Source organism: Xenopus laevis, chromosome 7L (assembly GCF_017654675.1).
Source record: "Xenopus laevis strain J_2021 chromosome 7L, Xenopus_laevis_v10.1, whole genome shotgun sequence".
NCBI lineage: Eukaryota > Metazoa > Chordata > Amphibia > Anura > Pipidae > Xenopus > Xenopus laevis.
This window is the reverse complement of record NC_054383.1, coordinates 62,271,155-62,393,050: the sequence shown is the minus strand read 5'-3', so window position 1 is coordinate 62,393,050 and position 121,896 is coordinate 62,271,155. Positions and strand designations below refer to the sequence as shown.

General features: G+C 41.6%; 1 protein-coding gene and 1 long non-coding RNA gene across 6 annotated transcripts; both read right to left on the bottom strand.

Moving 5' to 3' along the window:
• Positions 1–324: 324 nt before the first annotated feature.
• capg.L (capping protein (actin filament), gelsolin-like L homeolog) lies at positions 325–65,887 on the bottom strand. 5 transcript variants are annotated; one of them, XM_041569077.1, is made up of 13 exons: positions 65,804–65,887; positions 64,222–64,411; positions 61,156–61,193; positions 59,944–59,998; positions 59,740–59,769; positions 54,908–55,077; positions 54,570–54,724; positions 39,859–40,023; positions 11,779–11,928; positions 11,529–11,624; positions 10,761–10,887; positions 533–621; positions 325–445 (listed from the first exon to the last, which is right to left on the bottom strand). In XM_041569077.1, the coding sequence occupies exons 5-13, from the start codon at positions 59,760–59,762 to the stop codon at positions 380–382; spliced, it is 1,041 nt and encodes a 346-aa protein (XP_041425011.1). In that variant the 5' UTR covers positions 59,763–59,769; positions 59,944–59,998; positions 61,156–61,193; positions 64,222–64,411; positions 65,804–65,887; the 3' UTR covers positions 325–379. The 5 variants fall into 5 exon arrangements, with proteins under 5 accessions (XP_041425011.1, XP_041425014.1, XP_018081055.1 ...); XM_041569080.1 differs by lacking the exon at positions 59,740–59,769; XM_018225566.2 differs by lacking the exon at positions 61,156–61,193.
• Positions 65,888–72,586: 6,699 nt separating this feature from the next.
• Positions 72,587–79,036, bottom strand: LOC121395738. The gene is made up of 4 exons (XR_005962654.1): positions 78,145–79,036; positions 77,761–77,843; positions 77,376–77,458; positions 72,587–72,709 (listed from the first exon to the last, which is right to left on the bottom strand). It is a non-coding gene; the product is annotated as an uncharacterized LOC121395738 (long non-coding RNA).
• Positions 79,037–121,896: the final 42,860 nt, after the last annotated feature.

Here is a 121,896-nt window from a genome sequence, read left to right as displayed (position 1 = left end):
AATTGACAGGCAGCAAATTTAGGAAAGTTACGTCGACAAATAGTCGTGACAGTCTCCCACTGATATCTTCAGATAGGCAATACATGCAGAGATATTATTGTTAACCAATATAAATCTTTAATCTATTCAATCGACTGAACAACCGATCGCCATGGCACGAAAAATGTTGGCACAATCCACACCTGGTCCAAAAATCTTACGAATCTTTGTTTCATATGATAGTATCTTTGCGTCTATGGCCAGCTTTAGTCCTCATGAAATAGTGTGTTAGGAGAAAATTATATTATGCATTTGTCAGTTGCAAAAAGCAAAAAACAATGAATGTAACATGAACATTTTATTGTTATATTATGTAAACACTTTATTAATTCACAAAGGCTTACATCCAGTTGCTGAAGAATTGTCTGAAGAGAGGAGACTCATTTCCCTCTGACACAACTTGAACCTACAGATAAAGTGTTGAAATGAAATAAATAGGTTAAAACAAAATGCTGATTGTTCAAAGCCAATCTAAATTTTAAAAGACTCTCACCTGAGTAGTGGGAGAGTAACTCATGAGTGACAGAAATTCATTGGCAGTCTTTAGACTACTCTCCTGTTCTTCTTTGTTGGCTTTCCTACCTGTAACAATTTAATGTTTACATTGGTTATATAGACCGTTTTTATCATACTATTCAACCCAAACCAACAGCAAGCATTTAGTTCAGTTACTGAGAATCTGGACACCTTGCTTGGTTTGCCTTCCTGCAAAGCTCACGTTTCCTTTTGAATGCAATGTGGACATAGTTTAAACAAAGCCATTGCCTGAATCAACAAAAGAACCTAGACCGTGTCTGTTGTTTAATTTGCATCTATAATGTAAGAGGGTCAGTAATAAATTTTAGAGCTCTCACATACCAGATTGTGCTACCTAGTATACTATGCCAATAAAGCAACTGGTAATCCACCATTATTCCTTCTATAACTTTTTGCAAAGAAAAAAACAATTAATTATATAAATACTATTATTTATGTAAGAACTATGTAAGTTTATTTCTGACTAATTAATTACTCTCTGGTTAGTCAGAAATGAACTTACAAAGCCACAGGGTGGCCCAAGAAATTTGATATGGTATGATGTACTTGTAATTCAGGAATAATCTTGTTATCACTGTTCTCTTGTAAACAGTACAAACCTCCTGCTCTTTCTCGTTTCCACATCTTTCTCTGTTAATTTTTTCCCCTGCTTTGTTATTGCATGCAATACCAAATAAAAATAAAGTTTAAAATAAAAATACGACTCATTTTTAAATGTTTTTATGCATAATTTTTTGTGTTTTCAGTTGTTTTAAATCAATAAATACATGGTTGATTTAAATTCACATTAATTTTTGTAATTTGTTTTCCAATGTATTTTTTATCAGCTGCAAAGAAAGCTTTATCATACCTATTCAATACAAAATTAATTTACAGTCTGGTTATTATTTATCTATAATTACATAATTAACAACAGTTACAAATAGTTACATGGGGCAATACAGGAATTTGTATAAGCAATTATTGTTATATTATATATAACAATAATTTAGTTTCTCATCATAACTAAATTTAATTCCCCCTAGGTAAATTAAAAATGAGTAGTTTGGTATAGTTATTATCATTGTGTAGCATACTATGGGTTTCACAATTTGGATCAAAGTCATATACTAACTGGTCTAAATATTTTAGGTTAATTTTATATACACACAACCAAACTATGTGGACATCCCTTCTATTTATTGGAATTAGCTATGTAAGCCACATTCAACATTGCCAACACAGATGCCACTATATAAATATCTATATTTATATTTATATAAATAGAAAGAAATCTCTACTGCTACATTAGTTGATACATTTCTCAGCAACATTTGTGGAATATTAGCAACTATTGTATCAATTATAACAGCTGCATTTAATAAAACTCAGGAATTCTGCACAGCATTTAGAACAGTTTATATAGATGGTGATCCATTTATCAACTAATGTATCATTCAAACCAGTTTATATAGATGGTGACCTCTCTCTCAGAGCTGCTTTAGAAATGTATAATATATAAAATTTATATGGAAAAGGGCATTGCCACAAGGAGTAAAATAAACCCAAAATAATTTTTTAATATGTAAGTAGAAAACAAATGAAGCAGGATGGGGTGGGACCATTGTTGTCAGAGGGGGACTGTTGATGTATGAAAACAGAGATAAAGCAGAGATTCTGAACTGTTATTTTTAATCTGTCTATACGAATGAGGAACTAATTAATGAAGATTTCATTCTTAATAGTCCCAATTCTATTAATTCAACAAATGATGCATGGTTCACACAAGGGGACATTCAAATAAGACTAGAACATGTAAAGATAAATAAAGGTCTAGGACCAGAGGGTATTCATCCCAAGATACTAAACGAGCTTAGCTCTGTGATTGCCAAACCTCTTTACTGTTTCAGCATTCATTGAGGTCTGGCATGGTGCCAAGAAACTGATGAATTGCTAATGTGGTACCGCTATTCAAAATGAAATCCTGTACTCAGCCTCAAAACTATAGGCCGGTTAGTCTGACATCAGTGGTAGGAAAGCTTTTCAAAGGGGTATTAAGGGAAAAAATACTTGACTTGATTGCAAATCATTATACTATGAGTTTGTGCCAGCATGGTTTTATAAGTAAGCGATCTTGCCAAACAAGTTTAATTGCCTTTTATGAGGAGGTGAGCTGGAACCTCAACTCTGCAATGGAAGTGGATGTAATCTACTTCGACTTTGCTTAAGCATTTGGTACAGTACCACACAGAAGGTTAATGGTTAAATTAAGGAATATTGGCCTGGAACATATTCTGATTTTCTGAACATTTTCTGATTGGACCAGTATTATCAGTGGAGTACCACAGAGGTCTGTACGTGGTCCTTTGCTTTTCAAATTGTTTATTAATGACCTGAAGGTGGGCATTGCAAGTACCATTGCTTTTTTTGCTGATGATAGTAAATTGTGCAGGATGTTGCCACTTTGCAGAGTTTATTAATTTTGTCTAGATTAGAAAACTGGGCAGTAAACTGCAAAATGAGGTTCTATGTTGATAACATTGCAGGCAAGGTTATGGCAGAAATAATAGAAATATAAGTTATACACCAAATGGCAGTGTGTTGGGGGATTTCTTAATTGAGAAGGATCTAGTGGGCTTTATAGTTGTCTAATTCCAGGCAGTGTCATACTGTGACTATTAAAGCAAATAAAGTGTCCTTTTGCATAAAAAAGGGAATTAACCCAAGCAATTAATACATAGTTTTGCATCTTTATAGGTCCCTGCTAAGGCCTCATCTAGAGTATGCAGTGCAGTTATGAGCTCCAGCCCTTAAAAAGGATATAAATGAGCTGGAGAGAGTGCAGAAACGTGCAAATAAACTGGTTAAGTGGATTGAAGATTTAAACTATGAGGGTAGATTGTCAACTTTGGGGATGTTTTCTCAGGAGAAAAGATGCTTGTGAGGGGACATGATTATTCTTTATAAGTATATTAGAAGACATTATAGACTGCTAGCGGGAAATTGGTTTTTCCATAAAATGGATCATTGGACCAGAGGCCATCCCTTTAGACTAGAGGAAAAGAACTTTGATTTGAAACAGCGTAGGATGCTCTTCACAGTGAGGACAGTGAGGTTTTGGAATGCCCTGCCAGATGATGTTGTGAGGACTGAATCTGTTAACACCTTTAAGAGGGGTTTGGATAATTTCTTGGACAAGCATAATATCCAAAGCTATAGTGATACTAAAATCCACAATTAATATAGATATTGGTATATATAGTTTCAATGGGTGTGTGTAGGTATGTGAGCTGGGATTCATTTGAAGGGGTTGAACTTGATGGACTTAGGTCTTTTTTCAAACCAACTTAACTATGAACTATGAATAACTACTAATCTAACTAATGTTATTAAGATCTGACCAGATCATGAAACCCCTCATAACTCTTATATAATGATCTGCTCCTCAACACCTCACTAATCACCTATTCATGTACATACATTCAAGAATTTGCTAGAGCTGCAACACTGAAATTACCATGTTCCATTAGACTTTCTTCCAGTCTTTCACCCTTTCTTCAATATCGTAAAACATATTAGACATGTAGCTTATTATGCTGAGTGGAAAACTCAAAAGCCACATCTCAAACATTTGTGCCCCCTAAGCTTGCCCATCTTATACCCTGTGTCCAGTCTTTCAAAACTCTTCTTCTCAAAAGGAGATGGTTTATTTTTTTTTAATAAGTAGATGTTTAACTGAATAAATAGAAAGTTAACTGAAGTGTATAAATTGTGAAAGAAAATTCAAAAGTTTTGTCAGATTCTGCAGCCTCTGTTTAAATGTACAGAAATACACCAAGTTGGGGTTGTGAGTGTAATAAAAGGCTGAGTGTAATAAAAGGAGAAGGAAAGTTACAATCACTTAGGGTGGCAAAAGTTAGGTACCCCCAAGTAATTGTGATCAATTATCTGATACCTGGACCAGTGCTCATGAGCTGGTGCTCAACAGAAAATGACCCCAGCCCAGGATTCTCCTCAGCAAACCCCAGTGGAGCAATCCTCCATGGGCTGACGCATGTGCAGGAGAGAAACAACGTCTTTTTTTGCTAAATTTTGGCCTATTACTCTACTGTGCATGCAAACCTGTGCAAAGACAGAAGAAGCAGGAAGAGGACCACTCCATGGTGCTCGCTGCAATTTGATATCTGTGCAAGTGCATATATCTTCAAAGGTTTTTAAGTTACAGTTTCATAAAATTGTCCAAATATCATGCCCTGGTCACTTTCCAATCTTTTGTATGTTGCATTTCCATTGTATACACAACCCCCTTTCTCTTTATCTCTGTACTTAATCAGAGTTATTCTGCAGGAAGTGGTCCAAACTTACCCATCCCTTTAATGGTGGTCTTATACCTTTATAAAAAAGTGTGTTGGTCTGGGCAATCTCTCATCTATAAAAAGTACGAGCAGGGAAGGATTAAGCCTTTGAAACCAATGTTGTTGGCACTACTGGCTAGATTACATATTCAATTAACTTTGTAATAACTACTGCAGAAATCAGTGTGGTAAAAAAAACAATATAATGCACAATTAGTTTAATTTCATAATCTTTGAAACACAAAAAAAAATAGAAATAAAATAGCAAAGGATCTTACACGCAGGTATTTTTTTATGCATTTGACGGCTATTTAAGACGCTGGTTTGAGCACACCTAAAAGCGCTAGCAAATTGTACTCATAAATGCTCAAAATTGCATTTTACTCCATCTGTGTTTCATTGCATGTGTTTCACCAAGGTGAGAAGGCCAACATTTTACTACTTCTATGCATTGCAAACAGCATGGTAGCATTATGAAAGAAGAAAAGTTTGTACCATTCTACCAGGTAATGATTTCAATCTATCCATTTTCTGCAGTGATATCATAATTGTGGTTAATGTGTTTATTGTCGATTTTGTAACTGCCATGTCTAGATAGCCACATACTGTAAGTTACTGTTTGCTTCTGGGCAAATGTTTTTCAAGTACATTTTCCCAAATATTGTGTTCTGTATAGTGCAGCACACGATCATGATTAATAGTCTACATAAACAGCCCTCCCAGTTATATATTATATATAGGGATGTAATTTGTGAGCGACTTTATGGATTTAGCCAATAAATTGATTTCCTACAAACTTGGCACCTAGTTATTGTGTACAGGCTTAGTCTGTAAAAAAACAAGTTGTTCTTGATTGATGACTATGCTCCTCCCCCCGGGAAAATCTTCTGCGAATGCCCATGGCATGGCAGGGTACCTTTTTTTTACTTTTATGGGAATCATATACCAACAAGTTAGCAATTTGCATAGCATTTCTTCAGTGTTGGACTAGGCCAGCGGGACACCGGGATAAAACCCAGTTGGCCCCGGCCCTCATGGGCCCCCGCTGGGTCAGACCCCAGCTCCCCAGAAGAAATGAACCTGCACTGCAGCATGGTGTGTGCACGCATATGGGTAGGGCAACTTGTTCGCGCATGCGTGCCAGGAATTGTAGGTCGGGAGGTGGCCCCCTTGGGGACTGCCAGGAGGGCCCTTTGTTTGCAGTCCTGGTGGGCTCCATGGCTCCAGTCCGACCCTGCATTTCTTGTACTTGTACTTGCCAAAAACTATATATATTTAGACAATCTAAATATCTGAAAGTCAATCTCATTTTAAAATATACTTTTTTTTTATAATGCCAAAACATTACATTTAAATGGCAATTTTTTAAAATGTATTTATACTTACTCCAAGAAAAATTACAGCCTTTGACTTCTACATGAACTTGACAGATTTTAGATGTGTTTTTCTCTTAATAAATCCTGAACAGTTAGGGGCAGATTTATCTAAATGTGAGATTAGAGCTCGCCACAGAAAAATTCATCCACTTTTTATTAACTACTATGGGATTTTTAGAAGTGTGTTTATCAAATGGTGAACTCTAACTTTCACCCACTGATAAATATGCTTCTAAAAATCCTCTAGTAATGAAAAGAAAGTGGGTGAATTTTTTTCTGGTGAGCTCTAATCTCACATTTTGATAATTCTGCCCCTTACTGTTCAGGATTTATTAAGAGCAAAACACATCTAAAATCTGTCACATTCATGTAGAAGTCAAAGTGTGTAATTTTTCCATTCCGGTTTTATTAATCTCTTTATTTAAATTTTAAAAAATGGGTACATAGATGGGCATGCAAAAGCATTAGTCTTATATCCAAAACTATATTCAGGGCCTGTACAATTCAATGCAGAGTTCTACAAGTTTTTTTTGAAAGTTGGAGACTTATTGAAAATGATTAGTAGAATGCGATTTTGCTCCATTTTTTGGGATTAGAGTTTTTTAGTAAATAAGAGCACATTTGAGTTTTTTTTTAAATTAAAATGAAGAATTCAAAAAATCGAATTCTAATAAATATGCCTCCCAAAGTAATGGCACTTAGCAAGATTTGCTCTACTGCAGGCAATTAATTTCCCAAACAGGGTTACTGAAATTTGATTTTAGCACAAACTTAATCCAAGGACAAGTCAGGAAGAAATTTTTCCCTCTTCTGAGGCTAACTGGAAAAGATTTAAGTGAGCTTTTTCACCTTCTTCTTGATCAACTACCAGTTATGTAGGTTTCATTTAGAAACATCACAGCAAAATCCACGATAGGCATACCCATAAAGAAATTGGCTTTTGAGTAGATCTGATTTTGCTCTTGATCCCTGCAAAAAGGTAAATATACCCCATACAGCCTATTTTTTCTTCTAGGAACTGGGAAACCGGCATGCCACAGCTGCATCGCATACAACTTACGGTTTTTGGCAGAAGTTGGGTTAGGGGGAAGATGTGGAGCGCAGAGCTGCAGAGTGAGTCACCCTATCGCCTTTTTCCAGTAGACAGGAAGCATTGTTTTCTAACGGTATTTTTTAATAAAGCATTGATATTAATAAACTTTATATTAAAGTGGGTAGATGGATTTTTTAATAAAAAAATTTTAGTGTTACATTTCCTTTAAGAGCTGCAGTTTCTGGTATGATTGTACATGCCACAATTACTATTTTTTTGTAGCTATGTTTTAAAGTTTGTGGAATAATAATTGGCTAACTATATAATTTGCAAGGGGTGCCTACATTTTTGCATTAAATTTATCGTATACATTCTTTTTATATGTATAAAGTGGATAACATCATGTCACTATATTGTACATTGTAAGAACCTAATGTAGTAGATAGATTCAACAGGAATTAAGAAATGTGCTTAATTTTCTATTTAAAAAATATATTTAGGTATATTAAAGAACTGTGTTTTATTTATCCCTTTAAACAATTATCTAGTTATTTTATTTTGTTTCCTAAATTTGATTTATAATAATATTGGGAGGAATGTAATATGTTTCGCTAGTGCAAAAAACCTGCGCAAAGATGCTTCTAACTTTAGCGACTTGATTAATGCGCAGGGGTGTGCAGGGGTCTGTACATTCTCGTCGCTTGTTGCCTGTGCGCACAAAGACACAAAGTCTTTGTGCGCGCGTCTGTTTATTCGGACGCGCACACGCCGCGACAGACGCGGACGCGCTATGTTTGACGCACAACGTCATCACGCTATGCCCAGACGTTTGGTGCCAAAATCGTCCCTTTAAATAGACGTCGGAGGAAGTAACCAGCGCTTGGTTATTTTCCTAGCTTGTGATTCTTACTTGTGAACGTTTCCTGTGTGATTCGGCTTGCCTTTCGATATTTCTGATCTTCTGGTGTTTGACCTCGGCCTGTCCCTGACTTCGTTTGACTTCAGCCTGCCTACCGACCTCTGCCTGCTTCCAACTACACTTGACTTCAGCCTACCTACCGACCTCTGCCTGCTTCTGACTACGATTGACTTCAGTCTGCGTATTGACTTCTGCCTGTCGTTCCCTCCGCTGAGATCTCTTCGATTGGCTGTTACACTTAAGCAGTTTTAACTGCTTGAACTCTTCAAGTAATTGGCTCTAACACTCCTGACAATTAAAGACCTCAATTACTTCATCGCAAAGTTTGTGAACAAATTGCTTTCAATGGCTGACATCTTTCTGATATACTGTATATATAAATGACAGATTTTCAAAGAAGTTGAAGAAGATATTTGTAAATGTATTAAAGGGGACATTTCATATAATCTTTATATTCAGATATAGTAGTCACCCAACCCCCAAATGTGTAATGATGCAGAAAAAAAAGTGTTTTGATAGCAATTTACCTCTTAAAACTGTCACTATATCAGAGCTGCAGAGAGATCCTTACTGCTCAGAGTCTAAGCTGAAATGAGGTGTGGGAGTGTCTGTTCATTCTCTCACAGGAAATGGTCACATCACTGACTGACAGGCTGAAATCTGCTTTAGCTCGGAGAACCCCTCCCCTCCCACTGCCTGTGTCTGTTCCCAGCTGCACATAGCTGTCTTTGCTGCTGCCCGATCTAGTTGTAACAGAAAGAAATTCCCAGCAGTTGTGCTGAAATAAGTGGAATGAAGTTGTTACTAAAAAATGTGGAATTCCACTACTTGATACCAATATAGAAAGACAAAATGGTTGCAGAGGGTTGATAAAAAAAATTAAGTGGTGTTTAGATATGCTATCCTGAGCATTATTGTGGCTGCACTACCAATATACATTTTTTTTATTACAGGGTGTCATTTTTATTGCCAAAGGTATCTTCTTCCCTCTCTGACTCTCCCTCCCTTACCTGCTCTCATTACTTCTCCCTTACCACCTCTCTCCCATCTCCCTTAGCAGCTTTCTCCCACCCTGGCTCTCAATCCCCTCTTGTTACTGGCTTTTGCTCCCTCTCCCTTAGCAGCTTTCTCCCTGCCTGGCTCTCGCTTCCCCTCCCTCACAGCTCTCTCACTCCCCAGCTCGCAAATTCCACAGCACAGATAACAAGATAGCAGAAACGCTTGATTTTTGTTGCTGGTCTGTCTGCTTCAAAAGGCTCTCCCCCTTACACACAGACGCATGCACGCACACAGAAAGGAGAAACAACAAAAATCAAGACCTGTCAAGCATTTCTGTTATCTGTGCTGTAAGGAGAAGGGGGAGCCTTAGAATGAGCGAGCTGGGGAGTGAGAGCCAGGCAGGGTGAAAGCTGATAAGAGAGAGGAAGCAAGAGCCGGTAACTGAGAGGAGCGATAGCCAGGGAGGGAGAGCTGGTAAGGGAAGATCCGGAATCTGATGGAATCTGAAATGGATTCGTTTTTTTTTCTCAAGGGAGGGGTATACATCCAAAGCAGGGTGGGGAGAATAGCAGTACTGTGAAGGACCCTAATGTGACGAGGCGTCAAGATGACGTCAGCAAATAGCCCCGCCCATGCCTGCATGCCCTGTCCTTCTCAGTGGCTGTGGATAGCTGGGGAAAGCAAGAAACGGCCGACGGCCGCACAAAGTCTGTATGGATCTCAGCACAGGAAGTCTTGAGAGAGGGAGGGGCGACTTCAGTTTTCAAGCAATTAACCCCTTAAATTGAACCTAAAGGTACATAATATAACATGTTCCCTTCAATTTTATTATTTGAGGAATGGATTAATGAGGAGTAAAAAATTATGGTATATGTCCCCTTTAATAAAAGTATAATTGTTTCTATACACAGTATAACTGCACTACTCTGACACATTGTAGCAGAAGCTGAGTAATAGACCTGAGAGAACAGACATCTGCTACTATATTTCATAAACTTTTATCAGTGGAGGACCCCTTTAGTTCCTCCCTCAAAGCTCTTAGGTCCCCCCAGAAATTATTCTCCTTTAATAATAAAATACATACAGTAGTTTACCTCAAGATAACGCATCTTGACACATCAAACAACCAGTACTCACAAAAGCTACATAGAAAAATTAAAGCCTGCCTCAAGAATTGCATGATACCTTTGTAACTGGATCATACTTTGAGGCCTCAACGAGCTAACACCTCTGAAATCGCAGTGAAACATTTTAAGTCCAGTTGTTTTAAACTTGACATTATTAGATACTACATAGAAAGCTACAAAAAAAACAAAAACTCCAAACCATCCTGTATTTCACATATTCTAAAAAAGTATGGGCATCACAAAAAAAAAATTCTACTGTATCTCCTTATTAATTGTTGGTGGATCTCTGGTTTGTGGATTAGCAAACTTGTATTATATGTGGATGTATGGCTTCGCTGGAATATTTACCCACCACTGTAATCCAACTGCTGTCTCACTCTGTAAACTACAACCTACCTTTCCATACATAGATTTTTCCAACACAGTCTAAGATGAAGCAGTCATCTGAGATCAGTTGCTCCTTACGTAAGAGTGCACCGTCACCCACACAAGTAACTTGCATCTGTCCACTAGCGTTTGATACCTGCAATGTGTGCCAGTGTTAAAGAAATGCATTATTTTACTCTAAAGAAGTCTCAATCTTCCAAAAAGTTTGCAATACATTTTTTTCAATTTAACATGAAAGGTATAGATTTTTATTGTACAGTTGGTTGACCCTTTACGTGCCACTGATTGTAGAACCTATGGTTTGTGGGTTTAGGTTGTCCTAAAAAGAACGATTCGCATATATACAGTATGCATATAAACAAAGTTTCTACAGGAAATTCCCCTGAACTAAGCTATCCACTTGGTCCTATTACCAAAACCTTATAAACCCCTTGGTTGGCCCTTTACATGGCACTGATTGTAGAACCTATAGTTTGTGGGTTTAGGTTGTCCTAAAAAGAACGATTTGCATATATACAGTATGTATTTAAACAAAGTTTCTACAGGAAATTCCTCTGAACTAAGCTATCTACTTGGTCCTATTACCAAAACCTTATAAACCCCTTGGTTGGCCCTTTACATGGCACTGATTGTAGAACATATGGTCTGTGGGTTTAGGTTGTCCTGAAAAAGAACGATTTGCATATATATGTATATAAACTAAAAGTTTCTACAGGAAATTCCCCTGAACAAAGCTATCCACTTGGTCCTATTACCAAAACCTTATAAACTCCTTACCTTATAAAGAGTTGCCCCCTTTGTGTGCCTTTCATCAGCTTCTTTGTCATCTTCAACATTTGCATCTCTGAGAGATTCTGGCCGCTTTCCCAGAATCTGCAGGAAGACATGAGCATGCACAGATAATTACAGGTGTTATTAACCCCATAACTTGTAGGATATCCTTTATTGTCAATATATTATTTTATCACATGCTTGGTGTGTGATCATAAGCCTAATTAGTTTGTTTTTTCTATTTCTCATTGGATACCTTTATCATTTCTTCTGGCTCTTCTCCTTCTTGTATGATCTCAACCTTTGCAGCTCCACTCCTCTCACTATCTCGTATTTGATATGCCAGATCACGTGCACGGTTCCTCTCCAACATGTTTGATTTTGACCCGGACCAAATATAGATAGACTACCATGATACAAAATTAGAAGATGTTAAAAGCATGTGTTACATGAAACCCTTTCTAAGCAAAATGATTACTTTATGTCTTTCTGTATGCAAATTCAGTCCATATATTTATTTACATTGATCCAGAAAAAGGCACTCAAGAGTCACATGCACACTTATTAAAAACCTTGGCTAGGCCCCAAACCCACTCCTGGAATCAGCCACTACCACATAATTAGTAAAGGATTGCATAACTTTATTAAAATCATGAGAAAGGAGCCTATGTTTTTTTGGCTTTCTTTGTTACATAGTAACATAATAAGTTAGGTTGAAAAAGACACACATCCATCAAGTTCAATCTTTTTTGCTGGGTGCAAGGAGTAAGTAAGTGTGAATAAATGACTGCTGTGTGTTTCTGAGGAAAAATGCTTTTCATTTCTATATGTGTGGAGTAAAGGTAGATACATTCAGTGCATTTATTTTGTCTTTTTTGTCTGGGATATAGTTTCTAAGGGGAACTTTTTTTTAAAGTTAACAAGGGGTTGATTTTTAATGCTGGTAGCAAGCAGCATTTCCCCCTCAGGTAATCAGGTAAATTCTCACAGGCTTTGGGGCAAATTCACTAAGATTCGAAGTTGCGCCAGGCTCAACTTCGCCGCACTTCGCTAGGCGTAGTTTCGCCAGCGCTCCGCAAATTCACTAAAATCCAAAGTTGCGATCAGGGGTAGCGTAAGGTTGCGAAGTTGCGCTAGCGTTGATTCGCTATGTAAAGCGAAGTTACGCTAGCGAAGGCTAATTTGCATACGGCGCCAAATTCAAATTTCAATGGAGGAATACGTATCAGCACTACAAATGCCAAGAAAACCTTCAAATCAACAAATAAAAATTTTATTTTGCCCTACACACGTGCCCACTGTCTAGGTAAGTTGCCATGAGTCAGGAAATGTAGGGGGAAGGAGGGAAGCCCCAAAAAAATTTTCGATCTTTTTCAGCCTATCACCCATAATGTAGAAAACACGCCAGCGTTTTTTGGGACTTGGAAAAAATTTTGACTTTTTTTGAAACAATCCCTATCTACTCTATTGCGCTTCGCCAGGTCTGAGGTGGTGAAGGAAGTCTAGCGTAAAAGGTAGCGTTCAGTACACTGCGCAAGTTAGTGAATTTGCGTAGTTACGTCGCTAGCGAAAATTCGCCTGGCATAAGGGTGCGAAGTAACACTAGCGAAACTACGCCAGCGTTCGTGAATTTGCGCAGTAACGAAAATGCCAAACGCTAGCGAATTAACGCTAGCGTTCGGCGCTTCGGCGCTTAGTGAATTTGCCCCTTTGTGCTCTTTGGATTGATGTCTCAATAAGTTTGCACAGCAAGTGATCATGTGAAGTGTTGCATTAAGTGTTTAGCAGGCGTTAAAAACCTAATGGTTTTTAAAACTAAGAAGGTATTTTTGAGAAATTGCACTTGGGACTGTAAGTACCCATTGTAAATATGATTTCCAGTGGGTTTGCCAGTAACACTCAGTGTGTGTCTTGTTGCATGTATGTGGTGTTGTACAGCGTTGGACTCAGTGCTTGATTTGGGAACAAAAAGGTGAAGGGATGGTGGGGTTTGCCATGTGTTGCCCGCCCACTGAAGAAAGCCACGGTAGGAGACATATGGTGGTGCGCGTAGCGCGGCAAAAAAAGCCACGCCCCCCCACTAGCTCAGGATGTAAATCAGGATTAAATCAGTATTTACATGTACCCCCAGAACCCATAGCACTGAGGCAATATCATGTGTAAATACCCCCAAATGTCATAGAGGGTGTCACAGTGGCAATATCATATATAAATACCCCCAGAAATCATAGCAGTGACAGATTTACAGAAGGCAAGGAAAGATTTAATAGTCAATGTGTGTAAGAAATGAGTTAAGGGAAGCGTTAGGGGGGGAAGTGCGAGCAGGCAGTACAAGTAATAAAAACTGCTTGTCGTTATACTGCTGCACTTAGTTCAGGGGAGGGGGGGCATCTGCAGAGTAGCCCTGGCAGCAACAGACACCAATTTCTATTAGCCAAATTCCAGGAGTCTGGCGCAAAGAATCTGCTTTCCAACCCCTTTCCAACAGTGTGTGGGCGGGAGATTCGAATATTGTGATTGTCACCTATGCATGCTTCATATATACAATACAAAGAAGTTTTAAAATAGGGCAAACATCTTTAAGGACTTTGTGTATGATGGTTGCTAGGGCCCTAATTACCCTAGCAGCCATGCATTGTTTTGAATAAGCGACTGGAGTCTATAGTAACAGTGGATAATAGTCTCTGGGAAGGGAGTGTGACTGTGGGATAGCAGGTAAAGTAGGGAGAGATGGTGCCTATAGTAACAGTGGGATAATAATCTCTGGGAAGGGAGAGAGACTGTGGGATAGCAGGTTAGTAGGGAGAGATGTTGCCTATAGTAACAGTGTGATAATAGTCTCTGGGAAGGGACAGTGACTCTGGAATAGCAGGTATAGGAAGGAGAGATAGTGCCTATAGTAACAGTGGATAATAGTCTATGCGAAGGGTGTGTGGCTGTGGGATAGCAGGTATAGTAGGGAGAGATGGTGCCTATAGTAACAGTGGATAATGGTCTCTGGGAAGGGAGTGTGACTGTGGGATAGCAGGTATAGTAGGGAGAGATGGTGCCTATAGTAACAGTGGATAATGGTCTCTGGGAAGGGAGTGTGACTGTGAGATAGCAGGTATAGTAGGGAGAGATGGTGCCTGTAGTAACAGTGGATAATAGTCTCTGGGAAGGGAGTCTGACTGTGGGATAGCAGGTAAAGTAGGGAGAGATGGTGCCTATAGTAACAGTGGGATAATAATCTCTGGGAAGGGAGAGTGACTGTGGGATAGCAGGTATAGTAGGGAGAGATGGTGCCTATAGTAACAGTGGATAATAGTCTCTGGGAAGGGAGTGTGGCTGTGGGATAGCAGGTATAGTAGGGAGAGATGGTGCTTATAGTAACAGTGGGATAATAGTCATTGGGAAGGTAGTGTGGCTGTGGGATAGCAGGTATAGTAGGGAGAGAATTTTATTAAAATATTAAACAATTACAAAAGAAATACAATTACATTTCAATCAGATCAGAAGTAAGCAATAAATCAATAATACATCAAAAAGGAAAATAAACATTCCTGCAAAGCATCATGTTTCCGCCATCAGCCCATAAACAAGATTTAACATTCTGGTTATGTTCATATAATGCATATCAGGAGCCATCTTTATGTTTCTTATTTAAAGACTTGTCAGAACTTTTGCCTCCTGATCTTTTCACCTGAATCCTTATACCTGTCTCATGGCTCACAATCCCTCCTTCCTCCTACTCCTCAAGGGACTCCCAATCTGCCTCCTGGGATTCAGATATCTCTTCCCTCTTACTCTTTTTCCTACTGGAAATGACGGAAGGGAGACTTTTCCTTTTCTCAGGTGTTTCCTCTATTCTCGCCTCTTCTTCCTCTGCCAATTCCCCCCATGATTTCCCCCCTGGCAAAACAAACCTATTTTCAGTTTCAATGGGAATTACACCAGGGCACTTATTCTCTTTAACTTTCTTCTTTGATTTGCTGCCCACCACTTTCCACTCATCCCTTCGTCTCCCCTTCTCATGGGACATCAGTACCTTTGTCTTTTCACTCTTCCCTGTGTCACTCTTCCTTCCATCTTTCTCTGCCTCCTTCCCTCTCACCTCTGTTTGGGGCCCTCTAGCTGTTTCTCTTACCCCTTCTGCTCTCTCCTCCCTCCTTGTCTCAGTCTGTGGCAGGTTCTCCCCTGGCATTGGGGTGCTCATCTCCTGTGCCAAATTGGGACAAGCTCGCTGAATGTTGCGCCAGGCTTCGGGGCATGATCTATAAGAATGGCCTGACTTCATGCACAGGTTACACTTTATTGCCTGGACACATTCTTTGCTCGGGTGCCCAGTCTCCCCACACAAAGCACATTTCTGTACATTACATTTCATGGCATAATGCCTGTTGGACCCACATTTATAGCATAGTCTGGGCTGACCCACATAGAAGCAGACACCCCTTGTTTTCCCAATGAAAAACGAATTTGGGAGATGACTCTGAACATTTTTCTCTACATGCAGTTTAACTTGGACTTTATATCCCCCCGTCCAGAAACCCTCCTCATCAAACAGTCGCACCAGGGGGGATAAGACAGTGCACTGGCGCCTGAGCCATATGAGGACGTCCTGCTCATGTACCGTCTCATTCTTCATCATTATAGTCACTACTTTAGTTTCAGGTTTGGAGACAGGTATTACCCTAAACCCCTCCCACTCCTTGGCCTCTTTCTTCAGATGATACCTCCTCCAGAATTCCTCCAAACCTTGGGATAATTTAAAACTGACGTCAAATTCAATATCTGTGACACTTGTTAGAGCATAAATATCTTGTGGGGTGAAATCCAACAACTGTTTAATTATGTTTCTGGCAACAAACCTGCGCCCCGGGAAATCCTCTCTCTCATTCTCCCACTTAATTTTAACTACATTTATTCTCTTATCAATCTGATCCTCAGAGTCATCTTCCCTCTCACGTGCGAAGAACCTCCTCCCTTCCCAAACATTACCTCCAGCAGCCCTCTCACTCCCACCTTGCACATTGCTCTCCCCAGCAGAATAAACACCAGTTTTTCCCTGCCCTCCCCCACTCACTTGCATTGCATCAACCACATGCACCTCAGCTGCACCTCTCTCTGCAACTTGCTCCACACTGCCCCCAGCACTCGCAGCATTCATTGCACTCACTCCCCCTTCAGCCAAAGCAGCCTCATCACTCGCATGCATTGTATTAATTGCATTAATTGCATTCACCTGCACCTCACTGCCCCCAGCACTCACAGCTGCTGCACACAGATTATCAGTATGGTTATCAGTATTATTTTCAACACTATTATATTGTGTAAAGTCTGTAGCACTGCTACATTCAGCAACAGTTTTTGAACCCTATGTTTCGTTAAGCAGTTCAGCAACTTTAAGCAGAGTCTCAGCAGTCACTTTGCCTTCCTGCATCTCCTTAAACCTCTGCCGGTTGCCATAAAGCTCCTTCCATGGCTCAATAACATTCAGAATGTCTTTAATGTAAGTCTCGGTCTCCTTCAAATCCTTATCAAGGAAAGTCAACTCCCGTAAAACCTGGTTTCTCCTCTCTCCTTTCAGCGACTGCAGTTCATCTATCAGATTATCAATGTCTCTGTTTAAACAGTTTTGTTTATCTTCCAAACTCCTCAGGTCCTTCAATGCTTTAATAATAGTGTCATATTGTATCACAGTCTCACTCACTTTGGGAAAATTCCCTTCACTCACTTCTGCTTTCCCCATGGGGGTCACAGTCATTACCTGCTCAGTGTCCAGGGCGTCACGGTTTCCATGTTCCTCACTGGCAGCCGCCATTTCCAGGTCACCCAGAGCACTTTCTGCAACCTCCAGGGCCATACTGCACTCAGGCTCCATGTTGTCTGTAGCCATCTCCTGGTTGGTCAGAGCACTTTCTGCAACCTCCAGGGCCACACTACTCCTAGGCTCCTCACTGTCAGCAGCCATCTTGCAGCCATCAGACTCCACTCTCTCCTCCTGGCTTGCCTCTGTTGTAGCTCCGCAGCTCCCTGCAGTCACTCCAACACCAGCCTCCAGTTCCACAGAGTCAGAGTCACTCTCCATGCCGCTTCTGGAACAGCTTTTTCTTTTCTTTTTCTTTCCTTTAATGGAGCAGGAAACCATGCCCTTTGTTGTGCGTTCCACGGTCACCTCTATATTAGGATCAGTAGCCCTCCTGCTACTGCCCAAACGGGTCTTCACTGAATAACTTGCAGGCATAGTCTCCTTCTTCCCCATGGAGTGGGGAAAGGCAATAAAAACAAAGCAGAAGTGTCTACAATACTAACCCCCAGACCCAGCCGGGCCTAGGAAAAAGCCACAACTCCACAGAGCTCTCCAAACACCTCCTCACAGTAGCAGTAGTGATTAGAAAATGGCCTCTGGGAAGGGGGTGTGGCTGTGGGATAGCAGGTATAGTAGGGAGAGATGGTGCCTATAGTAACAGTGGATAATAATCTCTGGGAAGGGAGTGTGGCTGTGGGATAGCAGGTATACTAGGGAGATATGGTGCCTATAGTAACAGTGGATAATAGTCTCTGGGAAGGGAGTGTGGCTGTGAGATAGCAGGTATAGTAGGCAGAGATGGTGCCTATAGTAACAGTGGATAATAGTCACTGGGAAGGGAGTGTGACTGTGGGATAGCAGGTATAGTATGGAGAGATGGTGCCTATAGTAACAGTGGGATAATAGTCTCTGGGAAGGGAGTGTGACTGTGGGATAGCAGGTAGAGTATGGAGAGATGGTGCCTATAGTAACAGTTGGATAATAGTCTCTGGGAAGGGAGTGTGACTGTGGGATAGCACAGGTACTGAAAAAAAGTGTTTAGAATGTGAACAACCCCATTAAAGGAATGGTTTACTTTACCATTAATGTACTAGCATATAGATAGAGGAACTCTATGGCAGATTCCATTTGGTGCTTGAATGGCAACAGACAGTAAGGGTGGGTTGGTATATAGAGCTTAGTATAGTAGAAGGGGTCCAGTCTAAGGTTGTTACATACAAGGATGCATTCACTTTTTTATCAAACTACAATTCCCAGTGTCCTCGCCACAAAGCCTGGCCATAGCCACTGTGTAACAGCAACATAAGCATTTGGCCATCCCTGGTGCAAGAGACTTGATAGGCCGCCCTCATCCATCCCACCACCTCTCCTGTCTGTGCGTAGGCCCCATCCCCAGCTTGTCCTTACCGTCACCCCGTACTTGCAGATTTTGGTGCTGGCCAGGCTCAGGGACAATTCAGCTTCAGACTCAGACTCGAGTCCTGTAAACATGGTGTAGCCATACTGGGAGCCCCCTTCCCCATGCTGCTGAATCACCGGTGAAATCAAAATAGGCAGGCGTAATCGTGCGAAAGCATGCTACCAATCACAGCACGTTTAGCGCCAAAGCAAGGCGCCTAAGCCAATGGGGTCACTGATGGCGGAGCGTAGAAAGTGTGAGCAGCGTTTTACTTGATGAATAGAAGTACACAATGTGTTTCCATACCCTTCCCTTGCTGTGATTAACGCACTGGGTCAGGTGGCCAGTAGCCCTCTAGCCTTCCCCTGTGCCTGCCCTCCCTGTACTGCTCAGCCTAGCTAGACCTCCTATAGACGGAGCTAAAAAAAAAAAAAAAAAGCTCCGTCCAGCCCGGGGAAAACCGCTCCGGTATTCAAAAATGTGCCATCCCGCCTACTCTGAAAAAAGAAGTAGCAGGATGCCATCCCGCCACATCCCGCCCCAATTCAAGCACTGGTTGGAGTGGGAATAAAAGGCAGCCAAGGCAAAAAAGCAAATCAGCCACGTTAATGTATGTATGGAAGAAATGTAAACAGTACCCAAGCATGTTATCATTCAGGAAGCTGCTTCATATAGAAGATGGGTATATACGTGCTAGGGGAAGGCAGGGGGCACCAGTACAAGGAAAAATGATTAATATTTTGGTTTAAAGATAGTGACAAGTTCCTGTTAAAATTGGAAAATGTCACTACCTCTTTAAAGAGGTACACACAAAGGGGTATATTTATCAAAAAGTGAAGTTAGAGATCACCACAGTCCACTAGAATGAAATACTGCCTCCTATTCATTTCTATGGAATTTTTAAAGGTGTATTTATCAAAGGGTGAACTTTCACTCAAGCAGACTGTGGTGATCTCTAACTTAACTCTTCACTCTGATAAATATACCCGTAAATATTATTGGAAATTTGGCAGCCATTAAGCCTTTGTCATCTCCTTTTATATGTGGCTACATTACACAGTACTGTTCTAGTCCATTAACCATTTAAGTGTTACAGAATGTAGAATCTATGTTCTGTGGATAAAAGTACCTAAGTGCCACAGAACATAGATTTTACATTCTGCAGCACATCCAGGCACAGGGGCGAGGGGCCGGCGTGGAGGAGTGGCTTTTAAAGACACTTGTCCCTTCCTAGCTCATTCAGAAGCCCTTAGGCAATGATCTAAGCAGGGGGGAAAAGTGGGCCCTGGGGTACGATCATCCTGGGTCCTATAGGTACAGCAGATACACATGTCTGCTGCTGCCTGCTGCTGCATGAGCTTCCTCCTCCCCCCAGTGACACCCCCGACCTGAATCACGGAGCAGATTACTTCCTCCAGCTCCTCGAGTCCCCCAGCTTTTTTGGACACAGTTCTGCAGCCTACACACTCCAGTTTAGTGTAACACACACATAAAATACACTTACACAAAATTTTAACATTAATACACATTTACATTAACATATACTCACTACATTTTCAGGTAGTTTCCAACACATTCACACCACTCACATACTTGCACACGCGCACACATGCATACAACACTTTTCTTACTGCATCCTGTGGTGTTTTGCCTGACAAAAACTTTTTCGCTATTTTGAATTGTGTATTTGCTAACCGCACTGTGCAACCCTTTTGTACCTTATTTCGGTGATAATATTACATTTTTGGTGATTTTGGTGCAATTTTAGCTGTTTTATTGCATTTAGCCCTTTTATTGCATTTTTAGTTCTGCATAGGCATTGCTAGCTTGTTTCTGTCCTTAAAACTTATGTGGCCAAGCTAAAATATTCAAACTGTGATTTTAGTGGTTTAGTGACTTTAGTGGTTTATTGCATTCTGCATTTCTTTGTTACTTGTTTTTTTGCCCATAGAAAATTTATGTGCTGTTTATCCATTTGGGTGCCTCTGCACACCACATAGTTTTGTAAATCTACGCACATTCATATTTAGGATGTTATATGCTCGTACATTACGAAATGTGAAGCATATACAGTTAGGTCCATAAATATTTGGACAAACAAATACAAACATTACTAATTTTGGTATTGTACGTTACCACAGTGAATTTTAAATGAAACAACTTACATGCAATTGAACTGCAGACTTTCAGCTTTAATTCAGTGGGTTGAACAAAAAGATTGCATAAAAATGTGAGGAACTAAAGCCTTTTTTTAACACAATCACTTCATTTCAGGGGCTCAAAAGTAACTGGACAAATTAAAAAACAAAATAAAATGGTAATTTCTAATACTTGGTTGAAAACCCTTTGCTGGCAATGACAGCCTGAAGTCTTTAACTCATCACCAGACATCACCAGATTCTGGGTTTCCTTCTTATTAGTGGTCTGCCAGCTTTCAGTTACTGTTTGTTTGTGGGCTTTTCTGTCTAAAGTTTAGTCTTCAACAAGTAAAATGCTTGCTCAATTGGGTTCAGATCAGGTGACTGACTTGGCCATTCAAGCGTATTCCACTTCTTTGCTTTAATAAACTCCTGGGTTGCTTTGGCTGTATGTTTTGGGTCATTATGAAACTCCTCCTAATAATTTTGACTGCATTTAGCTGGATATGAGCAGACAGTATGTCTCTGAACACCTCAGAATTTATTCGGATGCTTCTGTCCTGTGTCACATCATTGATAAACACCAGTGTCCCAGTGCCACTGGCAGCCATACACGCCCAAGCCATCACATTGCCTCCGCCGTTTTACAGATGATGTGGTATGCTGTGGATCATGAGCTGGTCCACACCTTCTGCATACTTTTTTTCTTGCCATCATTCTGGTAGAGGTTGATCTTGATTTCATCTGTCCAAAGAATGTTTTTCCATGACTGTGATGGTTTTCTTAGATTGTTTTTTTTTTTTTTGCAAAGTCCAATCTAGCCTTTCTATTCTTGATGCGTATGAGTGGCTTGCACCTTGTAGTGCACCCTCTGTATTTACTTTCATGCAGTTTTCTCTTTATGGTAGACTAGGTTATGCCTTCCTCCTGGAGAGTGTTGTTCACTTGTTTGGCTGTTGTGAAGGGGTTTCTCTTCACCACTGTTGTCTTCTATGGACGTCCAGGTCTTTTAGCGTTGCTGAGTTAACCAGTGCTTTCTTTCTTTCTCAGGATGTACCAAACTGTAGATTTTGCCACTACTAATTTTGTAGCAATTTCTCGAATGGGTTTTTTTCCTGTTTTTGCAGCTTAAGGATGACTTGTTTTACCTGCATGGAGAGCTCCTTTGACCGCATGTTGTCTGTTCACAGAAAAATCTTCCACATACAAGCACCCCCCCAAATCAACTCCAGGGCTTTTATCTGCTTCATTGATAGACATAACAAAGGAATTGGCCAAACCTGCCCATGAAATAGTCTTTGAGTCAATTGTCCAATTACTTTTGAACCCCTGGTCCAATTGCTTTTGAGCCCCTGAAATGAAGTGATTGTTTTAAAAAAAGGCTTTCGTTCCTCACATTTTTATGCAATCCTTTTGTTCAACCCACTGAATTAAAGATAAAAGTCTACAGTTCAACTGCATCTGAGTTGATTCATTTAAAATTGTGGTAATGTACAGAACCAAAATTAGAAAAAAAAGGTATCTGTCCAAATATTTATGGACCTAACTGTATGAAGCACAATGCAAACTTTCTAAGGTCCCCCTACTGTTTGGTGGACTTATGGCACATAATACACATACCGGGTGCTTATTTTGCAGCAGTCAGAGTGTCAGCTGTGAAAATGTACTGTTTTCATTTGGGGGTCTCTGTACACCACATAGTTTGGTAAATCTATGCATATTGGGCATTGAACTGTTCAGAAGACCCCTGGTTCATATTTATGATGTTTTATGCTGGTATATTACAAAATATGGAATGTATAATGAGGCAAATTTCAAGCTTTGTGACAATTTTCAGAAACTTCATAAAAACCCCACATTCAGGATGGCTTTGCAGTTTCATAGTTTGCAGTAGAAAGACATGGTTACCCATTTTGGATTTGGCTGAATGTGTACCTCAACGTCAACTTTTTAGTGTTTTTATCCCTCAAAAAATGAAGTAAATCTGTAGCTTATTCAGTGCCTAAAGTGATTTCTTGGACAGTTTGTATGGGCTGACTTCATTTTGGGGTCTCAATACTTTGGTAGTCCTATGCACAGCAGACATCAAACGGTTCAGTGGATGTCTGGCTTTCATATTTTGGATATTTTTTCTTGGTATGTGGGAGATAAGATGCTAGTAAGTAGAAGGTTTGAGGCAATTTTCAGCTATTTCATCAAGACCAACAATTTTGGGAAAGTATTGCGACTCAGTAGTTTGGAGTAGACATGGTTACCCATTTTGGATTCACCTGAATGTGTACTTTCCAAAAACATTTGAGGGGGTCAACATATTTTTTTGTGTTTTTCCCTACAAAATGCTGTAAATGTGTTGATTTTTCAAGTAACCTCCTGATCAATTTATATGTGCTAACTTAATTTTGGGGTCCCTAAACACCAGATACTTTGGTAATCCTATGCACGATGGGCATTAAAATGTTCAGTGGACCCCTTGCATTCATATTTAGAATGCTCTCTATTGTTATCTAATGCTATGTAGGAGATAAAATGCTAGACATGAAAGCTGAGGTATTTCATGTATTTAATCAAAAAAGTACTATTTTGGGAAAGCATTGCAACTCAGTAATTTGAAGTAGAAAGACATGGTTAACCAATTTAGTTTTGACTGAATGTGTACTTTCTAAAAATATATGGTTTTGGGGGGTCAACGTATATTTTTTTAAATAGACGTTGTTTGTAAAGTATGATTATTCAGTAACTGATAAATTATTCAAATTGCAGGTGATTGCTCATAAAGGAGATAATTAACTGAATAAAATACAACTCTCACTTAATTTAAAATGCACTTAAATATGGAGTGTAGGGATGTCGCGGACTGTTCGCCCGCGAACTAGTTCGCGCTAACATCGGGTGTTCGCGTCTGCCGAATGTTCGCGAACGTCGCGCGACGTTCGCCAATTTGGGTTCGCCTTAGCTGGCGCTTATTTTTGCCCTCTCACCCCAGACCAGCAGATACATGGCAGCCAATCAGGAAGCTCTCCCTCCTGGACCACCCCCACACCCCCTGGACCACTCCCCTTCCATATATAAACTGAAGCCCTGCAGCGTTTTTTCATTCTGCCTGTGTGTGCTTGGAAGAGCTAGTGTAGGGAGAGAGCTGTTAGTGATTTGAGGGACAGTTGATAGTAACTTTGCTGGCTAGTAATCTACTTGATACTGCTCTGTATTGTAGGGACAGAACTCTGCAGGGATTTGAGGGACATTTTAGGTTAGGTAGCTTTGCTGGCTAGTAATCTACCTTCTACTGCAGTGCTCTGTATGTAGCTGCTGTGGGCACTGCTGCTGATCTCTCATCTGCTGCCTGTAACCCAATAGTCCTTGTAAGGACTGCTTTTATTTTCTTTTTTGTTTTTTTACTTTGCTACTATAAGAGCCCAGTGCTATTAGTCTAGTTGTGTTGGGGAGTGGGACTGGTGTGCTGCTCCTAGTAGTTCAGCACCAACCAGAGTAATTTTTTTTTTAATATATATATATTTTTTTATTTTACTTATCTCACTGTTCTTTAACGTGTCCAGTGCTGTTTGCTGTTCTTCATAGTAGTGCACCAATAGTAGTGCACTTGCAGGCATTGTTTGCCCAGTGTGTTCTTCAAACAACTGCCAGCTAGCTGTGTAAGCTTGTTCACATTCTGTCTAAATATCAATAATAATACCGTCTCCAGAAACACCACCTGAGTGACGTTTTTCAAGCAGCAATAATATATTCCGTATCCACTACTGTATATGATGCCCTTGCAGGCATTGTTTGCCCAGTCTTTAACCAAGTGCCACCTAGCTGTGTGAGCTTTTTCACATTCCGTGTCCAGAAACATCACCTGAGTGACGTAGTGTGATTTCTGCCCTTTACAGCACAAAACGCAGCGCTGTGTCAACAATGTATTTTTCAGAAACATTTTTGCCCTTGATCCCCCTCTGGCATGCCACTGTCCAGGTCGTTGCACCCTTTAAACAACTTTAAAATCATTTTTCTGGCCAGAAATGTCTTTTCTAGCTTTTAAAATTCGCCTTCCCATTGAAGTCTATGGGGTTCGCGACGTTCGCGAACCGTTCGCATTTTTGTCTGGAAGTTCGCGAACATGTTCGCGAACATTTTTTCCGACGTTCGCTACATCCCTAATGGAGTGTAAGGGTTGTCTGAGCAGAGACCAAGTCTAGGGATACTGATCAAAGTAACTCATCTATTGCCCACTGGTCAGCAAATTAATTTAACTGACCAGCAAACACTGCCTCGGTGTACTCTGCTTGGAATGCGGGAATGCACCAGCACCCAGAACAAGACATCAGCTGGTAGAGGATTCCCACTTTCCAAATATTGCTTCCTAGACTTATGAATGGCTAGTTTGGCTGAAGCTGAGGAAGTAAATTGGAGTGATGGTCTTTCTCTCAATTGTCTCTGGATACCGGGTGTCCAAAAATAAATACATGAGGGGAAAAGTGTAACCAGAACTGCTGGTGAAGTTTCCTCAAAAAAGTCAAAAGAGGTTGCAGTCTGGCAAAAATTAGCATGAAACACAGACTCCCCTTTACTGCAGAATGGACAAGCAGATGGGGAGTCTGTAAAACGAGCTAAGTACTCTCCCATGCTCAATGCACCATGGAGTACTCTCCAACTCAAGTCTCCAGTGGGTCTGAGCACCAAGCTCGAATAAAAGGCTCGCCACTGAGGTCTCTCATCGTCATTAAGCACTCGTCTCCAGATGGTATCATAGCAGCAGACAAGAGCAAGGAAGTGTACAGTGTGGAGCATGAGGGAGTACAGCATCTTCCTTGTCATGTCAAGTCATGAAAGTATGTCAAGGTAAAATTCTCCAACTGGCTCAAGTTGGGGGAAGGAGGAGGGGATTGACGAGTCTTGGGTGCTATTATTATGGTTGGAGGTGGGGAGTTCCAAGGTGGAAATGGCTCTCCAGCATATTAAACCCCATCAATGAAGGTGTGAGAGTCAGGAGAGATGGTGTTTGTGATCTCCTGGAGCAGATGGCTGAATCCCTATTAGTGAGAAATCCCATGCGCTGCATAACTGCCTGAGCTTCCACCCAATTTGATTTCTCAAAATCAATGAGATCCCCAACTTCACTGAGCTCAGCAAAAGACAATGGTGGATGTTGGTGGATTCTGATATCCTAATCTTTAGAGACAGATTGTAAAGTAGGTGCTCAGTTTGAATGTCTTTCCCTTGAATGACTCATTGCCTTAACATGGAGACCATGTCTTTAGAGTCTCTTGGTAGTAAGCCAGCAGTGGTGAGAGGCTTCTTATGAACCCCTTGGGTTCAATGACAAACAATTGCCAGTCATACCTCATGTGTACCTGGTGATAAAAGCTGGATGCTAGGGTACACCACTGTGGAGAAGGATCTGCGTACAAGTATGTCTGTATATGTTGGAGACGGAAGGTGTGCTGTCTGAAATACCTACTTACAAGACCCTAGTCTTTAGTTTATATACACCCGACTCCCTGGCCTCCCTCTCTCAAGGGTAGGCTTGAAACACCTGCAGAGACCAGTGCTTTCCCATTCAGAGAAAGTCCAGTAACTGTGTCTGTATCTTAGCAATGAATTAATGGGTTGGGCTGACATATCAGCCTGTACCAGAGTTGATCACCAAAGCCCTCCCCCTCATAGAAAGCACTTCTAAAGCAAGACCCATCCACTTTCCCAGGTGGGTCAGAAAATGCTCCTCTAGTTCAAAACATTTCTGAGACAGGGGCTCCTCAGTTGACAGGTAGACGCCTAAATATTTAATGAAATTAGTCTCCCAGGAGATGTTACGAAAATCAGAAGGCAGGCAGTCTACCTGTGAGGGTCTTCCAGAATGCCTGATCAGTTGATCCGGGCACATGAGGTAGCAGCGTAGACCACCTGACACTCTTGTGCCCATTCCAGATCAACCAGGTCCGGGGCAACAAGGATTACATTATCAGCATATGCTGAAAGAATCAACCTCATGTTGGGTTCTCTGAGCACCAGCCCCATGAGCCTTTTTCTTAGGATACACAGGAAGGGCTGTACATACAGTTGTCCTGACAAGGTAATCCTTGCCGAATTCCTCGTTCAAAAGCCAGAGGTGCAGTCAGAGACCCGTTGATTTTAACCAAACACTTTGCAGAGGCATACAATGTTTTCAGGCAGTCTACAAACTTTGGGCCAAAGCTATAGGCTTACAGAGTGCCTATAAGATACTGGTGATCAACCCTGTCAAAGGCCTTCTCTTGATCCAGGGAGAGAAAAGTGAGAGACAGGCCAGTCCTCCAGGCAAAATGTAGTCAGAAAGACATGTTGTCAGAAAATGTAATCAGAAATACATTATCAAAAATTGTTTGACCAGGGACTGCATATGACTGGTCAGGATGAATCACCTCTGCCAGCTCAGATTTGAGTCTAAGTGAGATAGCTTTGGCTACAATCTTATAGTCTGTGCTGAGCAGTGAGACTGGTCGCCAATTATTAAAGGGGAACTATCGTGAAAATCTAATTTTCCCAGTGGATGGATAGGATGAAAATAATAATATTCTCAAATATATTCATTTAACAGAAATGCTTACTTTTTGAAAGGCATTCAATAATATCACAGTTACTGAGTTAGAATGCTTTCTCTGAGAGCCAGTTCAAGCAATTGCTGAATGGGAGTGGCTATATCCCCACTGTGATGTCACGTAGCAACTAGCAAAGTCCCACCCTCTTCAAGCTGAATTCAAAGCAACCACACACCAACTGCATTCTCTGGAATCTCATTCTGAGAACAATAAGGCTGTTATACTTTTATAGTGTGAAAATGTTGATATTATTGTCAGAATGAGGTTTTTACATACTCCCAGATCAAAGGCAGGACAGAGCTTGGTAAATATTGTACAGATATAAAAAAAATCAGGGTATCATGCACCTACTTTTTGCACATTGCACCTCACCTTACATTTTGCATATGTCTCTGTAGGTCAATAACAACCAGCCAGCAATTCACTTTGAACAGGCTACTTACTAAAAGGTGCAAAATATGGGTAATTGAACTGGTACAAATTAGCACCTTTGTCTGAAATCACCCTATTTTTGTCTATAAATGTATTTGTGTGACAGTGTGTTTGTGTATGATTTAGTCTCCCAGTAATTTTTGTGTATAAACCTGTATCTTTGTGTGTTCCCATTTTTTTTTGTGGTGTCAATGTGTTTTAAAGGAACAGCAATATAAAAATATGACGTGTTAATAAATGTACTGTTGCCCTGGCCCTTGTAAAACTGGGGTGTTTGCTTCAGAAACATAGCCATGGAGCAGCCATTCAAGTTGAACTAGGGCTATAAGGTTCAGGTTTAGTAGCAGATACGCTCTGTACAAATTGGCCCAAGAAGCAATCTGGGAACAGGTGCTGCTGGACTAGGAGGGCCTTCCTGAATGGACTCACTGCCCAGGCCATGCACAACCCTAGCAAGAGTCTGGAGTGCTACTTGTGGGAACAGGAGACAGCCCATTAGTACTGCCTGTGTCCCTTCAGTGCTGCCTGAGGGCAAGGCCAGACGTGACGTTTTTGCAGCGTTTTTAAAAATGAACAGCCAGGCGTAAATACGCATAAACTGCACTACCACTGAAACTAATGGAAAACGCACTATGGCTTGCAAGCTGAAATTCACCACAGGACGCCAGTATTGGCTTTTTTTTTAGCAGAAACGCCAATACATCAAGAAACTACCAAATCAATAGACTCTATGGGATCTGCACGTTTGAAACCACACTGTACGTAAATACGCAGTGTATTTTAAATATGGCGTCCAAATTCAATGAGAACACTGAGAAGTGCATGTTGGGAAAATAATCGTACGTGCTGAAAAACACATGAAAAACGCATGTTGACGGTCGCGTGTGGTTACAGTAGCGTATTTACGCCTGGCTGTTCTTTTTTAAAAACGCCGCAAAAATGCCACGTCTGGCCTTACCCTAAGGCTCTGCGCTCAGTTTCTGGAAGCTTGGTTTTCCCGCCTTACTATGCCAGCCTATGGGCTCCTAGGGATCTCCCCTCTGCATGAGGCCCATGCCTCTTACCGTCACTGAAGCTTTCTAAAAGTACTCCTCCTGCTTGAGCCGGGATGGTTACTCCTATCTCTCACACTCACCCCTGCCACTCCTATCTCTCTCACACTCACCCCTGCCTCTCCTATCTCTCACACTCACCCCTGCCACTCCTATCTCTCTCACACTCACCCCTGCCTCTCCTATCTCTCACACTCACCCCTGCCTCTCCTATCTCTCACACTCACCCCTGCCACTTCTATCTCTCTCACATTCACCCCTGCCACTCCTATCTCTCTCACACTCACCCCTGCCACTCCTATCTCTCTCACACTCACCCCTGCCACTCCTCTCTCTCACACTCACCCCTGCCACTCCTATCTCTCACACTCACCCCACCACTCCTACCTCTCTCACACTCACCCTGTCACTCCTATCTCTCTCACACTCACCCCTGCCACTCCTATCTCTTTCACACTCGCCCCAGCCACTCCTATCTCTCTCACACTCACCCCAGCCACTCCTATCTCTCTCACACTCACCCCAGCCACTCCTATCTCTCTCACACTCACCCCTGCCACTCCTATCTCTATCACACTCACCCCAGACACTCCTATCTCTCTCACACTCACCCCAGCCTCTCCTATCTCTCACATTCACCCCTGCCACTCCTATCTCTCACACTCACCCCTGCCACTCATATCTCTCAGACTCACCCCTGACACTCCTATCTCTCTCACACTCACCCCAGCCTTTCCTATCTCTCACATTCACCCCTGCCACTCCTATCTCTCACCCCTGCCACTCATATCTCTCAGACTCACACCTGCCACTCCTATCTCTCACACTCACCCCTGCCACTCCTATCTCTCACACTCACCCCTGCCATGCTTACCTTCTACTCTCACACTCACCCCTGCCATGCTTACCTTCTACTCTCACACTCACCCCAGCCACTCCTATCTCTCTCACACTCACCCCTGCCATAATAAAAAGTTGCCACTTCAAGCATTTACACCAACATCTCTAAAAAAGCTCTGACCGCCAATGAGAGACAGGACGGGGTTGTTATGTAAAGAAACTCAACTCCGACGCCAGAGCTAGCCAGAGGCATGTAGGAGAGAAGCAGTTGGCCTGGATTCACTATAATGACTGCAATATTTTAAAAACTGTAAATATTTTTTAATACATTATATATAGACATTTGAATAACTTCATGTATTGATTGTTTTTACCAATTTTTAATTTCGCGATAGTTCCCCTTTAATAAGGCAGAGATCCCCCTTCTTCTGACAACACTGCTCGTCCACACGAAATTGGCAACTCATCGGTCTTTAGAGCCTCAGTTTGGATTTTATGAAGATCAGGTCCCACAGTATCCCAGAAGACCTGGACAAACTCTATGGTCAGTCCATCAAGCCCTGGAGATTTATTGTGGGGCATTAAACAGAGTGTTTGGGAGAGCTTGTCTAGAGTAATTAGTTTCTCCAACCTTTCTATTCTCCTCTTGCTCACTAGTGGATGCCCATCCCATATCTCCTTGCAGGTATCTGAAGAGATGGGATCTGGGAAAAAAGGTTCTGACAGAAGGACTGGGCTCTGTCCTAGATAGCCTCCAGATCCTCAAGGGGGATGCCATCCTCTGTAAGAAGGCATGCGATTTGATTTTGGTTCCCCTTCTTCTGCAGAGCTAGAATATCACAAACCAAGATCATATCTCAGAGTAACTGCATTCAACTTCGCACATATGCGCCATGAGCCTGTCATAATAAGCAGCTTTGGTAGAGATGGTGCATCTGACATTATCAGGGGAGCACAATTGTGGTCTGAGAATGGCACCAACCTAATGGGAATGGTCAGGGCTCGTGAAATGAGATGATATATATTGCCTATCGATCTGGGATCGAGGAACATGACCATCTCTCACCCTGAAATAGGTGAAGAAATCTGTCTTTGGGTACTGTTCTGTCCAGACATCAACCATGGGCAAAGAGAACCTTTTCTGGGGTATATTGTGGATTTGAGCATCAGGTGTGTAATTTAAATCACCCCCATAATCCCAGCTTCACCTGAGTCTGAGTCCATATATGCTGACAAATTTTCAAAGAACCGCACCCTCTCTGGTCCGGTAGTTGGGGCATAGAGGTTTATCAGATTCTACTCGACTCCCAGACCCAGAGATGTAACAGATGGCCTGGAATGACAGAGTTAGCACTCAACACTTCTAGCTGGAAGGATTCCGAGAACAGGGTGAGCACCCCACATGATGTCCATGTGAGGTGATTAAAATAGACCCTGCCCTTCCACTCCAGATGCCAGGTCACTTTAAGCTCTGGAGTAGAAATAAGAGTACCTGAAGCATTTCAAAAGGCCTCCGGCAGCTGTTTGTATTAAGAGTGCTTATACTCAAAGCCATTAATGAGGTTTGGTGAGACAAACACGTTTGATGGAACTTAATGACACAGAGATATTGTACTGTTCCATAATTATTGGCCTCTTTTATGACCTTGATGTACAGTCTCACAGAATTGATCACTAAAGGCAAATCATGCCACTTCTCCAGAGCCATATGCGCTTCTTCTCCAACAGCGAAGGTGCTCTCAAAAAAACCTTCCTCAGCAGGGATGATCAGGGATGATCAGCGAAGGATAATTTGCCACACCTGTGTCAACCTCCTCTTCGATGTTTCCTTCATCCCTGAGCTCTTCCTGGTTGAGGAATTTATATTTTTATCCCTCCACTGGAATGTTGAGAAACTCCATAAGATGTTGCAGGAGTAGGATCAGAAGCACCTATCATCTGAAGACCCTGCAATGGCTCAGATGCTCCTTCAATTTCATGTAGACTCCGGAGCAGCAGACGGGATTAGCTTCTCAACAGGAGGAGCTTTAGATGCTTGATGGTCAGCCTCTGCCCTTTCTATTGCCTCCTGAGCATCCTGTACTGCAATGACATTGGGGGTCAGTGGAAGACATGGGAGAAAAGATCTTAGCATGAACTGTAGACCTCAAATGGCTGTTTTTTCTGAGTCTGACTGGCTACCCTCAACCATATTCACAACCCCAGCCTCACCATCCTCCTTTGCAGTCTCATCTACAGGATCCTATGTGGGGGTCATCCCAATATTCCTGGAGTGAAATACTCTGAGGCACTAAAAAGTAAGGCTGGCTGTAGTTTCCAAAGCTCCGCACCTCAGGAACACTGACTGCCCACCTTGCAGGGGTCTCATAAGGTGTCCCTTTATACTCCAGGGAAAGATCTTACAAATGTGTTGGAGGAAAATGCTGCACCCCAGATTCTGTGGGGAGACCCATGTTCCCATGTTTGAGGCTTGCCAGATCATTATTTCCTGCTGGGTCTAGAGATGAGAGTGCACTGTCTGCCACTGCTTGACTGAGTCCAGCACTTGGGCTAGACAATTTCACCAAATGAGGAGCAGATGTTTTGTTGGTCTTTTTGCCCTTGGATGGGGGTGCTCCATTGTTGACCACGAATAGCTCATTCCTCAGGTACCAGGTACCGGTTGTATTTAAATTTCCTCTTCTTTTTCATGTCATCTAAAGAGGAAGGACTACTCCCACCCCAACAGGTTTTATAATCTTAAGCACCCCCGCTCATAACAGGTATAAATTGGCTTGTTGTTGTAACAACTTTAACACTGGTGGATGTAATAACATTCCTCCACCTTCTCCTTTGCTTCAGGTGAAAGACAGGTTGCAACCTTAGATAACCTCAATGAAGAAGGAGGAGGTTTGGAGGTTCCACATGTGGGTCATGTAACAACTACTTTCAGTTTGTCCTGTGAAGGGGATGCCCCCTTTGAGGGGCCTGCCACAATATCCTTAGCAGGACATGGTGTTGCATTTGAGGTACTTGGGGCAAGAACAGGGGCTGTTGTCTTAATTTGCCCTTTGAGGCAACTTTGGCGAGTGTGCTATATGTTCTTGTAAAGGAAGCACCTCACTTCCTCTGTGATGTTAATCTATATAGCACCCCGTCAAACAGAACCCAGAAGGGTCCCTCAATAGTATCTTGACCTCAAGACCAAGTAGTTGCACCTGCCTTTTAAAAAAGAGGACGTCTTAGTCTCCTTGCATCTCAAGGGAATTTTAGATATATTTGACCTTATTTCCCCAAGGGCTTGCAGGTGGGGTGAAATAATTGGACTTGCAGGAAGGGAGGCACATCAGATAAGACTTTTTTATGCCTTATCCTTCTAGGGGTTCTACAGGGACATAACGCCCCCCCCCCCAACACTGTGATGCCCCTCTGCACCAGCGGAGAGATTATGGCTTTCCCATACATTTTGCTGGATGCCACTACTGCAGAGGGGCCCACCACTTCAGCTGCAGCCTTTATGTAAGCCTCTATGCCATTGGTGCCCAGGACGTTGATCAAGGTCTACCAGTAGATCCTGGTAAAGTTTCTGGTAGACTGCGAGCGACCAGAGCGGAGTGTATGTGGAACACAGCACTGATTGCCTCAGAAACTCTAATGCATGCTCCTCCATCCTATCTCCCACTGTGGCTCCGCCCCTCCCAATTCTTTCTGTTCTCATGCTGCTGCTGTGCTGTGTGAGTGTCACAGCGTGCTCAGCATGTAATACGAGTGGAAGCCGGAAGAACAGGGCCTCCAGCAGATACTGCAGCTGCTTTATTAAAGAATAAATTAAAGAACACGCAGCAAGCCCTGTAACAGGTATCCTGCCCGTGACAGAGGGAAGCCAGGGACCTGACCTGCTTCTCCTTTGCTGTAGTTGTGTGAGTTGTACAGCAGTATTTCAGGGTAAACTGTATGGGCCCTGGCCTTGGTGGGCCCTAGGCCCTTTAGCGATTGGGTGGTGGGAGAGCACACTGTGTGGGTTTGGTGATTAGTGACCGATATACAGCTGGCAGGCATATTGTACCATAACTATAACAGTAAGCTCAGTAAGTGCAGACAGCTGCAGCACACTACTTTAGAGCAGCAGCCAACAGGTCTGTGTCTGCCCAGTTGTTACTGAGGCTGTGGAGCGGTGCGGATGTGGAACGCATAATATTTTTTATGCTGACGGCTGGCCTGCCTGTGCTTAGCCTGCACGTAATGCTCCCTGGCAAACAAAAAACACTGGCTGAACTTATTTAACCCTGGTTTACAGCAAAGGTTCGTGCACGGCAAAAGAGAGAGATGCCGCTTTTCCGATCAGGGGACAGAGTCGCTCTTAAAAAAACAACGGCCAACCTCTCTCTAACCATCCGCCAAGCAAAGCAGGAGTACACACTGAATATTCAAAATCATTTTGACAACTCAAAAGACTCACGCAACTTATGGCAAGGCATTCAGGCTGTTACACAGTATAAGCCTGTGCGGAGCAGCAGCGGCGAAGACGCCACACTCCCAGAGGAACTGAACAAGTTCTACACACGGTTTGACGAGCTAAACAAAGAGCCTGTGAGGAAAGCCACGCCTCCTCTCACCGACCAAGTCATCTGTCTACCCACGGCTGACGTGAGGCGAACCTTAACCAAGGTCAATCCACGAAAGGCTGCCGGACCAGACAACCTTCCTGGTCGTGTGCTCAGAGACTGTGCTGATCAGCTGGCTGACGTCTTCACTGACATTTTCAACACATCGCTAAGCCAGATGATCATCCCCACATGCTTCAAGTCCACCACCATCATTCTAGTGCCAAAGAAATCTTCAGTAACCTGCCTGAATGACTACCGCCCTGTTGCACTAACCCCGGTCATTATGAAATGCTTCGAGAGACTTGTGATGGCACACATCAAGAGCACCCTCCCCCGCTCACTGGACCCACTTTATACTCCAGAGTCCACACAATTTTTGTATGAGCAGCATAAAGTATCAGGTACTTATTGAATCTGCCTTTTTAAAAATTTAACCTGGACTGTCTGATTGTCTTCATTCCTAACAAAACTTTTTCAGTCACACTTAATTTCTTGATAAATCGTAGTTTTACGATTTTTGTATGAGCAGCATAAAGTATCAGGTACTTATTGAATCTGCCTTTTTAAAAATTTAACCTGGACTGTCTGATTGTCTTCATTCCTAACAAAACTTTTTCAGTCACACTTAATTTCTTGATAAATCGTAGTTTAATTTTATATGAGAATAAAATAGTTAGAAAACATGCATTTACAATGCAGATTACATCAATATCCTTATTGATTTTAAAAGGAATTGCTCACCTTTAAATTAACCTTTTATTATATCCATTTTATGCCCCAGCAGTGACTTGATTTGGGTTGCTGGCAGTAGCTACCACCTGCGCAAATGTTTTATCACATTGGCTGCAGCAACAGTGGGGCTTTTTGACATGGGCTCCAACAGGTGCTTTTTTTGCAGAGCTACAGCCAGGTTTTCCAGGTCCTTTACCTTTAAGACCCTGTAGCATTTTTTTGTAATAGTCATTTTTATTCCCTCCCATTATTTCAGAAAATAACCAAAAAAGAAAGCTTAATACTATTTATCACCAAAAAAGTAAATATTAGGGTAAAAAGCTTTGGTGGGGATATGGGTTAATGCGAGCAATTGTCTGGAATCTGCACTGCTGCTGGAAGATTTTATATTTATAAATCCTTCTACCTTTAGCTAATTAGTGCAAAATAAAAATACCCACACAATATTTACAAAAAGCAATAAATTTGTGCTGAAACAGCAGAAAAATGCAAGTGAAACTAATACCCAGGTGCAGAGGAGGGGTAGGGAATCTGTCATTGAGTTTGTAGCCTAGAGGAAGTAAAGAGATTTGGACTAGCAATCACTCACCATTTGAGTCAAAATAAAAATCGACTTTAAGTAAAGATAATCAACTTCTTCCAAATCTTCACCCACCAAGGGGTCAACACTTTCACACACCTTAGACAGGGATTTCTCTGTTTAATTAGCACCAGAGAGCTCTCTTTTTTGTGTTTCTACATTACAAAAAATGAAGTAAATGTGTTGATTATTCAGTGGCTGAAGAGACAATTTGTTTGAGCTATTTTTGGGTCTCTAAACGCCAGATACTTTGGTACTCCTATGCACAATGGGCATTAAACTTTTTAGTGAACCCCTTGCATTCAAATTTAGAATGTTTTTTCTTGATACCTAATGCTATGTGGGAGATACACACTTGTTAAAGGAAAGTTTTCAGGTGATTTTTCAGAATTTCCATACATTTTTATGGAAATCGCTAAGTTCAGAAAAGCTTTGGTGTTTGGTAGTTTGGAGTATAAAGACATGTTTACCCATTTTAGATTTGGCAGAATGTGCACTTTTCAAAAATGTATGGTTTCATGGGGTAAACCTACTGTTCCAGGATTTTTTGGCTTTGGAATGTAAAGTATGCCATATTCTAGGTAGTTTACTGCTAGGAGTTTTTGATGTATAGAAGTCAGAAATAAACTATACATATCTGGTATTGGCATATTCAAGACAATGGAGGCTTTCCAAATCAGTTGATTTTTGTATGTAATCCCTTTATCATGAAAAATAGCAATTTTTCATTTTTGTTTGTATTTAGAGCTCTATATCTTGTTCCAGAACTGAAAATACACAAAAACTCAGTATAGTTTTCCTAGGTAAACTAAAAATCCACCCCAGAAAAAGCCACTGATTTGAGAGAGCACAAAATGTTCAAAAATGGGTGGCACTGAGTGCAAATGAAATTGGAAATTCTGCTGGCACTTAAAGGGTTATATAGCATTGTTATAAATACCTAGTGAATACATATTGAGTTTATTGAGCTCATCCTTTGGGTCAGAGTGAATACACCAGTGGTCCTCAATTCTTGAGAGCATGTGCTGGGAGTTGACATTTATGGGCAATAAATTGGACAGGATATATGGCTCTAAATCTTCTTCATAATAGCAGCATATGATTAAAACTACTAGATATCTTAGAAATACAAATGGTGATACTAGGTGTCTAATTATTGATCCAAAGGAAAACTCAACAGCAAACAGCAACTAATTCCTAATTAAGCAATAGTTTGTTTAAGTGATAAATTAAAACAAACTTGCTGAGATTTTACACTCTATTAAAGAAAATGTAGGTTAAATGTCAGTTAAGGCTCTGCTGTTCTTTTTGGGGTTATCATACTTTTTTCTAGCTTTACTCCACATAAAATTCAGTAAATGTGCTGATTTTGCAGTATGTGGAATGACAGAAATTATATATCATATGGGGTGTCTTCCTTTTGGGGGCACATTCTTAGGTAAACCTATGCACAGTGGGCATCAAATTGTTCAGCGGACCCCCTGGCCTTCATATCTTTAATATAGATAATATATCTTTGTACCAAATGATATATGAGAGCTACAATGCCGCAAAATGAAATCTTTGAGGTGAATGTCAGAAAATGTTATAAAACCCTGTAACTTTAGGAAAGTGTTTTGACTGAGTAGTTTGAAGTAGAAAGACTTATTTTTGATTCGTCAAAATCTGCAAAAATGTATGGTTTGCTAGGGTAAACCTACTTTTAGTGGAATTTTTTTCCTTGAAATCTGGAGTATGCAGGTTTCTGGAGCACTGCTTTGTAATTTTGGTAGTTTACTGCTAGGAGTTTTTAACCTATATAAGAAATCTCTATAAAACTATACAAATTTGGTATTTGTTCATTCAGGAGCCATGGGACTTGTCAAATCAGTTGTATTTTCATGCATTAAGTAAATTATGTTTCTTCTACATGTGTTTATATTATGGAAAAATTACTTACTTACTGTTTTTTGACATTAAAAAGCCTATATCATACAAAAGTAGAATTGTATCAAAATTCTTGTATATTTTTGAAAGCTTAGGTCCTGAAAAATATATTGTTTACCTCGGTAAACTGAAAGCCCCCCAACCGGAAAGGCCTCAAACTAAAAAAGCTGTTTGAAAGTGACCAAATCAGCTGGCAGTTAAAGGGTTAAATGTATGTTTTTAAATGCAAGGAGTGGTAAAATTGGAGAGTTGGAGGTGTTGGCACTGAAGGGGAAATATAATGTGATTGGTGTTGCTGAAATATGGCTGAATGAGTTACACATAGGGACAGAGGCAAAAGAAAAGAGGGTTATGTCTGTTTGTTAGGTAGGATTTAAAAGCTAATATAAATGAGGAGGTGATAAAATGAGGAAGCTGACACTTTATAGGTGAAGCTCTTCACTGCTTGTTAAGATTGCAGCAAATTAATTGTAGGAGTCTGCTATAGACCCCTACTGTAAGTGAAGAGGAGGAGGCTAAACTCCTGTTGCAAATATATATAAAAAAAAAAGGCTGCTAATTTGGGGAAAGTAATCATAACAAGGGATTCAATTACCCAGATATTGACTGGAGCAACAGTACTGCCATGGACAGTAGTGATGTGTGGGTCAGGGTTTTCCTGACCCGCACCCGACCCTAACCAACCCTGCTCCAGCCCTCCCACACCCGTGCTTCCAAGGTCCTTTTATAGACCAGCGCCAACCTGCTTCGCCGGTGACATCACAATTGACATCACAAAAGGGGTGGGACGAGCAGACGCAAGACTATAAAACCTGAACCCGGAAGTCGGAAGCCGGCACCAGCCCAGCACCCACGAGGAGAAGTGCGAGGTTGACCCAAACCCACCCGACCCGCAGGTATCAGGTCGGCCACCACATCACTAATGGACAGTTAAACATTTATAAACTTGTTGCATGACACTTTAATGGCACAGTTGTTGAGGTGCCAACCAGAAACCATGGTGTTCTCCAATGACCCAGAAAGTATAGCAAATGTGCAAGTAATGGAACCCCTGGGTAATAGAGACCATAATGGGATCTCATTTTATGTCAGGTGCAAAAAATAAATATACATTGGGGCAATTGGGGATCTTAAGGGATCACATACAGAGTTTTGCACAGGTCAATTGCATTATGAGCAGTGATGAGCATGGATTTATCAGAATGAGTTTATGAAGGATAGGTCATGTCAGACAAATTTGATTGCTTTTTATGATAAGGTAAGTAAGATGCTGGACAGTGGGGGAGCAGTAGATGTGATCTATTAGGATTTTGTCAAAGCATTTGATATAGTGCTCCATAAACGACTGATTTCTAAACTAAGGTCAGTTGGGCTTAATGAAGTTGTTTGCACATGGATAGGAAACTGGCTACAGGCTTGGGTACATAGTGTGTTTGTTAATAGTCTACTTGGAGTAAGGGGCTTAGTGCGGGTCCCTCAAGACTCTGTATTGGGTCCACTTTTATTTAACTTGTTCATTATGCACCTGGGATGTAAAAATATGCAAGTTACGTATACCTTTAATGAGACTACACTAGGCAAATCCATAATGGAAAAAGACCTTGGCATCCTTGTAGATAATCAACTTAAAAAGACTATAGCAGGCAATGCCAGTCAGCAGCTTCAAGGGCAAGGTCTGAGCTGTATTAAAAGGGGAGTAGATTTGTGGAAGGAGGGGTTATTCACTTCACTGGTAAGGACCCATCTAGAATATGCTGTACAGTTTTGGTCTCCAGTGCTCAAACCGGACATGAATTGAATTAGAGAGGGTCCAGAAAAGGGCAACTAAGCTGGTAAATGGTATGAAAAATCTCAGCTTTGAGGAAAGACTGCAAAGTTGTTTATGTTACTAGAGAAGAGGCGCTGAAGGGGTGATAAGATAACTATGTATACATATATAAGGGGCTCATATAATAATCTCTCTAATGCTTTCTTTATCAGCAGGTCCTTCCAGCTGACATGAGGGCACCCATTCCGATTTGAAGTAAGGTTAGAAGAAAGATAAAGTTCTATCTAAATGTTCGGAAAAAGTGTTTTTCATAGTGAGAGCTGTGATGATGTGGAATTCTCTCCCTGAATCAGTCGTAATGGCTGATACATTACATAGCTTTAATAAGGGGTTGGGTGGCTTTTAAGCAAGGGAGGGAATACATAGCAGAAGGTATACATTTTCTGAAAGATTTTACTTGATGAAGGTTTATTGACCACAAGCAATGCTAGCTCTTATTACATAATTTAGAGCAAGTTACCTTTCCAGTATCAAGAATAAAGCAGTCTCCTCTGTTGAAACTCTCCCATTTCAACTCTGTTTCAGCTGCTCGTATATGTTTCCTCCCCCTTACATGATACAGATGGTAGGTGAGTTCCACTGAGTCCTGGGCAGAATGGTGGAAGCCAGATGAAACACCACCATCCTAAAAAAACAAAATAAATTGTATTAACTTTCGTGCTGGAAGTTCCAAAGATCTAAATGCAAGCTGATTATGGTGCTGAGCATTAAGAAATATTAGATATAAAAGGAGACCTTGTCCCTTATAATACTTTACCCTGTTTGTGCCAACTATACATACTGCCACAGACTGTATTGAGAGGAAGCCCGGAGACTGCTATTAAGTGAAGCAGAAGAGCCCCGCCAACCCTGGTTTTCACTGATGTCCTTTTGGGGCTCCAGAACTTTCGACTGCTGGACTGACAGAGATACTACACATGGCAGGGGTTGTTCCAAAGTCAGGGAACAGATAGGGATCAGGCAGAAGCATAGTCAAGGTCATGCAAATGGTCTTGACCAGGCAGCAAATATTCAGAAGACAAAACATGCAGAACGGGGCAAAACTAGCAGAGCAAATCACAAAAGGCTTGAGCAAGGATCTGAAAAACAAGCAAAGCCAGCTATTTATTTAGAATTTGCGTCACTGCATATGCCTCGATGCATAGCACCTTGGGACGCGTGCTGGGATACATGCTGGAGCATGCTACAGGAGATGGGTCCAGGAGCCAGCATGCCTGGAGGTAAGAGCATGTGCTGGTCTCCCAGACCCCGTGACAGTACCACCCCTACCAGGAGTGGTGAACAGGGGCTCCCAATGTTTCATTTCTTTGGAATACTTTTACCAAACAAGGGGCATGAGTATCCCTTGCTGAAATCCAACACCTCTCCTCAGGACAAAACCCCTTCCAATGCATAGGATACTGAATATTACTTTTGACCTTGTGAGTATCAACAATCTCCTGAACCCCAAATGCTTGATAGTGATCTTATTTAAACGTATTTAAATGGTAATCAATACAAGGCCTAAGACCCCCATCTTTCTTTTGAACAATGAAAAAACTGGCATCACAGGAGAAGTGGATTTTCTAATGAAGACTCCAGAGATATTTTCTTGGATATATTCTTTCATAGCTTGAGTTTCCAGAACAGAGAGAGGGTAGGTTTTACCTCGAGCAGGAACAATGCCAGAAATGAGATCGATATGACAATCATATAGCCTATGAGGAGGAAGAATTTCTGCATTCTTTTTCTCAAAAACATAAAAAAAATCAGTATAACAAGCCAGCAAAAGAGAAGAATCTTGAGAAACAGATGAGATGTGCATAAGCCTGATTCGAGTAAGCATGAAACAAGAATCGCAGAAGGGACTCCAAGTGGTAAGTTGATCCATGGTCCAATCAATGACAGGGTTATACTGCTTAATCCAAGGTAGATCAAGGATAAGTGGAGTGGCAGGGCATTGGATTATTAGGCAAGAAATCTTCTCAAAATATAACCAACCTACTTATAATAGCACTGGCACAGTGGCAGATGTTAAAAGTCCAGGAGACAGATGTCTACCATCAGCTTGGAGCCTTAAGAGGGCTAGAAGGGAACCCACAGAGTTTAGCAAATGAGGCATTGATAAAATTCCGAGCTATCCCGGTATCCAAAAATGCACGACAGGAAAAGACAGAAAAAAAAGTCAAAGAACCCAAAACAAATATTCTTGAAAGTTGTTTATCTGTCTGCAGCTGAACAAAGTGTCAGAAATATACACTGAAACTGGGACTATGGGTCCGTTGGCAACAATTGAATCTCAAAACAGTGGATTGCGAATTTATTCGCCCGCGGCGAATCGCTGGAATTTGCGGCGAATTCCAACATTTTAGCCGTTGGCGAATAAATTTGCGAAACCGTGGCGAAAATTCGCTGTCTGTTTTTTGGACACCACCGAATGTGTGCCAGTGTCCAAAAAACGGATGACGGTGTTCAAAAAAACCAGACGCTGGGCTGGCATCTAGTTTTTGACATCGGCGTCCGTTTTTTTGGACACCGTCATCCGTTTCGTGAATCTTTCGCTGTTTCGTGAATTTCGTGGGAAATTCGCGAATTTTTCTGCGAAGCTAAACGCCCCAAATTCGCCCATCACTATTAGTTTTCTTTTATGCACTTCCTTTTAGATACTTTAGTTTAGACATTTATTTTGAGGTCCGGGTGAAGACCTGCCACTCTTAGTAAGGTAACAAGGACTTTGAAAACCTTTAGCGCTTGGCTTTTCATTTCTACTAAAAAATTAGTAAAAAATTTCTACGTAAAATTTGTCCTACTGGTATAATATCTTATAAGTTGTCTAGGATAAGAAGAGGTAGCATGTAGTAAAGTATTGGCAACACACTTCTTCTGATACAATAAGGAAATCACCTTGTCACTTACACCCACCTAGCTAATATCTAAAAAAAAAAATCATCTGAACATCATGAAAATTCAAATTAAAAAAATTTGAATTTCAAGCAAATTTTTGTGTACTTCGACTAGGGAATTGTCCAAATTCGATTCAAATTTGAAAAAAAATCAAATATTGAAATATTGAAATTTATCATGTACTGTCTCTTTAAAAATTTGACTTCGACCAGTCACCATCTAAAACCTGCTGAATTCAATTGGTGAAAAATCAAAGTTAGATTTGAATTTGATTGAATTCGCTATTACTTAAATTCGTAATGATTCGAATTCGGTCGAATTCGAACGAATACGGACTATTCATATATATACATGTATTCACAGACTTACAGACTATACAGACTTTATTCACTATAAATTTCTACTGTCATGCCTCAATTCTGCCTTGTCGAAGGCCAAGCAAGAGTACTAAAGTACGCCTGTTTTTTTTATTCAATACTCTTCTCTGTCCCTCATCGTCAGTATCGGTCAAACTGACAGTCTCCTCAGGACTTTGCTAATTTCTTTAAAGACAAAGTAGAGTCCATACGCAATCAGATCCCTACCTCTACTAATAAAAAACAGCTCCTCCTTTCTATGCCCCCTTCTGCATGTCTTAATTCCTTCCCTCTGGTAACAATGTCTGAAATCTCCAAGCTTCTCTTATCATCCCCACTCACAACTTGCCCCCTTGACTTTTTCTCTGCTTAAACATTGTGTGGCAGAGCTTACGCCACCACTTACTCACTTCTTCAATTCTTCTCTAGCTTCTGGAACCTTCCCTTCTCCTTTCAAACAGGCCTGTATAAAGCCTATTCTTAAAAAGGCCACACTTGACCCATCCTGTCTCACTTCTACCTCTTGCCTCTAAACTCCTGGACTGTATTACATTCTCCTGTATTACTAACTTTCTACACACCCATGATCTGTTGGACCCTCTGCAATCTGGTTTCAGGCCTGGTCACTCTACCGTGACTGCTTTGTGCAGAGTTACGAACGATCTTTAGGTAGCCAAAGCCAAAGGTCACTTCTCCATCCTTGTCCTCCTTGACCTATCATCTGCATTTAACATGGTTGACCACTCTCTCCTGATGCAGATTCTGTATTTGCTTGGCATCCATAACCAGGCTGTATCTTAGCTTTCTTCTTAACTTTCTAACCGAACATTTACTGTCTCTTATGCTAACAAAACCTAATCTCCAGTACCACGGAATGTAGGGGTGCCGCAAGGCTCTGTACTTGGTCCGTTGTTCTCCTTGTGCACTCTGTCTTTGGGAGATCTCATTCAATCATTTGGCTTTAATTATCATCTGTATGCTGATGATACCCAAATATATTTATCCACCCCTTCATTAACAGCTGAAACAGAGGCTCAAATCTTTAAACTGCCTCCTAGCTATCTGAAATTGGATGAACCAGCACCACCTTAAACTCAACCTATCAAAAACTGAACTAATCATCTTTCCACCTAAGCCTGGTCCTACCCCCTTTTTACTATCTCTATTGATGGCATGCTCATTAACCCTGTCAACTCAGCATGCTGTCTGGGGGTAATCTTTGACTCCTCTCCTTCTCTGATCATGTTAACACTATTGTCAAAACCTGTCACTTTTTCTTACGCAATATTGCCAAAATCTGTCCCTTCCTTTTACCTGCTACAGCCAAGATGCTCATGCATGCTCTAACTACTAACTGGCCTCCCTAACTCCCATCTCTCCCCTCTATAGTTTGTTTTTAAACACTGCTGCCAGAATTATCCTCCTCTCATCCAAAAGAGTACTGGTCCTTCCTATAAAACAAAGAATAACATATAAACTCCTCCTAATGACCTTCAAAGCTCTTTACTCCTCTGCACCTAACTACATCTCATCTCTTGTTTCTCTATATGTTCCTGGCCGAAACATCCACTCCTCTCAGAGCAATCGTTTGGTTGCACCCCCCCCCCCACTACTACTGCTGTTCCCTGTGTCAAACCCTTCTCTTTTGTGGCCCTTTATATTTGGAATACCATTCCTGAATCTCTCTGGAGAGAGTCCTCCTTCAATATTTTTAAAGCAAAATGCAAAGACTACCTCTGGGAGCACCTGGATAACACCTGAACAGGGAACTGGCACTTATATGTCATCCACTGTAACCTACAGTGCTTTAATACCCCTCCAAATTGTATCCGTAAGTTACCCTCCCATTTAGACTGTAAGCCCCACTGGGTGGGGTCCTCAATCCTTTTGTCTCCTTGATACTGAGCATTTAATCTGTATTTTAATTATATTTTATATTTATGTAAATTGTATTTCTAATAATGCACTTAGTGTTACTTAATAATGTAGTGACCCTTGTTTGTTGCTACTAATTAACTGTTTTGCTGTACAGTGCTTTGCCCTCAAGGAGCGCTATACAAATAAAAATTCTACTGTACATAAATACATGCAAGGCAGATGAACCATGCTTGTTCCCAGAACCCTTTACACACCCTGAGAATGATGGAAAAGTAGGGGTGAACCCTGATGTTCCCTCACCCCTAGAAATGTTCGCACGCCTTGAAGAGGGGGTAGAGGAAGGTGATAAGGTACCTAATTTAGAGGTCTCAAAAGACAACTTTGGAACTGCCCAAATGTGGGACCCCACTCTGATCAATGCTAGAGAAAATATAAAAGTTATAGCTAGGGAACCCCAATTCACAGTGGCAGAAACAGTGTTTCCCCACAAGGCCCTGAACCAGGATCTGTTATATCATGTGAGCAAAATAAGGGGTGAAATTATAGAACAGCTGGTGGTTCCCCAGCAATATAGAAAGGTAGTATTAGATATGGCACATAGTCATGTACTTGTGGGCCACCTGGGATTCAATAAAACTACAGAAAGAATGCTTCTGAGGTTCTTTTGGGCTGGGGTGGTTGGACATGTAAAGCGATATTGTAACTCCTGCCCAGATTGTCAGGTAGCAGCGCCAAGATCACATTACAGAGATCCTTTGGTTCCCCTTCCAATCATTGAGGTACCATTTGAGAGGGTTGCCATGGATTTGGTCGGTCCCCTGCCAAAATCCGCTAGAGGGCACCAACACATACTTGTAATTTTGGATTATGCAACCAGATATCCGGAAGCAGTGCCTTTAAGGAATACTTCAGCAAAATGTACATGTATAGCCAAAGAGCTGGTCCCCAGCTACTTTTTAAAGGCTAATGGCCCATGTTTTTAAACCACATAATCCCTCTGCTTATTTGGACGGTGTGGGAGTCTTACTTACCAAAAGTACAGGTGGTGCTAGTCTCTATACATGAGGTGGGGCTTACTGCAAACCCTAAAAAGTCTGCGATCGGAATGGAAGAAGCCAAATACTTAGGCTATGTAATTGGAAGAGGTGCAGTACAGCTTAAATAAATAAAGTGAAGACAATACAAAAGTGGTCCAAACCTATCACAAAGAAACAAGTCAAAGCCTTTCTGGGGATAGTAGGCTACTATCGTAGGTTTGTGCCTAACTTTGCTTCTATTGCAGCTTCCCTTACAGATCTTATTAAAGGAAAGAGCTCGGTAATGGTTAAGAGGTCAGCTGAGGCTGAAAAAGCGTTCATAGAGCTTAAAAATTTCCTCTGTAGTCAACCAGTGTTAATATAACTTTTCAGAAAGAGTTCATTGTGCAAACTGATATGGGTTTGGGGGCTGTCCTCTCCCAAATGGTAAGTGGTGTACATAAAGGGCATGTAAAGTCTAAAATAGAATAAGGCTAGAAATGCTGTATTTTGTATACTAAATATAAACATGAATTTACTGCACCACAAGCCTAATCAAACAAATAATTTATGCTTTCAAAGTTGGCCACAGGGGGTCACCATTGTGTAACTTTGTTAAACATCTTTGCAAGACTAAGACTGTGCACATGCTCAGTGTGGTCTGGGCTGCTTAGGGATCGTCATAAACAAAGCTGCTTGAGTTCTGCATAGCTGGGAAGTAAGGCAGGGGCTCCCCCTGCTGTTCATATGTATGATTGTTTCCCTGCAGAGCAGTTAGGGACCGTCTGAAAATTCCTATCCACAGCAGTAAATGAAGGGAGAATTTCACTGCATACAGTCAGGTTTCTTATAAAAACGGTACATATTTTTTAATTAAAGTATATTGGAAATATGTTTCTTTTTCATTAAAGAAAGTAAAAATGGCATTTTATTTTTTTGCCTTTAGATGCCCTTTAACCCTTTCCCTGCCAGCCGTTTTGTCCTAGATGCGAACATCTACTGCCAAGCAGTTTTTAGATATTTTGCACTCTTTCACTTTTAGGCCCCTTCCTGGGGCGGTCTTTTAGTTTACCCAGGAAAACAATATATTGTTTTTTTCAGGACAACCTGAACTTTCAAAATATGCAAGAATTTTGGTGTAATTCTACTTCTGTAAAAAAATATAGGCTTCTAAGTGTCCAATAAAATGAAAAAAATCATGTTTCACAAAGAACAATCACATATATCAGAAACATTATTTACTTTATGTATGAGAAAACAGCTGATTTGGAAAGGTCTGTGTCTCCTGAACGCGGCAATACCAAATATATATAGTTTTATGGAGATTTCTCACTTGTATAGATCAAAATCTAAAAGCAGTACACTAGCAAATGTCCAAAGCACCGCTCCCCAAACGGCATACTTCTGATTTCAAGGCCAAACATTCCACTAACAGTAGGTTTACCCTAGAAAACTACCCATTATTAGAAAGAACAGATTCTGGTGAATCAAAAATGGGTAAACATATCGTTGTACTCCAAACTCCCAAGTTGCAATTGTTTCCTAAAGTTATAATGTTTTATAGAAATTGGTGAATTTTTTGAAAAATGACCTCAAAGCTTCCAATCTACAGAATCGTATCTCCCACACATCATTAGGTATCAACGTAAAACACCCCAAATATGAAAGCCTGGGATCCACTGAACAGTTTGATGCCCAATATGTATAGGTGTACCCAAGCACGTGACATATAGGGGCCCTAAACTGTAGACACCTCATTTGAGCTATCAGTTCTGTAATTCCAGATACTGCAAAATCAGCACATTTGCATCGTTTTGGGGTGGGGTAAAAGTAAAAAAAATAAGTTCATCCCAGAAAACCATATATTTTCGGAAAGTACACATTCCCACGAATCTAAATTGGGTATGCATGTCTTTGTACTACAAAGTACCAAGCCGCAAACGATTCCTAAATTTGGTGATTTTGGCGACATTTCCAAAAATCACCTCAAAATTTCTACCCTGCAGCATCGTATTACCCACATACTTTTAGGTATCAAGAGAAATCACCCCAAATATGAAAGCCTAGGGTCCTCTGAACAGTTTGATGCCCAATATGTATAGGTGTACCCAAGCACGTGGCAGACAGGGGCCCCAAAAGGAAGACCCCCATATGGTCTGTCATTTCAGGTACTGCAAAATCAACACATTTACATCGTTTTGGGGGGGTCAAAAGTAGAAAAAAGTGGGTTCACCCCAGAAAACCATATATTTTCGGAAAGTACACATTCCCATGAATCTAAATTGGGTATGCATGTGTTTGTACTCCAAAGTACCAAGCCGCAAATCATTCCTAAATTTGGTGATTTTGGTGATACTTCCAAAAATCACCTCAAAATTTCTACCCTGCAGCATCGTATTACCCACATACTTTTAGGTATCAAGCAAAATCACCCCAAATATGAAAGCCTAGGGTCCTCTGAACAGTTTGATGCCCAATATGTATAGGTGTACCCAAGCATGTGGCATACAGGGGCCCCAAAAGGAAGACCCCCATATGGTCTGTCATTTCAGGTACAGCAAAAGCAACACATTTACATCGTTTTGGGTGGGTCAAAAGTAGAAAAAAGCAAGTTCACCCCAGCAAACCATATATTTTTGGAAAGTACACATTCCCACGAATCTAAATTGGGTATGCATGTCTTTTTACGCCAAAGTACAAAGCTGCAAACCATTCCTAAATTTGGTGATTTTGGTGATATTTCCAAAAATCACCTCAAAATTTCTACCCTGCAGCATCGTATTACCCACATACTTTTAGGTATCAAGAGATATCACCCCAAATATGAAAGCCTAGGGTCCTCTGAACAGTTTGATGCCCAATATGTATAGGTGTACCCAAGCACGTGGCATACAGGGGCCCCAAAAGGAAGGCCCCCATATGGTCTGTCATTTCAGGTACTGCAAAATCAACACATTTACATCGTTTTGGGGGGGTCAAAAGTAGGAAAAAGTGGGTTCACCCCAGATAACCATATATTTTCGGAAAGTACACATTCCCATGAATCTAAATTGGGTATGCATGTGTTTGTACTCCAAAGTACCAAGCCACAAATCATTCCTAAATTTGGTGATTTTGGTGATACTTCCAAAAATCACCTCAAAATTTCTACCCTGCAGCATCGTATTACCCACATACTTTTAGGTATCAAGAGATATCACCCCAAATATGAAAGCCTAGGGTCCTCTGAACAGTTTGATGCCCAATATGTATAGGTGTACCCAAGCACGTGGCATACAGGGGCCCCAAAAGGAAGGCCCCCATATGGTCTGTCATTTCAGGTACTGCAAAATCAACACATTTACATCGTTTTGGGGGGGTCAAAAGTAGAAAAAAGCAAGTTCACCCCAGAAAACCATATATTTTGGAAAGTACACATTCCCACGAATCTAAATTGGGTATGCATGTCTTTCTACGCCAAAGTACAAAGCTGCAAACCATTCCTAAATTTGGTGATTTTGGTGATATTTCCAAAAATCACCTCAAAATTTCTACCCTGCAGCATCGTATTACCCACATACTTTTAGGTATCAAGAGATATCACCCCAAATATGAAAGCCTAGGGTCCTCTGAACAGTTTGATGCCCAATATGTATAGGTGTACCCAAGCACGTGGCATACAGGGGCCCCAAAAGGAAGGCCCCCATATGGTCTGTCATTTCAGGTACTGCAAAATCAACACATTTACATCGTTTTGGGGGGGTCAAAAGTAGGAAAAAGTGGGTTCACCCCAGATAACCATATATTTTCGGAAAGTACACATTCCCATGAATCTAAATTGGGTATGCATGTGTTTGTACTCCAAAGTACCAAGCCACAAATCATTCCTAAATTTGGAGATTTTGGTGATACTTCCAAAAATCACCTCAAAATTTCTACCCTGCAGCATCGTATTACCCACATACTTTTAGGTATCAAGAGATATCACCCCAAATATGAAAGCCTAGGGTCCTCTGAACAGTTTGATGCCCAATATGTATAGGTGTACCCAAGCACGTGGCAGACAGGGGCCCCAAAAGGAAGACCCCCATTTGGTCTGTCATTTCAGATACTGCAAAATCAACACATTTACATTGTTTGGGGGGGGGACAAAGGTAGAAAAAAGTAAGTTCACCCCAGAAAACCATATATTTTCGTAAAGTACACATTCCCCTGAATCCAATTTGGGTATGCATGTCTTTCTACTCCAAAGTACCAAGCCACAAACCATTCCTAAATGTGGTGATTTTGGTGACATTTCAAAAATCACCTCAAAATTTCCACCCTGCAGCATCGTATTACCCACATACTTTTAGGTATCAAGACAAATCACCCCAAATATGAAAGCCTAGGGTCCTCTGAACAGTTTTATGCCAAACATGTATAGGTGTACCCAAACACGTGACATATAGGGGCCCTAAAATGAAGACCCCCCCCATATGGTCTGTCATTTCAGGTACTGCAAAATCAACACATTTACCTTGTTTTGGGGGGGGCAAAAGTAGAAAAAAGTAAGTTCACCCAAGAAAACCATATATTTTCGGAAAGTACACATTCCCACGAATCTAAATTGGGTATGCATGTCTTTGTACTCCAAAGTACAATGCCGCAAATCATTCCTAAATTTGGGGATTTTGGTGACATTTCCAAAAATCACCTCAAAATTTCCAACCTGCAGCATCATATTTCCCACATACTTTTAGGTATCAAGATAAATCACCCCAAATATGAAAGCCTAGGGTCCTCTGAACAGTTTGATGCCCAATATGTATAGGTGTACCCAAGCACGTGGCATATAGGGGCCCCAAAAGGAAGACCCCCATATGGTCTGTCAATTCAGATACTGCAAAATCAACACATTTACATCGTTTTGGGGGGGGCAAAGGCAGAAAAAAGTAATTTCAACCCAGAAAACCATATATTTTCGGAAAGTACACATTCCGACGAATCTAAATTGGGTATGGATGTCTTTGTACTCCAAAGTACCAAGCCGCAAACCATTCCTAAATTTGATGATTTTGGCGACATTTCCAAAAATCACCTCAAAATTTCTACCCTGCAGCATCGTATAAGCCACATACTTTTAGGTATCAAGAGATATCACCCCAAATATGAAAGCCTAGGGTCCTCTGAACAGTTTGATGCCCAATATGTATAGGTGTACCCAAGCACGTGGCATATAGGGCCCCAAAAGGAAGACCCCCATATGGTCTGTCATTTCAGGTACTGCAAAATCAACACATTTACATAGTTTTGGGGGGGGGCAAAGGTAGAAAAAAGTATGTTCGCCCCAGAAAACCATATATTTTTGGAAATTACACATTCCCGCGAATCCAAATTGGGTATGCATGTCTTTGTACTCCAAAGTACCAAGTCGCAAGCCTTTCCTAAATTTGGCGATAAAAGCAACGGTTTTTACATTTCTGAAAATCGCCTAAAAATATTGCAATTGGCCGCATTTATCTCACCCAACTTCTTACATACAATTGTAAAACACCATAAATACTGATGCCAAGGGTCTACTGAACAGTTTTATGCCCAATATGCATTGATATACCAAGGCAGCTGGCATGTGCGGACCCCAAATGTAAATAGTGAATATGAGTTTTCTCTGCTGCCGATTCGCCTTCTGTAAACATAGACCATTGACTTCATATTATGTGCCTCAAGACCCTCCTAACAGCAAAGACCCCCCAAAACCATATGTTTTTGGAAAGTACACATTCTGACGAAAACAACCAAGATAAAGACATCTTTCTACAGCAAAGTACCAAACTGCAAAACTTTTATAAACATAGAGATTTTTACATTTCTGAAAATCGCCTAAAAATGTTGAAGTATGCCACATTTATCTCACACAATGTTTTACGTACAAAGAAAAATCACCCCAAATATGGACATCAGAGGTCTACTGAATAGTTTGATGCCCAATATGTATAGATTTACCAAAGTATATGGTGTGTACGGCCGCAAATGAAAAATGTGCATATGAATTTTCACACTGGCCAACTAAGCTGCTGAAAAGAGAACCCCAACTGTGCGTTATGTGCCGTAAGACCCCCAAACTGTAAAAAGACCCCAGAAAACCATATATTTTTGGAAAGCATATATTCTGACGGATCAATCTAAGTAAAATAATATACCAAAGCACCAAACAGCAAAACTATACTAAAGATACATAAGGAACAATAATCCAGGGATAAAATTGCAATAAAACCACAAAAATTGTGCAAATCAATGAAATAACAAAATAACTGCACCGACAGCATAATTAGTGGCCGAAATCGATTATCCAATAGTCACGCTGCTGAAATAAACAGTTTTTATGGGTAAAAAAACACAAATTGGTGAAATGAAAAAGTAAAAAAAATAAAATGTGTATACATGTGTGTACACTTCCAAGAATTGTGTGACAGTGTATAAGTGTGTATAAGTGTGTATATAAGTCCATATAAGTGTATATAAATGCATATAAGTGCATATAAGTGGAAAATGAAAAATTAAAAAAAACGTTTTTTTTTTTTTTTTTTTTACTACTAAAATATGTGTGTATGTGTGTATAAGGTAGGTAGGTGTATGCAAGTGTGTAAAATAAAGGGCACTTACCGTTTTTGGCTGATCTAAGAGCTGGAGAAGAGAGATCTGCAGAGTTACAGCAAGCAGGAAGTGTGTGGGCGTCGCTGGAACACGAGGTGAGCAGGAGGAAGCAGAGCAGCAAGGCAGACACGCGATTTGCTGTGTCTGCCTCTTTTAGGTCGGCCCTGCGACAATCCAGTCGCAGGACCGACATGACAGCCCCCCAGCCTCGTTGCCCAGGGGGCTGTCAATGCTGCTAAACCTCTGCAGAGGCGGCTAAAGCCGCTGATGCAGAGTACAGCATGTAAAACTGCAAGCACGTACAATGTACGTGCTTGGCAGTTAAAGCCCTTGCCTGCCAGAACGTACGGTGTACGTGCTTGGCAGGCAAAGGGTTAAGCAGAAAGCTTACACTGGCTGAGAGTAGGTACTCTATTGTAGAAAGGGAGTGCCTTGCCATTAAGTGGACATTAGAGGCCTTCGAGTACTATCTGCTGGGCTGCAAATGTACATGGTCATAGACCATGCTCCCCTTAAGTCAGGGGTGTCCAAACTTTTTGCAACGAGGGCCAGATTTGGTGAGGTGAAAATGTGTGGGCCTGACATTCTTTGAACCATTATCAATATCATTTAACTCATTTAAACAAGGAATCACATAGCTGTAACAATAATATCTGGGCACATTAGTGAAATGATCTGCCACTTGGTCTATACCACTGCCTGTGTGCTGAAGGTGTTAGCAATAGACACGTCCAGGCACGTAGTGATATTCCGCTCTCGCATACTTCTTTAGTTTACTGTACTGGCACGTCAGTACGTCTATTGACACCTTCACCCCTAAAGAAGAATGCGAGAGTGGTGTGTCACTATGTGCCAGTACGTGTCTATTGCTAACACCTTCAGAGATTCCTGATTGCACTGTGCTGGCAGGCCACATTATTATTAATTTCATGATGGAGGCTGAGGGCCAGTGTAAATTTGAAAACTGGCTGCAATTGGCCCCCGGGCCAGATTTTGGACATGTCTGCTTTAGGTGGATGTCTGAAAATAAAGAAAAGAATGCTTGAGTCACCAGATAGTTCCTGGCCCTGCAAACTTTAAGATTACAGTGGAACATAGATCTGGACCACTGCAAGGGTATGCAGATGTTCTCTCAAGGGTTAATTGCCAGGTGGCACAGCTTGCCCCTATGGGCTGAAGCAGAGGGTGGGAATATGTTAACCGGTAACTGGAGAACAGTTTGAAGGGAGATATACAGTATTTCCCCTAGGTTCATGTCTTACTCCCATATGTACAGCAGTCCTGAGTTGGTTTATTCCCCTAGAAAGTCTCACCTGGAGAATAATTAGCAGGCTAGATCTGCTAGTTGCTAGAGAGGGGAGTCTCAGAGTAAGAATGAGCTACACGCTGAGAGGGCTGAGACTTGGGATCTGAGTGTAGCCATTTGGAGCGACATTGTAAAGGTACTGTGACTCTGTGGAGTTGTACTTTTGTGTTTGGCTGGGAATCCCAGTATGGATTTATATATACAATATGTAGTTAGTGTATTTTGTATATCTGTGCATTTTGAATTGTATATAATAATTTTTGCTTCTTGCTATATGTTTTTATTTCTGTACAGATTTGACTTTATGTGTTTTTTTAAGACATTTAAAGTAATACTGTGTCTTTAAAAAATTCTAATTGTTTTCTGATTGGCTGTGTTCCTCCTCAAATTCCCACTTCCTGTAGTGAGTATTTAGCCCATGATTAAGTGCCTACTGGGCACAAAACTCAGGTCTTATGGAGATGTCTGTCTAATAACTTTCTAATAAAGATTCCTTTTATTTTTATATCTGTGGCCCTGTGGATTTGTTAGAATGGCCCACTTCTGTCTGTCAGCATAGATAACGGCATCCACTAGGCCTCGTCAGAGCATCACTTGCCACTGAAACATCCCTATCCAAATCTCAGGCAAGCTTCCAGCTAGTGTGAGGTTCTTGTGGGTCTTCTTGACTTATCTGACTACACAGTTTTACAAGTTCATTATCTAATTTTAAACAATAGACAAGAGATACACATAAAGTTCTGAATGGCTCGGCTGAAACAAATTAATGTTAACAAAGGCCCAGGGCTTGATGGAATACACTTTGCCATTGTGTACTTAGAGTTTAAATTAGTTTTAACCATGCTACGTATTATATTTTTTAAATATAAAATGTACATTGTGTCTAAAAATGTACAGCAGCTTCATGAGTAAAAAATGGGCTAGCAAATGTGGTAAATGCAATACTGTTTAGAGGTATGATGTAAGTTTAATCTAATTATAGAAATATTTTACAGCGTTAAAAAAAAACATTGTTAAAAAACAAGTTTTTGTGTGCATACCCTAAAAGACAACATCCACTGATGGATTTATGTAGAGAGGCCATTGCCAGGGTAGCTGACTTGAGTTTTAGACTTACCAGATATGTAACACCAAGAGGGAAGAGTGACATAAATTCAGTACTTTCGTTTCCCTGTGTTTCTTGGTTTTGAATTGGTTTTTCATGAAGGTGCTTATGCAACTGGAAACTATAAATGGCACCAGCTGCCCTCTCATCCACAGAAGTATTGCTTCCTGAGGAGAGAAGAGTTTGTATCAGAACTTAAGGTCCCAGAGATCTGAGTTAAAGGTGAAGAAAAGGTTGAAACTTTGATCTTTGAATTTACTATTTTCTTAAGTTTTGTTTTATTTCTCAAACATTCTTATTTTCTCTCTTTCCTTCTCTGTAGAGCCACATTTATCTTTCCTTCATCTCACCATTCCAGACAAAGATGCTATTACTCTCAGATGAGTTGAAAACCAAGAGATAAGTATCTCCAGAATGAAAAACTCCATGACTTTCAGAAGATAAAGAGATCAGTTTCATCTTTTCAATGCGGAAAACATGAAGTCCGGGGTCACCAACAAAAGAAGGGAACAGTAAATCTCTGTGATGTAGAGAAAGAAAAATGGGACATAAATGAAATGTAATAAGTTTTATAATGCATAGTAAAATGGATAAATAAGTAAGGTAAAATAAGGCAGAAGTAAATATTCCACAAGGCCAGACTGAATAGCGATTTTATTAAAAGGGTTGTTCACCTTCCAAACACTTTTTTTTTCAGATTGTCACCAGAAATAAAGACTTTTTTTAATTGCTTTTCATCTTTTCTTATTACAGTTTATCAAAAAATGTAAATTTAAAGTTTAATATTGTCTCTGGTGTTTCAGTCTGGCAGCTCAATAATTCAGGCACAGATTCTGAACTGTTACAATTTGCTACAGTTGTTGATACATTCTCAGCAGTATTTTTGGATTATTAACAGCAATTGTATGAATTCTACCAGCTGCTTTTAATGAAACTCGGGGATTCAGCTCAGTAGATAGAAAATGTATCAACTAAATGTATCGATTTAAGACAGTTACAAAGCCAGAGACCCGCCTCACATAGCTGCTTTAGAAAGACATAAGAAGGTAAAAAATTTAAGTTTACACATCAATATTATAAAAACAGTCACAAATAGAAAGTAGAAAGTAATTGAGAAAAGTCTTTATTTCTGGTGAACTATTTGAAACTAACTGAACTGAAAAAAAGTGTTGGAAAGTGAACAGCCCCTTTAAACAAAAGGGGACTCAATTATCATGTTGCTGCATTTGCAGGACTGGCAATCACAAACAAAGGGACCTAGTAACAGTAGATAAAAAAATAAATAAAGTGCTGAAGGTATTTTCAGGGATGCTTTTTACACACCAGTTTACCAAAACAAGGCCAATTATTAAAATATTATAAAACCTTTTAGCTGTGAAGTGACGTGTAAAAAAAATAGAAAAATAGAAAAACAATAATCTCTAATGAACTGAACATTAGACCAAGATTGATATTGCCACTTCTAGAATTACTGTGTAGGATTATCACTGTGAAGTCAATCAGAGAAGACACTCCTGAATGAAAATGTAATACTTATATAGTAACATTGCCCGAAAACTCGATCAATTAGAGTGATTCTGGGGTTTTTTGCCAAAAAGTCGAATAATTTGAGTTTTCTGGTTGTTAACCCTGAACTCACTGAATCAATTTTTTTCCATTTAAGTTTTGAGTTCATTCGAGCTAAAAAATCTCTAACATTCGACCTTTGATAAATAACCCACTTTATGACTATATAAAAACCTGCCTTACTTGTGAGTTGATGCAGAGGCAATCAAAAAAAAAAAAACACCTTTTGAAGCCTCTCAAAAGAGGAGGAAAAAATTCTTTCCTGTCTCCAAGATGACAATTGGACCAGTCACTGGATCATGTTTTAAATAACCCTATATTTTCTCACTTGCTTTTTAAAAAACCATCCTATTCCTCCTTGAAACTATCTAATGCAGTGATCCACAACTAGTAGCTCGTGAGCAACAGGTTGCTCTCCAACCCCTTGGATGTTGCTCTCCTTGTCCTCAAAGCAAGGGCTTATTTTTGAATTCCAGGCTTGGAGGCATGTTTTACTTGCATAAAAACTAAGTACACTGCCAAGTAGAGCCTACTGTAGGCTGCCAGTCCACATAGGGGCTACCAAATAGCCAGTCATAGCCCTTATTTGGCACCCCAATGGATTTTCATGCTTGTGTTGCTCCCTAACTCTTTTTTACATTTGAATGTGGCTCACGGATAAAAAAGGTTGGGGACCCCTGATCTAATGTATCTGCAAGTACAGCCAATTCAGGGAGAGAATTCCATAACATCACAGATCTCATTGTATAAAAATGCTTTCCTGTTTCCAAGATGGCAATTGGACCAGTCACAGCTTAGTTGCTCTTCTTTGAACTCTATTCTGAATTTCATCTGCCACCCAGATCGCCAGTTTGTCCTGTTGCAAGGATGGCATGTCTGGTATGAAATTGTAACTGCAATCTTTAAAAATTAATTAAGATCTTAAGTTCTCAAACTAGCAATTATACACCTGTACGTCTCATATCGGTTGTGGCAAAGTATAAAAAGGTTGAGTAATCATATTCAAGACTATATTATGGAAAATTGTATTACTAGTGTTTAGCATGTCTTTATAAGGGACAGATCATATTAAACAACGTATTGCTTTTTATGGCCACAGCTTTTGACACAGTGCAGAATTAATGTTTGTATTTTTAAACTAAGGTCTGTTCATTTTGGTAATGCTGTTTGTACATGGATAGAACTAGCTGAATGATCATGTATAGAGTGCGGTTGTCAATACATTTCTATTTGAAGTAGTAGGGTTTTGTACTGGGTTCACTTTAATTTAATTTGTTTATTGATGACTTGTATCTGTGTTTCCTGAACTATACCAGCCAATCAAGGCTATTTTAAGGCCATGGTGGGCCCTGGTCAAAGATCCAGCTGGTGGGCTTCCTCATCCTGCACAGGCAACTTGTTTTGCCATGCCATTGCCATACAATTGCAATAACACACAATATTAAGATAAAGATGGAAAATAAAACAAACATGTTGCATTTAAAATTTCTTTCTTACACAGGAGTAGCGTTGCCACCTGGCTGGTATTTTACCGGCCTGGCCAGTAAAAATAATGGTTGATCCCAATGTTATTAATAGGGAAAAAAGATAAATATATAGGAAGGCCGGTATTTTTTTTCTAGAAAAGGTGGCAACCTTACACAGGAGCTCTGTAGCAAATTATTTGTAAACGTAATTGCTATGCAGAACAGTTTTCTTTCTGTTATTTAGTTTATTTAGGAGTTTTCCTTGTCAGAGTAAGAATTAGCAGAGCACAGAATATAAAGGGACAGATACTGCAGAGACCGCATTAACTGTAGCAGTTATTTAGAAATACTTTTGAAGCCACTGAAAATTGATAATGAATTTATATTGTAAATGTGCCCTTTTATTGCCCTTTTATTAAAGTGGCTGGGGAGGAGATAGTACAACAAGGAGAGACTATTGTTGGGAGAAAATTTTGGGAAAGTTAAACAAAAGAGAACATGGCACAGTGGGCCATCCATAATCATAACAATTATAATAAAGAATATACAGTGTTTTGGTCTCTTGTGCTTAAAGGCAATGACAAAAGAGGAGATTAGTTGCCCAGCAAATAATCTCCTGTAGCACGGGCAATTTACCCCCTCCAAATACTTCCCCAGTGGCTAAAATGCAAATTGTAGCTGGGGTACTTCAGAAAGTTCCTGCACCTCATTGTTTTTCCAGCCCTCTCCCTGAAGTGGTTGTACTGACAAATACATTACATAGTTTCAAGAAAAAGTTGGATGCCTTTTTAGAAAGTGAGAAAAACCAAAGTCAACTTAAGTCTAAGGCTAATGTCAAATAGCCATTTTTCTAGAAAAAGCAGTGGTAATACCTACTTGTTCAGCCCTTATCATACCAAAATTGCCTGTATGCATTTTTAGGTTGGAATTCATCCTTTGTGCACAATGTCAGACAGTTTGCATTCATGTTACTGCAGTAGCACACAGGGCACAAAGGGCAATTTGACTACATTCCTCTAGGGACTGGTCAAATTGCCCTCTTGGAGTTAAGGTGGCCATATACAGGCAGATTAAAGCTGGCAGTATCAGTCCCCCCGATCGATATCAGACCACAAATCGGGCACATATCGATCAGGCAAGTTTGATTTTTTTTCTTCGATCTAGGACCGCATCGGCTAGTTGATGCAGTCCTGCGACCAGCCTGCGTCCATTCGCATCATTGTAATGCAATTGTTTGGCCCCAGGGCCGAAAGTGTGGTTTAACCTGAAATCGCCCTGCCATTAGTGGGCAATCGGTTTAGGATTCCCTCGTTTGGCGACCTCGCTTAATAGTGTATGGCCACCTTAAGAATGGAATTTACTTCCCCTCTGAGTCAAAGATGAGAATCTTTATCTGAGTTTTTTTCCCTTCCTTTGGATCTATTAGCAGTTAGGAGAGCTTTACTTGAAGACACTTCGGGTAAGGGCACACCTGCAGATTCAGCCAGATTAGATCGGGGCAACAATCCCCCCGATCTGCCTTCCCCTACCTTCCCGCCGGCTATAATGAGAAATCACCAGCAGGATGGCACTCGTGTCGCTTCATTTTACGGTCACCCCAGAAGAAGAAGAAGGCATATTTCCTATATTTATCTTCCAGTCTCTCATTCAAACCACTACCTGGTTGCTATGGTAAACTGCAGCCTAGCAACCAGATGAAATTTCAAACTGGAGAACAAAATGCTAAATAATTTAAAGAGCACAAAAAATAAAAACTAGTTACATATTCTCTCATCACTGTAAGTAACATCATAGTAAATGTTAATTTGCAGGTGAACTACCCCTTTAAAGAAAATAACATATATTTGAAGTTCAGTAGAACTGAGCAGAAATACAGCCTTAGGCTTGGTGTAAGGCTGCATTTCTTGCTACATATTTTGCTACACTCCCCAACTTGATAATATAATGAACTCAAACTAAAAAAAGTATTTAAATTATGGATGTGCACTGCAGCCCTCCAGTTGTTGTAGGAATACATTCCCCAGCCCCTTTGACATCAAGCAATATTAAGATGTGATATTGTCATTAACAGCAACAGAGCCCCTAGTTAAACCAAATATTTGTTATTCTGAGATATATTTGGCATACTAGTTTCTTGCACTCCTCCTTACTTTGAACTTTGAGCTCCGTACATTTTTAATCTGTTAAAAAAAAAAGAGAGAAAAAAGGACTGTCACAATGTAAACCCAAAACTGCCAAGGTATACCTTTACCCTTTATTCCTGTTCCCACTCTATTGTAGCTCACCATGACGATTCCTCCCCCCCCCGTATTATCCCACCACCCTGCCTTTCCCATCATATCACCTTCTCTCACCTTATCGTTTTTATTCTTCGCTATTCCCCCGTTGACTGCACAATTCAGAACACACCTGTGGGAGACCAGAATGTCACAGAGGTCTGCGGTATCTGATTGGGAAATTAGAGGCACAAAGTATGACACAATAACAGAAGTGAAATAGAAGAAAAGGGGCAGATGGTGAAATAAACAGACACAGGAAATAAAAACCTTTCATGCCTCTGCCAAAAGAGAGAGCAATAGGTAATACAATACCACAATACAATACTACAGCCCCTCCCTCACTGCAGTGCTCGGAAGAAGTGAGTCAAATAAGAAACCAACAATTATTCTTTATTTATTCATTTTTTAAAGATGTTATTTTGCATTTGAATAAAACAGTAAATTATTATTGATTTATAGAGTGCCAACATGTTCTATAGCTCTCTCACGTTATTCACATCATTCCTTGCTCTGTTGGAATTTATAGTTTATGTTCCCTATGACAATTATTCAGCACACAGTATGAGGATAAAACAACACATAGGTATAGAGTGAATGTTATAAGTTGCACCAGAGGTTAGAAGCAGCAGCAACTAAATGAGAAACAGGAATAATTACTAAGTGGGTAAAAACAGGAAGTTACAGAGATAGATTTCAGCATGTGATTTATTTATTAGTCCCTTCAGCTACAATAGCTTTTGACTAAAGCTTTCCTCAGAAATGGCAGACTCCCCATTTTCATTGGTTGGAAACAATTTACATTATCCAGTGTATGAATTAAACAACAGAGATTATGACTGATTAAAGATCACTTGGTCCAGCATTATGCTGTAAAATGGCACAGAAAAATCACATATACAAATGTGTGTGTTCCTGCTCATAAATACTAGTACTATGGGAAGACAAAACAACTTAAAAAGTTCAAAATTAAAATAAATTTTAATTAGGATCTGAAGGGAGTTGAATAGCTGTTTTGATATCTACAGTGTGGCCACACACTAAATACTGGTTTTCACTGATGCTGTTTTGGGACCCCGACTTGGTGACACCTGCAGGGGTCCAGCATCACTTGGGAGACCTGTGAAACAGCAATGACAGAGCACAAAGAAGCAGAGACCATGGGTCATAATTGAACTGCAGACAAAAGGAAAGCCATCAAGTGGTTCACAGAATGATATTCGAATTCCAGGCAGAGGTTGTGACAAGCAACAAAGAGCAGAATCAAAACAAAAGGTAAAAATCAAATACCAGATGATCCAGGAACAGTAATGAGGGCTTAATTTGGACTGCAAGAGAAAAAGACACGATTTAGCACACGCATCAGAACATCTATTTATTTGGGTCCAGAAGCATGACGTCATTATGGGTGGCGGGAAGTTCAAATATTTAATGGGCTCCTTACCTAATTTTGATTGCCCAACATAAAGGTTCCTTCCAAAGTTCCAGGGTGTGTTTCTAGTCTGATATTCAGTTTTTGATTCTTGCCTGTCCCTGACCTTGCCAATCCGCTTTCTGAACTGACCCCAGCCTGTGTTTGACTATTCTTCGGTTTCTGATTAGGTGCTGCGCTTCTGATCTGTTTATTACTTTGCCTGTGACCTCAACCTTGTCCCTGCTCTCTGATTCGGTACCGTTTTGCCCAATTAGTTTGACCAGGCCTGTTCCTGTCTACGCTGCCTGCTCCCCCCATCCCTTTCATACACATTCAGTTCCCATGCTCGCTCTGAGAACTTTCTCCCTGGTTCTCCCACAATAAGACCTGGTGGCATCTGAGTCGTGGAAGGCTCCACCCGAAGCCAAAGGCGGCTGCTATAGGCAGAAGAGTGGGCTGTGACCAGAACCTTGGAGTCTGTTCTGCATTTGGGCTACCCTACGCTACAGAATGCTATTGTTAACCTAATTTTAAAAAATATTATGATTTGTGGTCCCTACAACTGTTTTCGTTTGCTAAAAACAGAAAATTAATGCAAACTACACCATGCAGAATCACTCCTAGACATTCTTTAAAATAGAACTGAACCTTTACTAAAGTTGGCTAGATTTTGTGTACATTTTGTTTTAGGCTTCTGTATCAGCCCAAGGCAACAACAGTCCTTTAGCAGTAAATATCTGTACCTCCAAAGATGACCCAGTAGCTCCCCGTCTTCTTTCTTGCTGATTCACTGCATATGCTTTGTGCTGTTGTCAGTTACTGAGCTTAGGGACCAACTCACAATATACTATACCAAGTCCTCAAAAACTAAAACTGTGTATTATTGTGTATGTCACCCAGACATAAAAAGTTGTATAATAATATTAATAAAAAATTAAACATGAAACCATTTTTTTAATTAAAACATCCGTTTATAAACTAATTTTAAAATCTGAGCTGTCGATATATAACCTGCTTCACACACACACACATATATATATACATATATATATATATATATATATATATATATATATATATATATATATATATATATATATATATATATATATATATATATAAAACCCACAAAAAGTCAAGACAACTTTGTGCAAATAAAAAGGTTCTTTACCAACAGGTAACAGCAAACATGCAACGTTTCAAAGCTCCCGCTTCTTTCTCAAGCATTAATGATTGCTATGACATCACAACCTATTTTAAAGCATAGGTAGTACACACCCCTCTCATCATTATGCAAATCAGTTCCCTTGTGTTACAGATCAATTCACTTTAGTATGTTAAACAGTATTTCGTATATATCTAGGCATGCATCGCCTCATAAAGATTAGCTACAGGTTAAAAGACCTAACCAAATACAATTGACATGTGAAATCCCAAACAATCTGCAAGAAATGCAAGGTTGTGTGTCCATATAACTGTGTCTCAATCCCTTATCTCTCTAAATTCCACCATAACTGACCATATAGTTCATATTAAGTGAAAGCATATAGGTCGTACTCTTTATTGAGTCCTCTCGGGTGCATAGTCTGTAATGTATGTATCCAAAATTTTTCTCTTTTCTGGAGTTGTAAGAGTCTGTCGCCCCCGACGTGGGGGGTCAACAGACTCTATGACAAGAAACCTGAGGGATGCAGCTGAATGTCGGGCCATCTTAAAGTGTGCAGGTACAGGTAGCTTCACAACCTCCTTCCTAATCGTGGACTTATGCTGGCTAATTCTATCACGTATGGGTTGTATTGTTTCTCCAATATATGCCAACCCACACGGGCACTTAAGCATATATACCGTATATACTCGCGTATAAGCCGAGTTTTTCAGCACCCAAAATGTGCTGAAAAACTCAAACTCGGCTTATACGCGGGTCATACCTTTCCGCGGCCCCAGCAGGACTGCCTGTGACTGCCTGTGTCGCCGCCCGGAGCAGGTCCAGGAGCTCCGGGCGGCGCGTCCTTCCCTGCCGGCGTTCGCTTTCAAAATGGCGGCGCCCATGGCCGCCACGTGGGTAGCGGCGCCGGCCGCTACCCACGTGGCGGCCATGGGCGCCGCCATTTTGAAAGCGAACGCCGGCAGGGAAGGACGCGCCGCCCGGAGCTCCTGGACCTGCTCCGGGCGGCGACACAGGCAGTCACAGGCAGTCCTGCTGGGGCCGGGTCACGTTTTACTGTGACAGAGGGAAGGACAGAGGGAAGAGCAGCAGACGTGAGTGCCGGGGTGGGGAGAGCGACGGGGTGGGGAGAGCGACAGATGGGGAGGGCAGGGGGGGGAAGTGGCAGAGGGAAGCAAACATGAAATGGGGGTGGCAGAGGGAAGCAAACATGAAATCCGGGCGGCGACACAGTCAGTCACAGACAGTAACAGGTACCTGCCCAGTGTCCCCCAATTGTTGCGGCCGGGTCACATTCACATTTTGAAATCTGACATGGGGCCCCTAGGCTTATACACGAGTCAATACATTTTTCCAGTTTTCTTAGGTAAATTAGGTACCTCGGCTTATACACGGGTCGGCTTATACACGAGTATATACGGTACCACATATTCAGAGTTGCATGTGTAGTGGCCTTGTATGGAAAACTTTTTCCCTGAATATGGATGTGTAAACGTGTCCGTGCGTATAACGCTTGAACACTGATTTCACCTACCACAATTGTGCATACCATTTCTCAGGGGTGCCAGAACGCTCTGCGGATCGTTACGTGTGGTGTCCAGATCTGCCTTCACTAATCTATCCCTCAAGCTGCGAGGGTGCTTATAGGAAAGGAGTGGAGGTACCTGAAACTCTGGAACATCGGGATATGCTTTCCTAGTAAGGGCCAATGTTTATGTATAATGCGATGAAACTTTCGTGCATATGGATGGTATGTATGCACGAAAGGTATACGGACCTGTTGTTTAGGTTTCTGTGCCTTGTTCTGTATAGTAGAAACCCGATCCAATGCATTAACCCTTTCCACTTCTTGTGCAAGCATCTCCTTAGAGTATCCTCTCTGATTGAATTTAGAAGACATCTCATCCAATCGTAATGCAAGTTTATCCTCCTCTGTAACTATTCGCTTAACTTGTAAGAGCTGTGACCTAGGACGAGAGGAAATGTTAGCCCTCGGATGTGCACTGTCATAACGCAACAAATTGTTGTGATCAGTGGATTTAACGTGTAGGTCCGTATATAGCGAGTTTCCTTTCCGATAGACCCTTGTGTCAAGAAACGTGATACTCTCCTCACTGTATTCCAGTGTAAATTTTATACTGGGAATACTTCATCCAAATATGTTTTAAATTGTAGAAGGGACCCAACGTCACCCCTCCACAACACCAACAGATCATCTATGTAGCGCCACAATTGTACACAATGTGTGTTAAATAGTAAATGTGGATACAGGTGTTCTGTCTCAAATTGATTCATGAAGATGTTGGCATAAGTAGGGGCGACGTTGGATCCCATAGCTGCCCCTTGTAGTTGGAGGAAGAATGTGTCCTGAAATAGGAAATAGTTATTATGTAAGATAAATGTCAGGAGTTCCATAAAGAAACTCACCTGTGTCAGATTGTATTCCGAATGTTTGAGTGTACTATGTACAGCCTTAATTCCTAGGGCATGGGGTATTGCTGTATACAAGCTACATACATCAAATGCTGCCAGTAGTATTGGCTCATCACCCAAATCCAGGTTAGGAATTGCCCTAATAAAATGTGAAGTGTCCCTAATGTAGGAATTACCTAGAGGTACAAACGGGGCCAATACCTTGTCTAGAAAAATTGACAATGGAGCAAAGACAGAATTCACACCAGCCACTATAGGACGACCTGGTGGGGACTGCAATTCTTATGAACCTTTGGTAAGGTGTAAAACACCGGGATACATGGAAACTCTTGTGTGAGAAAGTCTTTTACTCCATCGTCAATGACCCCCAGCTGTACATATCTAGACAAAACCTCTGAGATCATCTCTACAAAACGGTTCGTGGGATCCCCATCCAGGCGTGTGTATGTATGCCCATCATTCAATTGACCCATAATCTCCTGTACATAATATTCCTTATCCAGAATGACAAAAGCGCCACCTTTATCTGCAGGTTTGTACACAACAGACTTATCCCCCATTAGTGTATGTAGAGATTCACGGTCATCTTTAGACATGTTGTTATTAAACCTCATTGTCCTCAGATCATTGGTATCCTGCATCAATCGGTTAATATCCCTGGAAATAAAATTAATAACTGACTCTACTGGATGAAATGAAGTAGGGGGAAGATATCTACTTTTCTTCCGTAGGGAAAATTGTTCTAAGGATAAGGATTCAGTGTTCCGTATTGTTGGTTCTATCACCCGATCCTTAAATGGAACCTTAAGTCGCAACAGTCTATAGAACCATTGCAAATCAATATCCAATGAAAAGGTATCTAATTTAGTTGAAGGACAAAAGGATAAGCCCCTCTGTAAAACCCCCAGTTCAGAAGTTGTCAGTACCTTTTTGGAAATATTGATCACCAGCGTTGTCACTTCTTGTACTTGGTCTTTCCGGTCACCCGTGCCGGTCGTGCTTTGACCGCTGCAGCTATATTCACCTCTGTGCCATCTCCCCCACGCTCCCCGCTGCTTGAAAGGGCGCTGTCTTCGCCTAAAAAAGAAGAAGATATAGACACGGAGGAATCCGTAGCCTGCTGCGACTGTGAATCACCAGAGCTGTGTGGACCGGATCCCCGATACTTCTTCCGTCGCGTCCCGCAAGCAGAGTGAGCCTGAACCTGTCTACCGCGGAAAGGAATTGCAGACACATTGGGGCGTCCCGGCGTCCACCGGTAAACTCGTCCGTTGACGTAATCCTCTGCGTCGCGCAAGAATTTGTCTCTCTTACGCTCCTCCGTCTCAAGGCGGAATCGTTGTATCGAAGATTCTATCTGGGCTTTGAGGGCGGTGAACTCCTCCTGATTGCCCGATTGCAACAGCTGTGTCTCTAGCGTATGCACCTGTTCCGACACGGTTGCCAGTTCCTTCTGGATATATTCAATGGTAAGTGTAATTATATCTAAGGAACATTTATTCAATATCCCTTCAAATTTCTTGCAAAACTCCACATTCTCCGAGAACAGTGTAGGTCTCAAATGTACTCTCAGTCCCCTTGGGATGCGTTTAAGTCGTTAATATTCAGCCAAAGTACAGCCATGTAATTCTAAGGCTACTGACCTCTTGGTAATCCGTTCCAAATCCCGGCTCCCTGCCTCTGGATGTGCAGTATGTAGGAATTCTCTTGACCCCCTAGCCAAAGTGGCTATACTTGCTGCCTCCACTTCAGTATAGGCAAAAGTATCCGCCTGGGTACTCGGTATAGGGGTGGGTTGGGACATGGGTAAAAGCTTCAAAACTCAAAAAATATATTTATATTTCCGTACAAAATGGAGTGGAGCTCACCCTTAGTCCATGACTTAGTCCACATTGTGGACAAATTATATAACCAACAAAAAAGTCAAGACAACTTTGTGCAAATAAAAAAGTTCTTTACCAACAGGTAACAGCAAACATGCAACGTTTCAAAGCTCCCGCTTCTTTCTCAAGCATTAATGATTGCTATGACATCACAACCTATTTTAAAGCATAGGTAGTACACACCCCTCTCATCATTATGCAAATCAGTTCCCTTGTGTTACAGATCAATTCACTTTAGTATGTTAAACAGTATTTCGTATATATCTAGGCATGCATCGCCTCATAAAGATTAGTTACAGGTTAAAAGACCTAACCAAATACAATTGACATGTGAAATCCCAAACAATCTGCAAGAAATGCAAGGTTGTGTGTCCATATAACTGTGTCCCAATCCCTTATCTCTCTAAATTCCACCATAACTGACCATATAGTTCATATTAAGTGAAAGCATATAGGTCGTACTCTCTTTTCTCTTTTCTGGAGTTGTAAGAGTCCCGTGGGGGGGCAACAGACTCTATGACAAGAAACTGGAGGGATGCAGCTGAATGTCGGGTCATCTTAAAGTGTGCAGGTACAGGTATATATATGCCTGAGGCACAGCAATCTCTTTCATATTCATTTCTGCAGTTCATTGATGTCACTGCACTGCTCACATTCACCCTCTCTACTCACTGTCTATAACTGCATAGCCTGCGCATACTAGTCCCTACGAACAGAGTTAGACTATCATGGTTTTCTTTCAATCTGTGGAATCAGGCATTTCTGTTTAAAACATAAATTAATTTATTTTATACAATGTATTTTCTTTATTTTATGGTGTGAGGTTTTAAATATAATAAATAAAGTGTCTTTTGCTATATATGTTGTGTGAGTTGTACATGCTGGAGGCAAACAGGCGTTATATTGTTTAAGGTTCAGTCAACTAGCTGATGGTAAAGGTAAACAAACGAGTGCCCATACTTTTCAATTATATGCAATACACCACCCCCCAATTTATGCTTAAGGCTAGAGGGGGTTGAGACTATAAGAGCCTCATTCCCCAGTATAAAATGGTTTTACAGCATAGACCTAGGATCCCAGCACTACAAGGCAGCAGTGTTAACCACTGCACTAATTTACTGCAACAACATTGTTATTTATGACGAATTGTAATGTTATCCAAATAGTATATGGTGCCTATTTATTAACAAACAAGTTTACGGTTTCTCACAATTCTAAAAACATATTTATAAAAAAAACAAGTTTACGGTTTCTCCCAATTCTAAAAACAAACACAAATAGTCTTTATTCATTAAAGAAAAACCCAAGCCAAGTAAAAGTAAAAGCTGATGACGTTCAATAGAGGCCAATGGCAATTGTCTCTAATAACTTTATTTATTTATTTATTTATTTTGCCTTATTGAAAATGGATTAAACAATGTGATTGTTGCTGTTGTGTGACTTTTTTCGTGTAAAAAGTCACGTTTTGTCAGCATCTCAAATTTAATAAATCAGCCCCGAAGTTTTTTAGTATCTATATCAATAAGGGGCATGTTTATCGAATTTCGAATTGAAAAAACTTTGAAATTCGAATTCAAAAAGACCAACCGAAATTAAGTCAAAGTTTTTTTTGGTCGAATAGGTCCATTTCTGCTCTAATAGGTCAGTATTCGGCCGTATTCGGAGCTTACGAATTGAAGGGCTTTCACATTCCATCGAATTCGACTTTTTCCCAAGAAAAACTTTGATTTTTCAGAGTCCACTCAATTCAGCAGGTTTTAGTTGGCGAATGGTCGAAGTCGAATTTTTAAAGAGACAGTACATGATAACGTTCGATATTCGAATTTTAATTTTTTTCAAATTCGAATCGAATTTGGACTATTCCCTAGTCGAAGTACACAAGGATAAGGATTGCTCACTCAATTGTAAAAAGGCAAAAATGTATTCCATCAGAAAACCCACTTACATATCGACCTTTTATAAATCTGCCCCTAAGAATAGAGAATTAGTGGGACTAATACAAACAGAATAGAAATTTGGTTTATTGAAGTTTACATTTCTAAACAGCACACTGACCTTTTCTTAAGACAAATTTCCCCTCTTAAAATTTCCCTTCCCCAATGCGAATTGTTGGTAATCTAACTTTGTGGCATCATAGTAAACAACAGTTGTTATAATTAGAAAAAATAATATAAAAAAAAAACAAAAAAAAATAGGCAAAGCAACATTTAAATGTATACAATGCTGGAATCCTGAAAACATTTGGCAATGAATTCTAAAGAATAGTATATAATAAACTACATATTAAAAGAACCACAAATAACCCACAGCCATCATGTCATCATAGGAACAGATGAGGCAATGCTACCATACATAAACCGATAATGTACTCAGTAGAGCATTTCAGAGATTATACATTATATTCATCAGTGTGGAGGGAAAACTAAGGACCCAGAAGTAACCTAAGCACTGCAAGGCAGCAATGCTAACCACTGTGCTACTATGCTGCCTGTAAAATACTTATCAGTGGCACCACTCCAGTCAAGATTCCACAATATAGGTTGACCATATCAAGCAAAATTACATAAACTTGTTACCTGGGGAAATATTTGTCCTAGTGTTCCAGTATAGGAATAATAAGAGCTGCACTGCAAAGTGAATGTAGTGAAGTAGACATGTCTGGCAGTGAAGCAGGAGCACTATGATTACACTTGCTACAGGCAGATGTGGTTATAACTGGCATTTACACAATTGCAAAAAACGCATAGATGGATTTTGGGGCAATGGCCATACATCTTAGCAAAAATAATGTTGGAGTGCTGCCAAAACCCCCCTTTTTAAGTGTCTAGTGGTCAGCTTCTGCCTAGACAGGTGATAGACCTTTAGCTAAATTGAAGTATTAAATGCAAAATAATCTCCATTAAATGAGCAAAAAAAGCTTCACTTTAGAATGGGTATGGTCTTTAAACAGTGAGCTTTCAAGGTGAGCCACATTTTCCTACTTTATCCCCCCTCTAAAATATGCCCTGCTGCCCATGCTATACTGTATAAATTATGTACAATGTTTACCCTTAGTAAGAGTAAATTAGCTTTGAACAATAGCAGACCAACACCTTCTATTAGGAGTAGACAGTCAGGTGTATAGAGAAATAATTCTGGCTGGACATGGGGGTCAGAAAACTTTGCTTCTGCTTTGTTGTTACATCTCATGCACATTGTAGTGTTTTGCTAAAGAAGAAAAGAGTTAGAGATTGAGGCCAAGCCATTGGCACAGCAGACAATGTCTGTACATTTGGAACTGGAAGGGCTTGCTTGTGACATGGCATCAATACTGTTGTGTGCTGAGAACTGTAAAGTCAGGGGTGATTACTCCTTTGACTAAACCGGAACAAACAGTTGGGCTGAATTTCTAGCAAAGGGGACATGGCATGCCATTTGGACTTGCAATTACACTGAATGGTTCCTTCTTTTGTTTTAAGGGGTATCTTTTTGTCTTTATTTAGTTGTTTAAGGTAGAAGGTTGTTTTAGACCATTTAAAACTTCATGCTTATACTATATGTCCCCGACCCTTCATGTAAGACTGCAGATGTGCAGCTTGCATACAGATTGCCTTCCTGGGTGTGCCAGGAAGCTTTGTGGCTACTCTGTGCTAGTCTGATTTGCAAGCTGGTGGTGACTTATGAAAGTTTGTTCCTGTATCAAACACCTGTGGCAAATGCTTATTAACAGTTTCAGAATCAGTGCCCTTTGTTGAACCTCTAGTAAGTAAGAATGTAACATACTGTGTATCTAGGAAGGTAGTAGCTGAACATGTTACAGAAAAGAAAAAACTAATATCATACTTACCAGAATTTTATTTTCCTTGCCATCCTCCTAAATAAACTGATGGGTTAATCTCCTGCAGCTTCCCAGCCCTGACAGAAGAAATTGTTAAATATTCTAACCCATAAAACCCACCCCTTCCTGTCTCACTCCTGCCTACCAAATTCTAAAGGCACAACACGGGGCATGTTGATGTGGAGGATGGCCAGGAAAAGAAAATTCTTTTACTGGCTATCCCTCAACAACATGAAAGGAATTGATTGGTTATACCCAAGCAATCTAAACAAAAAGGAAACAACCATGCAAGTTTACTTAGCCGACCAGGCTGAAAAAAGAATTGATTGTCCAAACTGGGCTTGAGATGAAGACAAAACGTCTAATCATAGTTACATAGTTAAACTGGGTTGAAAAAAGATCATCAAGTCCAAGCCCTCCAAGTGCCCATACTTAACTAATGTGAGGTCTACTTTTAGTAATTTTCTCCCATTATGATCTACATCCATAAAATCATTGTTAGCATTCTGTACTATGGAAAATATTATTACATATTGATTTATAGGAAAATGTATCTTGTTATATTTAACAAGCAATTATTTCTTATGTATCCTTAACATGATAAATATCTGAATGAAAAGAATGAAATAGGAGGGTGATATAGACAGGCTGTTTGTTGACAGTGTCTTGTGATCTACTGATCATTAACTAATGGTCTACTGGTAGATCTACCTCTTGGGCACCCCTGATCTATACTAACTGTAGATTTTAGTATCATGATATTATGCCTGTCAAAGAAATCATCCAAGCCCCTCTTAACCCTTTCACTGCCAGCCAATTTGTTAAAAGTGAACATCTACTGCCAAGCAGTTTTCAGACAATTTGAACTCATTGCTTTTAAAAAATTTGTACTTGTTCTGGAGGTGTAACAAAAATTTTGAGTGAAATATGTAAAAAAAAAAAAAAGTGAAATAAAGAAAAAAGGGTATATATTTTGTGTCTTTTTTCCCCAAGATATCTTACATATGCCGATAAAAAATACTGTTTGTAAAAGCCCTGGTATCCCACTTTTCTTGTCCACAGGACACCCCAATAATGAAACAGCATTTTGTACAATTTCACCTCAAAACAAAATAGATAATTGTATCTCCCTGTTAACGTGGTATATCTAATGAAAGAAGTGAAAACCCCCCATAAATTAGGTATTTTTAGAAACCGCATACTTTTAGGTTTTTAGTTGTGGTGTAGTTTTTGCTGTAAATGTAGTCACCATCACACAAACCACCATAAAACTCAACAATATTTTTCAAGTTTTTTATTTTTTTCTGAAACACTATCACAGTCACAAAGTAAAAAGTCAATTTGAGAAAAAAATCTCCAATAAAAATTTTCAATGAAGCCAGATAAGAAAGAAAAAATTGTCCTGAACAAAACGATACCCCACATGCAGGGGTGCACCTAGAGACGTGGTCTCCAAACACCCAAAACAGGGCCAATACACAAAGGCAATTTCAACTAGAAAATTTGGGGCTGCGCTCTAGGTGTATATTCCTAGAAAGTGCACACCTGCGGCTATTCATCGGTGCCATTTCCTACATACATGGAGAATTGCAGTTTAGCCTGAAATAAACAAAAAATGGAGACAAAGTAAGATTTCTCCCCAAAATAGCCTTGAAAACTACAAAAAACTACTAAATATCAATCTTCAACTTGTCCTGAACAAAACGATACCACACATGCAGGGGTGCACCTAGAGAATTGCAGTTTAGCCTGAAATAAACAAAAAATGGAGACAAAGTAAGATTTTTCCCCAAAATAGCCTTGAAAACTACAAAAAACTACTAAATATCAATCTTCAACTTGTCCTGAACAAAACGATACCACACATGCAGGGGTGCACCTAGAGACGCGGCCTCCAAACACCCCAAAACAGGGCCAATGCAGAAAGGCAATTTCAGCTGGAAAATTTAGGGCTGCGCTCTAAGTGCACACCTTGCAGTTTCCCAGCCTAAACACCCCCTTACCTGTGAAATACACCCCACAAACCATATATTCCTAGAAAGTATACACCTGTAGCTATTCATCGGCGCCATCCTTTCCTTCATACGCAGAGAATTGCGGGCGCAGCACTCTGAAGAAGTTTACAGTTTAGCCTGAAATAAACACAAAAATGGAGATAAAGTTCGATTTCTCCCCAAAATAGCCTTGAAAACTACAAAAAACCTACTAAATATCAATCTTCAACTTGTGAACCCCCCCTTACCTGTGAAATACCCCCCACAAACCATATATTCCTAGAAAGTACACACCTGCAGCTGTCCATCGGCACCATCCTTTCCTTGAAACGGGGAGAATTGCGGGCGCAGCACTAAATATCAATCTGCAACTTGTCCTGAACAAAACGATACCCCACATGCAGGGTTGCACCTAGAGACGCAGCCTTCAAACACCCAAAAACAGGGCCAATACACAAAGGCAATTTCAGCTGGAAAATTTGGGGCTGCGCTCTAGGTGCACACCTTGCAGTTTCCCAGCCTAAAGTCAAATACAAGAGTCCTCTGCACTCAACCCATTATCAATATATTTAAGACAGCGACATTTTGTGCATACTGCTAGTGGGATCACTTGACTATAGCTGGGAAGGGTGGGAGCTACAACATGGAGCTGGTCGCAGCTCCTGTATAAACTATAACAAACAAGGGAAAGTTGTGCTCATCACTATTTTTTAAAACCATTAGGCGGGGGTGCAATGAGGCTGTGACCACAAAATACATATAGTCAAATACAAGAGTCCTCTGCATTATCAATATATTTAAGACAGCGACATTTTGTGCATACTGCTACTAAAAAATACCTTACCCTTTAAACAAAACAGGAATTGTTTGTCCATATATTGCAATATATTTAAGCTGGCCAACTACGTCAAAGTCATCCCATATCTGGCCAGTCCTATGCTCAATTTTATCTGATTCATTAAGAATTCTATTGCTTCATTATACATTTTACAAAGGGACTAGGTTTTACCTGCAACTTACTTGCTGCTTTCAAAGTAAACCTCCATACATGAAGTTTATAAAGTACTCTGTTTAGCTATTCCACAAAACTCCTCTTTTTCATACAAACTAAGGACTTATAAATCCCACTCACACTTAGTCTATCTTTCCTTCCTATTGCTGGCAGCTGGGGATATTTCCCCAAACCCTGGCCCTTACCCCATCCCAGTTATAACACGGCCACGAGCTCCTTCTCTCCGGAGCAAATTCAAACAGTACAGAACTCTTTCTCCTATACCCAAAAACCCAGTTAATCTTTCATGTGCTCTCTGGAATGCCAGATCTGTCTGAACTCACATGACCATTTCATTGCAAATTCCTTTAACCTACTCGCACTAACTGAAACCTGGCTTTCTCCTACTGACACCGCCTCACCTGCTGCCCTGTCCTATGGGGGCCTACACCTTAATCATACTCTCAGACATGGTAACAGACCTGGAGGTGGGGTAGGTTTGCTTCTCTCTCCCCGCTGTACTTCTAAAGTTCTTCCACCTGTTCCCTCTTTATCATTCTCCTCATTTGAGGCTCACTGCATTAGGCTCTTTTCTCCTGTTTCTCTCTGCATTGCTGTTATATATCGACCACCGGGACCAACTGAACAATTTCTGGACAACTTTGCTGCCTGGCTTCCTTACTTTCTTTCATCTAACATCCCATCCATCATATTAGCTGACTTTAATATACCCGTTAACAACATTAACAACTCTTCTGTCTCTAAACTTCTTTCACTAACCTCCTCCCTAGGCTTATCTTTGTGCTCAGACTCCCCCTCTCACTCCAATGGTAATGCTCTGGATCTCATATTTACCAGACTCTGTTCAACCACCAATTTTACTAACTCACCATTTCCCCTCTCTGATCACAATATGCTCACATTTCAACTCTCACTAACTCCCTCCTTACCCCCTGCTATTCCCCAAACACGTACTTACCGTGACTTGCAAGCTGTAGATGTGTCACATCTCTCTTCTTCCTTTGACTCTCTTCACTCTAATATCTCAGCCATCTCATGTCCTAATGTGGCTACCTCTGTCTACTATAGTACTCTCACCACTGCCCTAAATGAGCTTGCTCCTATAAAAACTAAACGTTCTAGACCCAAACCACTTCAACCTTGGCATACTGCTCATACAAAAGCGCTCCAAAGACACTCACATGCTCTTGAGCGTCGCTGGCGCAAATCTCGTTCAGAATCAGACTTTTGGAGCTACAAATCTGCCCTGCGCTCCTTTAACACCAGCCTCTTCCAAGCCAAACAAACATACTTTACTTCACTCATTAACTCCCTTTCTAAAAAACCAGCACAACTTTTCTCCACCTTTAACACTCTCCTTTCCCCTTCTCCACCCCCTCCATGCACATCTGTCTCTGCTCAAGATATTGCTGAGCACTTCAAAAACAAAATTGACACTATCAGAAGGGACATTACACTACTCAACCCCCCTAGACTTCCACCACCCTCCCTCCACACTCCCCAGTCTCTCCTGTGCTCATTCACCCCTGTCACTGATGAGGAAGTCTCAAAGCTTCTGGCCTCTTCTCACCTTACCACCTGCCCGCTTGATCCAATTCCCTCAAAACTTCTCCGCAATACCAATCCTTGTCTAATCAAAGCCTTAACTCACCTTTATTTAATCTTTCGCTCTCAACTGGACTGTTTCCTTCTCAACTAAAACATGCTCTTGTCACCCCCATTCTGAAAAAACCCTCTCTTGATCCCTCCAATCTTGACAACCTCCGACCTATCTCTCTGCTACCTTTCATCTCTAAACTACTTGAGCACCTAGTCTACAACCGACTAACCTCATTCCTCTCTGACAATAACCTGCTGGACCCCCTACAATCTGGTTTTAAGCCACAACACTCCACGGAAACTGCCCTGACTCGACTAACTAATGACCTTTTAACCGCTAAAGCCAACAATCATTTCTCACTACTAATACTGCTTGATCTCTCAGCCGCATTTGACACTGTAGATCACCCTCTCCTCCTCCAGTCCCTCCAGTCACTTGGCCTTCGTGACACAGCCCTGTCCTGGTTCTCTTCTTACATCACCAATCGTTCCTTCAGTGTCTCCTACAATGGAGTATCATCTTCTCCCCTACCTCTTTCTGTTGGAGTTCCTCAAGGCTCTGTCCTGGGACCATTACTATTCTCCCTCTGTACTTCCTCCCTTGGCAAATTAATAAATTCGTATGGTTTCCACTACCACCTCTATGCTGACGATACTCAGATCTATCTCTCATCTCCTGATCTCAACCCAGAACTCCTAACTCGCGTCTCCTCCTGCCTGTCCACTATCTCTACCTGGATGTCGCAACGCTACCTTAAATTAAACCTCCCTAAAACCGAAATGGTTCTCTTTCCTCCAACTAACACCAGTAGCATCCCCGAAGTATCTATCATAGTTTACAATTCCACTATCACCCCCCTCTCCTCAGGCCCGGTGCCTTGGGGTTATCCTAGATTCTGCCCTGTCATTCACTCCTCATATCCAGTCACTTATTAAATCATGTCACTTCCACCTAAGGAACATATCCAAAATACGATCATTTATCACCCAAGACGCTGCCAAAATTCTAATTCACTCTCTCATCATATCGCATCTAGACTACTGTAACTCTCTTTTAATTGGCCTCCCCCTCCAGAGACTGTCACCTCTCCAGTCCATAATGAACACTGCTGCGAGGCTCAAACACCTCAGCAACCGCTCCTCCTCTGCCTCGCCATTCTGTCAATCCCTGCACTGGCTTCCATTACCTTTCAGAATCAAATTCAAATTAATGACACTGACTTTCAAAGCACTTCATAACTCTGCCCCACCCTACATCTCTGAACTCATCTCTATATACTCACCCACTCGCTTACTACGCTCCTCTACTGACCTGCTACTCAACTCTTCTCTCATTACCACCTCACATGCTCGCATTCAAGACTTTGCAAGGGCTGCACCCCTCATCTGGAACGCTCTCCCACGGTCTGTCCGACTTTCTCCCAACCTTTCTGCTTTCAAGAAATCTCTGAAAACGTACTTCTTTCGAGAAGCCTACCCTCACTCTGCTTAACTACCAAACGCAACACCACATACAATACCACATTTCTCACCCACTTAATTCGATCTTGCCCACTCCCACACCTTGTGTATTACTCCCTTCCCTTTAGACTGTATGCCTATGCATAGAGCCTTCCTCACCTTTTTGTACCTGTATTGATTGTGATGTTTGTTACTCCATATATTCTATGTATGTAATTCATGTGATGTAGTTGTTTAATCACATTTACGTTACAGTGCTACGCAATATGTTGGCGCTATATAAATACATGTTAATAATAATAATAATAATACTTGGCTGCCCTTTTATTAGACACCGGTGGGATCACCTGACTATAGCTGGGAAGGGTGGGAGCTACAACATGGAGCTGGTCACTGCTCCTGTATAAACTATAACAAACAAGGGAAAGTTGTGCTCACCACTATTTTTTAAAACCATTAGGCGGGGGTGCAAATGAGGCTGTGACCACAAAATACATATAGTCAAATACAAGTGTCCTCTGCGCTCAACCCATTATCAATATATTTAAGACAGCGACATTTTGTGCATACTGCTACTAAAAAATGCCTTACCCTTTAAACAAAACAGGGATTGTTTGTCCATATATTGCAATATATTTAAGCTGGCCAACTACGTCAAAGTTTCCCAGCCTAAACACCCCTTAACCTGTAAAATACCCCACCACAAACCATATATTCCTAGAAAGTGCACACCTGCAGCTATTCATCAGCGCCATCCTTTCCTTCATACGTGGAGAATTGTGGGCGCAGCACTCTGAAGAATTTTACGGTTTAGCCTGAAATAAACAAAAAAATGGAGACAAAGTGAGATTTCTCCCCAAAATAGCCTTGAAAACTACAAAAAACCTACTAAATATCAATCTGCAACTTGTCCTGAACAAAACGATACCACACATGCAGAGGTGCACCTAGAGAAGCAGCCTCCAAACACCCCAAAACAGGGCAAATGCAGAAAGGCAATTTCAGCTGCAAAATTTAGGGCTGCGCTCTAAGTGCACACCTTGCAGTTTCCCAGCCTAAACACCCCTTTACCTGTAAAATACCCCCCACAAACCATAAATTCCTAGAAAGTACACACCTGCAGCTATTCATCGGCACCATCCTTTCCTTCATACGCGGAGAATTGCGGACGCAGCACTCTGAAGAATTTTACGGTTTAGCCTGAAATAAACAAAAAAATGGAGACAAAGTTCGATTTCTCCCCAAAATAGCCTTGAAAACTACAAAAAACCTACTAAATATCAATCTGCAACTTGTCCTTAACAAAACGATACCACACATGCAGGGGTGCACCTAGAGACGTGGCCTCCAAACACCCCAAAACAGGGCCAATACACAAAGGCAATTTCAGCTGGAAAATTTAGGGCTGCGCTCTAAGTGCACACCTTGCAGTTTCCCAGCCTAAACACCCCCTTACCAGTGAAATACCCTCACAAACCATATATTCCTAGAAAGTACATACCTGCAGCTATTCATCGGCGCCAACCTTTCCTTCATATGTGGAGAATTGCGGGCGCAGCACTCCGAAGAAGTTTACAGTCAAGCCTGAAATAAACAAAAAAAGGGAGACAAAGTTAGATTTCTCCCCAAAATAGCCTTGAAAACTACAAAAAGCCTACTAAATATCAATCTGCAACTTGTCCTGAACAAAACGATACCATGCAGGGGTGCACCCAGAGACGCGGCCTCCAAACACCCCAAAACAGGGCCAAAACACAAAGGCAATTTCAGTTGGAAAATTTGGAGCTACGCTCTGAGTGAACACCTTGCAGCCTAGACACCCCCTTACCTGTGAAATACCCCCACAAACCATATATTCCATAGAAAGTGCACTACTGCAGCTATTCAGGGGTACCATCCATGCTTTCCTACATGCAGAAATTGGGGCGAAGTGCTCCATAGAAGTTTGTGATTTGGCTTTTTTTTCCCCTTATTTCAGGCTAAAGTTAGATTTCTCTCCAAAATTGACATGACAACGGAAAAAAACCTACTAAAAATCGATCAGCAACTTCTCCCAAAATACCCCCCCACAAACCATATACCCTTGCATACCACACATGCAAGGGTACACCTAAAGATACGGTCACCAAACACCCTAAAACAGGGGAAATAGATACATTTGGGGCTGCCCTCTAAGTGTACACTTTGCAGTTTTCCAGTCTAAACACCCCCTTACCTGTGAAATACCCCCCACAAACTATATATTCCTTGAAATTGCACACAAGCAGCTATTCATCAGTGCCATCCTTTCTTTGCTACATGCAGAATTGGGTGCAGTTCTCCATAGAAGTTTGCAGTTTTAACCTTTGAGAAATGCACCCAAATTCTGCATGTAGCAAAGAAAGGATGGCACTGACGAATAGCTGCTTGTGTGCAGATAAAAATGAATAAACCATATGTTTATGTGAATGAACCTTATATTTACATCATGTAATTGTAATGATTCTGAAATACTATGTAATGTAATTTTAATGACTCCAATTAAGAATAGTCATCGTTGTGTTATTAGAACTCCACAATCTCCCTGACCTCTCCCAGATCCTGCCTGATGGCATTGACCTGGTGGACCAGGGTGACCAGGAGCTCAGTGTGGTCATAGTAGGCATTCCCAGTCTGAGTGCCTACACTGAGCCCCTGGTTAGGTGGTAGTGCCTGGTCCGGTAGTGGTGCCGCCACCCGTTCGGGTAGTGGTGCTGCCCGGTGAGGTGGTGGTGCCTGGACAGGTGGCAGTGCTGCCTGCTCAGGTGGTGGCGGTGCTGCCTGGTCAGGTGGTGGCAGTGCTGCCTGGTCAGGTGGTGGTGCTGCCTGGTCAGGTGGTGGTGGTGCATTATCCCCATCATCAGATTCAGGATCATCCTGGATCCACTCAGCTGGCAATGAATGAATTTCAGTTTTAGTAACACAGCAATTGCATTTGTACAGTATGAATTATACAGGATAAGGTGTCATGTTGTAACTACAGGAAAATTAACTTTATTGTAGTTAAGAAGGGAAACCTATTTATTCTGTTTAAATAAATCTACCTTTATGTGAAGTAAAATTCTTATTAGCCTTGCCACAGGCCTAAACAAATACACATTTGCTCCAAAATAAATAGGAATCAAGTGGCTTTATTGTAGTTAAGAAGGGAAACCTATTTATTCTGTTTAAATAAATCTACCTTTATTTGAAGTAAAATTCTTATTAGCCTTGCCACAGGCCTAAACAAATACACATTTGCTCCAAAATAGCAAAATAAATAGGAATCAAGTGGCTTTATTGTAGTTAAGAAGGGAAACCTATTTATTCCGTTTAAATAAATCTACCTTTATGTGAAGTAAAATTCTTATTAGCCTTGCCACAGGCCTAAACAAATACACATTTGCTCCAAAATAAATAGGAATCAAGTGGCTTTATTGTAGTTAAGAAGGGAAACCTATTTATTCCATTTAAATAAATCTATCTTTATGTGAAGTAAAATTCTTATTAGCCTTGCCACAGGCCTAAACAAATACACATTTGCTCCAAAATAGCAAAATAAATAGGAATCAAGTGGCTTTATTGTAGTTAAGAAGGGAAACCTATTTATTCCGTTTAAATAAATCTACCTTTATGTGAAGTAAAATTCTTATTAGCCTTGCCACAGGCCTAAACAAATACACATTTGCTCCAAAATAAATAGGAATCAAGTGGCTTTATTGTAGTTAAGAAGGGAAACCTATTTATTCCATTTAAATAAATCTATCTTTATGTGAAGTAAAATTCTTATTAGCCTTGCCACAGGCCTAAACAAATACACATTTGCTCCAAAATACCAAAATATATAGGAATCAAGTACAGGGCCAGATTTACATAGTAGGCACCCCTAGGCCCACTGCCATTCGTTGCCCCTGTCCCCTCCCCTTTATTCGGGCAAATTTTTATCATCTGGACAGGAGCAATGGGGATTGCTGCATGGGAAACTTTTGTATCTCCTGTGCATCCCCAGTGTTTCTGAACCAATATGGGTGTGGTTGGGCAGCATGCCGCCACCCTAAAATCCTCCAGCCCTAGGCCCGGGCCTTGGTGGCCTTTCCACAGATCCGAGCCTGATCAAGTGGCTTTATTGTAGTTAAGAAGGGAAACCAATTTATTCCGTTTAAATAAATCTACCTTCATGTGAAGTAAAAATCTTATTAGCCTTACCACAGGCCTAAACAAATACACATTTGCTCCAAAATACCAAAATAAATAGGAATCAAGTGGCTTTATTGTAGTTAAGAAGGGAAACCCATGTATTCCGTTTAAATAAATCTATTATAATCTGTTTAAATAATCTCCATTTGACAGTTCATTTACTTGTTATCTAACTTGTCTGCAATTATGACAGTCAGTCAAAGTCAACTGTTCCAATCCTAATTACAGTATTCACTTAAATACATTTTTGCTATAAAATAGCAAATCATTGTAAGATGTTTTCTTTTTAAATAACTCTACCTTCAACCTCCACGCGCAGCTCTTCAACAAATGCGCTGTGGCGCCTTTTTAAATCACTCCAAATCCTCTGGAGCTCCCGCAGACTTAAGCGCATGCGGAACTCCCTCCACAGCCTGCGCCTCAGCCTCTCCATAATGCTTACGGGAGTGCCTGGATACCTCTCACACCAGGAGGGATATTGTCGTATCCCTCCCGGTGCGGGTACCTGACGAAGTACCGCAGCTGTTCCTCGCTCATCATGCCAGGTCCTGCCATTTTCAAACTGCACTCCTACAACTGTAAGCAAGGGCGGGGCATGACACACGTGTGCACGACGCGCGCACACATGTGCACGCATGCGCACACGCAAACGCAAACCTAGTTTTGCTATGACGCGCGCCGAATTTCGTCGCGACGGCGCCGAAATTGATAAATTGACTACTGTAACACTCAAATACATTGATTTTTTAAATAAATTTTGATATTAAATCACACTATATTTGCTAATTATTCACTATTAGAAGTAACATTATTCCCCTAGCAATCATGCATTGATTTAAATAAGAGACTGGAATATAAATAGGAGAGGCCTAAATAGAAAAAAGTAGCAATGACTAACAATACATTTGTAGCCTGACATAGTATTTGCTTTTTAGTTGGGTTCAGTGACCCACATTTAAAAGCTGCAAAGAGTCAGAACTTAGAAGAAAAAGGCAAATAATTAAAAAACCAAAAATAAATAAATAATGAAAACCAAATTAAAAGTTGCTTAGAATTTGCCATACTATTGCATACTAAAAGTTACCTTAAAGGTGAACCACCCCTTTAACGGGTTTGCATTGGATCTATGAATACGTTGTGTAAAGTGTTTGGAAAAAAGGGATGGTGTGTGTTCTCTTTGAAGGTTATGGACAGCAAACTGGGACAAGACTGCTGAAAGTTGCAAAATAGCAGATGCAGCTGAAAGTGGAATTTAAGCTGGACATCATCTAGGAATGAAATTCCTCTTTCCATTAAGCAAACTGTGTTGTCTCGTTTATTTAACTCAAGGACAAAAGTATTCATAGAGGACAAATTCCATCTAAATTATTGCTTACAGCATGAATTTAAGTAGAGTTTATGGCTATGTTTCACCCCAGGGTTGCCAGGTTGGTTGGTTTCCAGTCAAATTTAGTGGGATGATGGTTGAGGCCTGTTTGGGCCTCTGTGTAATTTGAATGCCAGGGCCTATTTTGACTCCCAGACCAGACATGGCTTTGGGGCTACCATTAAAACATTTCCCTTACTTTTAAGCTTTGTACACAGTGATAAATGTATATATGCCATGTTTTGCTTTGAAATCAATGGGAAGAGCAATTCGCACCTATGTTTCACTCAGTAACTGCTACACACACATGCCCTCCCTGTATACATTTTTAGAGCACTCCTATCATTTCAAAATAAAGAATAATGACTGAGGCACAGGACTTTTGGCTGCAGTCATTTCAGGGGTAATAATAGTGTGAATACATTTGACAACCAAGCAGCAAGCATTGTTGTAATCAATTGTATTAGAGCCAGAAGAATTAAATGAGGCAGGCCTCAACCCGAAGAAATTAGCCCACTAAGCAGCAAAAATAGAAGCAACATATTTAGAAGCCATGTTAGGCCTCAAACAGAAGAAATTAGCCAACTAAGCGGCAAAATCATAAGCAACATATTAAGAGGCCATGTTAGGCCTCAACCCAAAGAAATTAGCCAACAATGTGGCAGTATTCGAAGAAACATATTTAGAAGCCATGTTAGGCCACAACCACCAGAAGAAATTAGCCAACTAAGCGGCGAAATCATAAGCAACATATTTAGAGGCCATGTTAGGCCTCAACCCAAAGAAATTAGCCAACAATGTGGCAGTATTCAAGGAGAAGGAAGAAATCACCGGCACAACAGGTTATTTCCAGCAGGGAAACCCTTGCTCGTTTATGCAACGTTTCTGGGCGTAACCCCTTTGTCAAGCATTTCGGGGGTTACGCCCCGAAACGTTGCATCCGCAAAATAAACGAGCAAGGGTTTCCCTGCTGGAAATAACCTGTTGTGCCGGTGATTTCTTCCTTCTCGATTGCTGTGGAGGTTGCCAACACCTCCTTCATCGAGCACCAGGTGTCACGGAACTTGGACGGCCAGGGTGTGCGAGGTGACTCCCTTCTTCTTCCCGCAGTATTCGAAGAAACATATTTAGAAGCCATGTTAGGCCTCAAGCAGCTGAAGAAATTAGCCAACTAAGCATTAAAATTATAAGCAACATATTTGGAAGCCATGTTAGGCCTCAACCAGAAGAAATTAGCCAACAATGTGGCAGTATTCGAAGAAACATATTTAGAAGCCATGTTAGGCCTTAAACAGAAGAAATTAGCTAACTAAGCGGCAAAATCATAAGCAACATATTTAGAGGCCATGTTAGGCCTCAACCCAAAGAAATTAGCCAACAATGTGGCAGTATTCGAAGAAACATATTTAGAAGCCATGTTAGGCCTCAACCCGAAGAAATTAGCCCACTAAGCAGCAAAAATAGAAGCAACATATTTAGAAGCCATGTTAGGCCTCAAACAGAAGAAATTAGCCAACTAAGCGGCAACATCATAAGCAACATATTTAGAGGCCATGTTAGGCCTCAACCAAAAGAAATTAGCTAACAACGTGGCAGTATTCGAAGAAACATATTTAGAAGCCATGTTAGGCCTCAAGCACCAGAAGAAATTAGCCAACTAAGCGGCAAAAATAGAAGCAACATATTTAGAGGGCATGTTAGGCCTCAACTACTAAAAAAATTTGCCGACAATGCAGCAGTAGTGTCAGCAACAGCAGTAGGAGCCTTGATAGACCCCCACCAGACTTTTGCCAAATAATGAGGCATTAGTAGCAACAACAGCGGCAGTCATGTTGTAATCAACTCTATATTAGAGCCAGAAGAATTAAATAAGGCAGGCCTCAAACAGAAGACTTTTGCCAAATAATGAGGCATTAGTAGCAACAGCAGTGGCAGCAACAGTCATGTTGTAACTTTTAATCAACTCTATATTAGAGCCAGAAGAATTAAATGAGGCAGGCCTCAAACAGAAGACTTTTGCCAAATAACGAGGCATTAGTAGCAACAGCAGAGGCAGCAACAGTCATGTTGTAACTTTTAATCAACTCTATATTAGAGCCAGAAGAATTAAATGAGGCAGGCCTCAAACAGAAGACTTTTGCCAAATAATGAGGCATTAGTAGCAACAGCAGCGGCAGTCATTTTGTAATCAACTCTATATTAGAGCCAGAAGAATTAAATGAGGCAGGCCTCAAACAGAAGACTTTTGCCAAATAATGAGGCATTAGTAGCAACAGCAGCTGCAGTCATGTTGTAATCAACTCTATATTAGAGCCAGAAGTATTAAATGAGGTAGGCCTCAAACAGAGAAGACTTTTGCCAAATAATGAAGCATTAGTAGCAACAGCAGAGGCAGCAACAGTCATGTTGTAACTTTTAATCAACTCTATATTAGAGCCAGAAGAATTAAATAAGGCAGGCCTCAAACAGAAGACTTTTGCCAAATAATGAGGCATTAGTAGCAACAGCAGAGGCAGTCATATTGTAATCAACTCTATATTAGAGCCAGAAGAATTAAATGAGGCAGGCCTCAAACAGAAGACTTTTGCCAAATAATGAGGCATTAGTAGCAACAGCAGCGGCAGCAACAGTCATGTTGTAACTTTTAATCAACTCTATATTAGAGCCAGAAGAATTAAATGAGGCAGGCCTCAAACAGAAGACATTAGCCATAAAATTGTAAGAAAAATATTTAGAAGCCATGTTAGGCCTCAACCAGAAGAAATTAGCTAACTAAGCGGCATAATTATAAGCAACATATTTAGAAGCCATGTTAGGCCTCAACCAGAAGAAATTAGCCAACTTAGCGGCAAAATTACAAGCAGCATATTTAGAAGCTATGTTAGGCCTCAACCAGAAGAAATTAGCCAACAATGTGGCAGTATTCGAAGAAACATATTTAGAGGCCATGTTAGGCCTCAACTACTAAAAAAAATTGCCGACAATGCAGCAGTAGTATCTACGATACCAGTAGGAGCTTTGATAGGCCCCCACCATAAAAACATTTGCCGACAATGCAGCACAGCAGCAGTACTACTAGGGCTAGTAGCAGGCTGCAGCAGCAGCAAGTGCAGCAGGTGCAGACAGATGGGGAATGGGCAATACTACTGAGGAGGAGAGTATGGGCAGCAATGGAGAGAGGAGGCTAAATCTGTGGAGGATTGGAGAGGAGGAAAGGAGGCTAGTCTCTGCTGTCTGCAATGGGGCACTTGGATATCCCTGCTTATCCATGCCTCATTCATTTTAATGAACGTCAGCTTATCCACGCTGCCAGTGGATAGCCGTGTCCGCTTCTCAGTGACCACCCCACCTGCGGCACTGAAGACACGCTCTGACAGGACACTGGCAGGGGGGCTAGCCAGCACCTCCAGAGCGTACTGTGCCAGTTCTTGCCACTGGTCGAGCCTCGAGACCCAATAATGCATGGGGTCATAGTCAGGGCGAATGGCATCCTGCACGCTGACTGACCCCATTTAGTCAGCCACCATATGTGTTGGGTTTGGGTTCTTGACCGCCCTTCAGTTGCCACGCCCATGGAGCTCCTCACTTAGGATCCAGAGATCTCCGGGAGACAAGCAGTACACCACACAAGATATGATGCAAAGCTAGTCTGTTTATTAACATACAGAATGAGCTCTTATACTTTTGCATGCTCCCTATAGCCCCCCCTTCAAGAGCATAAAAGGACAGAGAGAAACATTTAGCATAGTTCACAGAATCACACAAATAGAGCATGTGTTATATTTAGAAGACACAAACAAAGTTACATAGGGTGGGGGAGGCAAAATGTCAATGTTACAGAAATGTCAAAGTTACAGAGATGTCAAAGTTACAGAAATAACTAAAGTGCAACAGCTGAAGTTACATATATTTTAGTAACAGTATGCAGCTTCTACAAGTTGTACAGATAATATTGATCCTGTATTTTAACTGTACCTTGCAACTGCAGTTACAAGCAACTAACCATGTAATATAAGAATTTAAAGGTGAAGGCATAAGAATCATGATTTTAAGCATATTCCTACAATCCCTCCTTTCATCCCGAAGGGATGACTCACATCAGAAGGAGAGACTGACCTCAGGGAGTGGAGCCAGAGCAAAAGGCTATTGTACAAATGATATGAGTTGCACCAAACAGCACTCCGTTATCTTAACTATGCTATAGCCATAAGGATATGGCATCTTTGTTACATTCTCTATGGCGTTAGAGGGTTTAAAATATAAGGCATGCTGCAAGCGGTAAAAAGAGAGTGTGTTCATTTCCAGCAATCAGTTATGTTAGGTGTGGCCAGGCCTGGACTGGGAGTCAAAATAGGCCCTGTCATTCCAAGTACACAGAGGCCCAAACAGCCTCCTACCAGCCCAAACAGACCCCTATCAGCCCACTATATGGTACCTTTCTATGGAGCCATACAGCAGCCCCTCTGGCATTTGCCAGAACCCACAGATTGCCAGTCCGGGCCTGGGTGTGGCTGCTGCCATAACATGTATTTAGCTAGAGTACTTTTAGGCTCAAACAGTTGCAAAGTCCACAATACACAGTGACCACAATAAAATTAATTCTCGGGCAAAAATATGTAACCCAAAAAGATGATGTGATGTTAACGTGTTGTCCTCGGTTGTTGTCCTGGAGTATGATCTTCACCTGAAGGGGACCTCCCTGCATTAGCATTGGATATTGAGGTCCCTGGGACTTAGGTGGTGCTGGGAAAAGAGGCTTTATTGTGTCCTGCAATTCCCCCACTTAAACAACTGGTTGAAGCTGAGTGTTCTTACAGTGTGATGAGTGCGTCCAATTGGGCTTTCGCTACACTTTCACTACAGTATCTGTAGCAAGAAGCACTTGAAGTGGTCCATCCCAGAACAGCCGGAGTGCCTTTTGATGAGGACCTATTTTCTGGAAGCAAAGCTAGGTGATCATGGACCATCTGCTGGATCTGGTAATGAAGAATAAACTCAAGAATACAGTTTGGTCAGTTCCAATGCAACTGGGTAACATACTGAGTCAAACTTCCATAGTTCATGCAAAGTAGATCAGCAAGAGGAAAGTATTGAGCCGTACATGCTGGTCTTCCAAAAGGTATCTGTGAGCCTAGTTAGGCATAAAAACTAGGTTCAAAACATCTGGCCATATAGTTCTGGTTTATGCACACACCTTGCAGAGTCTATTTTAATGGTGCCATTTAACTTTTCCACTTCAACTTATGGATGGTATAATATGCAAAACTTGATGTATTACTTGTCCAGTGAAGTGTCTACCTTGGTCTGTGGACAATGCCTTTTGGCAGTCCATATCTGCACATAATCTCCTAAACATCTTATTGCCATTGGTCTCCAGTGAAGCCTTTGCTTCTGGTCAAGCTTCTAGCCAACTAGAGAATTGATCAACATAAACAAGTACACATTCAAAAATGCAACACTTAGGTAACTGAATATAATCTATCTATAACATCTGGAATGAATATATTGCTTTAGTAGGATGCTTAACAAGTGTTGGAGCAGTTTTACCCAGATTATGTTATTCACAAATAGGTGTACATCTGGCATTAAGCATTTGTTCCTTCTTTTCAGACATACCTTGGTTCTGAAGACCTGATAAAACCTGATTATGCCAAGTACATTACCTTAGTATAATGAGGTCATAACACCCAGTGGGTACCCGATACTTAGTGATAGTGATTTCAGATGGAAGCAATAGAACTTTGATCAGGCAATAATTTATACAATAAATCAAAATTTAAAGAGAGGCTGTATATGCTTAGATTATGACTGCTGGCAAATAAAGAGACACATATAAATACAATAGACCCTTCAGTCTGAGCAGAAAATACTGCTTGTTAAAAGACATGAAAATACTCCTGGTTGTAGCTTAATGATCAGGACTAAACACTGGTGCTGCATATTTAGGAAAGCCTACACTATCCCTCCTTTTTGACCAGAGACCATTGCGGTCGATGGTCAACATATTGTGAAATCTGAGGGTGTGCACTTTCCAAGTTAATGAAGAAATATGAAAAGATTTAATTTCCTTAGCTAATGGGTCCTATGAGACAAGCGAAAAATAGAGTTTCAAAATAATACATAAAAAGTACTCTATGGATATATATAACGCACAGGTACAGTAGGTAAGTGCAGAACTGTTGCTTCTGAAGGTTATGAAAATGGATTTATTTTAAGAAATGAACAAAAGTTTTATGTGGGGAAGAAACCATTCTGTCTTCCCCACCCTTAGACATAACCTCTATGTTACCCATTTGGCTGGACATGTAAATGGGTATGGGCAGATCCCTTGATATACACACAATGGTAGGGCAACTATGGCACATGTCATCTTATTTATATTTTCACACTAGCACAATCAACATTAATATAATATTTTTCATACTTTACTCTTATCCTTATTGATTGTGTTAAACCTACATACTTTGCAACATCTCATAACAGTTCAACACAGCACCTTATCTGAACCTTTATCTCTTCGCATAAGACAATTCTTAGCCTAATGGTTACTTTGTTGTCTATTGCACAACGCATACAAATCCTCTTTTTATCTGCAAAACTGCAAACAATGTTCTCCTTATCTTCTGGATCTACATAGGCAACATTGCCACCCAAACTAGATATCTACTACTTGTGACAATACTTAACTTATTCCGTACTTCATTTTTTTTTTTCATTTGCGCACAGTATTTTTTAATCAAATAATATATTTTCCTATAAAACAAAAAAAAAAATAAATTTGCATCTGATATACCTTGTATCTGTCCATTATGCTAACATTAGTAGACATAACAACTAAAACTTTATTATTTAAACCAGTTAAAAAGAATTTTCAGAAAGAATTTGAGAAAGGCTGAAATGAGTGGATGGGGGGTCAAAAAGAGAGACAAGTTATAAAACACAGAAAAATATTTTGCTTATCAATTTTTGCTTTGGCTTATTCAAAGCATTGAACCTTGTCTGTTCTTTTAAGACTTGTATTCAGTTTTGTAGTACCTTTATATTTATTTATTTATTTTAATACATCTGTGGTGTTCACTAACAATGTTACACACGACACAAGACAAGCAGTGGCCAGCTGCTTGCCTAAACACTCTCTGCCTCATGCACACATTCAAATTGCAGTAATAGACGGCACCAATCATTGATTTGTTGTCTTAAAATGCCTTTATTGGGACATAGGCTCTGACCCCAAACACCCGGCAACGTTTCAGACCTTTCACGGTCTTTTCTCAAGCACACATTCATACACAAATATCTTAAGCAATCTCTTAGATTAGCAGTGTCTCCTTACAGCAATAACTCTTCTGATTTTACTTTCTTTAACGTTAACATGTTTCCCAAACTCTCTTAAATTAAACATACATTATTTATTTTCTTTTATCAGAGGAGAATATAGAAGACTAAGACTGATGGCAAGATAGCAACTTTCTATCCTATCAAGTAGTGTAGTGTTCAATGAGACTTGCTGTTCTTCCTAACGAATACTGCTTATGTGTTTTCTAAATTCTGTTACTCACTGTTCCCGACTAGTTACCTAATTCCTGGACTCATAAATTTGATTAGAAAGACAGCTTGTCTCCGGATTGAATCCAGAGTTTATGTCTCATGTAGAATGACAACCACAAGACTGAAAAAGACAGAGGGGAGGGGAAGCAATCCACAGTTGTGGTCACAAAACAGTTAACAGTAGACAATCCATAACACAATTATACCAACATCCTACATTTTAACATTTGGAATATATCACAAATCATCAAAACATATCCGTACATATATTCTATATATACAGTACATATAGGTTGTAATTACTTAAAACAACGCTTGTGACATCTGAACACTAGCAAAAAAAATTCCCTTGGGTAAACAACAAGTGGCTTACCTGCCGGCTCTTGGAAATTTTGTTGCTAGACTCAGAGACCTTGCAAAGCAATTTCCAATAGACTATATATATATATATATATATATATATATATATATATATATATATATATATATATATATATATATATATATATATATATATATATACACACACATATATATATATATAGATATATATATATATATATATATATATATATATATATATATATATATGTGATTAACACAAGTGACAGCTAGTAGTAAAAGTATGTATTATTAAAAATTCTCCATGCACAAACAAACAGTTAGATGTCATTCATAAAGGACATCCACCAGAACATATTTTGCAAAAGTTTTTTTTTTTAGACTGGCATACTCTTATAACAACAAGATTAACAACACATGTGCATATATTGACAAACAGACAGATATCCCTTGTGAGGAACTCCTGGGCAGTGGAGAATTTAGAATAGAAATTTTGGTAGTAGTTCACGTGACACACACACACACACTTTCAGGCAGACTCTGCTGCAATATTAAACAGACACAGTGCCGGGAGGGGGACTCTAACCCCGACCCTGTCCTAGACAGGCACAAATGCCGGGAAGGGGACTCTAACCCCAACCCAGTGTCAGGCGGGCAGAAGTGCCAGGAAGGGGACTCTAACCCTCAACCCAGTCCCTGAGGCTGTGATCCTGATCCTGTATCAGAACGGGACACGCCCTTGTGAGACTACCCATTAATCTAATTATCAATTTACTTGGCGGTGCTACAGACATGGGAGACTTTCAACAAGGAAATGTACAAACCCCACTGAAGCACCCCACTTATCTGGTACCAGAACTGTTGGGTTTGGGTTCTTGACCGCCCTTCAGTTGCCACGCCCATGGAGCTCCTCACTTAGGATCCAGAGATCTCCGGGAGACAAGCAGTACACCACACAAGATAGGATGCAAAGCTAGTCTGTTTGTTAACATACAGAATGAGCTCTTATACTTTTGCATGCTCCCTATAGCCCCCCCTTCAAGAGCATAAAAGGACAGAGAGAAACATTTAGCATAGTTCACAGAATCACACAAATAGAGCATGTGTTATATTTAGAAGACACAAACAAAGTTACATAGGGTGGGGGAGGCAAAATGTCAATGTTACAGAAATGTCAAAGTTACAGAGATGTCAAAGTTACAGAAATAACTAAAGTGCAACAGCTGAAGTTACATACATTTTAGTAACAGTATGCAGCTTCTACAAGTTGTACAGATAATATTGATCCTGTATTTTAACTGTACCTTGCAATTGCAGTTACAAGCAACTAACCATGTAATATAAGAATTTAAAGGTGAAGGCATAAGAATCATGATTTTAAGCATATTCCTACAATATGCTCCACCCGCTGCTGGTGGTGGCTTTGCCTGCTGCTGGCCGTTGAAGCTCGAAAAAGCTCTTCCACACACCCATGAGATCTCCGCCCTTGCTGCTGCTAGGCCCTGTCTCTGCTGGGTGTGTGGAGTAGTGGAGGCCTGAGAAGTGTCAGACTGGGGGAAGGCCTCCACTAATTTTGAGCATAGAGCCTTCCTCAATTGACCCATCCTCCTCTCTCTCTGGCTGAGTACAAGGAACTCCCCCACCTTTCCCTTGTACCGTGGGTCAAGCAAAGTAGCCACCCAATAATCCTCCCGGTCTTTGATAGAACAGACCTGGGGATCGCTTCGGAGGCAAGTCTGCATATGGGCAGCCATGTAAAAGAGGTGCCCCCGACCAACCTCTTCTTGACTGCCCTCCAGATGCAGCAGGTCAGCTGGCTCGACCTGCCCCTGCTCTGTACCCTCCCAGCCGCGGACAATAGCTGGGGTGGTTGGGTGGCATGTGCCCTGCTCCCCTTGCTGCGCAGGCACCCAGTCCTCCTCTCCCTCATCCTCCTCATCGGGCACCATTTCCTCCTCAGCCCCCTCTGCCTGCCTACGGGCCTACTCTCCTCCTCCTCCTCCTCCTCAGGCATGTCACCCTCCTCTAGCAGCCCATCCAACATGCGCTTGAGGAGGAACACCAGGGGTATCACATTACTAAGACACGCATTGTCCCTGCTAACAAAGCGTGTCGCCTGCTCAAAGGGGGCAAGTACTTGGCAGAGCTGCCTCATTTGCTGCCACTGCTCTGCACTAAAGTACCCCAAATCTGCCCCCTGAGTACCCCTGGCACTGTGCTCCAGCAGGTAATTGCTGACCGCCCAGCGCTGCTCTATGAGGCGCTCCACCATGTGCAGGGTGGAATTCCAGCGCGATGGCAGGTCACAGATGAGCCGGTGGGGTGGCAGACTATGCTGCCGCTGCATCCGTGGGGGTGGGGGGACCTGCGAAAATGGGCACATACCCTACGTACCTTCTCCAGCATGTCACCCAACCCTTGGTAGCTCTCGAGGAAGCACTGCACCACAAGGTTGAGGACATGTGCAAAGCAAGGCACGTGGGTCAGGTGGCCTAGGTGGATGGCGGCCAGCAGGTTGCGACCGTTGTCGCAAACAATGTTACCTGCTTGGAGCTGGCGGGGAGTGAACCACCGCTGCACCTGAGTCTGGAAGACAGCCATGAGCTCAGGTGCAGTATGACTCCTCTTGCCCAGGGAGAGGAGTTGCAGCACAGCCTGACATCGCCTGTGCTGCACTGAAGCGTAGCTGCGGGGACACTTCAGGGGTGGCTCATCCATAGTGGAGGAGGAGGAGGAAGTGGGCATGTGGGGTTTGCCCTGTACCCCACAGGGAGGCACCTGTAGCCTGAGGGGAGTGCCCCGGCTTGCACCCTCCCCAGCACTCATCAGGGTGACCCAGTGCGCAGTGTAAGTTATGTACCTCCCCTGCCCATGCCTGCTGGTCCACGTGTCAGTGGTGCAGTGCACCCTGCCGCCAACAGCATGATCCAGCGACAGGGACACATTCTCCACCACCTGTTGGTGGAGGGCAGGGACGGCCTTCCTGGCAAAATAATGGCGGCTGGGGATCCGCCAGTTAGGGGCAGTGCAAGCCATCAGCTGTCAGAAGGGGGCTGCTTCGACTAGCTGATAGGGCAGCAGCTGCACTGCCAGAAGTTTTAGCCTCTGCACTTTGGGGTGGCTGGGGGAGAGAGGCGTCTTGAGGAACTGGGGGAGGGAAACCTGGCGGGACAGGGGGCACATTGAGGAGGAGGAGGCTGCAGAAGAGGCTGAGCTACACAGTGGCTGCCTCCGACTGTGAGCCCCAGAATCCTCTTCCCTTGCTGCAGGGTCTGGGGAGCTAGCACCTCTTCCCTGAGGAATGGGAGGAGGTGGACAGGAAGCACCGCTGCCCCCCAGTGCCCTGCCACTTTGGTGCTGCTCCCACGTCATCCTGTGATGACGTTTCATATGGGAACTTAAAGCTGATGTTCCCATATGTGACCCTGCCTGCCCCCTTCGAACCTTCTGCCGGCAGAGCTGGCACACTGCTACTGCCTGGTCCTCTGCCTGGCACATGAAAAAAGCCCACACTGCTGAAGTGCGGGCCACTGCCTTGCCTGCTGTGGAGGGTTGGGGATGTTCCCCACCCGTATGCCCATAGGCTTTGGACCGAGGCGCAGTGCTGCCCTGTTGCCTTCCCCCCCTAGCAGTGGTCGGTGGAGCCGGCTCTTCATCCTCAACAAACAGTTCCCCCCCTGAACTGCTGCTGTTATCCTCTGGAGCCGGCTCCCAGGGTCTGTCCCTGTCATCGTCCTCCCCCAGACCAGACCCTGCCTCATACATGGCATCAACACCCACATCCAGCATGCTGGTGTCTGACCCCACACCAGCAACTTGCTGCCCTGCCATAAGGGGACCCTGCCCAATATCCCCTACTGATGTGGGCTGTGACATGACCTCCTCCTCTTCATCAGACATGAATGCCCCCCCCATTCCTGCCTGATTATCAAAAAGATCCTGGGTGTCTGGGCCCAAGTCCACCTCAGGATCAAATAAGAGGGATGGGGTGTCATCCCACACTGAGCTAGCAGGTGATGCCACCTCCTGCCGCTCACTGGTGCCCGCTGCAGACGAGGTAGCCTGGGTCAGCCAGTCTACCACCGCCTCTGCCTGCTGTGAGCGTATGGGTCACGAAGCAGTGGCAAAAAAATCTGGCACAGTCCTACGTGTGCCAGTTGCCCCACTGCGACCCAAAGCCACCTGCTGCTGTGGCATTTGCTACTGCTGCTGCTGTTGTTGCGGCTGCTGCTACTGCTGTTGTTGTTGCTGCTGCTGCTGTGATGGCAGCTACTTTGATGGCAGCTTGTGCTGCGCTACAGTGCCCAGACTGGGCATGGCACATGGGCTGGGCTGTTGTGGGATTGGATGCCCACAGCCAGCACCACGGCCTCTTCCTTGGCCACCCCTCCCTATCCCACCCTTCTTCCCACCACCACCCCTCCCCCCTCTCCCACGGCTCGTCATAGTGGGCAACTAAACTAAAAAAATAAATAAATAAATAAGGGGGGTTTGGATATTTGGGGGAAGGAAAGGAGAAAAAAATAAAACCCTCAACTAAATCCCCTCAGCAGAAGTGTGCACCCACAAGGAGTACACACACCAGCACAGACAAAGACAAAGACAGTTAGCCCTAAAAAGGGCTATTGGGTGGTGAGCAGACAAGCAGAAGAGGGAAAACAGTAAACTGAAATCCACAACCTCCACTTGCACTGACTCAGAAAGAAAAAAAGCTCTCTACACAAACTCCACTAGCTAAATCACACACAAATCTCTCACTATCATGCTCTCTCTACCTCTACCAAAAATGCCACGAGTAATGGCCGCCTCTGCAGCTCCTTATATAGACAGTGGGATGGCTCACATCTAATTGGCTGCTGTGGGTGACGTTCAGTTTGTCGCGTCTTTTTTTTTATGCGCACTCGCGGTGTCACGGCTCGTCGCGCAAATTTATTCACCCATCCCTAGTAGGAAAGCAAGGATGGCCCCCCTGAATAGCTGCATGTGTGCACTTTCCAGGAATATATGGTTTGTCTGGGTATTTCACAGGTAAGGGGGTGTTTGGGCTGGGGAAACTGCAAGGTGTACACTTAAGAGTACAGCCCCAAATTTTCCAGCTGAAATTGCCCTTGTGTATTGGACCTATTTTGGGGTGTTTGGAGGCTGAGCCTCTAGGTGCACCCCTGCATGTGTAGCATTGTTTTGTTCAGGATCAGTTACAGATTGATAGTTAGGAGTTGCTGTAAAAACGAAAAAAAATAATAAATCTTACTAAAAATATGTGCAATTGTGGTGAGAAATCTAAAATAAAACTGCTAAATATCAATCTCCAACTTCTCCTGAACAAAACAATACCCCACATGCAGTGGCATAACCAATACAGGAAGCAGTCCCAATGGTCGCGGGACCGAGGAAAAGGAGGCCTGGACTGCAGAGTCTGCTTACTCTATAGCTTGTGAACTGGGGAGGGTTGTGGACAGAATCATGCACCAGACCCCCCACTAATAAAAGTTTCAGAGTGCCCGATGCACACTTCTGCCCGCAGCCCTTCCTGTTCGCTTGGGGTTGTGGGCAGGATCACATACCAAGTCCACAGAAAATGTTACTCGCGGGGCCGGGCAGGCCTGGCACATGCTTGTTATGCCACTGCACAAATGTAGGGGTGTGCCTAGAGACACTGCCAATAAATACTCTAAAGCATAGGCAATAGCTAAATTTGGGGCTGCACTCTAAGGGCATACCTTACAGGTTTGCAGTCTAAACTAACCCCCCTCTATAAAGTATATAATCCTTGAAAGTGCAGACTTGCAGATATTCAGTGGCCCCATTCTTGCTTACCTACATGCAGATTTGTGGATAGTTCTTTGTAAAGGTTAACGGTATGGTCTGAATGAAGAAAAAAAACCTCAATTACATTTCGCTCCAAAAACCAAAAGACAAGCAGCAAAACCCTACTGAATAGATACTGAATATTCTACTTACCATTATCTGTTTAGTGGAGCATGTTTGGACCCTTTTGTGTGATCTGTACTCTTCAGTAAACAATACCAACACAGCATGGCAATATGTGGTGTGCCAACCACAATTCTGCAAAAAAGATGAATGGCTACAAAAGAACAAAATATATATTACCCAGAAATAAAGAATCTGAACTGAAAACTCAAGGTCAGCTTTCAGTGCAATCAAGTGGCCCGTTGCTCTCCAATAATCTCAGTTATACATTTAGTACAGTACTGCTTCAAGAGAAAAACTACAGTTAGCCTGAACTTTTGAAATGCAAAACTACGGGCAAAACAGGGTTTTGGTTGGCAGTTGAGCAAAGAAAGTTATGAAGTGCATATCACTTTACAAAAAAAAGCAGAAACCAATACTAACCAAAATTCCAGGTAAACCGAATATACTAGTAAAATCCGAAATACCAATATACTCAGCAACTGCACTCAGAGGGGAGCTTATGTGGTGTCAGTAAAAAAAATGTCTTTGTGGCATCAGAGAGATAAAGTCATCAGCAGGCGAGATGAAATGATCTCATGGAGTCATCACACACCACAAGTTTTTGGGCGCCCTTATCCATCACTGAACACCTCATTTGGCTACACCCCCAGTGTGATCTATAGCCCTAGGGACATTTTAGGTAAAAGAAAATACAAAATTAAGAACATAAAATGCTATGAATGCCTTGAATATAAATTTTGCACAAAGCGGGACACCAATTCTTAATATAACGCCAATCAATAGACACCAACCTACAAGATCTTTATTAGTAGTGCAGCTCAGTATGGTATATTTCAAAACACGGTTTGAAACATAACCCGGGGTTGCGAGGGCACTTTGGGCAATAGTACTGTATATCTCGTCTGATACCCCTTTTGCGGCACACCTTGCAGGCTTTCTGGGCAAACTTTTTACCAGGTGTGGGTGGAAGTGTGTCTATGAAATGCTTCCCTATCAACCTGGCCACATTGTCACTTGCTGGCATAGCTGGCATCTCTGGCCTGGCCTCCTCTGTACCACAAAACAACAGGGCAGGGAGTATCTGCTGCTGGTATTCATAATAGGTCAATTTTGGGCCTGGTACTGCTGCCTGATACACAAAATATGAATTTCGGAGGGCCATTTGGATCAAGTAGATGCCAACTTTTTTGTACCAGGCCGTTGTTTTGCGGGTGGCATTATAATAGTGCTGGTGTTGGTCAGTTCTATCAACACCACCCATATGTTTGCTGTATTCCTTGCAACAGTGAGGCTTGATTTTAGGGGGCCTACCAACAAATATAGGGCTCTAAACAGTGGGATACCCGCGTAAAAGTTATCCACATATAAGTAGTAACCTCGGCCCAGAAGGGGACAGATGAGCTCCCATACAATTTTGCCACTGACAGTCAGGTCAAGGGGACAACCAGGGGGATCTAATATGGAGTCTTTCCCTTCATAAATTAAAAAAAACTTGTGTACCCAGAGCTGCTTTCGCACGGTTTATAAAATTTTATCCCATAGCGGGCACGCTTGCTTGGGATATACTGCCGGAATTTTATGTGCCCTTTGAAAAGGAGAAGTGATTCGTCTATACAAATGTTTTGGGATGGGGCATACACTTCTCTAAAGCGCTCGGACAGGCTATTTATAAGGGGCCTCAATTTGTGCAGCCTGTCATGTCCGGGCTCATTGGGGGGTACAGCAGTGGCATTGTTGTTGAAATGCAGAAACCGGAGCAGTAGCTGATACCGGTTTCTTAGCATTGTGGCAGAAAAAACGGGGATGGACAACACGGTAGTGCTGTCCCAATAGGACTCCAAAGAATTGGCTTTTATGAGACCCATGGCCAATGTGAGTCCCAAAATCCTCTTTAACTCATTTACATCTGTTGGATGCCACGCACAAGCTCGAGCATATCTTGGCAGGGGATTTTGGGCAAGTTAGTGCTCAGCGTATAAATTTGTATAGAGGACCATATCCTGTAGGATGGCCTCTGTCAAAAACAACTGAAAAAAATCAATCGGTTGAAAATTCCCAGTGTCCACTGTGAAGTTTGGGGGGATCACAGCGGGATTGTTAGCATAAATGCAGGCCACTCCAAGGTGAAATGAAAAACAGTCCGTTTATTTTGTACACAAAGAGCTTCCAGCAGCAGTCAAAATGCAACAGAAAGAAAACAGCTTCATTCAGCAACATAAAGTCCAGCAATAAACAAAATAGCTTACTTCAGCGTTTTTAAGTCTTCAGTACCCCAAGGTTCAATCCAGGCTTGGTCTGTGGGGAAAACACCAGGAAAATATTCCCCCTGGCTATCAGGCCCCACAGGTCTCTGAAAATACAGCCATTCCAAACCAACAGCCCAGCCCTCCTGTGCAGCTCCTTCTCTCACACACTGCACACCTGCTACTGACTCCCTTAAACACCCCTTGGCTGTCCAGCCCACCTTCTGGCTGCTTAACCCTCTGGTGTTTCTTAAAGGGAACATTCTTAAATGGATGGCTCAGAACCTAAAAACCGGGGATACATATCTGCCATCCACTATAAATCCCGTCCAGCTTGTACACCACCTTAACTCCAGAGACTGCAGTAAATGGGGGAATGTCAAGGGGGAAATTACCAGGAGGCCCCCACGCAGGCTCTCCTCCAGCTGCAGCATCAGCCCTATTGCTCTCTTCCTCATCCTTCACAACCTCCTCATCTACCTCCATGGGCTCCTCCAGAGCACTAACCGTGCCACTACTATCCCTTGACTCCTCAGTAGATGAGCCACTCTCTGATCTAGGAGGCACATACTCAGAATCGGAGTCGCTAAACTCCTCTGAGCTGGATGCCATGCAGTATGCAGCAGCCTCTTCTGTGGAAAACATTCTGGCCATTTTTAATAAAATATATATATTATCTATATATAGAGAGGCTAATAATCAGTAGTCAGAAAAAGCTGTGAAAAGCTACAGATTATAAGTAAAACTGGGACAACATAAGCAAAGGGGGGGGAGACTAGAAATAAAAACACACCCGTATATAAACAAATCTGTCCCTAACCTCTTGAACTCCCTGCAACACAAAAAAAAAGGGAAAAAAAACAACCCCTGTTACCTTCTAGAACCCTCTGGAAGGTAAATCTGGCAAAGAAAGAGAACCTAACCCCTGGAACCTGTCACTATTCTATGCCAATCAATAAATAAAAAGATACCAATAACAATCAAAAACTATATGCAAGAACAATTTTATTTGCACGAACAAGTAAACTGAAATGGCAAACTTAAAAAATAAAAGCGATAACACCGAAACCACTAAAATACCAAATCAATCAAATCAATGTAATAAAACAGAAATTCAAGATTCAAGAACTAAATACAGAACAGCAAATTCAAGATAAAAGGATCAATGAAAAACTGGGACAACAAAAGCAAAGATGAGGACTAGAAAAAAAGAAAAGCACACACACCAGAATATAAACAAATCTGACAGTAACCCCTTGAACTCCCTGCAAGACAAAGAAAAGAAGGCAAATCTGGGAAAGAAAGAGAACCTAACCCCTGGAACCTGTTGCTATTCTATGTCAATCAATAAATAAAAAAAATACCAATAACAATCAAAAACAATATGCAAGAACAATTTTATTGGCACGAAGAAGTAAACTGCAATAGCAAACTAAAAAAAAAGAGAAAAGCAATAAGAACACCAAAACCACTAAAATAACCAAACTCAATCAAATCAATGTAATAAAACAGAACCAATTCAACTACAGATTCAAGATCTAATACAGAACAGCAAATTCAAGATAAAAGGATCAATGAAAAACTGGGACAACAAAAGCAAAGATGGGGACTAGAAAAAAAAAATAGCACACACACCAGAATATAAACAAATCTGTCAGTAACCCCTTGAACTCCCTGCAAGACAAAGAAAAAAAAACAACCCCTGGAAACCTCCAGAACTCTCTGGCAGGCAAATCTGGCAAACAAAAAGAAAAACCTAACCCCTGTAACAGCAAATTCAAGATATAAGATCAATGAAAAACCAAAAGCCAAACAGCAATACGCAAATAAATATGCAATACAATGAAAAGCAATAAAACAGAAAAGTGATTATAGATCAAAATCACTAGCAAACTAATAAGCAACCCAATCAAGAACAGTGAAGAATAAAGCACAGTGAAGTAGAACAAAGAACAAGAAAAAGACCAAGAATAATACCAAAGAACAAGCAAATGCAAGTAAATGAACAGAAAACTAAAATGCAATAAAAAAACAGACAATGGAAAAAAACCAAAAAACAACCCCCAAAAATCCCAGCAAGCACACGAATGAAAGCAATACAGTAAAACAATTCAATGAAAATTTAACTAAAATAATCAAATGCAGTAAAATCAATAAAATCAAATGAATTCAATAATAACTTTGCAAACTTAGAAAAATACTAACAAATACAAGTTTATGGCAAGGTAAAGGCCGAAAAGGCAGAATAAAATAAAAGCAAAGTAACAAAAAAAATCACACTTACACAGTGCAGGTATGTGTGTGTAAGGTGTGTGTAAGTTGTGAGTAAAGTGTGAGTAAGTGTGAGTAAGTGTACAAAAATCAGAAAAAAACTAAATCTGTAAAAAAAAAGTCAAATTAGTCAAAAATGTACAGAAAGTGTATTGTGTGAGTGTTGTAGTTGTGCAGGTGTGTTACCTGTTGTAACATAGTAACATAGTAACATAGTAACATAGTAAGTAAGGTTGAAAAAAGACACATGTCCATCGAGTTCAACCTTTTTTTTATATATATATATATATATTAACTACCTATCTGCCAGTTGATCCAGAGGAAGGCAAAAAACCCATCTGAAGCCTCTCCATTTGCCTTAGAGGGGGAAAAATTCCTTCCTGACTCCAAAATGGCAATCAGACTAGTCCCTGGATCAACTTGGACTATGAGTTATTACCCATAACCCTGTATTCCCTTACTTGCTAAAAAGCTATCCAACCCCTTCTTAAAGCTATCTAATGTATCAGCCTGTACAACTGATTCAGGGAGAGAATTCCACATCTTCACGGCTCACTGTAAAAAACCCCTTCCGAATATTTAGGCGGAACCTCTTTTCTTCTAATTGGAATGGGTGACCTCGTGTCAGCTGGAAAGACCTACTGGTAAATAAAGCATTAGAGAGATTATTATATGATCCCCTTATATTTTTATACATAGTCATCATATCACCCCTTAAGCGCCTCTTCTCCAGCATGAACATCCCCAATTTGGCCAGTCTTTCCTCATAGCTAAGATTTTCAATACATTTTACCAGCTTAGTTGCCCTTCTCTGTACCCTCTCTAATACAATAATGTCCTGTTTGAGTGAGTGGAGACCAAAACTGTACGGCATATTCTAGATGGGGCCTTACAAGTGCTCTATACAGTGGAAGAATGACCCCCTCCTCCCTTGACTCTATGCCCCTTTTAATACAGCTCAAGACCTTGTGCTGCCGACTGGCATTGCTTGCTACAGGCAAGTTTATCATCTACAAGGACTCCAAGGTCCTTTTCCATAATGGATTTGTCTAGTGCAGTCCCATTAAGGGTATAAGTGGCTTGGATATTTTTACATCCCAGGTGAATGACTTTACATTTATCAACATTGAATCTCATTTGCCACTTAGCTGCCCAGATTGCCAGTTTGTCAAGATCCTGTTGCAAGAATGCCACATCCTGGATGGAATTAATTGGGCTGGATAATTTTGTGTCTGACATCTGCAAACACTGATACATTACTTACAACACCCTCCCCTAAGTCATTAATGAACAAGTTAAATAAAAGTGGACCCAATACTGAGCCCTGGGGGACCCCACTAAGAAATTGCAGTATAATCCTGATGAAGGGTGGTGAAAACCCCCCGAAACGTTGATGTGTGGTGAAAATAACAATAAATAACCTGCTGATTATGAAGTGTGTGCGGAGCCGTGATTATACTGCAATTTGTTGAGGGGCCTTGCCGGGCCCGCGGTGAACCAGCACCACCAGTGCAGGAAAGTGGACAAGGTGAGGGTGCTGTAAATATAACACTGGACCCCACTAAGAACCTTACTCCAAGTAGAGAATGTCCCATTAACAACCACCCTCTGTACCCGATCCTGTAGCCAGTTTCCTATCCACGTGCAAACGACTTCATTAAGCCCAACAGACCTTAGTTTAGAAAGCAGTCGTTTGTGTGGGCACAGTATCAAACGCTTTGGCAAAATACAAATAGATCACATCTACTGCCCCCCCCCCACTGTCCAGAATCTTACTTACCACATCATAAAATGCAATCAAATTCGTCTGACATGACCTATCCTTCATAAAGCCATGCTGATTGTTGCTCATAATGCCATTCATTAGGACAAGATTTTGAATGTGATCCCTTAACAGGCCTTCAAATAATTTGCCCACCACAGATGTCAAGCTTACTGGCCTATAATTGCCAGGCTGAGATCGTAATCCCTTTTTAAATATTGGAATAACATCAGCTTTTCTCCAATCCATAGGCACCATACCAGATGACAGTGAATATGAGAAAATCAGAAATAAGGGCTGGTCTAAAACTGAACTAAGCTCTCTTAGAACCCGGGGGTGTATGCCATCAGGCCCTGGAGCCTTGTTTACGTTAATTTGTATTTAAGATTTTTGAATCATATCCTGAGTCAGCCACTGACTAGATTGAGCTGAACCATTCGTGCAGTTATAAAGTGAGCCTGTGAACCCAGACTCTATTGAATACACTGAAGAAAAGAACTGATTTAACACATTTGCCTTATCTGTATCTGTTACAACCATACTGGTACCATTATTTAAGGGAGCAACACACTTAACCTGCATCTTTTTACTATTAATATATTTAAAAAACTTTTTAGGGTTAGTTTTCACCTCCACCACAATTAACTCTTCATTTCTTTTCTTAGCCTTTCCGGATTGCTGATTTACAACATTTATTACAGCGTTTATAGTCATTAAATGCAGCTTTTGTCCCTACAGATTTGTAGTTTTTAAATGCCTTTCTCTTCTTTCCCATTAACTTCTTTACTTCTGTATTAAGCCACACAGGATGATTCTTAGAGCTTCTACGTTTAGTCCTTAAGGGAATAAATTGAGAACAGTAATGATTTAATATCATTTTAAAGGACAACCATTTCTGTTCTGTGTTTTTAGCCGAAAACCTAATGCCCCAATCAATGCTCTGTAGGGCAGCCCTCAAGGCACTAAAATTGTTGTAGATCAGCGCAGATCTCACCAGCACAGGGAAGTCTTCAGCTGCAGCAGCTCCATGATCCTCCAAGTGTGCAGTGGAATGCGTGGGCGTTGCCTGGGGGCCGGAATTAACTACCCCAGCAAATCCCATGTGACTATGACGTCAGAGGGAGTAATCAGATCCCTAATGCTCGTTGCCTAGGGGGATCGCACAGCTCCTGCATCCTCTATGCACCTCCTGATTTTTATTTTGTGCAGAGAGGGTGCTTTTTAAAAATGATCTCCCACCCCCCTGCAGATCCCATGTGACTGTGATGTCATAGCACGGGGGGCGCAGCGTGGGACCCATCGTATCAGGTAGGCTCATTGCCTAGGGGGTTTAGAAGCTGCTGCACCCTCTCTGCACTTTCGATTTTGATTCTGTGCAGAGAGGGTGCGTTTTTACTAAAGAACGTAGCTCCTACGTTCTTGGCACATAAAGCCTTTTTAACCAAGAACGTAGGAGCTACGTTCCTGGCAGGGAAAGGGTTAAAGGAATAGTTCAGTGTAAAAATAAAAACTGGGTATATATATAGACTGTGCAAAATAAAAAATGTTTCTAATATAGTTAGTTAGCCAAAAATGTAATGTATAAAGTCTGGAGTGATTCCTGCTTTTCAGCTCTCTTGGTTTACACTGACTGGTTGCCCTGATTACCAGGCAGTAACCAATCAGAGACATGAGGGGGGCCACATGGGTTATATCCGTTGCTTTTGAATCTGAGCTGAATGCTGAGGATCAATTGCAAACTCACTGAACAGAAATGTACCATGTGGCCCCCCTTCAAGTCGCTGACTAGCTCAGAGTTATAGAGCTGAAAAGCAGGAAGTTGGATTCTGGCTGTTTTATTAGACATCTGTTCACTCCAGCCTATATATATTACATTTTTGGCTAACTAACTATATTAGAAACATTTTTTATTTTGCACAGCCTATCTATTTACACCATTTTTATTTTCACACTGAACTGTTCCTTTAAAAGCATTAACAGAATTGACCATCACAACATTATCCTGCAGGGCATTTCATATAACCTCACTTTGAAGAACCACCTATACTGCTTCAAATGAAAGTTCTGTTCCTCTAGTCTAAAGGGGTGGCCTCTGGTGCAGTGATCCTCTTATGGGAAAAAAGGTCCCCCACTATCTGTCTATAATGCCATCTAATTTACTTATAAAGATTAATCATGTCCCCTTGCAAGCTTCTTTTTTCCAGAGAAAACAACTTAAATCTAATATCCCTATAATCGGTTTAGTTGCATGGCTCTGCATTCTCTCCAGTTCTTATTTATCATTCTTAAGGACTGGAGCCTAAAACTGCACTGCATACTCCGGGCGAGGGCTTACCAAGGACCTATAAAGAGACAAAATTATGTTTTCATCCCTTGAGTTAATGCCCTTTTTTAATGCAATACAGTACTTTATTTGTTTTTGTAGCCACAGAATAAGACTGACTTGAATTAGACAACTTATCTACAAAAATCTTCAGATCCTTTTCAATTAAGGAAACCCCAACACACTGATGTGTAATTCTCATTTATTTTTTTTTCTACAAAAATGCATAACCTTGCACTTATCACCATTAAACCTCATTTTCCAGTTTGCTGCCCAGTTTTCCAATTTAGTCAACTTATAATTCTGCACAATTTTGTATCAGCAAAAATAGAAACAGTACTGTCAATGTCCACCTCCAAGTTATTAATAAACAAGTCAAAGAGTGAAGGACCAAGGACAGACCTCCTGATGTTCTCCACTAACAACACTAGTCACTCTTTGTAATCTATCCTTCAGCCAGTTCTCTATCCAAGTACAAATACTATATTCCAGGCCATTATTCCTTAATTGAACCTAGGGAAGACTGTAGTGTCTAGTAAACGTATTACGGTCTAACCCAAGTTGCTGCCTTGCAGATCATCTCGGAAGACATTCCTACCTCTGCTGCCCAAGAGGCTGCCATACCATATGCAGACTGCACCTTTATTCCTTCTCCTTATAGGCTCTGAGATCTTGACTACTCCAGAACTCAGATTAGCTATAGAGGCTGGTTCTCCTTTTCTACTGAAAAATAAAAGTGTGTAGAGAGATCTCCCAAAAATCAAAAGAAAAGTTTTCGTTGCTATTGGGGCACTTACTTGTAGGCTATGAGTAAGTGCCCCAATAGGCAAAAAACCTGTTAGGCCAATTCCCTTATGTCCAAATAAATGTTTTCATACTTTTAATTTACTTTTGTTTTGATTTTTTGGGAGACCTCACTACACACTTTTATTTTTCAGTTGATAGCATGCACCCTTAGACTGGGGTGGACATTGAGGGGCAAATTCACTAAGATTCGTAGTTGCGCCAGGCGTAACTTCCCCGCACTTCGCCGCACTTCGCCACACTTCGCCAGGCGTAGTTTCGCCAGCGCTTCGCAAATTCACTAAAATCCGAAGTTGCGCTCAGGGGTAGCGTAAGGTTGCGAAGTTGCGCTAGCGTTGATTCACTAAGCGAAGTGAAGTTACGCTAGCGATGGTTAATTTGCATACGGCGCCAAATTCAAATTTCAATGGAGGAATACGTAGAATCACTACAAATGCCTGGGAAACCTTCAAAACATCAAATAAAAAATGTATTTTGCCCTACACATGTGCCCACTGTATAGGTAAGTTGCCATGAGTCAGGAAATGTAGGGGGGAAGGAGGGGAGCCCCAAAAAAAATTTCGATCTTTTTCAGCCTATCACCCATAATGTAGAAAACACTTGGGACTTAGAAAAAATTTTGACCTTTTTTTGAAGCAATCCCTATCTACTCTATTGCGCTTCGCCTGGTCTGAGGTGGCGAAGGAAGTCTAGCGTAAAAGGTAGCGTTCAGTACACTGCGCGCGTTAGTGAATTTGCGTAGTTACTTCCATAGCGAAAATTCGCCTGGCGTAAGGGTGCGAAGTAACACTAGCGAATCTACGCCAGCGTTCGTTAGTGAATTTGCGCAGTAACGAAAATGTCAAACGCTAGCGAAGTAACGCTAGCGTTCGGCTCTTCGGCGCTTAGTGAATTTGCCCCTGAGACTCTCCCTTAAATTGCACTTTATGGTTACATTTTTTAATATACTTAGTATGGTGCTTTTACTCTATTTTCAATGTGGGCACTGTGCGCTGCTTACTTTTTGTTTTTGTTTCTACAAAAGAGAGAGAGAAAAAATTATATACATTATCCCCCTATAAAACACAATAAAGAGAATGTGTTATTGGAACATAGTGTGATCCCGTTCATTTTGTACAGTGAAATAAGAAGGGGTTGCCTTGTTTTTCATTTTTCTAAGGTGGCTTTCACATGTTGTGCTGCCGGAGGTTGTGTCTAGCCTAAACCTAAGCTATTCACAGTGCTGCAGTATTTTGCAAATCTAGCCAGGGTCCCCAGATTGCTGTGATTTTGTCTTGGCAACCCCTAGCCATGTATACTGCTTTCTGCAGTGGGAGTATTTTGTTTATGGGTTTTTTCCAGTGCGTCAGTGTAGGTGGCCTAGTGGCCTTCCAAGTTAATAATAGTTTCCTTTGCATAATATAGAATTTTCAGAAAGAACAGCCTCTGATATGACTTAAGCGTTGGGGGGTCTGTATGTCCCATCAGGCACAATTTGGGGGATTGTATGTTGGGGAGGACGAAGTTGGATTGTATAAATTCTAGTATGTTTTTCCAGTATTGCTGGATATGTGGACAGCTCTGGAAAACATTGAATAGTGTTTCTACTTCCACCCCACATTTGTGTCAGGTGTCTGGCGTACCTGGATACATTTTTGCCAGCCTGTGGGGGGTTAGGTATGTTCTATGTATAAACATAATTTGTATAAGCCTATATCTCTCGGAGATTGTGAGTTCTGGGATGCAATCTAAAATTCCCTCCCAAGCCTCCTGTCACGACCGTCACCCAATACCAGAACAAGTGCCAAGCACCCTGGTCTCGGCTCGGCTTCACCAGTAGTGTGACCACCGCTGGGCTTCGGGAGGAGCCCTCAGCTTACTTGGGTGCCACCTGGACTTAACAAGAGGTGCAAGGCGAGATGTTCTGGCTGGCAAAGGGGCACGGCTGTTAGCAGAGTCTTTGGGGCTGAAGGTCACAGTACAAATGAAGCAGGCAAGAGAATCGTCAGGCTGGCTCAAGGCAGGCAGATATCAAGAATCGTCAGGCAGGCTAGGGCCAAACCGGGTTGTCAATCAAGGGGTTAAGCAGGAAGAGTCTGTATCTAGTCTGTTTGATTACCTGTGTTTGACCCAGCCTGTTCCTGACTATTCTGCATTCTGTATCCTGACCCTTGCCTGCCTACGACAAGTAGGCAGGCAAGGGTCAGGATACAGAAGGAACAGGCTGGGTCAAACACGGGTAATCAAACAGACTAGATACAGAACAGATCGGATGCACAACGCTCAGGAAACCACTAGAAACAAGTTCTATCACGGGCAAACTCTGAAAGTCCTTTCCCCCTATTTGTACAGTTTGAATTTGGTTCCATTGCAAGCTGGCATCATCACGCCAGTGCACTTGCCCCCGCCGCACAGGTATTTTTATTACATTACACCCCTCTCCAGGGGGGGCCACTGGACCCCCGGGCTTACCAGGAAATTTTAGATGGAATTGCTTCCTGAGGCGGTCAGCCCTGATGTCATCAACTGAGACCCAGGAGTTCTCCTCAGGGCCAAAGCCCTTCCACCTGGTAAGATACTGCAACTTATCACGCAGAAGGCAGGAATCAAGGAACTCCTGGATCTCAAATTCAGGCTGACCTTCAACTAACACTGGCAGAGGAACAGAAACAAAACGGATATTGTTAGCAGGTTTCAACAAAGAAACGTGAAATGAGTCTGAAATCTTAAAATTAACAAGCAACTTAAGACGAACACAAGAGGGGTTGATAATTTCAGAAATGGGGTATGGACCAATGAACCTAGGCCTCAGTTTGAGAGAGGGAACCTTCAGTTTAATATTTCTGGTAGAAAGCCACACTGAGTCTCCCACTTTATACTGGGGTGCCTCTCTACGGGATCTGTCAGCAGCTTTTTTCTGAGCAGAGGATGCTGCAGACAGAGAGTCGTGAACCTGCGACCAAACCTTAGAAAAATGTTCAACACAGGAATTAGCAGAAGGGACAAGGGAACCAGAACCAGAAAATGAGAATGCTTTGGGGTGCAACCCATTAACCACAAAAAAAGGGGACTCACCCGAGGAGGAATGGGTAGCATTATTGTATGCAAATTCTGCCCAGGGTAATAGTTCAGCCCATGTGGATTGGTTGTCTGACACATAACACCTGAGGTATTGTTCAAGGGACTAGTTTACCCTTTCGGTTTGACCGTTGGTTTGGGGGTGATAAGCAGAGGAAAAGGATAATTCAACCCCCACCAAAGAACAGAAAGCACGCCAAAACTTAGAGACAAACCGAACCCCCCTGTCAGAAACAAAATTTACAGGAAAACCATGAAACCTAAAGATGTGAGTAACAAATAAATCAGCCAAGGATTTAGCAGAAGGTAGGTGTGGAAGGGGTACAAAATGGCTCATCTTGCTAAACCTATCCACCACCACCCAGATCACAGTTTTCCCCAGTGAAGGAGGCAAATCAACAATAAAGTCCATCGAAAGATGGGTCCAAGGTCTTTCTGGAATTGGTAAAGAAATTAGCAAACCCTGGGAAGACTTCCGAGAGGATTTTGACCTTTGGCAGATTGGACATGAATTTACAAAGGCCTTAGTATCTTGTTTGAAAGAAGGCCACCAAACATGACGGGATAACAGGGACACAGTTTTAGCAATGCCTGGATGCCCTGCCATTTTAGAATCATGAACCTCTCTCAGCACTAGAACTCTTAACCCCTGAGGTACAAAACATCTCCCAGAAGGAGTATCATTAGGAGCAGATGATTGTAAAGGGAGCAATAAAGAAGAAAGATCAGATTCTAAGGTGGCTAAAATCATTTCCCTGGGGATGATGGGAGTACACTCACTAGTGTCAGGAGAAATGTATTCGAAACTCCTAGAGAGTGCATCCTCCTTGGTGTTCTTAGAACCAGGCCTGAATGTCAAAGAAAAATTAAACCGTGTGAAAAACAGAGCCCACCTAGTTTGCCTTGGATTTAGGCGTTTAGCAGACTCAATGTACAATAAATTCTTGTGGTCTGTATAGACCGTCACAACATGTTTTGCACCCTCAAGGAGGTGCCGCCATTCCTCAAAGGCCCACTTGACTGCCAACAACTCCCTGTTACCTATATCATAATTCACCTCAGCAGATGAAAACTTCCTGGAGAAGAAAGCACAGGGATGCAATTTGTTGGTAGTCGGTTGCCTGTGAGAAAGGATTGCCCCAGCTCCCACCTCAGAAGCATCAACCTCTACAATAAAAGGTAGCGCAGTGTCAGGGTGACGTAGGATAGGGGCTGAGCTGAATTATTTTTAAGAAGATCAAAAGCTAGTACAGCTTCAGGAGGCCAAATACTGGGGTCAGCTCCTTTCTTAGTCAGATTGGTAATGGGGGCAACAATGAGTGATAATAATTAGCAAAACCAAGAAACCTTTGGGTTGCACATAACGAAAGGGGCTGGGTCCAATCCAGGACTGCTCTCACCTTGCCTGGATCCATTTCTAGACCCTTGCTGGAAATATTAAACCCCAAGAATTGAACAGAAGAAACCTCAAAAGTGCATTTCTCTAGTTTTGCATAAAGGTTATTCTCCCTTAGTCTACGTATGACCTCACACACATGTTTTCGATGTTCAAACATGTTGGAAGAGAAAATTAGAATATCGTCTAGGTAGACCACCACGAATATCCTCAGCAGGTCCCGGAAGATGTCATTGACAAACTCCTGGAACACTGCGAGGGCGTTACAGAGACCAAACGGCATAACAAGGAACTCGTAGTGGCCGTCCCTGGTGTTAAACGCTGTTTTCCACTCATCCCTCTCCTTGATACGTATCAGATTATAAGCCCCCCTAAGATCTAGCTTGGTATAGATTTTAGCTTCCTTAACCTGATCAAACAGCTCAGAAATTAAATCAAGAGGGTATCGATTCTTTATGGTGATCTTGTTGAGACCTCTGTAATCGATACAGGGACGAAAACCACCATCTTTTTTACCCACAAAAAAGAAACCTGCCCCCGCAGGGGAACTAGAAGGCTTGATGAAACCCCTCTCTAGATTTTCCTTAATATATTCCTTCATTGCCTGGGTTTCGGGAAAGGAAAGAGGGTAAGTTCTACCCCGAGGGGGAGTAGACCCAGGAATTAGATCAATGGGGCAGTCATATTGCCGGTGTGGGGGTAAGGTCTCAGCTGCTTTTTTGGAGAAAACTTCAGCATATTCTGTGTAAGCAGCAGGTAAACCTTCAAGGGAAGTAGTAGCTACGAAAGAGGGAAAGCAGACCCCACCACACTTGGAACCCCATTGAGTAACCTCCCTTGTGACCCAGTCAATCAGAGGGTTATGCCTCTGGAGCCATGGTAACCCTAAAATAAGAGGAAAGGAAGCTCCCTCTATGAGGTATAAAGCAATCTCCTCACAATGCAGATTTTTGACACACAGAGAAAGGGTTATGGTCTTTTGAGAAACCATACCTGACCCTAAGGGTCTCTTGTCTACAGCCAAAATTCTCATGGGGGGATTTAGAGCGATTAACGGAATTTTGTATTTAGCTGCAAAAGCCGCATCCAAATGTTACCCTCCGCCCCTGAATCCACAAATGCGGACAGTTTGACAGAGCCAAACTTATATTTTAATTGCTCTTTGTTTTAAGATATTATATAAATACACAAGAGAAACATGCACCTTTTATAGTAACGAGTTTCTAGATAAGAGTGTTAATTGCACTGATAATTTAAATGCACCTGTACTTCTAACACGGATGTAAATCATTTTAATCACTTTAGCTATTTAAGTCTGGAGTCATGTGATTTTTACTCACTCTGAGGAAGTGCCGGGAGATCCGGCAAGAAACGCGTAAGTCAGTCAGCCCTGCATACCCACCGCTGTAACCCCCAACCATGTGTGTGTTGAAATAAAGCCTACTTTTTACACCGATGCTGTAGTCTGCAAATCGTGTCCTGGATCAGCGCCGAATGTGATGAGAATATCGAGTGTCTTGTACTGAATACCGGCAGGAAGTGGCCGGCGTCTCACACAGGCTGCGACCAGGAGAACACATCGATACTGGGTGAGCTCTGATGCGGATCGCATCATCTTTTGTATAATTATCTGTATTCACTGACTTCACGGGTGCGATTCACTTAGAGGGAGACCCTAGTATATACCGGAGTACTTGCACACGCCGACTAAATGTTTATAATTGAAAACGTTATACGGCATTGAACATTTAAAAGACTCCAGTGATTATGGCGGATAACACACACAGGAGTGGAGCGGTGGGGGCTGCACTAACAATACAATTTGAGCAGGAAATGTGTTTCAGATTCCAATGGAGAATCCCGGTTATCACAAGAGAAGGGAAAATCCTCCACTGAACTGTCTAATGATGAGAGGACGGTATTAAATAAGGGTCTGACTTTTTGCCCCTCTAACCATTTTTCCTTAACAGAAACCATTATGGATGTAAATACGCTAGTGAGATCTCTAGCATTAAAAAGATTTTTTCATGCACATGATAAGGATACCGAATTACAATTACCAGTGGGTCCAGATAGTAATTTCTTAACTCGAGATGTATTAGAGGCCATAGATCAATTAGATCTGGTAAATAGTACTGGTAATATATATACACTGGGTGAGACAGAAACTGCAGAAAATACTAAAATAATACATACTGATTTAAAGGTAAAATCACACTTCAACCCCATAACACATCAGGGATCGTTTGTAGAGAGATTTTATGACTTGGTGATCTGATCAGATTTGAAAAAACTATCTGATAAACGTGTGACTTCACACAACAATAATTTAAGCAAACGAGAATACCAAGCAATAAACTCTCTCAAAACGAATAACAATATAGTTATAAGAAACTCGAACAAAGGGGGTTCCATAGTTATTTTAAATCGTGAATACTATGAATCAGATATCAAACAACAACTAGGAGACACCAATAACTATGTCAAACTAGAGGGAGATCCGACATTATTATTTCAGAAAAAACTATATGGTTTTTTACAATATGGTAGAACTGAATGTATATTAAATGATAATGAATTACAATATTTACAAGTGGAATATCCCAAGATCCCTATCTTTCACACTTTCCCAAAGGTACATAAAGACCAATATAGACCTAAAGAAGGACGTCCTATAATTGAAGGCATTGGATCTCTGAATGAGAAACTAAGTGAATATGTCGACAGATTGATACAACCTATGGTAGTCAATTTGCCTTCATACTTGAGAGATAGTGGAGATGCAATTAGCAAATTAACTGATATGGAATGGAAAGAGGGGTACATTTGGGTCACAATGGACGTTTCAGCTTTATATTCATCTATATTACACCAAGATGGATTACATGCTCTGTATTTTTGGTTAGATGAGATGAAATTATACACCCCACAACAGAACCAGTATATACTTGATGCAGTAGACTATCTACTAAGACATAATTACTTTATGTTTGATGGTCAATATTACTTACAGAAGTGTGGCACAACAATGGGGGCAAAGTTTGCCCCATCATATGCCAACCTCTTTATGGGGTGGTTTGAGACACATCACATACTCATTGAGAACAATCCCTACAAGAAATACATTAAAAGATACCATCGCTATATCGATGACTTGATCATCATTTGGGAGGGGGATAAACAACAACTAGAAAGCTTTGTAGATTACTGTAATGATAACAACAACAATATACAGTTTACACATAAGAGTGACCAATTAACAATGGATTTTCTGGATATACAATTCACAATTAAAGAGTCACGCATTCTTACCGATGTGTATAGGAAAACTATAAGTAGGAATTCATTACTACATAGGCATAGTAGTCATCCAGAACCACTGCTGAGAGGTGTACCGACTGGGCAGTTCATCAGGTTAAGAAGGAACTGCACCACTTGGGACACCTTTCACCAGAGATCAATGGAACTCTGGGATAGACTCACATCTAGGGGCTATGAAACAGATTGTGTCAGAAAAGCCTATGAGAATGCAATAATGAAAAATAGAACTGATTTGTTAACAACATCAAAAAATAATAGACACAAACAAAAAGACCCAAGGGTGAGATTTATAACGACATTCAGTACAGAGGCCAAACAAATACAAAGTATAATTCACAAACATTGGTCTATACTCCATGGTGATTCTATTCTATCCAATATGGACCTTAAGAGACCACAAATAGTATACAGACGTAGCCCTAACCTGAGGGATAAAGTGGCACCAAGTATGCTACCAGATATTAATAAAGCGGATAACAGCAATTGGATGAAAGTCTTGGGCACTTATAAATGTGGAGCGAACATATGCAAATGCTGCCGCTTTATTAATAAATCAGATCAATTTCAGAGTACAGACACACAAAAATGCTATAAAAATAGGATGTATGCAAATTGTAAAACCATGAATGTTATATACCTAGCCACATGTAAATGTGGACAACAATACGTAGGTAAAACTACTAGGAGATTGAAAGATCGTGCCTTGGAACACCTGGCTTGCATAAATAGAAGGGAAGTTTCATCTGCAATAGCTGAGCATGTAATAGATAAACATCAGGCGATGGAGCAATATGTATCTTTCCAAGTAATTGAATCTATCAAACTTGGTAAGAGAAAAGGTGATATAGAGGATAAACTAACAAAGAGGGAGTTTCATTGGATATTGACTTTGAACACTGTGAAACCAAAAGGACTCAATAAAGAAGGGGATATAAAGTATTTCATAAGATAGTTGTGTGTGTTTGACCTTCGCATACTGACTCTATCATTACCATGAGGGAGCTAGTGTGTGAAAGGTTTTCACAAAACATTATTATGTATGGAACCCCCTACATTTCCTAGGCATTCCGACAAATTTATACCAATAATTATTTTAAATATTGACTGTAATTATTTCCTTTCATGCGGTAATATCATTGGCTCAACTTAGCTTAATTTTTTGAATTTTTGAATATATTCTGTCCAATACATGGAATTGAACAGTATATAAAAAACTATATCTTAAATAAATAATGGAAAACAAAAATTGAACGAATGACTCACTGCATGATAATTAGTCGATTGCCTGCTCTAGCTTTCATTTGGCCAATATATATAGAAAATAGAAAAAATAGAAAATAAAAAATAAAAGTGAATGAATTTAAATAAAAATATAACCAAATACATATAAAATGAGGTTTATTAAAGCAGAAATATATAAAGGACCTTTAAATATAATTTTCTTGCTCTACAAATGACTTTAGTTACTAAATAACAGTTAAGAAGTTACAAATGTTTCCTTTTACTGAAAAAGTAACAGAAAATAAATAGATTAAATAGATACATGAATATATACAAAGAAATGTAACTTTATACAACATAGTAACATAATCAGCCCTCGTAGGAAATATACTTGTTTTTATAGTTATGTTTATGTGCATTTAGTGTTTTTTAAAACTATACCAATAAATACACAGTTTACTATAATATTCTGATCTGAACAAAGGGATAGGAGGAATATAGATTTTTCTCACTATTTTTATTTATTCAAAATTTTTTAAAAATAATTGTTTTCACTTGTTTTGCCACATTTATTTATTTAATTAATTATATTAAAATATGAACACAATATTACATGCTTTATATTTTAATTGCTCTTTGTTTTAAGATATTATATAAATACACAAGAGCAACATGCACCTTTTATAGTAACGAGTTTCTAGATAAGAGTGTTAATTACACTGATAATTTAAATGCACCTGTACTTCTAACACGGATGTAAATCATTTTAATCACTTTAGCTATTTAAGTCTGGAGTCATGTGATTTTTACTGACTCTGAGGAAGTGCCGGGAGATCCGGCAAGAAACGCGTAAGTCAGTCAGCCCTGCATACCCACCGCTGTAACCCCCAACCATGTGTGTGTTGAAATAAAGCCTACTTTTTACACCGATGCTGTAGTCTGCAAATCGTGTCCTGGATCAGCGCCGAATGTGATGAGAATATCGAGTGTCGAGTTTGACAGAGCCAGTAGGCCAAGTTAGTTTAACTGGCAACAAAACCTTAGAGGCAAATTGGGGAGAGGAAACTCCTGCACCCAAAAGGAGCTCCCCTTCTCCATTTAGGCTTCGGAGTTTCCTGGCCTCTTAGCACAGTGGTTCAGAAAATGTCCCTTTTCACCACAGTACATGCAAAGACCCAGGGAACGCCTGCGTACCTTTTCCTCAGGAGTTAAATTAGATATGCCTAGTTGCATAGGCTCCTCCTGAGGCAAAGGCACCGAGGCGTTAGGAAATTTTACATTGGTCACCACATTAGACCTTATATTAGTAACTCAAGAGAAGTTTGTACTCCTCTCACACCTTCTCTCCCTTTACCTTCTATCTACCTGGATGGCGAGGGACATGAGACCATCCAGGTTAGAAGGTAGGGGGTAATTAACCAGACTATCCTTTACTGAATCAGATAACCCCAAACGGAATTGACTCCGTAGAGCCAAATCATTCCACCCAGTCTCCACTGCCCACCGGCGGAATTCGGTGCAGTACACCTCCGCATCCCTTTTCCCTTGGCACAACTTACGAATCGCGGTAACGGCAGAAGATGCACGATCCGGATCATCGTAGAGAATTGCCATGTTGTTAAAGAAAGTGTCTAGGTAATAACGAGCAGGGTCAGAGGAAGGCAGCCTGAGGGCCCAAATTTGGGGGTCATCCAAAAGCAGGGTTATAACGAACCTTACTTTCTCCTCACCAGATTGGAATGAGTGAGGGAAAAAACTAAGGTATAACTTGCATGCCTCTTTAATGACAAAAAATTTAGTGCGATCCCCACTGAATTTCTCAGGGAACACAATTTTGGGTTCATGGGGTTTAGATGAGTTACCCCAATTGGCAGAAGAACCCACAGTAGATGCAGGAACAGGATTAGACGACTGCTGCGAAGGCCCCAGCTGGCGGGTCAGATTGTGGAACCCTTGAAGCAAGTAGTTCTGCTTTTGCTCTTGCTCCTCCATACGTTGCAGCAAGGTAGTGAGCAACATCTCAGTGGAAGTTTGAGGAGATGGTGTAGCAGAGGCAGCAGCAGCTTCGTGACCGTCGTCCTCCATGGCCCGTGATAATGTCACGACCGGCACCCAATACCAGAACAAGTGCCAAGCACCCTGGTCTCGGCTCGGCTTCACCAGTAGCCCTCAGCTTACTTGGGTGCCACCTGGATTTAACGAGAGGTGCAAGGCGAGATGTTCTGACTGGCAAAGGGGCACGGCTGTTAGCAGAGTCTTTTGGGCTGAGGGTCACGGTACAAATGGAGCAGGCAAGAGAATCGTCAGACAGGCTGGGTCGAGGCAGGCAGATATCAAGAATCGTCAGGCAGGCTAGGGTCAAACCGGGTTGTCAATCAAGGGGTTAAGCAGGAAGAGTTGTCGTAGGCAGGCAAGAGTCAGGATACAGAATGCAGAATAGTCAGGAAAAGGCTGGGTCAAACACAGGTAATCAAACAGACTAGATACAGAACAGATCGGATGCACAAGGCTCAGGAAACCACTAGAAACAAGTTCTATCATGGGCAAACTCTGAAAGTCCTTTCCCCCTATTTGTACAGTTTGAATTTGGTGCCATTGTGCGCTGGCGTCATCACGCCAGCGCACCTGCCCCTTTAAGAAACACAGAGGCGCACGCACCCTTTAGAAAGTCAAGATGGTGCCGGCACCAGACCATGTGGGGGGTGTCCCCGCCGATGGCGCGGCGGGCGACCCCGCCGCATAGGTATTTTTATTACACCACCTTATCTATCCCTGGGATCTCTGCGGCCCATTTTAGCGTAGTTTTTCTAGATGGGATAGTGTTGCCCAAGATGGAATAGAGCAGAGTGATCGCTTTTTGTAGAGGGGGTCGTCTGAGGTGCTGTTTCAACGGATTCTGGGTAATATCTAATGGCCTGTCAGTGAACTGGGCCTGGAAGTCAGGCCTTAGTTGGATATATCTAAATAGAACATGGGGTTGGAGTTGGTGGGCTTCCTTCAACTCCCGGTAGGATTTAAGCCACTCTCTACCACTGGACCCAGGTATTTTACTCCTAGAGAAGCCCATTCACTTGCCTGTGGGAGCTTGTACAGGTAAGGGAGTTTTGTTTCCCCATTCATTGAGGTAGTAGTGGGAAAATGGATTGTTCTCCTCTGTATAGATGGTTAGCTATCGCTTCTAGCGAAGTGGCGCAGGCAGCCTCTACCAGGAGTGCCTGGTTGTTGAGGTCCAGAGATAGCCACCAGTGAGCATACACTAATTGTGAAGCATGGTAATAAAGCATGTAGTTGGGAAGGGACAGTCCCCCTTTTGTTGTTGGGAGATGCATAGTACTTAGGGGCAAATTCACTAAGATCGCCAGGCGTAGTTTCGCCAACGCTACGCAAATTCACTAAAATGCAAAATTGCGCTCAGGGAGGCGAACGGTAGCAAAGTTGCGCTACCGTTATTTCGTCAGGCAAAGCGAAGTTACGCTAGCGATGCCTAATTTTCATACGACGCAAAGTTAAAATATAATGGACGTATATGCTGCAGCAACTACATTACACTACACAAGCCCAGGAAACCTTTAAATAATAAAATAAAAGTGTTCTATTGCCCTACACATGTGCCCACTGTATCGTTGAGTTGCCATATGTTAGGAAATGTAGGCGGTAAGGAGGGTATCCCCAAAAAAATTTAAGCAATTTTTTATACTATCACCCTTAAAAAATTAAAAGACGCCAGCGTTTTTGGGACATAGAAAAAATTTCAACTATTTTTGGACAAACTCCTATCTATTGTATTGAAATTCGCCTGGTCTGACCTGGCGAAGTAAAGTCTGGCGCAAGAGGTAATGTTCAGTAAAATGCGCAAGTTAGTGAATTAGCGTAGTTACGCCCCTTCGCCATAGCGCAACTTCACCTGGCGTAAGGTTGCAAAGTAGCGCTAGAGTAGGTCCACTTCACTTTGCGCTTTAGTAAATTTGCCTCTTAGACTTATGTGGGGTGTTTGTCCCGCCCAGATGAAAGCTAGAGTTATTTTATCTATTTGCTTAAACCATTTTTGGGGGATATATACCGGGGAATTGTGCAGCTTATACAGAAACTTAGGTAGATATACTATTTTTGGCAGATTAATTCTCCCCACCAGAGAGGCAAGCCCGTCCAGGTATTTGTTTTCTTTTGGTAGTTTTGTACCACATGGCCCAGGTTATCTACCACATATCTACTTAGATCCTTCTGTACCCTGATGCCTAGATATTTGAAGGAGCCGAACCATTGCAGTGGTAGGGAGATCAAAGAGGAAGTGAGGACGATCTTGTCTATAGGGAGTATGATGGACTTCTCCCAGTTGACCTTCAAGCTCGAGTGGTCCCCGTACGTGTTGACTACCTGGAGTAGTTTTTGTAGGGATACCTCTGGGTCAGCTAGGTAGGCAAGCATATCACCTGCGTACAGGGATACCCTCTCCTTTAGTTTTCCCATCTTAGAACCTATAATATCTGGATCTTTACGGACCAGAATGGCTAGTGACTCTATAGCAATGACAAAGAGCAGGGGGGGCAGGGGGCACCCCTGCCAAGTCCCCCTAACTAGTACAAAAAATAATGAATTCACCCTAACCCTGGCTGTTGGAGCTCTGTATAAGGATTGTACCCATTCTATGTACCTGTTACCCAGCCCAAAGCCCATCAGGACCTCCCACAGGTAAGGCCATTCAACGGTGTCAAAGGCCTTGGCCGTGTCTAGAGAGACCACTACCCTGCTCCCAGGGTTCTCATGTGGGGCTTGGAGGTTGGTGTAGAGGCGCCTGATATTAATGTCAGTGGCTCACCCAGGCATAAAGCCTGTTTGGTCTGGGTGGATTTGGTGTTCTATTACTCCTTTTAGCCTAGTAGAAAGGAGTTTTGCAAATATCTTGATGTCTGCGGTTAGCAGCGATATAGGCCGGTATGAGTCACAGATGTGGCTTGGTCTCCCCGGCTTAAGTATTACTGTTATTGTGGCCTGGGTGCATGTGTGCGTTATTGTGCTCTGTGAGGATTTACTGAGCAGGGGCGGGCAGGTCCACATTTCTTTTGTACCATTTTATAGGTATCCATTCTTGGCCCAAGGACTTGTTATTGTGGCCTGGGTGCATGTGTGCGTTATTGTGGTCTGTGAGGATTTACTATTGAGCGGGGATGCTAGGGCAGGGGCGGGCAGATCCACATTTTCTTTTGTACCATTCTATAGGAATCCATTCTTGGCCCGGGGACTTGATATTAGGAAAGCTGTTTATTGCTTCTTTGACTTCGCCTGCTGTTATGGGCATCCCTAGCATGGGGAGGGCCACTCGTGCTAGGTATTCATCTACTGGAAGTTCAGGTCTGGATTTAGACCTATATAGTTCCCTATAGTATTCTCCAAAAGCGTTAGCTATGGATTGTGGGTTTTGTAGCTCGTCACCTGTAGGTGTGAGTAGTCTAGGTACTGTAGTTATTAAAAATACTGCCTGGAGCTGCTTGATTCAATTTGCTTTCCTGATATTGTATCCCAAGATGTGACACAGACACCTAAACCTGCAGCCGTAACAAAATGAACATTGGGGTCTGAATCAGAAAAAACTTCTTTATTATTGGTACTGTGGTTATTTGTTAGGGTTCTCTGGTTAGTAGCCAGCCGCACTTATCACCCTTGTCATACCAGGCTTCTCATCTAATGATCTAGTTGAGAGTATTTTTCGGTGTGGAGAAGATCTAGGGCTCTCTGTGCGCCCGCCATATTTTGTCTAGTGTGGGGGTTGTCCTCTCTATTAAGGCTATTTTCGGCCTCTGTCAGAGCCGCTTTCACTTCATTAATGCCCTTGTACAGTATATCTTGAGCCTCTCCCTTTTTATGAGGGAGATGTACTGTCCCCTAGTCCAGGCTTTACTGTCATCCCATACTGTTGCCAGGGGGGGTGAGTCTTTGTTTATTTCCCAGAACTCCCTTAATTGGGGACTGAAGGACTCCTGTATGTTTTTATTATGGACCCATTTGGGGGCTAGTCTCCACTCTTTAGTTCTTTTGGGGCTAGGAAAAATGTAGGTTAGCTTCAGAGGGGTATGGTCTGAATAGATTCTTGGCAGAAACACTACTAATTGGATGCCCTGGAGGGCTTTCGGGTTGGTGAGTGTTAGGTCAATGTGGGAAAGGGCGGAGATTGCTATCGTGTAGCATGAATACTGCCATTACCCAGGATGTTTTGCCTGCCAAGCATCATGTAGCCCCACTCCCGCTATCCAGTTGGCTAAGCTCATTGTGTCCTGGGGTCAGAGTCTGTCTATTTGGGTTCTGGGACCACATTGAAGTCCCCCAACCATATAGTGGGATATTGGCCCATGCTGGCTATTCTACGTAGGATCTCGTTTAGGAGGGTCACATTCAATGGGGGCAGAAAATACACATTTATGATTATTAGGCAGCAGCCGTATATTTGGCATTTGAGTGCTACATATTGCCACTTTCTGTCTGTAGTTAGTTCTTCTACTCCCATCCCTACTGCCTTTCTGGCAAGGATCCCTACTCCCCTGGAATGAGTGGAGTATTCTGCATGATACAGACTTCCTATCCAGGCCCATCTCAGTGCCCTGACTTTCTGTCCCACTAGATGCTTTTTTATGTAGGAGAATAAAGTCTGTCCCAGATTTATTAAGGTAGTCCAAGACTACTGACCTCTTAATGTGACCATTGAGGCCCCTGACATTCCAAGAAACTACCTGGAGAGTTTGTTGGTGTGTAGCAATTGGGGGTATTTGTTCCAGTGACTGTCTGGGTAATGAGGGGCCATCTTGAATTCTCATCTTGGCCGGGTAAAGCATGGCATACTTGATCCCTCGCTCTCGCAGTTTGCGGCGTGCCTCTACAAAGGTTCCTTTTTTCTTTTAGACTGTCAGCGAGAAGTACAGATACAGCGAGACCCTTGTGTTTTGGTGGATGATTTCTCCTTTATCCCTGGCGGCTCTCAAGGCAATGTCCCGATCTCTAATGTTTAGAAGCTTTAGGATAATTGGCCACTGGGGGCTCCTGGAGGTGGCCAACTGGCTGGCACTCGGTGCACCCTTTCCACCACAAAGTGCTGGGTGAATTTGGCGTTAGTGAGGGTATCTTGTAGACAGCATTCCATAAAGTCTTCTACTTGGGTTCCATCACAGCCTTCCGGTAGGCTGACTATTCTTAGATTGGACCTCCTGTCTTGGTTCTCTAGATCGTCTATTCTTTTAGTCATCTGCTGGTAGTCTGCTCAAAGTTGTTGGACTTGTTGGGCTAATGGGCACGGTTCGTCCTCTAGGCTGCTGATCCTGCACTCTGCCTCTGCCGTCCGCTCTTTTACTGCTTGCAAGTCATGGCGCAGCAAGGATAAATCTACACACACTTCCTCGATCTTAGAAGTGAGGGCCATGCTGGTATCCATCAGCTTTGTTGTTAGTGTGTCCTTGGACTCCGCGATTGCTTGCAGGAGTTGCTG

Coding starts and splice junctions, on each gene's coding strand:
- capg.L (XM_041569077.1), bottom strand. CDS start 59,762: ATGTACGGAGCTCAAAGTTCAAA. Junction 55,078..59,739: donor TACGGAGCTCAAAGTTCAAA/GTAAGGAGGAGT, acceptor TCTACATCACAG/AGATTTACTGTTCCCTTCTT. Junction 446..532: donor GTTACTCTCCCACTACTCAG/GTGAGAGTCTTT, acceptor CTTTATCTGTAG/GTTCAAGTTGTGTCAGAGGG.